Below are 121,896 nucleotides of genomic sequence, written 5' to 3'. Positions count from 1 at the left end.
ACTGACCAGCCAGTGTGTTTGTGATCATCCAAACCAGAATAGCCCAGGAAAGGCAGGACTCTCACTTCCCTGCACTTACATTTCAGGGTAAGTCCTGGGACAGAATGGCAGAAGGGAAAAGGAGGAGTTGGCAGGTGGCGTGGGTACTCCGGAAGGAGAGCTCCAGGAGCTGATGCCACCGAGCCTAGAGGGACCCTGGTCTCGGGGGAAAGGAAAAGGATCTGGAATGGAACGCAGTTTTCTACAGTCTGGAATTCCGCTCCGTTTGTGTCAGCTACGCCTCCTGTGTGTATTTAACTTAACCTCCTATTAGAGAGTCCATGAGATGATGAGCCTGGCCTTCCTCCCAGGAAGGCAGCTGTTTCCACAGGGTGAGGGTGAGCCAGGAGAGCCCGGAAGGGGGAGGGGCAGCCACTGATGAGCAAGAAGATGCATCAGAAGTGCTGCTCTAGATCCCGGGTAAGGAACAAACCTGAGTCTTCTTTTAACCTCGCATCATCGCGTAAGCAAGATTCAGGGGCTGGAAGAGATTTGAATGTGAGGGCTAGTGTTATGATTTTAGTCGTACTTTTTGGTTTATTATTTATAAACAATATTATCATATTTATTCATGTGGGAACAGATATATGCATACAACGGTCAGAGGAGAGCTTGTGGGAGTTAGGTCTCAGGAATCAGATTCAGATCTTTGGCTTGGCCGCAAGCATCTTTAACCACGGATCCATTCCACTGGCTCCTCCCCATCTTCAGTATTAATCAAGTTAGGTCCTGGAAGGGAGGGTCATGGGATGCAGGGATTGTTGGGGTGGCAGGGGGAGGGCTAGTGACTGAAAACACATGTTCCTTTGCCAAATGTTCAGTTAGTGAATAAAAGCTTCTTTGGGGGCAATTTAGATAAACCCTGGAGAACTCTGCTATTCTACCTGATCTTAATGCCAGAAGTAGTTATGTTTCCTTGTGGGATGTATCAAAGGTTCCTCTGAAACTTTTATGTCATCTTTACTCACGACATGCTGTTGGTCCTAAAGGTTGTGTCTCTGGTGCAAAAATAGCCCTATGATTGTGTTGTTTCACGGTTCAGGAGATGGGAGCGGGACAGAATGAGCTGGATATTCATAAGGTTCCAGATAACTTATTTCGGATTCTCTCAGAAGACAGAGGAACAGCAGGGGATGAGGGAAATGACTTCATTTCCATGGGGAAAGTCGACATGGAGCAGATGACGAGGGTGCCTGCCGCAAGATGAATGTCTTCATATTTTCTTTTATTGCTTTGCTGCAATTAAGGCCTAAAGTGGATTATGAACAGAGACAAACAAATATCGCCCACCTTGGATTTATGCCTGGCCTGCTGTGAAGTTGTGGGGGATATGACTGACATTATGCATGTGATGCTATAAGGGAGGGGGACTTTAATAGGTGATGGAGTGATAAAGATCAAAGTGTCTGGGCTGGAGAGATGGCTCAGGGGTTAAGAGCACTGGCTGCTCTTCCAGAGGACCCCGGTTCAATTCCCAGTACATGGCAGCTCACACTGTCTGTTAACTCCAGGATCCAGCACTCTCACACAGATATACAGACAGGCAAAGCACCAATAAAATAAAATAAAAAGATAAAAAAGAAATCCAAGTGTCAACACAAAGGCAGATGAGAGGAGTCTTGCTTTTTAAAGATTAGGATTAACTAAGGAGAGATTAGGAGGCAGGGAGACCAAAGTAGTCATTGAGTGCCAGACACAATGAAGATGGAGAATAACTTCCGGGGCATGGGGAAAAGTAAATGGAAAACAGACAGAAGAGGCCTACTCTGTTGCTTTTTTTTTTTTTTTCTCCCCCGAATTCTTTTTTCACATGTGTAAAACTGCTGTCTTAATGGGCCCTGAAACCTCACGTAAGGATTACCAGGGGTGGTAGTTTGAATGTATTTGGCCTCCATAAACTCATAGGAACTGGCACCTTTAGGGTATGTGGCCTTGCTGGAGGAAGCACGCTCTTGTTGGAAGAAGCTGGATGACACACACCTTTAATCAAGACTTTGAGGTCAGAGGTCAAACCTTTAATCTGGCCATATCCTCTGTTGGAAGTGTGTCACTATGGGGTGGGCTCTGAGGTCTCTCTTGTTCAAGCTTCCTTCAGTGTGACAGTCAGTCAACTTCCTGTTGCCTGCAGGATGTAACACTCTCAGCTCCTACACCATGTCTGCCTGCATGCTGTCATGCTCCCTGTCGTGATGAAAATGGATCAAACCACAGTACTTAAAACTTTTCTTTATAATAGCTGCCTTGGTCATGGTGTCTCTTCACTGCAATAAAAGCCCTAACTAAGACACCAGGATTTTCATTTTTTAATGTTTGTGAATTATTGTCACTGCCTTCCACACAACCCAACCAGAGCAGGGAGCCCAGTTTACTAGAAAGGAAAATAATGGTTCCTTGACTTCAGGTTCTCCACCTGTGGAGGGAATTGCTCTAGGGTGGGCTGTAATATAAAACCCTTGGCCAGAAGCACTCTGATCCTTGCACTCCCTCAAGGTTCAGGGCTCAGAAGCCTGGTCCTAGAGTCCTGTGTGAACAGCCCAGTGCCCAGGCGTCCCACCAAGGAAGGATGGAAAGGGAACAGGCTGTGGGCTCCTCCATCTCACAGCTGCCTGTAGCTTGGCTGGGAAGCAGAGTGGTAGAAGCTATCAGGGCACTTACAGGCTGCATGGTGGGTTGAGTTCCAGGAAGGGGCATCTTCCCGGATAAAGGGCTGAGGACTCCATCTGGAGCATCCTCCTACAATCTCTACCTCTTCGAACAAAGGCGAATTATTTTCTGTTCTGAGATGCAATGTCTCTCTCTCTGCTCGTTAAAGCGAGACCTCCTATGCCTCAGAGGCCCCGTGGAGACACGTGAGCTGCACACCTTTCATCCTGGTTCTCATCTAATCACGAGCAAAGCACGGCTGAGTATTTTAATTATTCTTCTATCATTTTATACATGCATGCAACGTTTTAATTTATTCTTTGATCATTTTATACATGCATAAAATATTTTAATTTATTCTTCAATCATTTTATACATGCACACAATGTTTTATTTTAATTTATTCTTTGATCATTTTATACATGCATACAATGTTTTATTTTAACTTATTCTTCGATCATTTTATACATGCATACAATGTTTTATTTTGATCACATTTACTCCCTGCTTATCCCCTCCAAGTTCTCCTGGATTCTACCCAACCCTTTCCCAACTTTATCTCCTTTTTTTTTTTTTTCAAATAACCCCCTGAGTCCAATCAGTGCTATTCATACACTTATGGGTGTGGAATACAGCCAACCTACCAGAAAAGATCCCTAAAGAAAACCCATGCTCTTTCCTCTAACACCCACCAGCTGAACAGCTCCTTAGCTATGGGTGAGGGCTGATGTGCTCCTTCCATGCTGGAATGTAGGCTGATTTGGTCTCGTGCGGGTCTGTGCAGGCAGCTACAGCTGCTGTCGGTTCATGAGTGCATTGTCCTGTCCTGTCTATGAGACACTGTTTCACCCCATTCTCCCTGACTTCAGACTCTTACAATTTTTTGACACCTTCTTCTGTGATGTTCCCTAAGCCTGGTGGTAGAAGATATGATACAGGTGTCCCAGTTCACAGATACTTTGAACAAAGGGGTGTGTGTGTGTGTGCATTCAGTGAGTGTACCATACTAGGAGTAGGCAGAGCTCTAAGCTGACCCCAGTGACTTAGGATTTTTGTATGCTCACCTATGGCCCTTTGGATGTGAGCAGGAATTGTAAAATGGTGATTGCCATTTCTGTGATTCAGTTGGATATTACCGGAAAGGTTTAGCGGCTTTAACCAGGTGAATTTAAGAAAAACCATACTAGGTTGAAATCATACTAGGTAGAGGTGACGTGTTGTTGACATTGTGGTATGTTGTTGTGGTCTACAAATGCGTTGTCACAGCTATCCTAGAATGCAGATTGAACATGCCTGGCCAGTGAAAGTTTGTAGTAAGTTCTCTTATCTGGAGGAGAAAAAGAATAAAAAAAGAATTCTTTCAATGTGGGTCTCAAGTGAGAACCCATTCTTTGGTTTGTCACCTTGATTACAGATCTGTGAGGTTTGAGCAGAGGACCCTGTGTTGTCCGTACCCTGGATTCCATGGAAACGGTAACACAGTAGGTGTCTGTCCTTCCAAGGTGCCGCACTCCTGGTAATTCGGGATGCCTCATCATGCCAAATGCTGTGGGTGTGAGGATCTAGAAGACTAGGGACTCAGACAAGTCAAAAATTGACTACATGCTATCTGATAAAAATGGCATTGCAGCAGCAAGCCTAGATCCTTCCCTGAAGCCTCCTTGCCCAGTGGCTTCAGGAAGGGAAACAGACTGCATTCTGGAGGGTTCAGAGGTCAAATACAGGGGAGTCCCTTCCAAGAAAGCAAGAAAAGGGAAACCAAGGCCATAGGGGTCTCATAAGAGTAGAGAAGGAAGTGAAGGAAAACCTACCTGGGCTCCTCTCCCCAACTCTTTTCAGCTCCAAATCTGGGCAAACAGAGATTTGAAAAGCCATAAAAGGGGGTGGTGGTGGTGACACATGCCTTTAATCAACACTTGGGAGGCAGAGGCGGACAGATCTCTGTAAATTCGAAGCCAACCTGGCCATTAGAGAGAATTTTAAGACAGCTAAGCCCGCACAGTGAAACCCTGCCTTGAACCTCACCCCCAAAGAAAAGCCAGAAAAGTTTTTGTGAAACTTTTGTCGAGACGTTATTGTTGCTGGGTTCTTCAGATAAACATTGAGGAAATTTTCAAATGCCCTTTAAAAGGTATTGAATCAAAAAACAATACACAGACAAAATCCACCACTTTGACAGTAAACTACAAAAGAATCGAGATGGTCAGAAATATGTCCTCCTCCTGGCCCACTGCCCAGATTTGAATCTGTAACCTTATAAACACACAGCTTATTAAGTCCCCACTTCCGCTGAGATGCAAGCCAGAATAGCCCTTGCAGATACGTACGCGCTCAGAAGCAAACCTGTATTTACTCAAAAGGGGACAGCATTTGAGAGCCGGTGCAAGTAAGGAACGAACATGACATCAAATTTTAGAGCGAATCCCTCAGATTTCACGCAACGAACCATTTGAGAACAGAGAGTGGGATACTTCTAAGGGGCCAGATGAAGCATTTTCTCATGTGACGCCATTGGTGGGTTAAAAGAAAGGTCAGCCCCAATATTAGCAAATACAAGTGTGCTTTACTTTAGTCTGTTTTTGTGGGCACCTGACCGCCAATAGAACACAACCGGCCCCACTGGGAATGGTACCTTAAATTGCATCTCTCAGGTGGTACAGGTTTGCTTCCAGGGGAGCAGACGGCAATGATGGGAGATACTTTAGACAGTTGAGTTCTGCTTTTGGTATCTAGTGGTCCATGGCAGCCAATGCCAGTAGACGCTATACAATGTTCAGGGCAACTGTCAATGGTTTTATTTAGAAATGTCCCTTGGGCTTGTGATACTATTTGCAAGGCTGAGAAGCCCTTACAGCAGGTTGTGGGTGATCTAGAACACGGGATGCTGCTGGAGCCCAAGGAGAAGTGGCTGAGAGACAGATGCATCTCAGGGTGGGACACATCTGTAAGGTACCCATAAAGTCTGGACTTCTAAGACCTAGGGAGAGTGGCTTTTTAGGCAAGGCTGTGGCAGAAGCAGCCTTCTCTCTACTGTTTAGAAGTGGATTCCAAATGCTTCTGACTGGTTCTTCAAACAGTCAGGAAAGCAGAGCGGGTGCGATTTATTATATTGTTCTGTCTTCTTCCCTCATCCCTGTATAAAGGACATGACCTGTCCTTCCACCTATGACAGGACAGACAGCAGAAGACAGAGAGCAGAAGAGTGCACTCTGGTCTTCCGTGTGCAGGAGCGACAAAGCCCGACATAATGGAGCCTAATTATCGTTAGGGAGGAGGACAATACTGGGGATCGAACCCTAACACATTGGGAAGCTTGGTACCACTGAGCTACACCCCCAGCCAGATAACTGCGCAATCGTTTTTTAAAATAATGTTTTTAGTTTTTGAGATTATAATTATGTCATTTCCCTCTTCCCTTTCCTCTCTCCAAACCTTCCCATGTACCTCCCTTCAAATCCCTGGCTTCTTTTTTCATTAATTGTTTTTATACACACACACGTATATGCATATATATTTGTTACATATATATATATCTTTCAAAATACATCTGTTTGCCAGATGTATATTCCTAAATACAACCTGTTCAGTTTTTGTAATGTTACTTATATGTATGTTTTGAGGTCTGACCATTTTGTGTTGGATAACCAAATCGGAGTACTCTTCCCTTGAGAAGACTGTTTCTCTTGCTCTCAGTGTTCCTTCGTTGTCTGAAGTTCTTTGCCAAGTGTTGAGGCCTTGTGAACTTTCTTCTGCATTACTTAATTCTTAATACTGACCGTGAATATGCTCTCCTCGCTCTGGCTATGTTTTCCTTCGCGAGCTTCATTTCACTGCGCTTCATTTACGTATCAAATTCTGTTCCCACCACGGTCTGCAGTGCGTTGTTGCAGTAGCTAGAGTGGAATCGGGGATTAAGAGGTGTCTCATAAGCACAGTAAGCACTATCATCCTGAGTGTGTGTTAGCGGCTGGTCAGAAGTCAGTTCCTGAAGGCAGATGTTGGTAGATTCTGTAAGTGCATAGAGACGAACAAGTAAGAGACTTTGATAAGCCGATCAGCATGAAATCCTGGCATTCACAGGTAAGCGCAGCTTCCTTAGACCTTCTTGCTTAGAGCTGGGCTTGTTCACATCCATTCACAATGGGTGGGTGAGTCAACGTCTTTGGACTGGCAATGTGCTGACTTCCCCAGGAGGTACAATGAGTCTTCTCTGTGAGCTCTATAATACACTGGGGTACAGGGGTGTTGTTTACCATCTGTGCTGCAGGTGGTGGGGAGGATTCTGGGAATCAGCTGCACATTTACTAGCCAGAGGCAATGACTTCTCAACAATATCTTTCATTTCTTCAAGAAACGTTTGTCAATAAATCCAAACAAAATCAGAGACTACTATAAATTCAAAAACAATTTCCATCACCAAGGGCTGCTGGTTTGGGAGTTTGCCATGATTGACGGCACCGAAGTTTTCTCCACATTGCTGAAGGGTTGAAATGTCTAAACCATACATGGTTTTGTGACACTTCCTGGCTCCATGATGCCCAGTTTTCAAACCTCATTTTCAAGATGAAGTTCAGATGCCTGGCATATAAATCCTTTCCCACTCTGACCCTGTCAACCCCTGCGTTTGGGATTTGCACAGGGCAGTGGCTACAGCAAGGCTGCAGCCTCCTCACTTACGATGTTCGATTTTATACTTTCTCCTAGTCCTGTCGCTGTTCCTGTGTAGACTTCTCTGTCATCACACCTGGATAACCTGAGAGTCTTCATGTGTGAACATGTGTGTAGACACAATATTCATATGGATGTGCATGCAAATGTGTGTGGAGGCTGTGCAACCTCAGCTGTCATTGCTTATATGTCTTAACTCAGGTGTGTGTGCATGTGTGTGTGTGTGTACATGTTCTGCAAGATGGAACTCAGGTTCTCACATGTTATAAGGAGGGCCACTCATTCATTCCTGGCTGCTCAGACCATGAAATAACCACACAGAAACGGAAATTGTATTAAATCATTGCTTGGCCTAGTAACTCTAGCTTCTTATTGGATATCTCTTACATCTTCATTTAACCCATTTCTATTAACCTGTGTATCGTCACGTGGCTTACTGGCAAGGTTCTGGCTTGTCTGTTTCCGGAGGCGGCTACGTGGTGTCTCTAACTCCGCCTACTCTCTGTGGCATTCACTCTGGAGGCTATCCCTGAGTGAGATAGTCCCTTTTTGAGTATTCTATCAGGGCTTAGGAAAAGATGAGGTAATACTCATTATATGGCTAGAACTTCAACTTACAAACTTAATAACTATGAAGCATCCATTTTCTCTGGGAACCTTTAGGAGATGCCAAGGAAATAATCCCACAGCGAAAGGATAAGCAAATAAAGCCCTGCCGAATTGAGATGAGAGATGGGGCTTCCAGGCCTTCATTTCAATTCCATGGTTACATCTCTATCTTTGGGGTCTATAAAACATTGTACCCTTCTGATAAATCTTTGATCTTAATTTTTTTGCAGTTTACAGAACACTGTGCTCATAGGATCATACAAATTACTTCTTGGTTTTAATGATTTTTCTCCTTTGGTTTTCAACCCCAGTTTTCTTACCTGCCACTCCTCCGCAAAGCATCTGACTGCGTGGATCTAATACAAGTCAGATGTCCACATTCTTGAAGATGGATGTTTGGACTTCTTCACTTTAATCTTTCAAGGAAAACTGCTGAGAACATCTTTGTCTATGTCTACAGTTATTACATATAAACAACTAATTTTAGGGCACACCTCTAGGAGCACAGATGTACTCACACAGTGCACAGACATAGCAAACATAAACATAAAATGAAAATTAAGGTGTTTTTTAAAAAAGAGTTTATTCCATTTTCCTTTTTTTTTTCCTGGGATTTACCTGTTAGTCTCTGAAATTTGTCAAAACCCAACAACAAAACCACTGGAGCCATTTTCATTGGTGTCAAAGTTGCTAACCCTGTCAATTACAAAAAATGATCATCAGTTTCAAGTTTTCTTTTTTTGTACTAAGTTTGTTTTTTATGTTTTCCCAGAAATGTGTGTGCGTAGACGGATTTTTCTTTGGGCCGCCAGCTCACAGAAAACTACAAGCTTAGGCTTGTTCCTAACTAGTTCTTATAACTTAAGTTTTCGTATCTTTTCATCTGCATTTTTTCATGTGACTCAGCTACCTCTGCTCTGTACTGCCCATTCTACTTCCTCTCCATCTTTCTGGTGACCTCACCTCCTTCCCAGCATTCTCTCTGCCCGGAAGTCCCTCCTATCTCTCCTGCCTAGCTATTGGCCATTCAGCCTTTTATTAAACCAGTCACAGCAATACATCTTCACAGTGTACAACCATCCCACAAGTGTGAGTGTATATGTGTGTGTGTGTGCATGTGCCTACACACACACGTGTATGCATGTGTGTTTATGTAGGTTGTTAAACCACTGCTTAATTCATGCTTTGAAGCCCGGCTGTGGGCTGTCCCTTTGCTTTCCCACTGCTCTGCAGTTCCCTTGCTTCTTGCCCCTCGTCCCTCTTGGTCTATTGTGTTCTTGATTTGTTTGGCCAGATCTTTAAAATGAAAAGTTTTTGAAAAGCTGTGGTTTCACTGGTAGTCTCTAGTGTGTAATTATTGTCAGGGTTCTGTTTAATTTCTGCCTTTATTTTTTATCGGTTTCTTTCTTCTAGTCCTCAGAGTGTGGCCTATTAGTTTTGTGATATCCTAAGCTCATTTGTTTCCAGTGCTAGGTTTTAGCCTGTTTGTTTTCGTATTTTTCTGCTCGGAACGCTCTCCCCCAGACAGCTCCATGAATCTCACTCTGCAGCTTCCACGTGTCCTTTAAACGACACCTACTCAGCCCTGCTTTCCTTTCTGCTCCACTAAAACCTGCCACACCTTCTCTTGTGTTGCCTCCCTGCTTTGTTTCCTCTATAACATTATTCACCATTAAACATAGCATACATTTTACTTGATGTTAATTGCTTATTTCCCCTATTAAAATGTGAGTTCTTTAATTTTGGCAAAGGAGACAGATTGTTCCGTTTTGATCATATTTAGAACACCTCCCCTGTGCCTCTGCACCATTAATTTCTGTTATACTCCACTCCTACGAGACCACAAATCTGCTTCTGTCTCTACACATTTGGAAAATAAGGGGTCTTCTTCCAGGGTTGGGAGTCAAACCTGAGACTTCATATATGAGAGTGAGCATTTTACCACTGTATAACCTTAGTTCTCACTAGGGATTTTTGTTTGGTTGGTTTTTGTTTTTTGAGACAGGGTTTCTGGAACTAGCTCTTGTAGACCAGGCTGATCTCAAACTCACAGAGATCTGCCTGCCTCTGCCTCCTGAGTGTTGACATTAAAGGCGTGCGCCACCACCACCTGGCTCCCACTAGGGATCTTAACTATTCCATTCACTGCTATGTGCTGAATGTCTAGAAAGATCTACACACAATGTGAAACCAATACATTTTAAAATAGTCTTACTCTTTTTTTTGCTTATGCATTTTATCTGTTTCTAGGGATGTCTTTAAAATAACCAAAAATAGGTCGTTAAGCAGTAGTGTGCTTGTTTGGCATACATGAAGCCTTGTGTTGGATTACTGCACACAACACACACACCATATACACAGCACACACAACACAACACAACACACACAGTCACACACACGATACACACACACATACAACACATACACACACAGCACACACAACACACAGCATGCCACGCACAGACACAGCTCACAAACACCATACACATATACACAGAACACACACAAAACACACACACCATATACACCTACCATATACACACAACACATACACACACAACACATACACAACACACACCATACACACACAACACACCACACACATACAACACACGCATACACACATACAACACATACATGTACACACACCATACACATATATACACACACATACACAAACAACACACATGTCATACATACACAGCACACATACCAAACATACCAACACACACAGCACACACACACCCATATATACTCAACACACACATACACACAATACACACAACACACAACACACACACCATAGAGACACAACACATACACCATACACACAACACACAGCACATACCATACACACAGCACACACATCATAAACACACAACACGCACATATAAACATACACAGCACATATACACACTACAGAAATTGACTCATCTTGCAACCTTCTATATGGTCATGTGCTGCACAAGGACTACCTATACCACATCTCCACAAGATTATAACAAAACTGGAACTGGATGTCATGGCATGTTCCAGTAATCCTAGCCGCTGGAAGATAGAGGCAGGACAGGAACTCAAAGTCATCGTTGGCTACAATAGTGAATTCGAGGCCAGCCTGGGCTACTTAGGACTCTGTCTCAGAAAACAAAGAATAAAAACTGTAACACAACTGAAATATCTAGTGACATTTTAACTGTCATAATGGAATTTAAAACCAAGTTGCAGTCAGGCCGTGGTGGTGTGGTGGCACACACCTTTAATTTTAGCACTTGGGAAGCAGAGACAGGCAGATCTCTGTGAGTTCTAGGCCAGCCTGGTCTACAAAACAAGTTCCAGACCAGCCAGAACTGTTACACAGAGAAACCCTGTCTCAAAAAAATTTTAAAAAAATAAATAAAAATAAAAACCAAATTACACCTTGTCATCGTGTGACAAAGCATGTTATGAACATGTCTGTGGGAATGTTGGTGTGAGTAGTCCATCGTGGCATGGAGAGGGAGGCGGATGCAGATTTCACTGTCTATAATTAGAAAGCAGAAAAGGATGGATACCAGTGCTCAGCTTGCTTCTTTTCATTCAGGATGCATTCCAGCAGGTGTTGCTGGTCACAGTCAAGGTAGGTCTTCATTCTCACTTTCAACACTTTTGGAAATTCTTTGGTGCACAGAGAGATGTTTTCCCATGATGCTTTTAAATCCTGATGTCAATGAAGATTAAGTATCACACCATTACATTCTGTCATCATTTCAGAGTTCACAATTCTACTTACATATTAAAATGTTTGCTGCAAAATAATCCAGCCAGTCACAGCCTCACACACCTCAGTTTTATACACTCTTAGTATGGAGAGACCATGCTGAGTATCTGTACTTTATCATGTAGGTTACGGTGCGTCCACTCCATGAGACCACCTTCAAGAGAACCATCTTCCCTGTGGAGGTTGGTGCTATGTGCTGAACACTTCTGCCCCTTAGATTTATGTGTTGAGGGCACTTGGAGGTGTGATGGTATTAGCAGGAGCCTTTGGAGGGATCATGGGGTGCAGTTTTACTCTGGGATTAGTGCCCTCATGAAAAGAGGCCGGGCAAGGCTGGCTTTCTCTCCTCTACAAACCAGGACATGGCCTCACTAGCTGGGAATCTGCCAGCTCCGTGGTTCTGCACTTCTAAGACTCCAAAACCATGAGAATAGTTGTGTCTTATTTAAAGCACCCAGACTATAGTAATTTGTTTTTATAGAAACTCAAACTAAGACAGCTGGTTTGTTTGCTCTTGTTATTTGCGGATCCAAGGTCTGAAATACCATGTAAATAACCAGAATCTGAGGATCACGTTGTGTGCTCCAACAGGCTAAGCCATGTTTTTAAGAAAGAAATACAATCACGCAAAGGCATAATATGGGAAATATTAATGGATAAATAATTCAGATTTTTAATCAATGAATAGTATTGAGTAATAAGGAGAGTGTGTTGGGGAGTCGATCTTTTTAAAGATTTTAAAATCTAAACTTTTATGACTCAGATTCTGTTGATAAAATCCGAACACTGAGTATTTGGCAGTGTTGAATGATTGTTCGTTTTCTGTTCACGATGACAGGAGAGACAATAATCCTCAAATGGTAGCGCAATAATTGTAATGAAAAGAAGACGAAAGAGAGTCGGGGTGGCCTCTCCTTTTCTGTGTTAGGTTTTTGTGTGTGTGTTCACATGTGTTCATGTGTGGCACATGTGTTTGGGTGGGTATTTATCTGGGAGGTGGTAAAGCAGATATGAAGAGAAAGATCATGAATTCTGTTTTGGAGCCAGATAAGATGCCTCACACCTACAATCCCAGCACTTCAGAGGCTGAGCCATGAGTTTGAGGCTATCATGATCTACAGAGTGAGACTGTATTTCATACAACAACAGAATTTCCAAGTCCAGGAGATTTCCAAGAATTCAGTTTTAGGCAACTTTAAGACACACACAACAAGCCTTTTTTTCAGGGAACATCAGTAGGAGCTCAAACACATGAGTCTGAGGCTCAGAACTAGACTCTAAATAGTTAAATTAGAATTTACTCATACTTCAATAAAAATTTACTATAATTACAATGACTGAAAAAAATCATTAGTGCGAATTGAAAAATTAATCACTAAGTTTCTTGCCTGTTGTAACTGGTGGAAATGTGTGCCTTTAATTGAGACTTATTTTTCTTGTAAAAGCACAAAGCCCGTTCTGGTAACAAATGCTCCTCAAACCCCCAGGAATCCCATCTGGAAGCGACTTGCTGGTCCAAGGGGGGGAAAAAAAACAGGAAAAGTGCTTGTTGCGCTTTAAAATGGAGCGATCAGTGCCGTGGGGAAGCATTTTCCCTTTGTTTTCTTTGAAACACAATAGATCTTCACAGAGAAAGATGGAGGGTTCAGGCTCATTCCGATCTTGGTGAAAGATAAAGGCTTCTAAGTCGACGTGATGTGTCTGTGGAGAGTGAGTGTCCAGAGGGCTAGCAGATACGCTGCAGACATCGAGGTCATCTCTTAAAGCACTCCAGGAATTCTCGTGACAAAGTGCCAAGAAAAATGTGATGTCCGCCAGGATCTTTGGGCATCTCAACAATGCTAATAATTGGGAACCTGGGATTCCTGCAACGATATCGGATAGGCAAGTGTTTCAAGTGGGGAAGCAATGGTAAGAAAATTTGGGGGAAGGAGAAGACATGGAGTTATCGGGGGCTAGAAATATTAGAGATGAGACATGGCTGCTTTGTCCCTTTATATTTTTATAAGATTAAAAAAAGATGTATTTATTTTTATTTTATGTGCATGGGCATTTTGCGTACATGTACATCTGTGAGGCCCCCACAGAGGCCAGAAGAGGGCATCGGATATCCTGGAACAAGAGTTACAGATGGTTGGAGGTGACATTTGGGTTCTGGGCATCGAACCCAGTTCCTCTGGAAGAGCGACAAGTGCTCCTGACCACTGAACTATCTCCCCAGCCTCTTCTTCACCATTTTTGTGTGTAAAGTTTAATGGCATTCGGCATATTCATATTATTGTGCATCTTAGGGTTCCTGTTGCTGTGATGGGACACCATGATCAAAAGCAACTTGGGGAGGAAAGGGTTTATTCAACTACACTTCCGCATCACTGCTCATCACTGAAGGAAGTCGGAACAGGAACTCCAACAGGGCAGGAACCTGGAGACAGGAGCTGATGCAGAGGCCATGGAGGGGTGCTGCTTACTGGCTTGCTTTTCATTGCTCCATTTGCTCAGCCTGCTTTCTTCGTGAGCATGGCTTGCTCAGCTTGTTTTACCCAGGACCATCACCCTAGAAGTGCCCTCCCCAAATGTCTGGGCCCTCTCACACCAGTTACGAATTAAGAAAATGCCCCACAGGCTTGTCTACAGCCCAGTCTTATGGAGGCATTTTCTCAACTGAGGTTCCTTCCTCTATGATGACTTTAGCTCATGTCAAGTTGAATAAAACTATCCAGCTCATTGTGAAACCACCAACATGTAAAATCATCTCCAGACTTTTCTGGTCTACAAAAAGGAACATCTATACCCATAATATAGCCCTCTAATTCTCAGTTGCCTCTTGGCAAGTACCATTTTGCTTCCTATCTCTGAATCCAAACCCTCTGGGTAACTATAAATGAAATCTTACATTTGCTGTTGTAACTAGCTTACTTCACTTAGCGCAGTATCATAGGGTTTATTAGTGCTGTGTACACAAAATGGCAAAGAAAGCAACTGTTATGTCACACATAGTCTAGCACAACAAAAATATATAAATAGAGAATGGCGGTGTACCATAATGGAAGAACATGTGCTCAAGACCCCGAGTTTGATTTTCAGCACAGCAAACAAACAAATATGCAAACACACATGTAATTGGTTCTTTAATATTTTACCCTTCATCCAGAAGGTCAGCTCAATGAGAGGGACCTTGTAGATCGTATTCACTGCCCTTCTGGTCACCATTCAGTCCAGTATCTACCAAGGGCAGTGGCCTTATAGACAATGTGAAATGAGTGAAGGTCCTCGGTGTGGGGTTTGGGGACAGAGTATGCCTGAGGAACGCCAGTTCTCGTGTAATGAATTGCCTGGAAGCACTGGCAGAGAGTTCTGTAATTTGCTGGTGATAATATTCAGTTGCCATAGTGCTGGGGTGTTTCTGAACTTGCATCTTGATTAAATACAGAAACTGGGAAAGTCGGGATTGTCTGTCACACGTGCGGTCCCTGTCTTCCTTTGGTCAGTCGCAGAAAGGGCTTCCTCCAGGTGAACCTTTGAAAACAATGTCGACTTCTTTGTGTTATCATTTATCATACTTTTACAAATCAACGCACGCTTATGAAATTTTACTTAAAACTTTTTAGCCTTTTAATTCTAGAAACTTGAATAGGGAAAAGATGTAGTAGGAAAGAGAGAGAAACAGATGACTCCAGGGATAATATTTATTAAAATTAAAAATTCATGTGGCTTTTGCCCCAGCAAGCTCACTCTTGGGAGTCTGTCCCAAGGAAATAAAGCCATTAATTAGCACAGACACACGCACAGAGATGCCTTAAGACAGTATTCACTGTGAAACAAAGCCCCTGGCTGAATACTTTATGATATATCAACACCATGAATATTACCCATCCATTTAAAAGAACAGATTAAATCGAAACCAATTGACTTGGAGAGAATCCCATGAGATGTTGTTAAGTGAAGAAGGCAAGACTCGAGAACGTGTATGCAAATGTGTACAATGTTCCACTATTGTAAAGGCCAAAAACACCCAACCAAGACCCAAATCACTAAATCACCTTTCCAATCCCTTACGTAGCTTTGTGAGCGTGGAGAAAACCATGAGAGAAAGAGCCCTGGGCTGGCGCCTCGCCTTGGATGTCAGTGGGGAGATGGCTGCTGCTGGCAGGAGAAAGAAGAAAGGAAAAGGGGAAAGCGAAGCATTGCACCCAAACAGCAAGCACATAAGGCATGCACCCGTGTAAAATGACACGATCCCAGGCTGCTCAGCTAGTTAGTGCTTGCCTAGCATGCCTGAAGCCCCATGCTCCATCTGCACCATTGCATAAAGATGTGAGTCTATTGGGGTCTATTACTCAGCCCCCAAAACAATGCTAAAACACTATGTTAAAAACAAAAACAATGGCTGGAGAGATGACGCCATGGTTAAGGGTGCATACTGCTCTTGCAGAAGACCAGAATTTGGTTCTTTGTACTCATATCAGGTAGCATTAGCTCCAGAGCATCCAATACCCTCTTCTGGTCTCCACTAACACAGACATTCCACATGAATTACACATACACGTACAATTCCACATTACACACACACACACACACACTTTAAAATAAAACTGAATTATTTTTAAAACGGAAAGTAATCCCCCCCAAAAAAACAAAAACAAAACCCGGCTTGCTTCTTCAGATCAAGGTTCTGTTATTTGTACTGTTTTGGACACATATTCTTGGTAGAAGAGAAGAGAAAAGTTCGGAACAGACTTAAGCAATATTGATCTCTAAAAACGATCAAGGTTCTCGGTCGTGGTCTATCAATGTCTATCTGTCTTTGTTTTCTAACAGTGCAATTTTAAGCTGGGTGCACGACAATCAGAGACCATATTCCTCAGCCTTCCTTGCAGCTAAATAATGCCATATGATTGGAATCTGGACAATGGCATTTAACCCCTGAGAGTAGTCCTTAAACCAAAAGGAACCTGGCAGTGGTGGCTCACACCTTTAATTCTAACACTTAGGAGGTAGAAGCAGGGAGATCTTTGTGAGTTCAGACCAGCCTAGTCAAGAGAGTGATTTCTCTGAAAGGCAGGGCTACATGGATAAATTCTCTCTCTCTCTCTCTCTCTCTCTCTCTCTCTCTCTCTCTCTCTCTCTCACAGACACACACACACACACACACACACACACACAAGGAAAGTATCTTCTCCTTTTCTATTTCTCCTGCCCCCAGCATTCTGGAAAGTGAACGTGATGGTGAAACTCCTAAATGGATGGTAGTGCCGAGGGGAAAGGGGGAACTTGGGTATCTAACACCATCCAGCCACCAAACTAACCCTTATTCATTATCCACACTGTGCATTTCTAAAGAAATTATACAACTTTTTTTTTTTTTGTGGTTTTTTCGAGACAGAGTTTCTCTGTGGTTTTGGAGCCTGTCCTGGAACTAGCTCTTGTAGACCAGGCTGGTCTCGAACTCACAGAGATCCGCCTGCCTCTGCCTCCCAAGTGCTGGGATTAAAGGCGTGCGCCACCACCACCCGGCTACAACTTTTGTTTAAGTCATTGTGCTGAATCTGTACTGAGCAAAGAAGTCAATATTTCAGTAATGCAGATTGGCCGCCAGGCTCTCCTCACTACCCAGCTCTGAACCACCATAATCATGGCTTTTCAACACCATGAGCCTCTCTTCGCTACTTCAAGAGCAAAGGTCATAGAAAGTAAGAGACCTCCCTTCTAGCTAGGGGTGTGGGCTCCTCTGGATTATTTAGCTGCAAGAAAAGCTGGGAAATGTGATCTCTGATTGGTTGTGTGTCCAGACCAAGGTTCACGGAGTTAGCTTTTTCCAGAGGGCACAGTTTTGAGCAGAGGGAATTGACAAGATGAAGCAAAGGCAAAGAAGAAAAGCAATGCACAAAGTACCCGAGAGGGGAGGAACAAAGGCATGCCTGGGGAATCTCCTTAAAAGTTAGAAACATAAATCAATAATCTTCCCAAAGACTCGGGGCCGACTAATGAAATCCTTTCCACCATGTGCACTAACTCTGAAAGACACCAATTATTTTTTATGGCTTGGAAATATCCCACTGTGATTTCTCTGGCAGAGCAGAGAAAGCTGGGTCTGCTTTGGGAAGGTCTAATAATTCCTCACATAAGACCAGGCTTGAATAAGTCTTTGTGTGCGTGTCGCGTAATGAGAATTTGGCAAAACTGTGTGTCTCCTTTGTCTCATTTATGGTCATAAGAAGACTTGAGGAAACAGTCCTGTCACTTTTTGCCAATAATACATCGAGATGGGTGGCTTTGCAACCGGTTTGTTGTTTTGCATGGGAAGAGCAGACCAACAATCAATTAGGTAATGGACCTGACCTGGGCCGTGGGAGCCGACAGCAGCAGAAACCGCTGAGTCATGGAGCCTCGTTTCCATACAACGCACGTGAAAATCAGTCTCTCTACTTTCTCGTGTCACCTCCCGTGAGAGCCCTTGGCAAGTGTGAGTCATAGCGAACTTGAGGTCTTAGAATTTGGAGAGCCCGGTATAAAAAATTCATCAGATCTTTTGGCGCTGTTTATTCTCCCTTTTCCTATCACATCTGGATAGTCGGTTTTTAAATTTTAATGTGCTGCTCTCCTTGGCTTTTCAAGGACACAACCTTCACCTTGGTTGGCTCTAGGTACGCACCAGAGTGGTGGGGATGGGAACTTGGTGTGGGAGGAAAGAGAGAAAGGCTGGATAAGCATCAGGGCAGAGCACTCAAACCCAGGACCGGGGGTCCAGCCGCTATCAGGAATGCAGAACTTGCACGCCAGCATCTCCAAAACGCTTGGAAACGGGGCCTGCGACAAGGGATCCTGGCGAAGAACAAAACAGAAAAATGCCCTTAAGAGTCTGGTTTGGAGCCAGGCGGTGGTGGCGCACGCCTTTAATCACAGCACTCAGGAGGCAGAGGCAGGAGGATCTCTGTGAGTTTGAGGCCAGCCTAGTCTACAAGAGCTAGTTCAGGACAGGCTCCAAAAGCTACAAAGAAACCCTGTCTTGGAAAACCAAAAAGAAAAAGAGTCTGGGTTGGAACTCAATTGGTAGAGAGTGCTTGCTTAGCATACATCAAGCCCTAGGTTTGATCTCCAGCAATATGTAAACTAGGCATGACTGGGCTCCCAGGCTGCCCCAGAACTCCTGTGGAGGCAGAAAGATCCGTTCAAGGTCATCTTCTGCTACACTGTGAGTTCAAGGCCAGCCTGATCTACAGGAAACAAAATAAACAAAACAAATAAAAATGAATAAGCACACACACAAACACACACAAAATACCTTAGAAAAAACATCCTTCTGGAAGGTTTTCAGACAAAATACATTGGAATTTTAGAACAATACATTTTTTCTGTATGTTTCAATATCGCATGTGATATATTTATATATTTTTTTAAAAAAATCATTGTTTATCTGAAACTCAAATGGAACTTGGTACTTTGTATTTTTTTCTGTACTCTTACCACTAAGGTGGATATACAAGTATCACTAGACACAGTTGGCCATTTATATATAGTGAATAAAAGTGAGGACAGGAGGCTGAAGAGATGGTTCAGAGGTTAAGATGACTGGTTGCTCTTCCAAAGGATCTGAGTTCAATTCCCAACACCACATGGTGGCTCACAACCATCTGTAATGAGATTTGGTGCTTTCTTCTGGAGTGTAGAAATACATGCCGACAGAACGCTGTATACATAATAAATAAGTTCTTTTTTTAGTTTTTTGAGGCAGGGTTTCTCTGTGTAGCTCTCTGGCTGTCCTGGAACTCATTTCGTAGATCAGGTTGGCCCTGAACCAGGGATCCCACCAGCCTTTGCCTCCGCCGAAGTGTTGGGATTAAAGGCATGCCCACCCCTGCCTAACTATATACAGGAGTTGCATATCTGCAGATTCACTCTATCTCAGGCAGAAATTGCTCAGGAAAAAACAAATCCCATCTGTACCAAACACGATAATTATGGTGTCAATATTCTCTGAACAGTACAGTATGACATATATTTATTTACATAGCATTTACCTGGCACTAGGTGTTACAAGTAAAATAAAGATGATTTCAGGTATATGGGAAACTGTATGTAGTTTATATGTAAATAACACATCATTTTTTTTCCTTTTTGTATGTTTTTAATTATTTTTATTGAGCTCTACATTTTTCTCTACTCCCCTCCCTGCCTCTCCCCTCTCCTTCAACTCTCTCCCAAGGTCCCCATGCTCCCAATTTACTCAGGAGATCTTGCCTTTTTCTACTTACCATGTAGATTAGATCTGTGTATGTCTCTTTTAGGGTCCTCATTGTTGTCTAGGTTCTCTGTGATTGTGATTTGTGGGCTGGCCTGCTTTGCTTTATGTTTAAAAACCACTTATGAATGAGGACATGTGATAATTATCTTTCTGTATCTGGGTTACCTCACTCAAAATGATGTTTTCTAGCTCCATCCATTTTCCTGCAAAATTCAAGATGTCGTTATTTTTCTCTGCTTTGTAGTACTCCATTGTGTAAATATACCACATTTTCCTTATCCATTCTTTGGTCGAGGGACATTAGGTTGTTTTCAGTTTCTAGCTGTGACAAACAAAGCTGCTATGACCATAGTTGAGCACACATCTTTGTGGCATGGTTGAGCATTCTTTGGATATATACCCAAAAGTGGTATTACTGGGTCTTGAGGAAGGTTGTTTCCTAATTTTCTGAGAAATCACCACACTGACATCCAAAGGGGTTGTACCAGCTTGCACTCCCACCAGCAATGCAGAAGCATTCCCTTTACCCCACATCCTCTCCAGCATACGTTGTCATCAGTGTTTTTGATCTTGGCCATTTTTACAGGTGTAAAATGGAATCTCAGAGTTGTTTTAATTTGCATTTCTCTGATGACTAAGGATGTTGAGCATTTCTTAAGTGTCATTCAGCCATTTTAGATTCATCTGCTGAGAGTTCTCTGTTTAGGTGTGTACTCCATTTTTTATTGGATTATTCATTCTTTTGATGACCAATTTCTCGAGTTCTTTGTATATTTTGGAGATCAGCCCTCTGTCTGATGTGGAGTTGATGAAGATCTTTTCCCATTCTGTAGGCTGTTATTTTGTCTTGTTGACCATGTCCTTTGCTTTACAGAAGCTTTCCAGTTTCAAGAGGTCCCACTTATTAATTGTTTCTCTCAGTGCCTGTGCTGCTGGGAAATAACACACCTTTTTTTTTTTTTTTTTGGGATTTTCGAGACAGGGTTTCTCCATAGCTTTTTTTTTTTTGGTTCCTGTCCTGGAACTAGCTCTTGTAGACCAGTCTGGCCTCGAACTCACAGAAATCCGCCTGCCTCTGCCTCCTGAGTGCTGGGATTAAAGGCATGTGCCACCACCACCCGGCACACCATTTTATATAAATGACATGAACACTCGATTTGGGAAACCCCAGAGGATCCTGGATCCAATGCTTGTCTGACACAGAGGGACAACTCTAGCAAGATGACAATCCAGACACAGGGCAGAGGAGAGCATGCGCTTCACACTAACCATGTGACCTTTGAACCTTCTCTATCCGAGCACAGCCTCTGTCATCATCGAGACACAGAGTGCCAGATCCTTGCTTTCACGGCTGCCTTTGAACCAAAGCAAGGGCATACAGGATCCTCACACAGACATCATGGCCATAAGAAGCAAGCAAGTGCTTGGAAGAACCGAGGACCATGCTGAGCCCGTTCTGGTGTTTGGGATGACATTGGCTGTGGCCACATTCAAGTCTAGATGATAGAACCCTGGACCAGTACCCATAGCAACGGTAGTATCCCGGGTCCAGTACTCATAGCAACGGTAGTATCCTGGGTCCAGTACTCATAGCAATGGTAGTATCCTGGGTCCAGTACTCATAGCAATGGTAGTATCCCAGGCCCAGTGCCCATAGCAGCAGTAGTGTTCCTAAGAGCTTGCCATAGGCTGCTCCTGGCTGCAGGGCCTCAGGCCTGGGTGGGTCCCCGGCCCCACTGTGTCCCCCACCATGTCATCACTTCTCAGGGATTTCTTTACCCCTTAATCCTGACAGAGCCACTTTTGTGTTTAGAACCCGTGAGTGAGACATGGAGGTGCTCTCAAACGTGGAATTGTGGAGAGAAGAAAGAAGACAGCTGGGAGTTGTAACTGGCAGTGTATCAATATATGAGGGAAACTGGATCAGGCTGCGCCCTGTGCCAGTCTGGGCCATCGCTGCCACCCTTGGCTGCCCGCCCGGCTCCACAGGACTGGCTTCTCTCTGTGTTAATTGGTGCCTGTGGCCTCCCAGCTTTTCAGCCTCTCCAGTTCCTATCATGTCATCTTGATTGAGGATTTCATCTTGACAGAGGGCGTCTCTGAGGTGTAGTGGTTCAAAGCCTTACGCGGTACTAGTGAGGTACAAAGGAAAATGAGCGCTTAGATGAAGAGCAGGCCAGAGAGCTGGAGAGTCTCCACAGTGAAGAGCCCCCAGGCCAGCTTATCCAGAGTCACAGACTCCCCAGCCTCGCAGGACCCAGAGTGTGACACTAGGCAGGGCCAGCTGCTGGAAACTAGAGGGCTATGCATCATCAGCTTCTAACGATGAGGGAAAGGAACTAGCCCACGTTCTCAAGGGCCTCAATTCTTCATGCTCATTATGGATGTTATAAAAATCACAATCTTCTCTTGGATGCAGCTCAGCAATAGACCACTTTCTAACAGGGGTGAGGCCTTGGGTTCTATCCCCTGCACGGGGTGGGGAGGGGAGGACATTTCCAAAAATTATAATCCTCACCACGCACCCAGGAAGAGAAGCAGAGCGCAGGGTGGGCTGCCTGAGCGAGGCGTGTGAGCGTCCATCACCCACGTGGACAGTTGAGACTATAGAAGTTGACAGCTGCTTCTGCTGCCGGGAGAGGTGTGGGCAGGGCAGAGAGGGCCGGCTGTGATGGACTAAGCTAAATTGGCTTTCTCCTTCTTTCATTTGAGGAGCGTCGTTAGCTAACATTTGCCACTGCCCTGCTTCACTTCCCAACCCCCATCCCAGGCCCCAGCCATTCAGGGTCACTCATCACTAGCCAGAAGCAGGATTCCTTAGTCACATGCAGAGTGCTGAGCTGTGGCTCAGCTGTTGATATCTGTGACCCGGGGGAGAAATAAAAATCAATGGTTTCCTAGGTACCTGGGCTTCGAGCCTTGTGCACTTCTGTTTACACCGCGGCCTCGCCGTGGAACTCTCTTGAATAGCCCATTAGTCCTCTCGAAAGCCAGACCAAACATTGCCGCTGGGAAATTTACTGAACTGTGCGCTCCCTCCTGCTCTCCCACTCTTCCCTTGACCTTCTGAGATGCCCTTCCATGCCAGGAGGCGTGCGCATGGGAGGTCAGAGGACAAGTTTGGGTGTTGTTCCTCGGGAATGTCACCCGCTTAACTTTTCAGACAAGGACTTTCGTTGGCCTGGAGTTTGCCAAGCAGGTTAGGCTGGCTGACTGGAGAGCCCTACAGATCCACCTGTCTCCGCACTGGGACTATATGCCAGAGCTAGGGGCACAATATTCGGCTTTTCACATGGGTCCTGAGAATTGAACTCGAGTCTTTGTGCTTTGTTGACAGAGCCACTCCCTGGTCCTTTCCCTCACCTCTCTGCATTGGTGTTGGACCTCTCTGCCTCTGTGCAGAGAAACTGTTCCAGTTTCATTTAGTTGTTGTGAAAAAAAAAAAAAAACACTCTCACCAAAATCAATGTAGGGTATGAAAGTCTTATACTTCTAGGTCATAGTACATCATTGAGGGAAGCTGGAGCAGGAACCCAAGCAACAACAAAAGCAGAAATCATGGGGCAGGGGGAAGGCTGCTTCCTGGCTCACAGATTCTGACATATGCTCATCTAGCTTCCTTATGCAGATCAGAACCAACTGCCCAGGGAATGATGCTGCCCACAGTGGGCTGGTCCCTCCTGCATCAGTTAGCAATGGAGGCAGTCTTTCACAGTCATTTACACAGGCCAATCTGATCTGTACAAGAGCTCAGTAGACTCCAGGCCTTGTCCTGTGGATGTAGGGGTTAGGCAGGAGACACTGGAGTAGTTCATGCCCTTGGGTGGTTATTTGCAGTGAGCTAGGAACATTGTCACTTGGAAGAAGGCAACTAGTACACAGTGGTAGATAGTAGACTCAGAAGACACGGCCAGGGCTCAAGTACTCTTCCCTCCATTCTGTAATTTCTGGCCTTGGAAGGTTTGCCCACAGGTGATGAGCTTTCCTCATTGATACAGTGGCGATGATAACAGTCTTCCCTGGGCTGTTGTGAGAATTCTGTGTGATGGTTAGGCCATGGCCTGGTGGAGAACAAGCCCCATACAACAAGTGCCCTTGGCACACTCTCCACGACTTTCCTCACTGCTGAGACAAATGCCTGATGAGAGCAACTTAAAAGAAGGAATGTTTACTTTGGTCTGTAGTTTGAAAGCACAGTCCATGGCAAAAGATAGGGGGACCAGGCAGCTGGTCACATTACATCTGGTCAGGAACCAGAGGCAGACGAATGCTGCTGTCAGCTTGCTTTTTTTCATTCTGTTCCATTTGGACTCCTTCCTGATAGAGCGATAGCATCCATAGGTAGATCTCATCTCAATTAACCCAATCTAGAAACTCCCTCACAGATAAGGCCAGAGGCTTGTTTCCATGGTGATTCTGATACTATCAATTTGGGTCAAGATTAACTGTCTCAGGCATTATCGGTGGGTCTACAGGGCTCTAGCAGCAGGGACAAAGGTTTGATCAGGTATTGAATGAAAGTGGGGAAAGGACTGAGGACGTGGAAGGGGATGGCTGAGGTATAGATAAGGGCGGAGGTAAACTGTGGCGGTCTGAATCTTCACAGCCATGTGAAGCTAACACTGGATAATCTAAAGAGATGGGGTTTGTGTTCCCCTTGCAGAGGGAGGGAGGAAAGGTGCGATTTAGAGAGGGTTGATAACCTGCCTTCAGTGGCACACTGGTAAGTGGCAGTCATAAGTGTTTTGATTCTGTACTCTGCTTTGTAACACTACTAAGGCACAAAACTCACCCTGCAGCGGCTCTCAGGCCAAACTGTCCCCCAGGCCTTTGAAGCTGCAGCAGGGATGAGGGCATTGTGACACACAAAGAAACGGGAAGAAGGGGGTACATAGAGTACCCAACTTTGCAAAGTGCAGCTGTGGCATGGGAAGAGCGAAGCTTTCTTCACAAAATGGGGGGGCTGGGTGTGGGGAGCAGCTGGGGGGGTGTGGCTCCATGGTACATGTTTGACACATAACATGTGCCAACATGTGCAAAGCCCTGGGTTCAACATGTCCACAGACACGGTAAAACATTATCAAATATAGATCAACAAAATCATGGGAAAGCCTTATTCAAAGCATGTCTCACTTTCTAGAAGAACAAATCCAAGTTCTGTCATTTCGGTAACAAAGCCTTTGGCTAAATGAATCCTTTCTTGAAAGACCTGCCTCAGCACTGAGCCTGGTGAGGCAGAGTCTTTGGTGTCTGTGACACAGATATGGAGGGTTTAGCACCATAAAGTGATGAGCCGGTATCTGCTGAATGAATGGTGAATGACCAAGCGATGGTAAGAAGGCAGAGGAAAAAGACTGAAGGATCTTATAGAAATTGGTATACAGGGCTGGTTAAGTGAGTGCGTAGCAACCACAAAGCCCTGAGTCTGATCTCTAGCACTATATAAACGTGGTTGCCCATGGCTGTAATTCCAACGCTCGGGAGCTAAAAGCAGAAGACTCAGAAGTTAAATGTCATCCTGGGCTACATGGTGGGATAGTAAGTTGCAGGTCAGCCTGGGATCCAGGAGACCCTGTCTAAAACAAAACCAAAAATCATTCAGGAATGATGGTGCACACATATAATCCTGGTACTTGGTAGGCAGAGTCAGGAGGATATCTGTGAGTTCCAGGCCAGCCTGGTCTATAGAGTGAGTTCCAGTCTAGCCAGGGATACATAGTGAGACCTTTGTCTCAATAAAATAAAACAATCAGTGTAGCAAAACTGGATGTGGTGTGGTGGCGCACACCAGCAATGTCAGCCGCAGGAGGCATTGGCAGTAGGAGATCCTTGGCTACCCAGCAAGTTCAAAGCCAGGCTGGGTTTTGAGACTCTCAAAAAATAGAAAGAATGGAGAAAGAAAGATAGAGGGAGAAAGAGAGAGAGATACACAGAGAGAGATACAGAGACAGACAGAGAGAGAAGAAGGAAGAAATCAATGTAGCAGAGGAATTTCTTTGAAAGGTTTTCTTCCTAACGTGTTAAAATATTGGCAGCATCCAGACAGTACTCATAATATGTGCCTACAAAGCTCTGGCATGAACAATTGATATCACTTGACCATCTTAACCACGGCTAGTTGTCCTTAAAGCCTCCCGAGCCCACCAGATTCTAGATGGTAACGGCTCAGCTCGTTTAAATGGGTTTCCATGGTTACACTCATGCTCCTGTTTCCATGGTTACATTTTCTGGTCCCTCACAGGAGTTAGATATATATTTGAGATTTAAAGGATTTTTTTTCCCCTGCCTTGCCTGCCTACACAGATTTCTAGGGTCCAAATCTCTGAGATGAAAGTTTTAGTGACCTCTTGGTGGGAGAGGGGGAGACGGTAATAATGTTTATGACAGCTGAATCTACCTAGAATGAGCAGCAGACTCAACGGGGAGCAATAATGCAGGTGGATTGATAGCTCAGTATTATGAGCCTGCCTGTTTTGCTGAACTAGAGGAGAGGGCTGTCTGTGGTGAAGGACCAATATATTATTGTTTGGATGCGTGGCTCTGGGACAGGGCTGGGATGCTGTCTGCAGCTGGACTCTCAGATCAGATGTCCTTCAAATTTCTTTCATCCATCTCTGTACTGGATATTGAGGCTACCTGCTTGCACTCATTTCTCCCATCATCTCCCTTTCAATGCTCCTCCCTTGGTTCACTCCAGCAAGCATCTGTTTGAAGGGACCAGCCCAGGTACCTTCAGAGTTGGATTTAGCGTCTCTCTGTACAGATAGCCTACCCTATGTGGACTCCAAGAGCCCCCTTGTGGTCACTCTAATACTTGCAGCTTTTTTTCATCTAGAAAAGGACTCCTGGAAACTGATAGGATACTGCAGGGAAAATGGTCTTCCTCCATCATCCCTCCCCGCCTTCTTCCTATAACTTTACTGGGCATCTGTTATGCATCACCCAGTCCCCGGTACGAGTGGCAGCCTCCCTCAGACCAGCGTGCTGGCACCCAGACACCAACAAGAACTAAAATGCCTCCTCTACTCCAGGCAGTTAGTGTCCTTGGGTGGGCAGCTGACCCAAGCAGAGCCTGAGACTTCTTTGAGAATGAGTATCGATATTCTGGGGCAATGAATGGAGCACTCATAGTGGTCTCTGGGTGGGGGAGGGGAATATTTTGTTTGCTCTGTCTTCAAGGAAGGAGTGTTCCATAGACCCTCTGAAGGGGTACAGCATCTCAGGATCCAGGCAAGTGTTGAGTGAATCTCATACACTTTGCTCCCAGAAAGGCGCATCATTTTTTGGTTTTCTGTTCACCTGTAAAACACGGCGGACCCTTCTTTTTGATGTGTCATGGAGCTCTGTAGGTGAGCCCCAGGAGATGTACTTGGGTCTCCCAGTTTCGAAGTGCCCTGGGGTCTGTTTGCACAGGCATTGTTGCTGCCAAGCAGGCGTTGGGGTCCTGGGAGGCTAGACTGGGAGGTGTGCATAGGTGGAGGTTACTGCCGGACACACACGTCATGCTTTCCAAGGACGACTCAGGGCACCCACGCTCCGTCTGAGCCCTCTGTTTCAAGGAGAGGGCGCCATGAACTAGAACTGCAGGCCTGGTTATGAGGTTCCGATGTGGCCTGCTCACAGAAAAGAACCAAGACCCAGGTGTATCCTTAAAAAAATTCCAGACTGAAAGAGCAGGAGTGGCGGCCATTTTTCTCGGTGTGACTGACCAAAAGATGCTAAGTCCAGCGTTAATGGTCCAGTTTCCTACCATATAGAACAGGTCAGCCTGCAGGGAGTGAGACCAGTGGCCACTCAGGGGGATGCAGATTTAGGATAAAGGGGGCTCTGACTGGTCCAGCGTCTCCAGACACTCAGATAAATAAACCCTTGCCTTCCTGAGCTCCAGGGAGGAAGAATTCCCACACTCTCTGCAACCTCTGGCACAACCCAGGGTGCTCCAACAGCCTTCTCTCTTTTGACTTGGCATCCTGCCCCTTGCTACCGAAAACATCATTCTATGGACACAAAGCTAAAGAAGAGGGAGCCAACTGAGAGAATGGGAGCTTCAGAGGGGACTAGTGTTCCAAGCACACTGTCGTGAATTGAGCAACTCCGATTCAGCCTCCGAAAGCACCCTGAAATCTGTAAGGGCAGCTATTAGAGTGGACTGATCGGGGTGTGTACGGAAGCAGGCTTGCTTTTTATTTTATCATTATTAAAGTCTTGTGAAACTACAGTCATCATCAACTATCAGTTTAGGGATTTCTTTTGTCGGGGCATCTTTTGTAGATGTGTGTTGTGTGTACATGTTTGCATGCTCACATGTATGTAGATACATGTGGGGGGTGTCTTCCTCCATCACCTTCTACCTTATATATTTAGGCAAGATCTTTCACTTGAGTCGAGGGTTCATGACTTCGTTAGTCCAGCTAGTTGGCTTGCTTCAGGGATCCTATATCTGCCTCTAGAATGCTCGGGTTACTGCTGGGTCACCATGTCCACCCAGGGTTTGTGTAGGTGCAAGGACCTGAATTGGGTGTGCATGGTGGCCCAGCTGTAACCTTAGCCCAGCACTCTAGAGGCAGAGATGGGATCCCTGAGACAAGCTCGTGTGTCTTGGAATGTACTCAAACTGCTGTGTAAAGGGGACATTGCTGTGCATCTGTTTAATCCACAGCTACCCACAGGGTAGTGCTGCTAGCTACTGTGTGGAGTTCAAGGTCACACTGCCTTTCAGCTGACTGCTTCCTTTTAAGTACCAGGTCTTGGTCCTCTTGAGAGGGTCTATTTGAATATATACACACGTGAGTGTATGTGTGTTTATGTACACACATATATTTTTCAATATGATGTTTGATTTATTAGATAATATTTTTCACATATATTTTAAATTAATTAGGTAGTGTGTGTGGCCGCTTGTGCCACTGTACATCTGAAGGTCAGATGACAAATTTGGGGAGTTGGTCCTCTCCTTCCATTTTGTGGGTCCTGGGCATCAAATCCAGGGGCAGCAAGTGCTTTTGCCTGCTGAGTCACTGAATGTTCTGTGAGATACCTGAAGAAGTTCCCCCTGCACTGTGGAGGAAAGTCTTGGAACATCAAGCTACCCTGTGGTGTCTAAGGTGTTTATAGCCAGAACAAGTTGGGAAAGTGTCTTGGTCAACTCTGAGTCCTTGGTCCAGATGTATGTATGTCTGTTAGCTTTTCTTTGTTCTCACCATCCTTGGGAGGAGTCGGGGGGCCATCCTGGTGACCAGCACAGCCTGGAGCAACCCCTTCTTTATCATCATTCTTAGGTCTTCTGAGAGTTCAGTGGTCACAGGTTTTGTGGTTTCTACCCCCGCTGCAAACATTTTCTCCTTCAGAACTCTGCAACTTCAAGCATTGATGCTCCCAGAGGACCGCTGGTTGGAGGCCGATGGGAGTGGGAAGGAAGGCAGGACAGGGTCTGCCCAAGGCGACCACAGAAGCATCACACTGTGTCTGCCTTTCTGGGAGCAGAGTCCCAACTCCCGTTGCTGTTATTGTTGTTGTTGTTGTTGCTGTTATTTTACTATTACTATTATTTTGAGACAGGATCTGGCTATGCAGTCCTGGCTGACTGGAACTTATAATGCAGATTGGGCTACTTTCAAACTTCGGGTGATCCTCTTGCCTCAGTTCCTGAGTGCTAGAGTCACAAGTGTGTGTCACCACTCGGGACTCCAAACTGTATTTACTCTGCACTTTTTTTCTGTGTGAGAAAGTTTGTTTCTTCTTTTATTTTTAACAATTTTTCTGTTTCTATGAATTTTGTGTTCCTATTCTTTTCTCACTCACCTCTTTCTTGGGTAGATAATTTTGTTCTGGTCGAATTTTTTAAATGATTTTTTAAAAGCATTTTATTCAAATTTAAAGGGAATTGAGCTTTTAGTCTGTGCTTTGAGTAGTAAATATTCACTTATCTCTTGACCATGTTTTTATGTTGATTTTTTTTGCCTTGATGTAGACCAGTGTATCATTTTTTTAAGGATATTTATTTATTTACTTATTATGTATACAATATTCTGTTTTGTGTGTATGCCTGCAGGTCAGAAGAGGGCACCAGACCTCATTACAGATGGTTGTGAGCCACCATGTGGTTGCTGGGAATTGAACTCAGGACCTTTGGAAGAGCAGGCAATGCTCTTAACCACTGAGCCATCTCTCCAGCCCAGTGTATCTGTTTTTATTTTAGGAATTCTGGACATTGTGCTATTCTTAGAAAGTCCTTGTAACTCCATGACAACAAAGCCACCCTATGTAAAGTCTCTATATATGTACATCAAATGAAAAAAGAATTATGTCATTTTTTTTCCTTTGAGAACTTTTATGGCTTTATTTTTTTTACATTAAGAATATTTAATCTTCCTGGAATTTATTTTTATTTACTTTGCAAGCCAGCTATCAAGCTAATCCGCCACCTGTCTATCCAGCAGAGTCGACTTCCCTTACAGATTTGAAATGCCACCCTCTATTTGCCTGCGTTTCAGAACTTCCTGTGACAGACGCGAGCTTTAATTCTGTCTTGACCTTGTCCTTGAGGGAGGTTCACTGTTGCTCTCATTTGATTTCTAAATGGGAGAGATTTGAGCATGCGCAGATGCAGAGGGAGCCCAGCGACGGTGAAGGACAGGTGGGAAGGAGATGCGGTTAGCAACTAGAGACAGGGCCAGGGAGCAGATCGACCTGACTGTCTGAGCAGGGAAACGTGTACTCTGAATTTCTCAAGGTTGGTTTTCTCTTTTTCTTTTTTCCTGAATGACAAGGCACAGTCACGTGCCGTTGTGACAAGGTACCCCACAGGAACAAGCTAAAGGGGGAGAGATTGAGTTGACTCATGACTTCAGGCCTCGGGCCTTGGCCAGTCGCTCCAGGCCTTTGGACTCGGCACCGGGAAGGCGTGTGACAGAGGCGCTTCTCACCTCACGGAGGACAGAAAGCAGAGAGGGAGGACTACAGGACGAAGTTAGAGTATGATTTAGCATCTCTCTCCTAAAGGTACCCCTCCAGTGACCCACTTCCTCCAACCAGGCCCTACTTTCTATCTCATACCGTCACCCACTAATGCAGAGGTTCTCAACCCCTTTGGAGGTAGACCGACCCTTTCAGAGGCATCGGATATCAGATATTGGGTCACCAAAAAGAAAAAAAGGTAGAGGAGGCTGGTTGGGGAGAGGAAAATCAACAGGAGAGGGCTGGGGGAGCGGTTACGGGGTAAATGTGATCAAATTGTACTATATACATGAATGAAAATGTCATGATGAAACCCATCACTGTGTGTAATTAATATGTGATAAAGTATTTAAAGGATCAGCTCTCACAGGTCGTGTCTCTCCCTCTTGGCCTCCTCTCCTCCGCCCAGTTCTGGAATTTGAATTGCACAAGCCCTCACAGGCTTTCTTCCTCTGCCACCCCCATGTGGATCAGCAGATCAGCCTTGGCGTGGTCACATCGACAGCCACCCTCCACTGTGGCTTCTAACCCATTCTAGGCCTCCTAGCCTAGCTTTAAGCTAGTCTTTGTTCATTTTCTCTCTCTGACCTTCGGTGCTTATTCCAAACCTTGAAGGCCAAGCCTACCCTCTCAGCAAGTGAGCTCACTTACCTAAGTAAGAAGGAGGGTTCCCTGTGCGTTGTCCGTGGTCAAAGATTTGGCAAACCAGCTGAGTGCTGGAGGCGCATGCCTTTAATCGCAGCACTCGGGAGGAGAATCTTTTTTTTTTTTTTTGGTTTTTCGAGACAGGGTTTCTCTGTGGTTTTGGAGCCTGTCCTGGAACTAGTTCTTGTAGAAGAGGCTGGTCTCGAACTCACAGAGATCTGCCTGCCTCTGCCTCCCAAGTGCTGGGATTAAAGGCGTGCACCACCACCGCCGGCTCAGGAGGAGAATCTTTGTGAGTTCGAGGCCAGCCTGAACTACAAAATGAGTTCCAGGACAGCCAGAGTTGTTTCACAGAGAAACCCCGTCTCAAAAACAAACAAACAAACAAACAAACAAACAAACAACAAACGATTTGATAGATTGGAAAGATGAAAAATAGACATATAAAATTCAAGGACTATCTGCCTTCTTCTACTATGTAGGTTCTAGCGACTGAACTCAGGTGGACAGACGGTCTTGATGGCAAGCATCCTTACCCACTGACCTTTCTCGATGGCCATGGCTAATGTGTCTTTTTGAGAAGAATTTATCCATGCGTTCGATGAGAGTTCCTCAACACTTCATGTTCCAGAATTCCTACTTACATGTCAGGAATGCTTCTCCTTAACTTTACGACCGTATACCTACAGACTCATCTAGTCGCCATCTTTGTCCTGGTTTCTAGTTTCAGATGTTGTATGTGCCAGAGGTTAATGCTGGGTATCTATCGCTACACCTTATTTTATGTGTATGTGTCAATGCCTGAGTGCATGTCTGCGCATCATGTATGTACAGCTGCCAGAAGAGAGTGTCAGAACCCCAGGAGTCAAAGTTACAGGTGGTTGTGAGCTCCCTAATTTTGGTGCTGGGAACCAAACCAAGTCCTCTGCAAAAGCAGTAAGCGCTCTGAACTGCTAAGTCATCTGTCCAGTCCCAATCTTACATTTTTAAGACAGGGTCTCTCGCTGAGCTAAACTCATCATTTGCTGGCTGGTTACCCAGAAAACCTCATAGCAGTGGCTCTCAACCTCCTAAACACTGCACCCCTTTAATAAGTTCCTTACTGGTGACCCCTAACCATGAAATTATTTTGTTGCTACTTCCTAACTGCAATTTTTCTGATATGAATCATAATGTAGATGTCTAATACACAGGCTGTCTGATACGTGACTCCCAAAGGGGTCTGGCCCACTGGTTGAGAACCACTGCTCTAGGGCCCACCAGTCTCCATCTTATTCCCAGGGCTAGGTTACAGATCTGTACCTGTACATTTCAAACTCACATTCAAAGGCTTAATGAACGGGCACTTTACTTACAGAATCAGCTTTCCTGGCCCTCCTTTTCCTGTTCCAGGCATCATTCCTGTTTGTCTTCTGCATCGTTGCTGACTCAGGTTGCCTGCCATCTCTCAGCTCTGCAGGCTGTCCCCCCGAAGTGGCTCTTCCTTTCTACCTGGTCTCTTCCACGCCTCAGTGTGTCAACACCAGCAATAGCACACAGCCACTGAGATCCATTGTAGCCCTTTCTGCTCAGTCGTGCCCAGGGGCAATGAGTCAGTGCACGTACAAGCCCCTGACGCATGCTTACCACACAGCACTCTGGCTGTTTCTGCGCATTATCTGCCCCACTGGATGGTGACATTGAAGATAATATTTATTTTTTAATTCTCAGATCAGAATTTTGCACATTGCGTAGCTCAATAAATACATGTCAACAGTAACGGATTTAGTTTTCCTTCTTAGACTTTTGTCCAGAGCAGAAAACAGTTTTCCAGGTAGAGGCTTCAACTGTTTAATTATAAGAAACTTTCCCCGTGTGTTTTTCCTCTTCTGTTCAATATCTGGCTAGGTTTTAGGCTGTAGCTAATTACTGAGTTGGTTGAAATGGCAGAACCTTCTCCTGCGCGCTAACAGAGAACTCAGAGTGCATTCTAGAACTCTGTAATTTGTATCATTAAGACTTAGATTACCTTGGGATACTGCCCACATTGGAGCTTGGTAGGTTGCTAGGAGCATAAACAAATCCCACTTTGGAACAGTTTTCTGTGCAAGAACAATCCCCCTCTCTTATTTTCTCTGGGATCATTCGCTTACAAATGATCTAATTGCTCTGTATGAGAGGCCGGAAGCTCCATGACAACGCATTTAATTGCTAAGGATGTACAACTGCTAATTAAAAATGACCTCTACTCAAATGTGCTAAAAGCCATGTCTAACTACTGCACGTTAGGCCTTTTGCCAATGGTAGTTTTCTTTCTCCCCCTCCAAATTTTGCTTGCCATGTATGTATGCCATTGTTCGGTAGCTATGATCTCCGCTCCCTCGGTGTTATCCTGTGGTTCAGAGCTAAGAAATGCACACTAAGAAAAGGAGCGATGGCTCAGAGCTTAACAGCACTGGCTGTTCTTCCAGAGGTTCTGAGGTCAATTCCCAGCAAGGTGGCTCATAACTATCTATGGAGAGATCTGGTGCCCTCTTCTGGTGTGCAGGTGTACATGCAGGAAGAACACTGTATCTGTAATAAATAAATCTTTTTTTTTTTTTTAATAAATCTTAAAAAAAAAAACAATAAAAAAGAAATGGCACACAGCACTGAGGGAACCCAAGGACACCCTGTCCAGACACCCTGACCCATGATGGCAGCTAGCTGAGGTGGGCTTGAAGGAGTGAGGCCCAATCTGTTTTCCCACTGTGACTAACCAGCCGCCAGTTAAAGGGGCTTTTTGGCCCTCGATTGGGTTGGAGTTGGAAATCCTATTTTTTTTTTCCATTTTTTCCTTATTTGTAGAGGGAAAGTCTAACTATATCATTTGGAATTATACTGTGATTTACAAAGGATAGCAGACTGCAGCAGAGAAACTGGACGGCCTTATTTCTCATCTGCTTTGTTTGCCATCAATGTACGTCTTGATGTTCGAGGTTTGAGGGCAGTGAATGAGGAGGGAAGGAGCAGGCTTTTTAGAAACAGACCGTCTCATTGGACAACACCACCCCAACCCCATCAGCTAGAGCATGTTTCTCGTTGGCTGCTGTTCTACACAAAGATTCTGAGACCTGGGTTAGCAGTTACCCACTGAAAAGGGGAGTCACGATGGCCAGACACAGACATTGTAAATCTGGGGGTGAACTCAGGGTTGATGGTATACCACAAGAAATATTGGAATTTTCATTAAAACCCTGGTGGAAATCAAAGACAAGATAGAAACCATAGAAACAGCACATGGTTTTGCTGTGCAGCCGGTTAGCATGTGTGCAGTATTTCCACCCTGTGTTTAGTATTTCCATCCTGTGTGCACGATTTCCATCCTGTGTGTATTTCCATCCTGTGTGCAGTATTTCTATCCTGTGTATACCCAGTTAGCCTGTGTGCAATAGTTCCACCCTGTGTTCAGTATTTCCATTCCCATCTCAGCTGGACTTGAACTCACGATGCAGTCCAAGCTGGCCTTGAACTTGTGACACTCCTGCCTTAGTCTTCTGACCGTAGGATTACAGGTGTGTGCACCAGCATCTTCCCCCATATACACCCTGGAGTTCTCCCCCCACCCCCTTCATAACAGCCCACGGTGACTGGCTGACCAGATCTTGCTGCCAGTAATATTCAGGAAAGCTATGAATATTAAAGCAACAAGGGGGAAAAAAGAGACTGCAACTCAGATACAGAGAACATTTTATTCATAGCTGTATAAAATTATACTTCAGAATTCTCCTTTTCTAAAAACAAACTTTTAATTGTAATCCTCCAAATGAAAAGGCTACAGTTTTTTAACCTTGTACACACCATGGTCACAATAAACAGTATTTCAGTGGTGGTGAGTGCTGGAGATTGAGCCCAGGACTTCACACTCACCCACAGCCCCAGGCCCTGTTAAATAGGTTTTTTTTTTTAAGCTGTGTTAAAAAAACAAAAACAAAAACAAAAGCAACCAAACAAAAAGCTCCTACAGCAGCATATGGCTCTGTGACTATGGTCTGTAGCCTCAGGGTGGTATCAGAAGCCAAGTAAACTAATATCCTGAGATAGAAAACTAGACACTGTTGGTGCTTCAGGGGCCATGTCTCTCAATGTCAATTCCCCCTCGTAGGTCTCATTCATTGGAGAGGCTTTTCTAGAAATGCCTGTAATACCATGGGACAGTGCTAGTGCATATGGGCCTTAGGAGCTGTGCCCGTCCCCTATCATGCACCTTAGAAGAATATCAACATTACTGGCCAGCACAAGAACCAAAACGTAACATCGAATGATTTATGTAACTCTGAAACAAGTAAGGCTCAGCTGCACACACATCTCACTGTTAACAAAGGATGATTAAATATTAAAACGGTAAATGTGTTGTTACAACTGAACATTAAAAACTCTACATGGACTGTGTCCCTCAGCCCCCAAGCAGGGCTGAGTTTTATGTGCTGAGGCTCATCTCAAAGTCTTACCTTGGGTTGGGCCACTCTCTCTCACTCTCCTTCCCCCACTACCCAAACCAACAGTGCCACCATCTGCTCACCAGCAACGTGGCCACTGTTTGAGGCTTGTCATCTGCCCCAGCTGAGAAGCAGGAGAGCTGGATGGCCACATCAGGGGTGAGCATCAGTGTCCTCCCCTTGCACCTCGTGCTGTGCTTTTCTTCATCTTTGCATTGCAAAAGGCACCACGGCCCTATGAGACTTGGCCAAAACATGTAGGGTATTTATTAGAAGAGTCCATTATCAGAGAATGCCAACAGTCAGGAGAGTGGGTCCAAGCAGGCCTTCTGCAGTTTGGAGGAGAGGGGAAGACACGTGGAACACCTTTCTGTAATGATCACACAGTATTAAATTGGGATTTGTGTGTCCAGGTGACTAAACCGCCCTGGAAATGGCTCACATGTTGCTGCAATTATCACCTGGGCGACAGAAAAGAGCCTTGGCTCCAGGGTACCCGTGAGGCAGTACATCTGGTGGCCTGTCCCTCATGCTGGGGCACAGGAAACACAAGCACATTATAAAGGTTCCTATCCCCTTCCACTGAGAAAGCAAGGCCAGTGAATGTCAGATAGGATTATTTTTTTACTTTTTAAGATTTATCTTTACAAGTATGTGTCTGTGTGTGGATTTGCGTACCTGAATACAGGTGACTGCAGAGGCCCATGAGGGGAGTCAGACCCCCAGAGCTGGAGTTACAGGGGCTGAGGAGCACTGGGTGTGGGTGCTGGGAACTGAACTCAGGTCATCTGGATGAGCACTGCATGCTCTCAACTCTGGAGCCATCTCTCCAGACCAGCATCTCCTTTTAAAAAGATTTATTTCTAGTATTTTAACTTCAAAAAGTACCAAATTTCACAAAATATGTTAGGTTTTTCTCATAGCTAAAAACCATTTTTTCCTCTCATTGGGGAGAAGAAAAAAATCACAAAATGAAACAGACAGACTAAATACTCCTTTTTCTTGGATTTTTAAGACAGGGTCTCTACATAGCCCTGGCTATCCTGGAACTTGCTCTGTAGGCCATGCTGGCTGGAGCTCACAGAGCTCTGCCTGCCTTTGCCCCTTGAGTGCTGGGCATGCACCACCACGCCCAGTCAAAACTAACACTCTCGTATAAAAGTTTTATGTGCAGAAATTACCACTGCCTTTAGTCAAAGATAGGTCTAACTCTGTGCAGACAACAAGCCTCTTCAACTCGCTCAGAATAACTCAGGTTCTTAAAAGCAATAGTCCTTGGCTAGGCTGCTTACACCAGCACAGAAAATGTGACCCGATGAAGAAATACTTTATACTGTAATCTCAACAGTTTGCCCAGTTTCTATAAAGTTCACAAGAATCGGGAATCAGAGTGCTTTTCCATTAAAACTATGTTTCATTGGAACTAGAGAACCTGCAAGAAGTGCATAGAATTCAAATTTAGGTTTTCTCTCCCTATGTAGGAGTTTCTGTGACAGTTTAAGCATTGATTAAAGCACTAAAACATACGGTACTCCCACTAGTGTGGTTCTGAGTACAGATTTCCCATTGTCAGTCATTATTTGGTTAATTAAAAAAAGCTATCTAGGATTTACAGTAAACCAGCTACAAAGTGTTCTTTCTGTACAGATATGAATCCAACCATCCATGAGAAGTTCCAGGATGCAGCCAGCCTTGGTGAGGCCAGGAAGACAGGCGTCTTAGACCTTATGTGGATGACAATGGGTGAGTATAATTTCTTCTAGATTGCCTCCCTAAAAATATTTACTTGTGTTTAAAAAAAAACACAAGAATATTTGCTTAATATGAGATCATCCAAACAGCCTTCTTTACCTTAAAACCAATAAAAACAACTTATCAGACAGTAAATAAAAACACCCAGGCATCAAACATGCCAAGGCAGGAAGAACAAAACCCCATGCTATGTATTTTCAAGCAGGTGTGCATTTACTAGGTGAAGTTTGGAGGATAAAGCAAGCAACTTAAAATTCATGGATTTGCAAAGACCTGACACATTGGTGCAGGTTAAATATATTTGAGAAAAAAAGCCCAGGCTGTGGTAGAGATTCAGTGTATGGTCCAGGCTGTGGTAGAGATTCAGTGTACAGTCCAGGCTGTGGTAGAGATTCAGTGTACAGTCCCAGTCAGAACTAAGAACATGTAAAACACCATAAAACACTGGGGACTGGAGTGTTGTGGGTATGGATTCAAAATAATTTTATGATGAAAAGCCACAAACACCCAAAATATTCTATTCTATATAAGAAACATTGGTGATCTGTCCCCATAGTACTTTAAAGGACACACAGAACAGGACAAATTGTATGTTTTTAAAGATCATCCCTAACAAAATAATGGTGGACAGGCAGAGATGACATAGGCAATCCCTCTGAGGTAACAATTAAGTGAGCTGGAAACATTTTAAAGTTCATATTGTTCTCTAAAATCACACCTCAATATTGAGTCCATTTTATACTGCTACAAATCATGGGGGGGCTTAGTTCACAAGTCCTCAGTTCTTACACAGCTCCTTACATAAGCAGGAACCACAGCGCTCATCAGATGGGCCCATAGGTAAATGTGCACCAAATGGAAAAACTTAGCGAGGCCTTCTGAAGCAATGACTCTTTGCTAATTGTGAACTTGTTCAACGAACGGGGCCTGGTGGCACTCACCTTTAATCCCAGTGCTTGGGAGGCAGAGGCGGGTGAATATCTGTGAGTTTGAGGCCAGTATGTTGGCATACACAGTGAGTTCCAGGCCAGCCAAGACTACACATTGTGACCCTGTCTCAAAAAACAAACAAGCAAGTGAACAAACGCACACACAGATAATACCAGAATCCTTTTCTTTCTCCCCAGTGGAGCACACGACCCTTCAAGTTGCACACCACACTCTGAGAAGTTCCATTTCTCTTCATTGGAACCCTCAGCTTTTCCAATAGCAATGTCCCGTTAGGTCACTGTGAAGACAAAGCTATTTTTTCCAGTTAACCACATTTTACTCCAAAATTTTCAAAGTCACAATTTATAAAATCGTAGACCCTTTATTACAAAAGGAAGTGTTTGTGCCCATAATTACTGTAGAGAAAGGATATTCCGAGGGGGTCAGATCGGTCAGCGTGAGTGTACCTCACTGAAGTACACTTACTATAAAAACATGTTGCCTTTGCCATGTGAAAACCGGGTATTTAGTTCTCTGGATTTCTTTATCAGGGCTTTTTTCTGAGCCTCATCAAACCGATTAACCTTGAGGTCTTTATCCCGGTCAAATGGTATCCTCTCTTGGTGTTTGTTTTTATCCTCCGCAGCCTTATTCTTCAACTTCTTATGATGGATGTCCATGAGGGATTCTGATCGCTTTGACTCCTAGAGAAGCAGGAGAATGGAAGAAAGAACCTTAGCCATGTAGGTTATAGACAGTCTACAGCCAGGAAGCAGGCTGGACCAACGTGAATGAGAGATGCTTGCAAACCCTGATGGGGGTTTCTGGATCCAAGATAGCATCTCTGCAGAAAACGCACAGCTGTGGTAAATACAATTCAGAAGGAACAGAGAGGTCTACTAGCTACACGCTGCAAAAGAGCAAGAAAGGAAAGACACACAGTCATGGTTACTTAAGCCCCAACAGGAATATAAACCAAGAACAGGGGCATGAAAGGATGGGCAATTTAATTAATACAGTTTCTGTGTGATTATTTTGGGGGTGAGCAGTTGGGAACCAATAATCGGCCTCTGTCCAACACACAACCATCTGTAATGAGATCTGGGGCTCTCTTCTGGCATGCAGGCATACATGCAGACAGAACACTATGCATAATAAAGAAATCTTAAAAAGGAAAACCTTTTTTCTTTTACATATCTTCCACCAAACACTCCAAATTTGTTTATAATTTTAAAAGTTACATACTAAGGATCTCTATGAGTAAGCAGGACTCTTGCTTTCTGCTCAAGGATTTAGTAATTACTCTGCTTAGTAATTAAACTTCATGTCTATTTTTGAGACAAGGTCTCAAGTAGCCTTGACTGGTTCGGAACTCTCTCTGTAGATCAGGCTGGCTTCAAACTCAAAGAGATTCACTTGCCTCTACTTCCCAAGTACTAGGATTAAAGGTGTGCACTACCACACCCAGCAGAAATTAAACTTTTTTCTTTCTCTCTCTTTTTTAATTTTTATTTATTTTATTGAGACAGGGTTTCTCTATGTATCCCTGGCTGCCCTAGAACTCTCTCTGTATATCAAGCTAATCTCAAACTCACAGAGACCTGCTTGCCTCCCAAGCACTGAGATTGAAGATGTGAGCTACCACGCCCAGCAGAAATTAAACTCTTGATATAAGACTTAGTGGATAAGAACTACAAGTTTAAAACAACTTATCAATATACAGAGGGGTCGTATACAAATGTTCCCCAACAGTGGCCTGCAGTGTCTAAAGTGAAAGGAGGGTGTAGAAAGAGAGAGAAACGGACCCCATGATGGTCACCGGAGAGAGCTGCTGGTCTGGTTCAAGCTGATCCTGGCGGGTGACGGTGGCGCTGGGGAGAGGACGTTTTTGAAGTGTCACTCGATGAGTGAGCTCGAGAAGAAGGATGTAGACACCTTGGGCATGGAGCTGCACCTGTTTGTGCTCTACACCAACAGAAGACCCATCATATTCAAGGTGTAGGACACAGTCGTCCGGGAGAAGTTTGGGGGCCTATGCAAAGGCTACTACATCCAAAGTCAGCGTGCCATTATAATGTTTGATGTAACATCAGAAGTTACTTACAAGAGTGTACCTAACTGGCATAGTGATCTGGTGTGTGTGTGTGTGTGTAAACATCCCCATTGTACTGTGCACCGACAAAGTGGATATTAAGATAGGAAAGTGACGTCAAAAATCTCTATTTTCAGTACTATGACATTTCTGTCAAAAATAATTACAACTCTGAGAAGTCTTTCTCTGGCTTGCCAGAAAGCTCACTGGAGACCCTGACTGGGAGTTTGTTACAACGCTTACTCTCACCCCACCTGAGCTGGTCATGGACCCAGCTTTCGCAGCACAATATGATTTGGCATGACTTGGGTTGCTCACACAACCGCCCTCCTGAATAATGATGCTGACCTGTGAGAAGGTGAAGATGGGGCCCTGCATCAGAAGTCTAGTGTTACAGACAACTTCCTGTGACGTCAGTGGTGAAGTGTGGGCGTCACCTCAGTTAGCTAAGCAGATCACGGACTTCACCGGGATGCTGAGGGCGATGACGGGACTTCGGAGCCAATGTGGCAGCAGAAACATACCTTCCTTTTTTTGGACTTGCATAGTATTTACAAATTTAGCTGTTGGGAACACAGTTGTTTCCTTCCTGAATAACAAAGATAAGACTCTATACAGCACATCACAATATTCAGTGCTGAGGTCTTGTTTGTTATGTCATCCTCATTCTTTTTGGTTAGAATCAGAATAAAGTGAGGGGGAGAGAGAGAAAGAGATCAAGAAAAATAAACAACAGAACTATGCCGGGTGGTGGATGCGCCTTTAATCCCAGAGTCGGGAGGCAGAGGCAGGTGGATCACTGTATGAGGCCAGCCTGGTCTACAGAGCAAGTTCCAGAACAGCCTGGGCTACACAGAGAAACCCTGTCTTGAAAAAACAAAACCAAAACCAAACAGAACAAAAAAACCTAAAAGACAGAAAAATATAAGACCAGCAAACTCTGGAGTGAAAGTCAGAGGCTCAGAAGGCAGCCTGGGCGGTGGAGTGAAGAAGTCTCAGCAGAGAACCAAGTGGAGGAGAGGAAGAGCGAGAGGAGAGCATCCACATCTTCATGCGCTCTATTTTCTTACTCACGTTGTATGAGGATACTTGCTCAGCCAGTCTCTTATCCCTTCCTGACAAAATATTTTCTTCATCTTTCTTACTGAATGACTTCCTTGCTTCTTGTATTTCCTGAAGAATAAACATAATAACATCACTTAAAATAGAATTACAAAGAAATACTATTAATTTTACTTAGATTAAATGACAAGAAACTGAACTAAAGCCAGCCTGGTTGAATTCCTCCCAGTCAGAAACAGCGGCATAGTTGAGAAGGGTCAGTTAGTGCAGGCGCTTGTGACTTTCCCGAGAAAGAGGACAAAGGGATGAAAAGCAAATCCTCCCAGCCACCCAACTGGAAGAAACTCAGGATGAGTTTCGCCTAAAAACCACAAAATGTAGGAAAATAACACATGAGAAATCTTCCACTGTCTGTTTCCAAAAACAGTAAAAGGAAAAACTAAAAAGTGTGTACATATTGACCAAAAAAAGGAGAAAAAGGGAAAGGAAAGAAAAGGACACCGCCAGCACTCAATGATGGTCTGAGTGTCTATGCAGAAGACCCCAGGAGACCCGCCAGAACTTGGAACGAACAGAAGCAAGAACAGCAAAGGGGTGTGATATGACATCAAAGAGAGGTGTACCACAATAGAAACAAAATAAAACAAACATTCAAACATTCCATTACACACACACACGCATGCAGGCATGCACACATGCACTCCTTAGACTGCCCTGCAGTGAAGGGTTACAGTTATCTCTAGAGAACATACCAGAAGGAGGACGCTACACAAGCATAACTAGACACCATCATTCAAAAGGCATATTTCAAAATTGCTTTTGCTTATGAAAACCTCATATAATTTCCAGCATCCTCACGGAGGCTCACACATGTCTGTAAGTCTAGTTCCAGGGGATCCAATGCCCTCTTCTGGCTCTGTGGGCATCAGACATGCATGTGGCACACAGACATACAATTAGGCAAAATACTCATACACATTAAAAAAAAAACAATAAAACAAAAACTTTTTAAAAATATCAGTGGAGAGAAGTGGGCAGCTCATGGCTGTAATCCTAGGACTGGGCAACTAAGAAAAGAAGATTGCTGAGCTTGAGGCTAGCCTGAGCTAGAGCAAAACCTGTCTCAACAAAAACCAAACAGCACTTCAGAACCCTAGCCTCTAGATTACTTAGATTTGACAGCATATGTTGTCTTTTTCCTTCTCCTGTACATACTGGATTGTTTTAATCCTGGCACTCGGGTTGCAGAGGCAGGCAAATCTCAGAGTTCAAGGCCAGCCTGGTCTACAGAGTGAATTCCTGACAGCTAGGGCTAAACAGAGAAACCCTGTCTCAAAAAACAAAACAAAATAAACAATCATTTACATTTTAATTTTGTGGGGGTGTGGGGGAACATATGCCATGGTGTGCACATGGAAGTCAGAGGACAACTTGGGTATAATTAACAGCTCCTAAAACACTTGCAAAGATAAAGTGAGAAACAACAGCCAGTGACAGTCAAGGTCAATGGCTTAAGTCAGAGAGGGTGGGGGTGGGGATGGAGGGGGTGATGGGGGGAGTTGACTATCCCTAGCAGCACATAAACAGCACAGTTCTGTGGTTGGACCAGGGAACATGCATAAAACATATGGGCTATCCATTACCTTCATGATAACCCAGAAAACTAACCAATCTCACAGCAATTACTCAGTCCCTGTCCAATCTTTGCCACAGACCTTTAAAACCTGAGAGAAGTTCTTGGAAACCCCTACCACTCTCAAGAGTTCCAATTTTCTTTAATTTCATACTTTTCCTCAGTTTCTCACATCTCTGTAATCCTCCCGAATAAAGCTTGTTCCCTCTCGCATAATGCTACCAGTACGGGTGTTTTCAATCCTCACTAGTGTTGGACAGCAGACTCGAGTCACCATCCCAAGTCCTTGGGTTATGTACAACTGTCCTATTATGTACAAACCCTACATCATCAGTATCCTTCAATAATTTCATCTTCTATCTTGGCAAATTCAAGCCAAACTCGACAGTATACCTGAACAAAAAACAAGAAGAAAAAGAAAAACAAACAAACAAAAAAAAACCCTGTTACCTTAGCTTTCCTTTCCCGGTCAGCTGGGGTGTCTGTCCAGACGGATCGGTCTCCGGATCTGTCATCAGCTCTTCTTTTAAAGGTTCTTGGCCCCAGACCAAAGTCTTTCATTTCTGGAGGAAGCTCAGTCATCCATGACTCTCTTGTGACTGGTTTCAAGGAATCCTGTATGAGAAATAAGCTGAAAACAAAGCAGCAGCTGTGCGTGGCCTTTAGTTCCAGCTCTGGGGAGACAGAGGCAAGCAGATGTCTGTTTGTTCAAGGCTAGTGTTGGCTACATAGTGAGTTCTAGGCTAGCCAGAGCTACAAAGTGAAACACTGTCTTAAAACGAGACAAAACTACACACACACACCCTATATATAAATGTACACATTCTATGCTACTTCCTAAGAGAAGAGCGTTGTCTCAGGGGTTAAGAGCACTGTAACTCCAGGTCCAGGGGATCTGACTCCCTCTTCTATCCTCCTCAGACACCAGGCATGTACTTGGTGCAAATGCCTACATACACATAAGCAAAATGCTCAGACACATCAAATAAACCAGTAAAGAAAAGCTTTGAAAACTTACATCATCTCCTTTGGTCAATTTTTCCTTCATTCTCTGGGCCCTTTTTTCAAACTCTGTTGTCACGCTATAGTTAACTGGTCCTTTAGCAGGCATTGGTCCAACAATGTCCTCATCCTCACTGCTCTCTGCTTCCTTTTAAGACAAGACAGTATCTTTGTAAGAAGAGACCAATAGGTGACAGGCAATGATCTTAAACTACTTGGAATTTAGCTGAAATAGATTATGCATAAACAATAAAACAAAAAAAAATTATTGCTAGCCCATCACTGAACAGAGAGCTTTCTCTTGGCTTCCTGGAAGACGACAGTTGCACACCATGTGGACTGTCCCAGTTCCCTTCCTATGTCATCGTAGACCTCACTATAGCTTCCTATTCATACGCCCCCCCCCCCCCCCCCCCGCGCTATGTTGCCGGTAGGAATCCAGGTTTTGTACATGTTAGGCAAGGACTCTACCATTGAGTCTCATCTCCAGGATTTCAATTCTCTTCTTGGTGGACAGAGATCTGGCCTTAGAATTCTTTTCAACATAGTGTTCCTGGTATGTATTACCAATAGGTCAGAAATGACACATTTGAAACCGATTTTCTTCTCTGTACATAAAAAGCTCTTTGGAATATGGCAAGTGAATCAGGGTATTACTACCAGCTTTTATGAAACAAGTATTGTATTCACAGCTCCCAGAACACTGACCCAGATGCACTGATTCAGTCCCAGCACGGTCCACTTACTGCAGAGATAAAACAGTGCTGGTAAAGGCCACCTCTTATTCCCTAAATCTAAGCTGTTGTAGATTTAACGTTCTTCGACTGAGTGACCCACCTCCTCTACCTTGTCTTCAGCACCTGAGACTTCCTTTCCCATGTTTTGTACTCTGTTGGTGAGGCCTGTGAGACTTTTGCTTGACACCCTAAATTTTTCATTTCCAGTTTTATTTCTGTTTGGGTTTTCTTTGTAGTGATTCCATTTCTTTGTTAAATTCTACTTTCTTGACTTGAATATTTTTCAATATTTCATTCAGCTGTTTGTATTTTCAGACTTCATTGAGGCATTTATTCATAGCCTCTCTAAGCTCCTCAACCATAACCACAGTCTTCAGGGCCTTGCCTCGAACTTTAGCTATACTGTATTTTTTAGGGCTACTGCAATGGGTTACTGGCTTCTGGTGGAGGTAATGTCTCAACTGTTCACGGTTGTGCTCCTGTACAAGATCTAGGCATCTAAGCTGTGATGTATGAGGTTTTTCTTGGTGTCCACATCAGGCATTGTCTTTGCTGGGTGGGTTTTCTATTCTCTGGATGCTGTTGCCCTTTCTGGATCCTAGGCAACTGTGGTGGCTGCGGGGTCCCTGGTGGACAGAGCTTCTGCAGGTTGATGGGTTAGGAGGGAAGACTGAGAAGGGCTGTGGTAAAGACCTGGGTGGGGGCGGGGGGGGAGGCTACGGTCCACACCAAGAGGCAGAGTCCCCAGGGAGTGCGGGTGGTGGACAGAGAGGCTCCTGCAGGCAGGCTGCTACAGGACCAAGAACAAGTCTGGAAAGATCCTTGTGGAGGAGAGGAAGGACAGTGAAAATCACCCCAGCCCACGGGGGCTCCAATGGAAGGTGCTTTGGCTGACAAAAGGATGGAGATGGGTTGGACCTGCATCTTGCTCTGAGTTGTCTATGGATAGATGCTGTAGTATCCCAAGGCTTATAGTTTGTCCTTGTCCTCAGTAGATTCATTACAGTGATTAACAGCACGCTTGACCTTAGGTTCTGACAGCTTCTACACCTTATTTTTGAGCTCACTGGGTAAGTAGTTCGTTTACACCCCTTTCATTTCCCCTTTAACTACTCAACAGTAGCTTCTATCTGGGGCTGTTCTTTTTAAACGCACACAGTGCAATTAAATAATTTTATCCCTGCTCTTGTGGATTATTCTGATACACACACACACACACACACACACACAGTGTGGTGGGCTCTGGCATTCAACACCACAGTTAATTCCTACAATAAAACTGTGAAATGATATTCTTTTTCTTTTCTTCTTGAGGAAATGGATATTTGAATATGTCTATTAAGACAGGGAACTTACTTCAAGTTTTATAACTAGTACCTAAGAGTAACCCTTTCAGGACTGGTGTTTTCTGTACTCTCACGAGAGCTTCCTGAATTCATCCACTGCTGACGGAACTTTAAGTGTTGACAGCTTATCTCTACAACAGTAAACTGTGCCGCCACAAGCATCTCCATAGATAAAAAATAACGATTAGTGTGTCTGTGTCTGTGTGTGTGTCCGTGTCCGTGTACATGTGTGCCAGTGAGTGTGTGGAGGTCAGAGGACAACACCACAGAGCCATTTCTCCCCTTCCATCTTTACAAGTGTTTCAGGGATGGAACTCAGGTTGCCAAGTTCCAGCTCACCAGCGCGTAAACATTATCTTAAGTGTAATTTTCAATAGACACAAACCTTTGTGGTATAAGGTAAGCAAATACAAAATATATGATAGACCTTTAAAAATAATGTATTTTATTTATGTGTATGTGTGTGTTTCATTGTATATATATTCCACATATATGTGGATGCACACAGAGGACAAAAGATTGGACTGGATCCCTAGAGGTGGAGTTATACCCAGTGTAGGTGCTGGGAACTGAACTTGGGTCCTCTGGAACAGCAGCAAATTTCCTTAACTGCTGAGATATTTCTCCAGCCCCTACAATAACTTTTAAAGTTTTAAGAATTATTAGTGTCTGAGGCCAGGAATGGTGGCACATGTATTTAATCTAAGCACTTGAGAAGCAGAGGCAGGTGGATCTCTGTGAGTTTGAGGGCAGCCTAGTCTACATAGTGAGTTCCAAGATAGCCAGGACTATGAAGGGACCATGCCTTAAACTAACTAACCAACTAACTAACAAAAATCCAATTTTAAAAAGCCTCAATAAAACAACAGAGCAAAAAAAAATCCAATGAACAAATAAAAACATTAGTGTTTGATGGCAGGATATGCTAGTACTATTTTAACATCTATCTAATAAGATAGTTTTCATGAAGGTAAAATTTCATCATATCTTGCTAGGTATTTCTAGAAACAAAGATCACCTATGATGTTGAGAGACATGAACTGGATGGAGGATCAGAGAAGTAATAAGAAATAACACACTTAATTGAAAATCAGAATCATAAGCTCAAATCTAACCTAGGACAGTACAAAACTGTGATGCCCTGGGTGACTTATTTATTATCTCAAGACAGGAGAACAGGGCAGAGAGTAGGGCTGGCAGGGCCCTGGGCAAAGGTGGCAAAATTCGTGTATGACAGAAATCAGTTGGCAGAGAGGAGACTAAACGCTTCCCCATTCGAAGGAATCTGGAAAGCAACACACACAGAGCGCCCCCAAGTGTCTGCAGGTGGGCTTGACTCATGCTCTGGTGGAGATGCAAGCTTGAGGGGATGGGAAGCATCAGCTCTATGCAGAATTACTCGGAACAGACAGCACACAGAGCATGCCTGTCTACACAGGTAAGCCAGAGTCTGCACCATGAGACGCAGAAGCCCACCTCTGTTCAGCAGATCCACGAGAGCCGCTGACTGTTCTCTTGGTTGGTAGTGATCTTTACTTATCAAACCTGTTTCTGACGCAAACTGTATCAATGTTCAGTCCCCTGTGTGGGGACACAAGAACCTGGAACTCCTCTGGGCATGCCCACTGAGCTCCAGGATCTGTGACAGCAACCTTACTTAAAATCTCAACAGAAATGATGCACCTGCTAGGGCCCTGCCTCAGCCCTGCCCTGAGATCTCAGGCATGTTATTTAAGCTTCCTAAGCCCTGGCAGCCTCTTCTTTTTTTCCAGGGTGGTGGTGGTCATGGTAAGAGTTCCTACCAATAATTACTCTGCATCATTTGTCTTCTTTGGAATCGTGAAATTGGGCCTTTTCTAAGTCCTAGGTGGAAAACTTGGATAGTTCAAAGCCATTCACTTTGGTCTCATAGTATTAACCTGGCAGGCTTACACACAGACACCTATTACAACTGTGGCCAAACAAACGTGAATAGAAAGCCTGTGGGAACCTTCCAGAGAGGTTTTCCTTCCTCCGTCGGAGGTGAAAGCATCCATCCACTTCCAGGTCTGGACACCGGGAACTGCATGTAAATCTGAAGACTTTGCCAGGGATAAGAGGTATGAAGAAAGCACTCGAGCTTGGTGGTAGTGGTGCACACCTTTAATTCCAGCACTGGGGAGGCAGAGGCGGAGGTGGAGGCAGAGGCAGAGGCTGAGGCAGGAGGATCTCTGTGAGTTCAAGGCTGATGGGGGATTAGCATGCCTAAGAAGACAGAGCAGAAAGACAGAGAAATGGAGGCTGTGTTGTCAACTTCACCAGCCTCACACTGACCTTACCTCTAAACCTCACAGTAGGTGTCAGCACACTTCCCTCACTTGTAGACTGCAGTGTAGACCACTGTGATAGCTGGCTCTGATTGCCACACTTCCCTCACTTGTAGACTGCAGTGTAGACCACTGTGACGGCTGGCTCTGATTGCCACACTTCCCTCACTTGTAGACTGCAGTGTAGACCACTGTGACGGCTGGCTCTGATTGCCACACTTCCCTCATTTGTAGACTACAGTGTAGACCACTGTGACGGCTGGCTCTGATTGCCACACTTCCCTCATTTGTAGACTACAGTGTAGACCACTGTGATGGCTGGCTCTGATTGCCACACTTCCCTCATTTGTAGACTGCAGTGTAGACTACTGTGGTGGCTGGCTCTGATTGCCACACTTCCCTCACTTGTAGACTGCAGTGTAGACCACTGTGATGGCTGGCTCTGATTGCCACGTCAGCTAGAGCCACTTGGGAAGAGCCTCAGGGAGAAACTGGCAAAATCAAGTTGGCTGTGTTAACTGAGATGGGCGGAGCCACACACTGTGGGTGGCACCATTCCCTAGGCCGAGAATCTTCCTTGTGCAGCAATTTCCTCTAAAGTTAAAATCTTCCATCTTGGAGGGAAGCTTCTTAAGACAGGTAGTGAAAAGTAACAAAAATACCACCCTTGGAAGATAGGAGCACAAACCGTAGTCCCTGATGATCTTGTTTTGCTGAATTGTCAGGTGTGAGAACAGCTGTTATCTCATCCCCAATGTTCTATTCTCACATTTCAGTTGGAAGTGGGTGTTCTGCTCTCAGTGAGCTGACTATCTGTTCAGAGACTCATATTTCATGTGAACCACATGATTACAGACACCATTAAAGTTCTGAGTTTTATTCTTTAAATGAAAACTTTCCAAACCTCTGAGTTGAAGGATGATGACACTTGTCCTGGATCCTCTCTGCCTTTGTCACTTTTCTGTGAAGACTTAATGAAACCAGGTGGCAAGGCAGGACCTATGATAGGCCTGAAAATAAAATACACCATTATCATTCTCTCTTGACCCTAAAAAGCTGTTTTTAGATAAAAGTTCACGATCATAAGAAAGTCAGCTAATAACAAATGTTGAAATAAGAACTTTTGTAACATTATTTTTACTGATATCGACAGATTTCTACTTCACTTTTAGAAAGAATATTTTCATTTATTTAAGGGCACGTGTGTGCCACAGTACGCACATGGAAGGGAGTGCAACCAGGGATCGAACTCAGTTCTCAGGCTGCAGGACAGGTGCCTTACTGCTGTGCTATCAACTAGATACTAAAGCAAAAATTGTCAATCTTTTGATCCAACTGTACACACGAGGGTATTTTCCATTGTGTACTTTGACTTCTGCTGTTTTGATATTTGCTATCCACTGAAAAATTCCACTGGGCCTTATAATTAGAGTCAGAAATTCTTAAGCAGAAAGTGTGCTGTCTTAAGGGCATGTACAACAGGTACACACAACAGCTGCTAGCAGTCAGTGGCAAGGCATCATACGAGTTTCTTTTTCCTCAGTATAATTCTTACCAGAGCTACACAGACATTAATTTATGAAGATAAAATCTGTGGTATAATCTTAGAAGACAGTAAATACACTGGACCAGTGAGAAGGTTCAGTGGGTAAAGGTTCTTGCTGTGAAGTCGGAGGACCTAAGTTCAATTCCTGGACTCACAGAGCAGAAGGAGAGAGCTAACTCCCACAAGTTGTCCTGCTGTGGGATGTTCTTTCTGTACACTGTGAGTAGTGTTCCTCTCACTGGTTAATAATAAAAGCTATTTGACCAATAGCCAGGCAGGACAAGGTTAGGTGAACAATCAAACTGAGGACTTAGATGACGAAGGCTGAGTTAAGGAGATGCCAGTCAGCTGCTGAACAAGTAGGATGTGTTGAAAATGAGGTAAAAAGCCTTGAGTCACATGGCAAAACACAGATAAAAATATTGGTTAATTTAAATGTAAGAGTTAGCTAGTAATAAGCCTGAGCTATTGGCTGAGCATTAATAATTAATATAAGTTTCTGAGTGATTATTTGGAAGTAGTTATGGGCCAGGGCGGGACAGAGAGACCTCTGTTTACATTGTCCTGTGATGTGCAGTGGTGTCATGTGTGTCCTGCCCCACTAATAAATAAAATGTAATACAAATTTTTAAATATTGTAAATGTAATATAGCCATGCATTCTAAAGTTATAGCAGAGGCTTTTTATTCCATATGCTACTATTTATTTTACACAAGGGTTTTTATTGTACAAAATGTTATTTTCTTTTTTCAAAAACTGGAAATAGATTTTTTCCATATAATATATTTTGATTACAGTTTCCCTTTCCCAATTCCTTTCATATCCTTCCCTACTTCCCTCTCCACACAAATCTACATCTTTTCTTTCTCTCTCTCATTAGAAAACAAACAGGCATTTAAAAATAAGATAAATCAAACAAACCAAAATAGAACAAAACAAACAAGCAGGAAAAAAAGAGCCAAAGAGAAAGCACAAGAAACACACCCAGAGACTGAGACACACACAGAAATTCTATAAAAACACAAGATCAGAAATCACTGTATATGAGCAAAAGATCTGTAAGGTAAATAATGTCTAGACAAAGCACCAAAAGGTAATTTTCAAAAAAGAAACTGCCATAGACTAAATACAAGTTGAGTATAGCTTATCAATAATGCTTGGACCATGAACATTTCAAATTTCAGAGTCTGAACTATTTACATATGCAAATGAGAAACCCTGGGGAAAGAGTCTCCAGACTAAATGTGAAATTCATCTCTGTTTCATATATACCCTCAGCAAACAGCCTAAGGCAATTGCATATTATGTGCTAGGTGACGATGATATGATAACACAAGGTTATGGATACTGAAAAGCAGACTTGGGGTGTCATGCTGGCTGCACTCAAGTCTGGACTGCAGACTTTCAGGTGAGAAGATCCATCTATAACGAGCTCTTCTGGAAGGAATGTGATATCCCAGGGCCAGTAACTTATCTATGAAAGGCTGGCAGAAGGTCCTAACCTCTAGGTTTTGCGAGCCACATTCGTGTACCTGTATCATTTGCAGTACTCTGTAAAGACGTAAGAAGCATTATTTGTTTGGAGAGTACATAAAGTGGCAGTAGACTGTGCAGTCCTGCTACTTCAAAGAATAGAGCTACATGGAAATTAGGAACTGGCACATGAGAGCCTCAACTCTGGATATAAAAAGAAACAGCCATCTCTTCTATGTGCTCTGACATACTGGCAACGGGCATGCCTGTCATATTGATAAACTGTCATGTGCTGTTTAAACTCCCTGGGAAGTGGTTCTGGAGGTGGGCCCCATTTCAGGCCCAAGAAAGTTTGTCTTATAGTGTCCCCAACTGTCACGACTTTGAGTCCAGAAGGAGCGTAGATCAGTTGGGTAGAAACTGAACACAGCTTCAGGGTGAATTGTGCCTTCCCACAGCAGAAGACTCTGCTGCTGTTTACTCTGGCATAAAGTCCATGTCATGGGAACAGCTGGCTGGGGGTCTTTCCCAGGAGGGGACATTCTGCCTGCTCCTCTTTGCCCATCAGGGGCCCCAGCCGACTGCTCTCCCCAGAGTTCTCCAGTCACCCGGCTGGATGCTGTGTCTGCTCGCATTCCACCCTATCTGCTGACTTAATCTTCTCTTCTCACTTGCTCCGTACCTAAGAAACTTACTCATTCAAAACTAAAATGATGGCTACCATGGCTCAGTCTCTACATAAAACTATACAGCATAATAAACTTCAAAAAACTGCCTGAAACACTATACATTATCACCTTGGAGGAGAGTCATCCTGCCTCTTAAATCCAGGAGGAAGGGCTGGTCCAAAAAATCCATCATCGTCGTCATCTCTATCTTGATTTCGCCGCTGTTTTCTGAAAGAAAACATTAACTTTACATAGATAAACACTGAAATACAATAAATTAACCCTGCCAAAGCAAACATATATATATGTATTGGCAATATATACTTTTTTACTACACACACACACACACACACACACACTAGTTCTTAATCTTTTCCTGTAATTTATCTTCAGTAATTTATTTTTCAGGACATGTTCTGGATCTTGTGGAGAATTCAAGATTCCACTAAGTGAAAAAAAAAAAATCTCAAGGTCTTTTCAATCCTTTCTCAGTGAGCTGCATGAGCTTGGCTTCTGGTCTCCCTCTCAGAAGCACTGTAAGTTGCCTTTTTCTGTCTCCTAATGTTACAGGGGCATCGGAAATCTTATTAACCTGTAAAAAACAAAGGTTCTACCTGACCCATGGTTAGTAAGGCTATATTAGAAGGAAATCATGTATATAAACAGAACATTCACTGCATATCAATTTTAAAAAGAAATTCTATGGGCTTATTTGTAATATTTATTTCAATAATATGTTAAGGAAAAACATTTTGTATATATATATATATATATATATATATATATATATATATATACACCTTATTGGACTGGAGATATAGCTCAGCAGCAGAGAGCTTGCCTAGCCTGCTCAAGGCTACAGGTTGATCCCCTAGCACCATACACACAAATCTTATTAACTCATTAATACATCCATATCTCCATATCTATACACTACTAGAATAGGTTGGTTTTTATTTTTTATTTTTGGAGACAAGGTCTCACTATGTAGCACTGGCTGGCCTTCAACTCACGTAGACCCCTGGCTCAGGCTCTGGAGTACTGGGATTAAAGGCGGGTACCACCATGCCCAATTAAAATAAGTTCCTTTGGAGACGATGCGGCTTGTGTGGCATGCCATACGAGCAGACGCTTTCCCTGCGCTGCACGAATGCCGACAGAGCTCTCCTAGGAGCTATCAGTTCCAGCCAACCCTGGAGAGCTGTGAGGCCTGCTTTACCTCAGAGACTTACCTGGCAGTTGGACCACTGTCATCTTCTTCAGACAAAGAACTGCTGTCCTCGTCGCTGTCTGAGGAGTCCGAGCTGCTGCTTCTGTAGTTAGGGGGCAGCGCTGGCCCTGCAACTGCACAAGCGTGGTTGGATGTGTTACAGTCGCTCACCGGGTCCTCCTGGCTGAGAAGCTCTCTTCATGGCCACAGCTGCCTAGCATTTACTATGGACTTTAATCTTCTAACTATCCACCTACCAGCCCACCCGCCCACCAGTGCCAGAGTAAATACTCCTGAAGAAACAAACACAAAAGGATCAGTTCAGAAAAAGTGCTGTTATTGAAAGAGTAAAAACGTGTGTCTGTGTGGAAGGGACAATCTGGAAGACAGTAGCCAGGGAAGGCCACGTTGACAAGGCATTTGGGTAGTGACGAGACAATGGCCATATAGCAATCCAAAAAACATTCTAGACAAGCGGTTCTCAACCAGTAGGTTGCAACCCCTTTGGGGGTCGCATAATCAAATCTCTTGCATATCAGATATTTACATCATGATTCATAAGAGCAGCAAAATTACAGCTATGAAGTAGCAATGAAATAATTCTATGATTGGGGGTCATCACAGCATGAGGAACTGTGTTACGAGGTTGAAGCATTAGAAAGGTTGAGAACCACTGCTCCAGACAGGGGAAGAGTCAGCAGAAGAGACCAAGCCGTGCACCCTCCATGGAGAGAACAAGCTGATGTTCCAGGGTGAAGAGGCCGGTGTGTCTAACACAAAGAGGGCAAGGCTGCAAGCTTTGGAGTTGGCGTCTTTGGCTTTGAACCTGTACTTTGCCACTTACCAACTCCATGAATTGTGAGTTAGTTAACCTGTGTTACTTTGTTGCTCTGTAAAATGAGGCTGACAAAGTTTAAACCTGGAGACCAGAAATGCTCACTAGAAGAAAAATACTGAAGAATGCTATCCAGAAGAACCCTGAGGACATGGTAAGCGCAACAGATAGTTACAGAAATCCCCGCTGCTCGACTCCACTCACACGAGGTGCTTAGAGCTCACATCCAATGGCAATTACTAGGGGCTGTGGGCAGGAAGGGATGCGGATATTTGTTCAACAGATTTCAGGTTGTGAGATGAAGAGTTTTAGAGGTGAATAGGGTGGCGGCTACATAAACAGCATGACTATAACTAATGCCACTGGAAAAATGCTTAAAAATGCCTACTGTAGTAGATCCAATTAATATTTTATGAGGACATGACAGAAAAAATTAGTGTCTTAGTAAGGGTTTCCGTTGCTGCGATGAAACACCATGACAAGCTAACAAAAAATACTTCCAACCTGTTGCGAGCACAGCAACACTCGCACACCCAAGTTTACTGAAGCTCCGTTCACAATATGGAGGAAATGGAGTTAGCCTAAACGGCCATCAACAGATAAATGAATAACAGAAATACAGTATAAAATACACATTGGGATTTTACTCAGCTGTAAAGAAAAATGAAACTATGAAAGTTGCAGGAAATGGATATAACTGGAGAATATTCTATCATGCGGCAACCCAGTTTCATAGAGGCAAACATAACAAATATAGCATGTTCTCTCGGATAGGGCGTGTATGAATATAGGCTATGCAATGAGAAAGGAGACGACAGGAGAGTTAAAAGAGGTGTTGAGGAAGAGAGACATGAAAGGGGAAAGGTGTAGGGTAAAAGGACCAGCCAAAGAAATCCACCCTGACCATGAAATAGAGCCAGCCAAAGAAATCCACCCTGACCATGAAACCAGAGCCAGCCAAAGAAATCTACCTTGACCATGAAACCAGAGCCAGTGAAAGAAACACACTTTGGCCCTGAAACCAGAGCCAAAGAAACACACTCTGCCCCTGGCTGACTGAGCATGAAACCAACCAATCACCCGAGCACAAAATCTAGCCAATCTGAGCCTGTCCAAGCTCAGGGGATTGAAATCTGACCAATTACCATCCTGAAAATCTTCTCCCTGCCTGGAAAAACTCTACCCCTAAGAAGCCCTATGTAAGCCTTGTACCTGGTCAGTTGGCAGTTGCCCTTCCCCACCCTGGCAGAGGCAGCCACTCTTCTGGATTCCTCCCTCCCAAATAAACATCTTGAAAGAGTTTTGGGTGAAGACCTTCTTTTGCCCGAGTGAAGCAGAATCTCTGTTAGGAAACTCTTTGCAGAGTGGAGCAGAGAAGTAATGGACATCTCTGCTGGGAAACTCCCTTAGGGAAGCAGAGCAGACCACTGTACTGGCAAAGAAGTTTTTTCTTGGAAAGGAGCAGGATTGCCACATCCTTCAGGGAAACCATCCCCCACTGAATCCTAGCTTCAGGTATAGCCTGATTTCCTGACAAGTCAGGATACCTTTGCCCTCACAGGTGTATGTATCCAGGATACCTTCCCATCAAGCTGTAGGTATTTCTTAGTCTCTGACACCCAGGGTACCTTTCCCTCCAGAGCTGTACTTGGAAAGGAAGTTATGGGTGATGGGTGAAGGCGTGAGGTAAAGGTGTGAGGGGGATGGGGAGAAGAATCAACAAAACAAATTTTGTTTAAAAATGCCATAATAAGGCCAGGCAGCAGTTAAGAGTGCACACTGCAGAGCCCCGAAGTTTGGTTTTCAGAACCCATATCAGGAGGCTCACAACTGTCTCTAACTCCAGTTTCAAGGGATCCCACAACCTCTAGCCCCCCCCCCCAGGCACCTGCGTTCACATGAACACACAGACACATGAAGATAAATAATGAAACCTAAGGCTTTGTATGATAATTTAAAAAACTCTACAAATCAATAAGACAAACTTTATATTGAATTTAATATAAAATGAGCAAAAGACTTTATCATAGCACAACTTAAAATTATAAAAATAAGTGGTCAATTTCATTTCTTACAAGGAAATGCAAATTAAAACTACCATAAAATACTGCTTCAAAACACTAGATTAAAAAGACAGAGGAAAGACAGGTAATGGTGGAACATGCCTTTAATCCCAGCACTCAGGAGGCAGAGGCAGGTGGATCTCAGAAGTTTGAGGTTAGCTTTGTTTACAGAGCAAGTTCCAGGACAGAAAAATGATTAGGAAGAACACAGAAGAATCGAATCACATACTTGCTGAGGACTTTGGTAAATCGGTAGGACTCTGAAGCTGAGCTATAACCCAAGATTTACATATGATATGAACCCACAGTGCATGGTGTCATTCTTGGTAAGAGTCAAAAAACCAGACTCTACTCAAATGTCTGTCACCATTAAAATATGCAAATAGATTGCAGGGAATTTACCCAATATAATTCACTCACACTTCTTTAAACTTAATTGAGTGGAAACTTCATGATAAAACAAAGAAAAGGAAAAAAAAAAGTTGAGGCAGGATTTCTCTATGTAGTCCTGGCTGTCCTGGAACTCACTCTGTAGACCACGCTGGCCTCAAACTCAGAGCTCCACCTGCCTCTGCCTCCCCAAGTGCTCGGATTAAATTAAAGGCGTGTGCCACTACTGCTGGCAATAAAAAGAATTTTTAAAAACAGCTACACTAGAACCGACATCTGGAAGGAAGACTCTGGTGGAAACAGTCTCTGGGTAGCCAGAAAAGGAAACTAGGATTTAGGGAATAGTTGCAATATTCCTTCAGCTTTGTTCTTTCACTCCCAGTCTGCAAATTGGAACAAACATTAACGACAGAAAAGCATAAAGGAGTGAAAGGCGTTGATGTGTCATACAGACCGTGCCTATTGCATGGTAAGGTTACAAGACATAGTGAAATGGTGGGTACTGACATGTCAACAAGTTATTCGAACGGAGTGTGCTAATATTAGTGTAATCGGGCAGAGAAAAACCCCGAAGACGTGACAATGCTCAGGAAGATAACATTTAACCTGGGATTTGAAGGCTGTGTTGGAGTTGTCAGGCATATACGTACAACCAGAGCAGCCAAAAGAAGCCCCTTATCCTTGAGGAAGCATAAATGCGGGCCCTGTGAGTCCTGGGTTGCGTGTGTAAGAATCAATGATAGAGAGGCCAGGAAGTCAGGTCGGGGACCAGAGAGCCACAGGATCTTTGGCAAGGGTCTTCCAACTCCAAGGGGATAGAGATACTAGGTTCTATTTTGGGCTTCATCACTGACTAGCTGTGTGAGCTAGGCACCCATTCTCCAGCCGCTGTCACCATTTGTAACATATGTACTATGATCTTTTCTTATACAGTTGATGGAAGGGTTAAACAGATGACCGGAAGAAGACTGATCAGTTAGTACAAACCTATTCACAGCACAATCTGATTCATATTAATCGCAAATTGGGATTGTATTGTCCTTTTAATAATGATCAGGCCCCAAACATCTCCGAGTGACCAGTTTGCCCCTCTGGGCTGACCACGCCCACTCCGCCGTGCTCTACAACCCTTCCCACGAGTGCAGGAGCCCGCTGCTGCTTACCCGGGCTCGGGTCCCGCTCCTCGTCCTCAGCTGTCGCATGCACCTTGAAGCCTGGCGGCAGTGCCGGCCCGATCAGGTCCCTAGCCATTCGCTGCGACGCACAGCGTACTGTCCAAGTCAACCTGCACACACAGTTTAAACCCAGCCCCGACGGCAGACCAAGCTTCGCAGCCGAGGCCGGAAGTTTTTCCGGCTTCTTCTGATGACGTCACAGCGACGGCTGATAGGTCAGACGGCCATAGCGGAAGTGACGTTTAATGTTAGTTCCACAATTGCACGCTGGCTAGGTGGCATGGCAGAGCCGACGCCGGCGGGATGGCCTCCAGCCCCCGAGGTGACTCCCGCGTCGGGGACTCCGAGCGAAACTGCCCCGCCGCGCGACAGCTGGGTGTTCTGGGCCATGATGCCACCGCCGCCACCTCCTGAGTCGTCCCCGGCGGCGGGGTCCGAGCCGTGCCAGAAGGGACAGCCCCACGTGCAGCCCCAGCCTCCCTCCGGAGCGCTGCCCCCGTTCGATGCTCAGCTTCTTCCCGCAGCGCAGCCTCCTTTCGATGCCCAGGCCCCGCCGGATGTACAACCTCAGTTCAGCGGCCAGCCGGTGTGGAATTTCCAAGCCTCGGCGCCTTGGTACTGGGGGCTGTCTCCTAATGGCTACCCCGCATATAACACGTCCTACCACTCTTCGGGTAAGCTGCTGCTCCTGGTGGTACTTATTTGCTCTCTCTCTCTTTTTTCCCCCCTCTCCCAGCTTTTCCTTTTCATCTCTCAGTTCTGCCCTACATTTTTGGAGGCTAGTAATGAGTATTCAAAATGTGTCCCACCAGGTTTCCCTCTGACCTGCTCATTCAGAGTTTATTAATTCAGTCCAACTGTTTACTGGGATCCACTTACATAGCAATGAGAAAAACATTTAAGAATCATTACCTTTTAGGGGCTTCCTATCTCCCTAATGCAATACAGAAAATAAAACTACGTATTAGAAAGTAATGATTGTACGTATGTTTTAGAACGGGATTAGTAGGGGCTGGCGGTGGAGAAAGTCTATTGCTCTTGCAGAGGACCAGAGTTCGGTTCTCAACACTTTCAGTGGGAGGCTCTCAACCGCCTGTAATTCCAGCTTCAGAGAAGCCGAGCTGATAATTGTCCTCTGGCCTCCGTGGGGACCTGCACTCACTACCTACACTTACCTACACTTTTTTTTTAATGTAAGGAGAAAAAAAGTGATTAATAAATGATTAATTTATTATTTGCAATCTTAAATGAGTCTCTCTTTTTCTTTTTTAGTTACACATTCTTATTTTCCACGAACACACAATGCACAATTCAACGACTTCAGTTTGCCTCAAAACAGAAAACAAAAAAAGAAGGTATTTCTCAGATGATGAGCATGGTGCTTTAATTCTTAAGTTTACTACTTCATATCATGTGGGGTTTGGTTTTGTTTTTCGAGACAAAGTTTCTCTGTAGTTTTGGAGTCTATTCTGGAACTAGCTCTCGTAGACCAGGCTGGCCTCAACTCACAGAGATCCGCCTGCCTCTGCCTCCCGAGTGCTGGGATTAAAGGCGAGCGCCACCACCGCCTGGCTCATATCCTGTGTTTCGCATCTGTTATGGACATGTGGCGCTTTAGCGGGGTAGGATTTCTAAGCAAAAAGTTGAAGCAAAATAGTTTAGAAAAATAAATGATGAAATTATAGAAAAAGAAAGAACGCTGTCTGTTTGGATACACAAACATAATCGAGGAATGTGCTTACAAATAAATATAAATATTATTAAACCTTGGTGAAGTTTAAAAGATTACGAAGAATGGAACTGCCAACTGGAATTAGAAGACTGGAAGTCCCAGCTTTTTACTGAGTTGGAAGCACAAACAAATTGTAATGACAAGTCTTTTATTTTTCGTAATCTTGTTACTTTTTAGCATTGACGAATCTTTATTTGCTATAAAAGCAGATCCCCTTTTTTCCTTGTTAACCTCAATTAAGCTAAAATCTAATGTTTCTAATTTAGGGAGTTTCTATTTTCCCAAGCTGTGCACATATTGTCTTAAATTCAGACAGGATTTATTGTGCTATTAATTTTTGTCCTGGTTGTAGGTAGTAGGTATTTGTCACTGTTATGAAAGCCTTTTTTTCTTTTTCTTTTTTGTTTGTTCAGGTTGTAAGGTGTTTTTGTTTTTTTGTTTTGTTTTGTTTTTGTTTTTTCCAGCAATGGGTATTTGTCATTGTTATGGAAGCCGGGTTTTTTTTTTTAAATATTTATTTATTTATTTATTTATTATGTATACAACATTTTGTCTGTGTGTATGCCTGCAGGCCAGAAGAGGGTACCAGACCCCATTACACATGGTTGTGAGCCACCATGTGGTTGCTGGGAATTGAACTCAGGACCTTTGGAAGAGCAGGCAATGCTCTTAACCTCTGAGCCATCTCTCCAGCCCAAGAAGCCGGGTTTTTTATTGTTGCTATTTTACATTTGTTTTGTTGGGGTTGGGTGCATATGTGTGGACGAATGAGAACAACTTACTGCTGCCAGTGCTCTCCTTCTACTGTGTGGATCCCGGGACCTGAACTCAGGTCCTAAGGCTGAGCAGCAGGTAGTTTTACCTGCTGAGGCATCTCTGGCTTGGAAGCCGTTTTTTTGAACAGGGAATCATGCCTGGTTTTATGTCACAAGCCAATGCTATATTAAAACAGGTTTTCTTTATTATGTTCTGAACCTAACTTAGAGATCAGGTTTTTTCCTCTTTGTATAAGTGCACAATTACTCTAGGGTAGGTTGGGTGCTGTCTAAAACAGTGGATCTCAACCTTCCTAATGCTGCACCCCTTTAATACAGTTCCTCATATTGTGGTGACCCCCAACCATAAAATTATCCTGTTGTTACCTCATAACTAATTCTGCTGCTGTTATGAATTGTAATGTAAATGTCTGATATGTGAGCCCCGCCCAAAGGGTCCGTGACCCACAGGTTGAGAACTGCTGGTGTAGACGTTGGCTTTAGCGTCCTCTTACTGTGAGAACTATGTAACTCAGGTATTAGTATTACACAAATGCAGTGTATCTTCTAACAGTCCATTTGATGTTAACAGTAACATAATATTTAAAAGCTGGAGATTATTTCCTATATCAGTATTCTACTATAGTTATGTCCTTTGTGAGACACTTTTCTTTCTTTTTTTAAAAACCTTAAATAGGTACCTTTAGATCTTGACAGATACTATACCAAATCTTTATTGGGTCCCTAACTTGAAATCTTATAGATTGAATTAGCTCTTTTTAGATTTAATTTTTTTTTTATTGTGCCTGACTTTTGCTATATTGCTAAAAAATAAAAGAGGCCTGCACCCCAGGGGTGTGTTTTAAAGCAAATCAAATGTGTATTCCTGGAATAATTATGTTTGGTTGAGCCGAGATTTCCTACCACAGTCTTACTGTTTTTGCTTGTTTGCAGAAAAGAAAAGAACCGGTTTTCCACTTCTTCTGTGATACCTGTGACCGTGGCTTTAAAAACCAAGAAAAATATGACATACACATGTCTGAACACACAAAAGTACGTTTTCCTGGTTGTTCCGCACTGATGTAGATATGGCCTTTTATTTGTATTTTTGGTAAAGTGCCAAGGTTATTTTCCTTATAAGTTCATAGTTTTTACTGAAAGAAATGTTTGATGGCTTGACCCGTAGGGATCATGCTTGGGATTTGGAGTTTGGGGGTGAGGAGCCCTCTGCTTCATGGAGAGGAGGAGCATGGCAACCTCTGTGTATGTGTGCCCCACCATGACTGCGTGAGAGGAGAGAGCTGGGCCTCCCTGCAGTTGCCCTAAGCAACTCTGAACATTTTTTATTTTATTTTATTTTGGTTTTTTGAGACAGGGTTTCTCTGCAGCTTTGGAGCCTGTCCTGGAACTAGCTCTTGTAGACCAGGCTGGCCTCGAACTTCCAGAGATCCGCTTGCCTCTTCCTCCCAAGTGCTAGGATTAAAGATGTGCGCCATGACCTCCTGGCTACTTTTAGATCTTGACAGATGCTTTGCCAAATCTTCATTGGGTTTCTAACTTGAAATCTTATAGTTTGAATTAGCTCTTTTTAGCTATTCTCTAAATATAACCCAGATGATTTAAAAAAAAAAAAAAGTTAAGCTAATTAGAATGCTTAAAAGTTGTGTTTTGTTTGTTTGTTTTTAAGAAAATTCTTGTTTTGGAAACATTGATTTGCAGCAATATCTTACCTTTAGGAGTTAGGAATGTTTTAGTTTGGCTCAAACGGAGGCAGAAATGAGTGAGTGGCTGTGCTGCTCTCCCCAAGGGTGCCATTCCGTTCTAAGTGCAGCTGTTTCAGGGCGATCTTTGCTGTGCTGTTGGGCCATAGTCTGTAGACCCCTGGTGGTGGTGTGAGCATCGCTGAATTGTCTTTTTGTTGTCAAACATTGCAGTGCCCTGAAGCAGATTGCTCCTTTAGTGCACATGAGAAGATTGTCCAGTTCCACTGGAAAAATGTAAGTTCTTACGACTTTTCTCACCCTTTTAACATGTGTTCTCTGAATGATAATAGTAATATTCATGCAGTGTTTTGTACTTTGTGAGGAAGTTTTACATCGCTTACTCTACTTCAGTCTTAAACCGTGCAAGATAGACAGCTCTTAGCTCCTCTGGCAGACAGGGAAGAATGACTTGCCTACCCAGAACTGATTCTTGCACTTGCAAGTTGGCTGCTGGTTTGACCATGCCATGCTTCTTAAAATGACCGTGGTTGGGTGCTGAGAAGCTGGCTCAGCAGTTAAGAGCTCGTAGTGCCCCTCCAGAAGACTCAAGTTCAGTTCTTAGCACCCACACTGGACAGCATACAACTGCCTATAACTCCTGCTTTGGGATCCAATATCCTAGTGTCTGAGGACACTTGCATGTACACACACACTCACACACACACACAGAGTGAGAGAGAGAGAGAAACAAAAGATTTGTGAAAAATGGTCATGTCTACTAATTTTATCTGTCATCTTCCATTTTGTTTGGTGAGTTGGTCACTTGGATATTTAATGTCACTTAAAAAAATGGGTTATACATCTATGTAATAAAAATGATCCTGCTTTCCCCACTATCATTCATTAGCATTGATCCAGCTACTTGAGAAAGAGATAATGCTAGTGAGCTTGAAATACTTTGTGCTTGCAAGAATGAAGATGGATACAATGTCGTGTTTAGTTAAGCGCACATAGCATGCTTCCTGATGTTCAGCAGGCTTTCTGCCCTTAGATGCATGCTCCTGGTATGAGGAAGATCAAGCTAGACACTCCAGAGGAGATTGCAAGATGGAGGGAAGAAAGAAGAAAGTGAGTAAAGGATCGTTAACTAATAAGTAACTTTCTTTCTTGCAGCAAGACTGGGTGTTTTAACATAATGGCCAGCCTGACTCTAATGTCTAGAAAAGAGAAATGTGCTCTTTCTATAACACTGTAGGCATTTCACTGAATGTGACTGGGCTTGATTTTGTGTTCTTCATTAGTGGTACATTATGACTAAGAATAATGTTAGTTGATAGTTAAAAATACACATCCTTATTAGAAAGTGAAGTCCATTGAATTATAATGCTAACTTTAAGAAAGAACTGTAATCTACAGTATATGAGGCTGTTGGCTGTACTTTGGGAAGGAGTTGCAGGAACTTTCTACTTAAATAACAGATGAGCCATAAAGAAACCATATGGAAGATTAAGAGAGCTATCATGCCACCTACTAGATGTTCAGTGTCCGGGGAAATAATGGGCTTGTAATGATATTTAAATGTATAATACGCTGGGCAGTGGTTGTACACGCCTTTAATCTCAGCACTTGGTTGTTTGTGGGTTTGAGGCCAGCCTAGTCTACAGAGTAAGTTCCAGGACAGCCAAGGCTACACAGAGAAAAACCAAAAAAACAAAAAAACAACAACAAAAAAACCCAACAACAAAAAAACAAAACAATACAATACATTGCTATGTATGTCTGTTTATTTATTTATTTATTTATTTATTTATTTATTTATTTGGTGTTTTGAGACAGGGTTTCTCTGTAGCTTTGGAGCCTGTCCTGGAACTCCCTTTGTAGACCAGGCTGGCCTCGAACTCAGAGATCCGCCTGCCTCTGCCTCCCAAGTGCTGGGATTAAAGGCGTGCACAACCACTGCCCAGTATATTATACATTTAAATATCATTACAAGCCCATTATTTCCCCGGCTTGTTTATTTATTTTTGTTTGTGCACATAGCTGAATGACTGTTCTCTGCTAGGCAGAGTGGGTACAGCAGTGAACAAGTATCTGGGATTTTTTTCCATTCTTTTTGTTGTTATGTGTTGGTTAGTCTTTTCCATAATATTTTTATAGGATAAACCAGTATCAACCCCACCCCCTGTCTGACACTCAGAGTTTGGAAAGCTAACAGCAGTGGTACTGAAAGTGGTACCCGGCTGGATGGGGTGGAGACGACGTGTTGGGCACTAGACTTTCCTCTGCTGCTTAGTCTCATCTCTTGGAGGCTGCCAGTCCAGTTCAGTGGTGCCCGCTGCTTTATAAGTGTTTAATTCTTTTGAGGGACATTAAAACGGCTCCCCATCCGTAGCTCCCAGCTTTACAGTGAGCCCCTTCTGGTCTTCACATCAGCCTTGTCAGTATCTGAGCTCCCTCGTTCCATTGTCATTCCCTGCCTGGCAGAGTCTGAGCTGTCACTAAGTCCTGTTCAGAAAGCCACACAGTTGTGATGTACTCTCAGGTGAACAGGCTGTCTTAGGGACTGACTTGACGAGTGAGAACTGCAGTGGTTTCTGATTAATATCAGAATCACCAAGATAATTCATCAATCCCTGTTTAAAAGCCCACATTCTTAAGTGCTCTTAGCTCCCCCTTGTGGTTCTTGCTGCAAATGATTCAAGGAGAAACAAGTGTCTGGGAGAATCTGATTTTTTAAGTGCTCATAAAAAATCTTAAGCCGGGCGGTGGTGGTGCACGCCTTTAATCCCAGCACTCGGGAGGCAGAGGCAGGCGGATCTCTGGGAGTTCGAGGCCAGCCTGGTCTACAAGAGCTAGTTCCAGGACAGGCACCAAAGCTGCAGAGAAACCCTGTCTCGAAAAACCAAAAAAAAAGAAATCTTAGCAGGCTTTGTGTGTTGATAGAAATCATGTCGTTTAATAATGGCTTGGTAGTAGTTTATCTTGAAGGTTGGGGTGAACATTTGCTTTTTACTTGTTTTATATTTTTATTTGTGTGTATGTGTGGCGGTCAGGGGGTACCTTAGGGAGTTGACTCTTTCCTTCCACCACGCATGTTCCAGGAATTGAGCTCAGCTCATGATACCTGGCCACAGGTGCCATTATTGGCTAAGCCGTCTCATAAGCCAACATTTTGTAATTGAGAAGGTAGACATTTTGCTGTTTATGGCTAAGATCACGAAAACTCTCGTGGAAATAGTGAATAAATAGGGAGGTGCCTAGAAAGCCACGTGCAGTTGAAGCACTAGCCTTAGTTTTTCGAGAAGGGATTTCTCTGTGTAACCTTGGTTGTCTTGGAACTCACGCTGTAGACCAGGTTGGCCTTAAAGATCCGCTGCCTCTACCTCCTGAGTACTAGGATTAAAGGTGTGTGCCACCCCTGCCCCCTGTAAACACTTCGCTTTAAAAGTAACTACCAAACCATGTTGGGGAGAGGTTTGAACTTGAGCTGTGCTGGTTGACCGTGAGAAGCATTCAGGGAGAAGGGTCTGGCTGGAGGGGCTTGCATCCATGACTGTTACTCCAGAAAATGGAGCAACCTTGCCTCCATAACTTATTGCTGAGTGCCATCCTTCCTAGAACAAGTTGAAGATACTGTTTCTGTTGTTGGCATCACTGGGCAAGCTGCTTTTACTGTTCTTCATTTTGATTTTGCATATATAAGGCATATATAGCCTAATTTTTAGCTTTTCATTAGGAAAGCAATAGATTTGTTTCAGCTTTAACTAGATTTCCATACAGACCTCATTGTTTAGAAGTAGGCTGCTTGGTCATCTTTAATGGCGGTGGAGTTGATGGAATGTCCTTCAAACAAAATTGCCGAGAGGGAGAATGTGCAGCTGTTTCTGACTGTGCTTGGTGGCACAGTTTTAAGTTTGTTGCTTTACAAAGCAAAGCCTTATCCTCTTGAATGAGGGATGGGCAGGAGCAAGGTTTACCACTTACTGGTACTGCTCATCACGGAGAACAGGTGTGTCTGGCTCCGGTTTCCAGTGTGTGAGCTGCAGTGTTCAGAGGTGCTGGAAAGGAGCGGGCACAAGTGCGAGTGCTGAAGTGGAGTCGCAGACTTGAGAACCTGAGGGCACTGAGTGGGGATCTGAGTGAGGTTTGTTTGTACCTGTGATGGTGCCTTGGTAGGAAGTGTTCTGGGAGTATTTTTTTTTAGCGCCTTTTAATTCCTTTGGGGTTCTTTCGCATTTTACTTCTCAGGTCCTTATTCTGTCAACCTCAGAAGTGTTGGTGATACACTCATTAGTAGGATCCGGGGCCTGAGCATGGAAATGTCTGTCTTTGTTCTGGTGTTCAGGAGGCTGGGGTGGGAAGACTGGCCTTGTGCTAGTCTGCCTGCAAATAATAAAGTAAGACCTTTTCTAGAAATGGTGGAGTGGGGTGGATTGGCAGAAAAGAAGGAATGTGGGAAAATTTTTTTAATTTTTGGTTATTTTGATAGATTTCTAAGACATATACTCTCATTAAGCAGTTTTTTAAAAATTGTGAAATTAATTATTTCTAGGTGCCTATTCTCAATTTATTCTTTATTTTTTAATACTTTAAACATAATATTTTTAAGGAACTGAAGGAATTTCAGTTTTTATTGTATGTGTATGGGTGTACCACTTGCATGCTTGGTGCCCAAGGAGGCCAGATGAGGTTGTTGGATCCCCTGGAACTGGAGTTACAGTACGCTGTGAGCCACCGTGTGGGTGCTGGGAATCAAACCTGGATCTTTGAAAGAGCAGCCAGTACTCTCAACCGCTGAGCCTTCTTTCTGACCCCAATTTATTTTTTTCTTTAATTTTCATTAAATATATCCATAGTGTGTGATAGTGTGTCACATATAGGTATTTTTATACAAGTATGTATTTTATATTGCTTCAGGCTCAACTTCTGAAGAATATACCTTTTTAGTGAGTTCCACAATGGTTTAGCAAAAATGCTTTTTATTTTGAACATTGCTGTTATTGTGAGAGCTGCTCTTGAGGAAACCAATGTGTTCTTTGACATTCTAGAATGCTAGCATCTGTGTGGCCCCTCTGCTAGAAACCTGTGAAAGAATCTCTGAATTCAGGATTTATAGCCAGGAAAAATGCTGAAGAAGTTACATCTTTGCCTTTATTCCTTCATCTTTATTTTATTTTTTCAAATTAACCAAAGTTGGAGATGCTCACTGTGTTTAAAACTATAGTTTCCCTCAAGAAAGCAAAACATGGGTGATTCTTCTTAATTCCTGAGCTGAGAGGCAGACCCTTGTATTTGAAGTGGACCCTGCGTTCCAGGGCAGACGTCCACTAGGTGGAGCCGTTCCGTTTCCTTCATTGCTCACTCTGGCTCTCAGTTCACCTGTACGCCCAGCAGCAGTGTCTGCCACGTCACCACGTTGTATCTTGGACATTCGGGAAGACTTTGAAATTAAAGCACAGTGGCATAACTGTGTTAGAGAAGTTTTTTTTTTTTTTTTCAATGAGAGAAAAGAGGAATTGTGTTCTATAGAGATTAGGCCTAGGAGAAAAAGTCAATTTGAGAATAAGGAGAAAGTTGGATCACACACACAGACGTAACGGTTGGCACAGTTTCACTCAGATGTGATTCCTGCCCCATAAGGACATCACTGGGCATAGGCAGGGACAAGTCAGAGCTAAGAAACACAAAGACAGCTGGACAGTGGTGGTGCACGCCTTTAATTCCAGCCCTTGGAAGGCAGAGGCAGACAGATCTCTTTGAGTTTGAGGCCAGCATGGTCTATAGAGTGAGTTCCAGGACAACTGAGGCTACCCAGAGAAACCCTGTCTTGAAAAACCAAGAAAGAGGCACTGGAGAGATGGTTCAGCAGTAAAGAGCATTGGCTGGTCTTCTGGAGGTGCTGAGTTCAAGTCCAGCAACCATATGGTGGCTCAAGACCATCTGTAATGAGATCTGGCGCCCTCTTCTGAGGTCCTGCAGCCATACATACAGACAGAACACTATATACAAGATAAATAAAATCTTGAAAAAAAGAAAAGGAAAAACCAAGAAAGAAAGAAACCCAAAGACAGGAGACAGAAATGAGTGTGTGGTGTCAGGAGCGGTCCACTTGGGATGGTGAGGAAAGGAGGTGCAGGGAGAAGGCTGACTGAGCATCATCACACACTTCTTACCGTTTCTGCTTCTCTATGTGCAGACTCCAGATGGGGAACAGCTGCTGGCCTTCCTCCCAGAGACTGTTTTATAATCGCTTCTCATCTTTTACAGCCAGCAGTAGTTTCTTTCATCTTTCTACAGAGGTCTTAGCTTTCACCCTCCTTGCCATCTCTGAGTCTCTTCTGAGCCCCTTCCAAGGTTCAGTTTTCCTGGGCATTGCGTTTCCCCCAAACTGACACAAGTATCCTGACCACATCTGACCATTTATGAGGACCAGGGAAGAATTCACACTCTTCTAAGGGCCAGGTCCACTTTGTGTAGCCTTAGGTCATGTTTGCTTTCTCAAGTACGTGTTTCTGACTGCTATCAGATTCTCATCTTGTATGACCTTGCTCTTTTCCTATTGTGCTTATTTATAGCATGTGCAGTCACCATCTCTTATTTATAGAGGTTGTTTATGGCTGGGTATGTGCTTTGCACGGTCCTTACTGAAATTCCCTGGATTCTTTCACCACTAACCAAAGCTGTTGCCAGTCTTTCTCCAGTGTAACTAACCCAGAGGAGTCAGCATGTGTGCTCCTCGAGTAGTAATGCAGATATGCATGCTAGTTTAGTGATGCCGACTGCTCGCCCTAGGGCATCTGCATGCTGAGAGCTCACTCCCTCTGAGCTGTAACCCCAGTCCAGTAATACACGTTTAAAAGAAGGTAGAAACATCTTAGAAAAAGTGGCAGAACTCTTGTTGATGTATCTGATGGTACCAGCCTGAATGGTGAGAATTGTGTTCCCTTCTTTCATGTTTTCTATGCTGTGAAGGTTTGTGTCTCATTGTTAGATTCTAGGACTCTATACATCTGTGCCAATAATCAAGGAAAGCCATTTATTTTGCATGTGACTGTCAGAGCTAATTTCACTCTTACCTACTTGTATTAGAACTTTTTTGAGGCAAGAGTTCTCTACATAGCCCTGTATTAGACCCTGGAACTCACTATTAGACCAGACTGGCCTGGAACTCAGAGATCTGTCTGCCTGTGCCTCTAGAATGCTGGGATTAATTTATTTAATGTGTATGAATGTTTTGTCTGCATGTATGTCTCTGTACCGTGTGTGTACCTGTTGCCCAGGGAGATCAGAAGAAGGTGTTGGGTTCCCTGAAAATGGAATTACAGATAGTTGTGAGCCGCTAGGACCTAGTGACTAGGTGGATGCTGGAAATTGAACCTGGGTCCTTGGGCCCTTCGGAGAGCAGTTAGTGTTCCTAACCACTAAGCCCTCTCTAACATTTCTGCAGCTTGCTGTTACCTGTGGGATTGAGTACAAGCTTTGTAGGTGTGTTTTGGGATGAACGTCCTCTGGTAGTTCAATTCCCTTTGGTTGAATTATGTTTTGTGTAATATACCCTGGGTCGTGGTCCCTTCTCTATAGCCTTGAGTTGCTTATATAACTTGGTTTACTTAGAACAAATCCATACTTTTCTACCTAGGTGCCATCTCTTAGCACTATTTCAGACCAGTTGGTTTTGTGTCCCTTTGTGGACTTCTTCATTTTGAAATAATCTCACCCCATCCAAAAAAAAAAAAATCCTCTCCTGGGTGTTTGACTATATTTTTTCTTAGGTGCAGCTGGTCTTATGCTTTTCCTGTCCTCAGTAGACTTGGTGGCTTTGCATGTGCATAGCATATATTTTGCAGAACTGGCCAGGCAGGTTGTTTCTTTGTGTATGGGTAGGTGATAAATAGAGACCTTAGGGCAGTTTGCACGTGTGTGAATTATGCAGTTGGAATTCTAGCATGCACTGCCTACCTGCTTGCTGAGTGTGTAAACAGCTGTTAGTAACATCGATTCATAAACTGCATTTTCTCTCTTAAATTTTAGAAGTAATTGAAAGGTTTTTTTTCTTTTTTTTTTAAATAATGGGTATTTTATTTTTTTTATTTTTTTATTAATTAATTTATTTAATTATTAAAGATTTCTGCCTCTTCCCCGAAAGGTTTTTTTTTTTCTAAATGTTATCTGTAGTTTAACTATTAGCTAACACATATATCAAGGATATATTAGTTGACAATCCAAATTAACAAAATAAAGTGGCTTCACTTCAGTGGGTCATCGTATTCTCAGTGGCTGGGGAGACAAGAATTACAGAAATCTACCACGCATGCGCTTCAGAACTGGATTCATCAGGGGCTGTGCCGTGAAAACTGTTGCTGACAAAGTTCTTTTTTTCTTGTTTTTAGTGTTTGCTTTTTTAAAAATTAATTTTTACTGAGCTCTACATTTTTCTCTGCTCCCCTCCCTGCCTCTCCCCTCCCCTTCAACCCTCTCCCAAGGTCCCCATGCTCCCAATTTACTCAGGAGATCTTCTCTTTTTCTACTTCCCAATTGAAAATTTATAAGAACTTTTTGTTTTTAATCTAGAAACTACCCAACTCTGGCCAACATCGAAAGGAAGAAAAAGTTGCAGCTAGAAAAGGAGAAGAGAGGAGAGGTGTTGACAACCACACAGTATGGGTGAGTTCGTGGGGCGGCGTGCGTAGGCATTCTCGGCGTACTTCTGAAGCATGCGCTTTCAGAGTAAGGGAAGAAATGCACCAGTGTGCATCACCCATTCTGAAATCTTGCTCTGTAGCTTTTGCTTAAAAATTCTTTTAAATTGGTCTTAAAATACTGTTACCTGACACGTGTGCTAAGTTCTGAACAAGTCCTTCCCAGCCTCCTCTCCCTGCCGGTCTCCCCAGGGAGCCCTCTGTTCAGCACAGGGATGGTAGGACAGCCCTGCATGGCACTGCTGTTTGCCCTGTGCTTCTTGAGACCTTGAAGATCTTCCCTGGAGACTGTTCGTTTTAGGGAAGTATTTAAGGGAGTCCCACAGGGTTGTTTTAGCCAACTCCCTGTTGGCATTCAAACTGTTAGCCATTTGCTTATTAATAAAGTGAATCTGTCCTGGCTGCCATGTTCTCTGCCAGTGTTGTGCGAGGCCTCCTTTCCTCTGCACTCACTGTTTTCCTCAGGATTTTTCCATTTTATTTTTACTGGCCTTATAATTTAAGTATACAAGTCTTAAATGCACAGCTTGAAGAGTGCTTGCTCTTTTGCTTGTACTCTTTCTTTTTCTCTCTGTCTCTCTCTCTCTCACACACACACACACAAGCACACAAATACGTGCACACACAGAAATGTATACACATCCATTTACCTGCCCCATGGACTGATACACAGAATGTTGTGACTTCACCAAGCTCCCTAAAGCCCTGTCCTGTTCAGTGTTTCCCCATAAGCGTTAACCTTGTTTTTATTTTTGTTATCATAAATTATTCCTATTCTTAGAATTATATAAATAAAATCATGCACTATACATTCTTTTTTTTTTTTTTTAAATATTTATTTATTTATTATGTATACAATGTTCTGTGTGTATGCCTACAGGCCAGAAGAGGGCACCAGACTTCATTACAGATGGTTGTGAGCCACCATGTGGTTGCTGGGAATTGAACTCAGGACCTTTGGAAGAGCAGGCAATGCTCTTAACCGCTGAGCCATCTCTCCAGCCCCAGCACTATACATTCTTGAATGTGATTTCTGTGTCTCAAAATTCTGAGATCCATCCATGCAGTATGCAGTTGTAATTCGTTCATACTGTTATACAGAGCTCAGCTGCGAGAGGTGTTCTGTTCGCAGATGGCTTCTTCTCAGTTCAGGTTGTTAGGGTGCAGATTCTATGAACATTGTTTGTACATGCCTTCTGGCTACTATGCTCATTTTTTCATGTACCAGATGGTATGTCATGGGTTATCTATATGATTAGCTTTAGTAGTTTGCCAAGTGGTTGCAGTATTTTGACTTCTCACTGCATCTGGTTTCTCTGTTTGTTTCTCAGCACTTGGTAATGTTGCTAACAATGTTGAACATCTTAGGTGGATATTCTTTTGGTGAAGTACCACTTCAGGTGTTTGTTTTTAACTGTTTTGTGTTTTTCTTTTTAACATTTTTTTTTCTAATTATGTCCGTGCATATGTGGGGGTTGATTGTGTGCAGTGCCTGCAGAGGGCATAAGAGGTCATAAGATCCTCTGGTGTTAGAGTTATAGGCAGTTGTAAACTGCCCAGTGTGGGTGCTGGGAACTGAACTCCAGTCCTGGAAGGAAAGGAAGTGCTCTGAACTAAGTCGCAACTCCAGCCTTAGAAGGCTTGTTCTTGATTTTCAGGAGTTATATACTTTGTTATATAAAGGTATATTGTCCCTAGTGCCTTGTGTACATTGGAGATATACTTCACAATTGTGTCCTTAAAAAAAAAATACAACAAAACAACAAAAAAATCTTGGCATTGGTGGCGCACGTCCTTAATCCCAGCACTTGGGAGGCAGAGGCAGGCGGATCTCTGTGAGTTCGAGGCCAGCCTTGAACTACAAGAGCTAGTTCCAGGACAGGCTCCAAAAAGTTAAAGAGAAACCCTGTCACGAAAAACAAAAACAAACAAAAACCAAAACACAGCATGGCCTGATTTCAGGGCTCAAAACCCTCATGGAAACTTGTGACTGGAAATGAGTAAGGTGTATGTTGTGGCTAGTGGGCGTTTAAAGTTCTGCTATAGACATCTCTTGTTTTGGGATATTTCTTTTATTTTGGTTTCTTTAGCGTCATGGGTCTAAGTGGTCAATTTAACATCCATGTTTCTTTTGCTCCGTTCTTATTGCAGCAAAATGAAGGGCATGTCCAGATATTCCCAGATGGCCAAGATCAGAAGTCCCCGTAAGCATCATAAGTGGAAACATGGTGGGGCGAGACAGCGAGCAGGCATTGGATCAGGCATTCACTCCAGAGATTGGAAGCCTGAAGCTCCACCCGTGGTTCATGTGGACCCACTCAGTGCTTTGGTACACAGTGACTCTGGTAAGCTAAATGGGAAAATAATATAAGTTACAGGCACTGTACACAGAGAGAGAGAGTCATGCTAACACCATTTTCATAGCGCTCTGTGGAAAATTCCAGTCCATTAAGTATGAGAGGATGGCTAATTCATCGACTGAGCTAGATTGGAGGCACAGCTACTACTTCCTAAGTGAGGTACTTGTACTCTGTGTGCTTTCTGTATATTAGCTTCTTCTGTAAGGACCTGGTGTTAACGTCCATTTAGAGATGAAGAGCACAGAGGCTAAGCCGTGCTCAGTCACACTGATAGCAGAACCTGAGTGTGGCTCCTAGTTCAGTCTGAGTTTGTCTGAAAATGTTGTGAAGGTGGGGAGGGGATTAGAGAGACCCTTTCTGGCTGTTGTAGTCAGTGATTGTCTGGCGTGTGCAAAGACCTGGGTCACCCTTCCACCCCTAGAAGAAGTAAAACAAAAGCTCTTCCTTATCTTTGATAAGACCAAGGAAAAGTCACATTTTTTGTTTTTGTAAGGCAAGCTCTTGCTGTGTGTCCCAGAACGGTCCCAGACTTCAATCTTCCTGCCTTACTTTAAGTAGTGGGATTACAGTTGTGTGCTGCCATGGCTGGTCCTCCCACCTTTCTGGAAGCAGCTTCCCTTACCCATGGCCAAAGCTATCCACCCTTAGCATCTAGTTTTTCTAGTTGTCATGTTGGCAATGGACAGCACAGTCTAGTGCGTTCCATGACAGCTGACACTAAGCACAAAATAGAGTAAATCCAGACACTCTCTGAAGCAGAGGCAGGTGAGTCATGGCATACATACATAGTGAGTTCCAGGCCAATCGGAATTAGCCAGTGAGACTCCGGCTCAAACAAAGAAATAAGTAAGTAAGTAGAAAATAAAAGAAAGGGGGAAAAAACAGCCTTTTTTGAGCAGCAGAAAAGTGAAGGTAAGCTAAATGGGAAATGTTGTTCTTTTTCTGTACCAGAACTTAGTCCAGACATCAGCCCTTGTGTTTCAGACAAGGGCACATTGGTAGTGGTTCTGGACTCACATCATGCTTGGGAGTCTCTGCCTAACTCACCTTCTCTGTTGTACTTGGTACCGGGTGAGCTCTCAGTAGCTGCTTTGAACCAGGAAAGGCACCGTTTCAGTCATTGGGGTCTCCAGACTTTGAGCTGGCTTCTCATCAGCTCCATGCTATCTGATTTCCTTACTAGTCTACTTGGGGGTTGCTGTTCAGACTCTTTGTGGGGTTCACTAATGTATTAATTGTGTTCCTGTTGCTGTGATAAACACCATGATAAGGTAGCCTAGAGAGGAAGGGTTCACTTGGGGCTTACGGTTCTAGAGAGTTAGATATTTAATTGTAGAACAGAAGTAGCAGGAAGCAGGGAGGCCTAACTCAAAATGTTGAGAATCTTCTGAAACCTCAAAACCTTAATTCTCTCCAAACACTCAGCTGGGGCTCAAGACTTAAGGAGGACATCTCATTCAAAACCTCGTGTTCCCCTCTCTGACCACCAGGGGCTGGTGACCACGTGACAGCACAAAGTGCATCTAGTCCAGCTTCAGAAGTTCCCAGAGTCTTTCATAGTCCAGCTCTACTGTCCTCACTCTTGCCAGGATGACCCACTAGCCTGCTCACAGTGTTCAGCTGCTTTTCTGCTCCACAGTTGCAAAGCCTTTACATCCCTCCAAAAACCACACGGTGAGGTCTGCCACCATGTGGCCCACTTCCTGGTGCTGAGTTCTGTATTAGTTATTTTTCTGTTGCTGTGATAGACAGCACAGCCACGGCAGCTCATGAAGGAAGGGAATGTTTTGTGTCACAGTTCTGGAGGAAGAGGGCTGTGATGGCAGAGTGGAGGTGGCAGGAGCAGCAGCTGAGAGCTCACATGTGGAACCACAAGCAGGAGGCAGGGAGGCCAGAGACAGAACTTCCTCCAGCAAGGTCACATTGCCTCATCTTCCCCAACAGCCAACAGCTGGGGACCAAATACTCAGATTCCTGAGACTTAAGGTGGACATCTCATTCAAGCCACTACATCTAGGTGTATAATTTTATAAATTATAGTTTTATTTATTTATTTGTTTGTTTGTTGTGTGAGTTAGAAACTAGCGAGTCAGTAAAATGTCGTCAAACTTCTGACCCTGCAGAGCCTGGTGTTTCCTCGTAGAAATACGACTGTGCCCCTGGAGCACAGGAACAGCTGTCCCAACACTGATGTAGTTAGGACTTTGTGTGTGGAAGATATTAAAGTCATAACAGTCATTAATGCATGTGCTGGTGTGAATGAATGACCCCCAAGGCTCATGTTTGAACACTTAGCCAGTGGATGAGAGTGTTTGGGAAGGATTAGGAGGTGTGACCTTGTTGAAGGAGGTGTGTCACTGGGGACAGGCTTTGAGGTTTCAAAGTCTTTCTCATCTACCCCAATTCTCAGTTCTTTCTGCCTCGCATCTGTGGTTTGGAATGTGAACTCTCAGCCTTTCCTGCAATGTGCCTTTATTCTGTCATCATGAACTCTAACCCACTAGAATTGTAAACCCAGTTAGAAGTTTTCTTTCATAAATTTGTTGGGTCGTGTTTTATCAGAGCATCAGAAAGTAACTATGCAGTGTTCATCCTTCAGTTTCTTTCTTGAGAATGCCAGAGTGTAAAGCAAAGTTCCTGTGGGAGATACTGTGTGTGTGTGACTCTTCCTCGCCCGCCTCCCCGAGGGGATCAACTCAGGGCCTTAAGCATGGTAGGCAGGTGATTAACTTAATTATTTTAAATCTTGGGACTAGAGAGTGTGATAGTTTCTCTCCTAGATGCAGTGTCAAGTAGGAGGTTGAGTGCCATGCATAGAAAGAAGCTGTAGATGGCGAACATGGATGAAAACAGTTGTTGCCCTTCCAGGGGACCCAAGTTTGGTTCCAAGCACCCCCATGTTGCTCACAACTTTGGGCACTAAGCATGCGTGTGGCGTACATACATACATACATACATACATACGTATACATACATGCAGACAAAATACTCATTCATACACATAAAATAGATTAAGGTGAGCGGGGCCTGCAGGGTCCTACATTTTCCTTGCTTAGCACTATAGTTGGGGAAAGGGTAGGGATTTTAAGGAACTCTGTTGACGCTTTCAGGAGAGTGCTTCCTGAGTCTGAGGTGCCAGCAGCCCTGAGTAGCCTCAAATGGGAGCTGGCCACCTTGACTTCCAGGGAGGGGAGCGGTGCTGAAAGCTGAGTTGCTCTCAGGTGGAGTGACTCAGTGAACCATGCCTATATAATGGGATCTCTGAACATCTGAAAGGACAATTCAGAGAGCAGAGCAGGTGGCAGTTTCCTAAAGAGTGTCATGTCCCTTCAGCTCTGTATTTGATAATAAACTGATCTGTGAGAGAAAGAGACAGGGGTTGATGACTGGCTACTGGTCTGACGATGGGGGAGGTCAGTGAGAACATGATAACTTAACAGTAAGATTGTTTGAATCGGGATTTTGTGCTGTGAAATTTGATTTCATGATTTTTGTTGGTAATCTGTTTATACTGGTGTTTTTATTTTTATTTCAGAGAATTGTGTTTAACTGCTTTTATTTTTCAGGAGGTCCTTTGTTTCGTGATTATGTTATGTGTGGGTGCAGTGCCTTTGGCTGTCTTCAGGGTGGGTGCTAAGTATTTCTGTGAGAACTTAAAGGCATCTCTCAGGGGATTTGGGAGTAACACCTCCCATCCCTCACTGTCTTATTTGTGAGTTAATGGTATTGTGATAGATTGGGAAAGGGTCGTTAGCTTTTTGAAATAGGGTTTCTTCCTCTAGTCCAGGGTGGTGTTGAACTCACAGTTCTCTTGCTTCAGCCTCCTGAGTCCTGGAATTACACACATGCACCACCTGCCTGGTATACTTTCAAAGTGTTATCCTTGTTGTGTGGCCCCTAAATATGTGTGAGAGAGACTAAGTTGTTTGTACGCATTAGCTCCCGCTCCTTATCTTCTGGGGTGGTGGTCGGTATCATGAGCTGTGCGACCTCCTAGTTCACCTAACACTCAAGTTGTAAATTTCAAATACTTTTCTCCTGAAACCAGACTTTTAGAGACTTGGCAATCTAGGGCAGAAAAAGCACAAGGTTAGCTTAGAGTGTCTCATGGTGTCATGAAGTTCTCTAAAAAAATACAAAGATCACCAGTTGTGGTAGCACAAGCCCACGATCCCAACACTTAGGAAGCTGAGGGCCTGGACTATGGTGAGACCTTGTCTTCAGTAAGTAAGACAGTAAAGGACAGAATGGAATGAGACATAGTCAGAAGGGCGCTAGAAAGGATTTTCAGTAACTGAAGTTGTAACAATTGAAATCACAAAATAATGGTAAGTTATAGCCGTCCCTCCCAAAAGTGAAAATCCATGAGTTTGTAATAAGCATTTGAATAGATATATATGAAGACAGATCTTTCTTTTTCAAAAAGTGTGTGTGTGTGTGTGTGTACACGCGCACATGTGCACATGTGCATGAAGTGCCCACAAAGACCAGAAGAAGAGGTTGTTGGATTCCTTGGGACTGGAGAGGCAGTTGTGAACCACCTTATGTGGGTCCTGGGAACCAAACTCGACCTCTGCAAAAGCAGCGAGTGTTCTTAAGCACTGAGCCATATCTCCAGTTCAAGCTACAGATGTTTCATAGAGAATATTTGCAGTGCATATATGTAGGGGGAAAAAGAGAAATACAAAATAGCCACTAGAATACCTTAGTAATAATTGTTTTCAAATAATTACACTGCTTCAGGGCAGTGTACCTGTTCCTTAAACACCTACTGAGAACTGTGGTGCTTTTAACATGTCAAAGGTTTAAGGTATTTTTTACTTGAGTGGATACTCAAATTTAAGTGTGGAATAGTAGCTCATTTCAAGGAATGAAGAGAAAAATCCTAACTTCAGAAAAGTATAGAGAAACTGGGCAGATCATCCAGCAATCGAATTAAACATCAGTAATAAATCAGTGACGTCATCAACCGCTGGTGAGCGCGAAGGGGCTTATCCTTTTTGATATTTGTCAGCAAACAAAACAAAATTGGTGTAGGGTTCTGTCACTAGAGTCCCAGCACTTAGGAAACGGAGGCAGGAGAGTTGTAAAAGCCACAAGAAATCTCAGGAAACGGAGGCAGGAGAGTTGTAAAAACCACAAGAAATCTCAGGAAACAGAGGCAGGACAGTTGTAAAAGCCATATGAAATCTTCGGATTGATAAGACCTAAGTGAGATCAGACTTTTAAAAAATATAACATTTAGCTACTACAAGGTCGGTTTCTTTCTTTAGACCTTGGAAGAGTTCATGTTGTATGGTCATTTCCACAGTGAAGGAACAGACTGCATGCTAGGCTAGTATTCATAATGTACATATAGGACTTGGATATTTTCCTTTCTCCTTATTAATATGCAAGGTGAGGTCATTGTCTAGCTTGAAATCAAGGAATAGTTGAGACATTGTTAATGCATCAGCTAACATTTGGTCGTGTGGATGGTAGGTGTGTCTTCATCCCTCTTACATACCTTATGTGGAGGAGGTACACAGCCAGTGTTCACATACAAAGATACTTGGATTTCCTAGTTTGGGCTTTTTCATGTTTTGGTTTCCCTAGACTGGCTCGATGAGTATTGCTGGCTTAGTCTTGAAGCGTTTCATATTGTTTGTGGATGAATTGATTTGTTGAATAGACAAGTTGTCTTCAGTCCAGCTTTATGGCTTGTCTGGTTCAGTGCTAATGTTTTAGAGCTGCCAGAAATGAATGTAATGGTGGTGTCCTGGGGCTACAGAGGCTCTCTGGGCTGCCATCAAACCTTCACCTCCGCAGCCTCTTCAGGGCTTGCCGTGTTCTCGTGTTGGCTTGTTGAACTGAGTTCTTAGAAGCTTTGGTTAGCTTCATTTACATGAACTCTGTGACTTAGATATTTGGTTTATTTAAATGTTAAACAATGAAAAAGTCAAATTTTTGTATTTATTCCTAAATCTAATTTTCAGAGTTAACGATCTTGGCCCAATAACACTCAATGAGTGTTTTGACTTTTTGCTACCTGTAATAGCAGAGACTGTAAATTAATTTAATTTAGGAAAGGGCCAAATTCCATAACCCACAAAACATGGTAAGTTAGTTAGGCTGTGTACAGTTACGTTTGTCTCTTTGCTTCCCCTGAAGAGTTCTCAATTCCCAGCAACCACATATGGCTCACAACCGTCTGTAATGAGACCTGGTGCCCTCTTCTGGCACATAGGCATACTTGCAGGCAGAACACTATACATAATAGACAAATAAATCTTTTTTAAAAATTTAAAACAAAGTTTTTAGCCCTCCTAGAATCTTTTGTCTGTGGCAGCGAAGATGAAAGAGGTCATCAGAAATGGCTTGTTTCCCTTACAGATGAGAAGTCGCTCTGGGCCACCCTCTTTGAATCATTGTCCTTTCCCTTCTGTTGTAGAGTCTGATAAGGAAGAGAAGCCGCAGAGGACTGTGGTTCCTAAGGAGGTGACACCAGCACTGTGTTCGCTGATGAGCAGCTACGGCAGTGTTTCGGGCTCAGAGAGTGAACCAGAAGGTAAGGCGGGGTGAGGCTCCTTGTTGCTTTTGCCTTTGGTTCATACTGGGCACTGGTAGCATCCAGCATGCAACATACTGTCCCATTCAGGCCCTTGTCATGTCTGTAACACCTCTGATAGCGGAATAGAGGTCCCAGCACTCAGGAAGATCAGAAGTTTATGGTCATCCTCAGCTTGGGGCCAGCCTGGGCTATATGAAACCTGGTCCCAAAAAATAATGAAATGAAATAAAATGAAATTTAAGTCTGTTTGGCACAGTGCTGTTTATATAACACGTTTGTGTTAAGTTGTCTCACTTGGAATGTATAGTGGCCCTGCACTTGTGTTTATTTGTGTGTATTGTACATGCGTGTAGGTATATGCACGTGCAGTGTGTGCAGAGGCCAAAGGTCCATATTGGATGTCTTTCTAGATTGTTCCCCACCTTTTTGAGATAGGATCTCGCACTGAACCCAGAGCTTACTGAGGTTACAGATACATGCCATCACCCCCTGCTTTTTCCTGATGGTCAGAGGTCAGGTCCTCAGGCTTGTGTGGCAGGCACTTGACTCCTGAGCCATCTTTCCAGTCCTCATCTGTTTGTTTTAAAGGATTGAAGAAATGAACTCTTTCAAGATTCTGTGTGAGAAGTTAGCAATGTCCAGGACACGTGTTTTACTTTCCAGACAGTATGTGTGGCTTTGTTGTGATAAGCCAGTTTACCTCCTGCAGCCTCTCTTTTAGGGCCACATACTCGAGTTGTGATGGGCTAGCAATCTGATAGAGTGTAGTTTTAAATCCAGGATTCACACCAATCATGTAGTATATACTTAGTGAATAAACCAATGTCCTATAGTTGGCCAAACCTGGTCCTGCTTAATTGTGTGTAGGCCTTTCCTACTGTGAGAGTTGGTGTGTTTGTGTCGGAGACGGTGTGATCAAAGTCGGAGCTGGGGTTAGGAGTAAGAGATAAAGTTTCGTGTATAACGAAGGGAATGTGATTGGATGAAGTTAGTGGTCTCTCAGATGACAGTGTTTGTGTACTTGGAGGATGTGGACTAAGGAGGAGCTGGGCTTCGATACAAAACTTGGTGTTTATGTATCTGTCTGTGACGTGGGAATGTTTTTGCTGTTGGGGCTATGGGCTCTTCTGGTAGTTAAAAGCTACTTGGATTTTGAAATGTAAGCTACCTTGGCTTTATCAGCGGATCCCTTCACAGGTGGCTGCCTTCTTTTACCTTTAAGAAAAACAGTATTTGTTTCTTACTCTTGTTTCCCATATACTGATAGGTAGATGGAGTTATTCTTTAAACACATATTATATTTCCTCCCTATCAATTGTATTTATAACATGATAAGGAGAAAAGCTATTAACAGGTTAATGAATCCCATAGAACCAAGGCAGACTAAGCTCTCTTTCCCTCTGGAGATGAAGCATTTGATAAGTACTCTGCCTACTCTGCTCTTCAGTTTGAGGCTGCCGCCATTTTTAAATTGGAAGGAAGAAAAGAAGCTGGAAGTCTTTGAAGTCTCACACCTTCTTTTTCTGGGGCATCAGGTTTGGAGAGGATAGGTTTGTTAGCATAGTGTGTGGCAGAACCTATGTGAAGATGTAGGTTTGGGGACTTGGTAATGGAAAGAAGCCATTTCCTTGTATCGTTTCCTTGTAGCCCCTGGTTTGTGTCATTTGCTGTCTTCCTGAACAGGAAAGGGGTATGTAGCTTCTTTTATAGTAGCAGCAGATAAATACGTTTCAGATTTTTGTGTGAATTTATTTTAACTATTTAAATAGTCTCCTTGCCTTAAAAAGAACGCCTTTGCTTAGTACTCTTAGATCTTAAGAAGTATTTTATTGTTTGAACTCAGCCTCATCAAGCCATCCAGTGGCTCCCTGATGTCTCACATTAACTGTCTTCTAGGCAGGTTAAAGAGGTCTGGCTCCCCACGTGAGACTGAAGCAGTGGAGAGGGTGTGCCTGAATTCGGGACTGCCAGAATTGTGAATAAGGAGTGTTTTAAGTGGTTCGCTCTGATGATTTTCCTGTCTTCATACAGCTTCCTTGGCTCAGCTATGATTAGAACCCCAAACTGAGAACTGGTTTAAAATGCCACAAATTGATGATTTTAACTTAAAAGGATAGTGTAGCCGTATTTAGAACTGATTTGAATTGGTGGACATTATATTAATATATGACAATTAGTGGACAGATGTTAAGAGAAAATATAAATGGCTCCTTGTCCTTAGTCCTTAGAAATTCGACTGTGTAAGCTCTGACTCACCTGACTTTGTGGTCCTTGGCTGAGTGACGACACTTGAAGGTTGAGGAACAACAGGGAATGGTGCTGCAGCTCTGACTGCTGCGCCCGTCGTGCCCACTGTCAGCTGCAGGGGTCCCAGCTGTTCTGTTTATGGTCACAGTTCTCTGCTTCCTTTTTCCCTCATCACTGAAGAAGCATCGCATCCTTCATGTGGCCACGGCAAATACTCAGGGTGCCTACTCCATGCCAGGCCCTGGCTGTGTACTTTACTAAGTTATAACTGCCTCGTTACCAGGGTGCCGACCAATGAGGATCTGAGCAGAGGTCACCAGCTTGCTGTAGACTATTGAGTGATGTCGACTTGGGGTCAGCAATCTGACACACAAGTTTGTGCTTGAAATATGTGCCCTATAATTCCTTGAGATACAATTTCCACATTTGGTCCTCTGTAAAACTTGAATATAGAGAGTATCATACCGTATTTATTCATGGTAAATAAATATATAGAGTTACTGTTTATGAGGTGCAGAAATTCTTTCTTAGACAGGACTGTGAGTTGGTGAGTGTTTATATTTTTTCTCCACTATTGCAGTGATACTGTGAAATCAGTGTTCAGGTATCAGGAACCTGTATTTGTGAGATAAGTCTGCTTGGTAGCAGTGTGGTATACTTTCATTACATTGATGGGTTTGGTCTGCTGGAGGCTTGCGGCTGTACTCATATATATGGGACACTCACTGGCCCATGGCCTTCCTTGATTGTAGTGGATTTGCTGTGATTTGGGATATGGTTCTGGTTTTAAGGGTTTATATAGGATTTCTTTTTCACCTTTTTTTATTTTTGTAGAATTTTCTGAATTTAGCATTTTTCTTTTGGGAAGGTTTTAGATTATGAATTAAATTTCCTTTATAGATACAGGGTTAATGAGCTTTCCTGTTCCTTCTGAGTTGAATTTACTGGTATAAAATTAGTCAGTTGTAGTAGTCCTTGTGATATTATAGTAAGGTTTTCACTTTTTCCATGTATTATTCTTCCCATGTCCCTTTATCTTGTTTAGTCTTGTTGGGTATTTACTGGACTTATCTTTCCAGGCCCTAACTCCGGCTTCATCGATCTTTATCACTTTTCAGTGGTTTTCACTCAGATCCATGCATTTCCACTCTTCATCTCCCTTTGCACGGCACTCTTGAAATTTGCTTGACTGTTAGACTCCTCCCCACATGAACATCAAAGCTATAACTTGACTATTAGACTCCTCCCAACATGAACATCAAAGCTATAACTTAGCCAAATTCTACAGACTTGAAGCATTACATTTTCAATTTTATTCTAAAATATTTTGTAATTGACCTGGTAATTTAAGAAATTTAGTATATGGGTATTCTGAAGATAAAAGAAACAAACTCAGTTCGTTCTGTGTGTTCATTCAGCGACCACTGGGAGGAGGGTTTTCCCCACACAGCACAGATGAGAGATGGCCGCACCTTCGGTCCATTTCCCTCACTTGCCTACCTGGAGAGAGTTAGTTCCAGGGCTGCAGACTAGAGTACCTACTCTGCCTTTCTCTGTTGCCAGTTGCAAGGCCTAGGTTTTGTACTTGTGCAACTGATTGTGACCGAAGTCAAGGTTCCTGTAAGATGAGGAGTACTACAGAGAGTGTCAGTATGTCCACCAGGTGAACTGGTCCCCAGGGCAAAGGGTGGGGGACAGAATCATGTGTCCGTGTCTTCTCTAGGCTCATCACCCTCCAGAAGTGTTCTGAACTCTGCCCATAATGGGCGTCCACTTAGCCTTCAGCCCTCCCCTCCCTGGGAGCTGGAGGGTGCCTGAGAGAGCCTGCCTGGTCTCCGCGGTGAGCAAGTCATCCCACCACCCACCTGCATCCATCCTGAAGCCCCTTAGGGGCTGCCAGCCATCTGTCCCTCGGGAGTGTATAGGAAAATGTAGGTTTCAAGAATTGTAGCTGTCGTGTGCCAGGAAGGGGGGTGTGGGTGTGTCCTAGAGTAGCACTCAGAAGTATTGCTAGGGTTCTACCTAGTTTCCTGTTCATTAGTTTTATTTCATTCCATTTGAGTAAAAAATGTAACCTACATGCTTTTAGGTTTTGGGTTTTTGTTTTATTTTGTTTCCAATTTACTGAGCCATCCTCATGGCCCAACCCTAGCCAGTGAACTTGACAGAATACACACTGGATAGAATGTTCTTTAGCCATCTTTAGTGTTGGTGGTGGACCTCTGTATCTCCACTCATCTTCTGTTTTACTTAGAGTTGGAGCTTCCTTCTCTAATGATAGATTTGTATATTTATTCTTTGTTTTTTAACTGTGTGTGTGTGTGTGTGCGCGCGCATACACACAAACTCACAGAGGACAGAAACCAGTTTGCAGAGGTCAGTTCTCCCCTTCCACCATGTTGGGCCCAGGGACTGAACTTAGGTCCTGAACTCAGCTTGGAGAGAAAGAGCTATTTTGCTGGCCCATGTATATTGCTTCTTTCGGTTTCATTAAGTTTTGAAAAATCTTGTTTTGGAGCCAGTGAGATGGCTCAGTGGATAAAGGCGCTTACTAACCAGCCTGAAGACCTGCTGCATGTTTACATGCACATGCACGCACGCACACACTCACACTTGTTTATAAAAGAGTTGATACTTTATAAGGTGTTTGCTTGTTTTTGCTCTTGTTTTGAGAGACAAGGCCTCACCATGCAGCCCAGGCTAAACTGGAACCAGCAGCTTCCCACCTGTCTTCAGTGCTGGGTGGACAGGTGTGGGGCATTGTACCTGGTGTGTTTATGTTTGTCATGTCCAACCCGATAGCACTTTAAGCTGTCCTTTATCCCCAGCAATAGTCCTTGTCCTGAGGTCTGCTGCTGGTTCTGGTGGGGCCGTGCATCATCCTTCTGATGGGCAAGTGTGTTGTGTCTCTCCCATCCCCGTCCTCTCCCTGTAATGTTTTACTTTCTGTACACCATCGTCAGTCGTGTGCTTCCTTGGTAGTTGAGAGATGAGGCTGGCGCACACCATAAGGCAAGGAGTGCCTGCATTTTGGTTCATCGGTATAATCCGCAGCTAGATCTTGTTCATTTCCTGATCTGACCATTCTGTCTGTTACATGAGGTGTCCAGGTCATTCATACACAGCTGTGCATTCTTGAGGTGTGTGGCGACGTGCTTCCATTTTCTCCCTTCCTTATTGCAGAGGTCATCAGCTGGCATCGCTTCCTCCCCTGCAGTTGTTTAAATAGTCGTTCTCTCTGTTTTCAAAGAGTCTTTATGTTTGTGTGCATATTTCCTGTGCCCTGGTATTTGTTACTCGTTTGAGGAGTCCCAAGCTTTTTGGATGGGTGCTTTCTATACTCTTGAGGTGGTCTCTTTAATAATTGGTAAAGCACCTAGGTGGGGTGGAGCTTGTTGTAAAGTCTTTAGGTTTAAGTTACTGGGTAATCCCTGCCCCATCCCCCCCAAAAAATTAAGTCAGGCATTGGTGGTGACACCTTTAATCCCAACGCTTGGACTGCAGAGATAGGTGGATCTCTGTGAGTTCAAGACCAGCCCGGTCTACAGAGCTAGTTCTAGGACAGCCAGGGCTACACAGAGAAACCCTGTCTCAAAAACACATTAAAAAAAAGTTACTGGGTAGCCAGTATTGTGGCTGGGAGGATTCTTACACTTCTCTGGCTGTTTTTAAACTCTTTGACCTGGCTTTTCTTTTTATGATTGTTGTCTGCACATGTAGAAATCCCCATCAAGACTCAAGTGGATGTTCTGCCAGAAACCCAAATTCCTCATAGCAGTCCTCCCAAGAGCCCACGACAAAGTGTCAAAACAACGGGTAGAACTGTCCCGAGAGCCAGGTGGGAGAGCCAGAGCAATGGGTTCAGGAAGGTGGCCCTGAAGAGGAAAAGGAGCCACTGCCACCCGTTATTTGAACCACGAACGCGGCACCCATACCTCCTGGAGATGGTGAGTACTGTTTCTTGACGCCGTCATACCCGTTCTTTCACTGTAACAGTGGGGTCACTGGGGTGCTCTGTGTGTGTGTGTGTGTGTGTGTGTGTGTTAAAGGTGGGATCACTGGGGTGCTCTGTGTGTGTGTGTTAAAGGTGGGATCACTGGGGTGCTCTGTGTGTATGTGGTAAAGGTGGGGTCACTGAGGTGTTGTGTGTATGTAGTAAAGGTGGGGTCACTGGGGTGCTCTGTGTGTATAGTAAAGGTGGGGTCACTGGGATATTGTGTGTATGTAGTAAGGTGGGGTCACTGGGGTGCTCTGTGTGTATGTAGTAAAGGTGGGGTCACTGGGATGCTCTGTGTGTATGTAGTAAAGGTGGGGTCACTGGCGTGCTCTGTGTGTATGTAGTAAAGGTGGGGTCACTGGGGTGCTGTGTGCTTGCGTGTTCCTTGGAGACGCATATGTGTGGATGTCTAACCTCTAAAGCTATGTTTGACATTGGTGGTGTTCAGTACATGCAGAACAATCACAGGTTCCATCACTTCTTAACATTTAAGTATAGGTTTAACTACTGAAGAGGAGGTATGTGTTGAGGTTACATTTTCATTGGAAGCACAGCTAAATACAGTGGCGAGCTGAGGGAAAAGAAAATCGTTTTCTGTTTTAAAAATGCCTGTTGAGGGCTGCAGAGATGACTCACGGTTTAGAGGATCCAGCTTCAGGTCCCAACCCCACATGCTGGCTGTCAGCTATGCATGACTCCCCTTCCAGGTTTACAGGCTCCAGGTGCACATACATACATACAGGCAAACCCCATACAGATAAAATAAAAATGAATGGATGGAAGAATGAATCTTTTTAAAAAAAAATATGCCTTTGAAACAGCCCAAAAGTAGTGTCAAGACAAGTCCTGAAGTGTCCTGCCCCAAGCTGCCTTTGCCTTTCTCTGAGTGTGCCTTTATTTGTATCTGCCTTGGGCTTTAATGGCTTTACCAGCATCATGTATTCGAACATTTACTAAACACTTGAAGCTGCAAGAAGGGAGCAGTGTGCCTTGCTTCTGAGAAATGGGGATGGTGCTATTCAGAGATCAGATCATCTCCTGTCTAAAAGAAGCTAAAGTGAAGTCTTGCGGTTCAGGTGAGGCTTCTGCTGTAGCCAGTGTCCTGTCTGTCCTTCCTGTTAAATCAGATTGCAGGTGTGCTCTGTGTGTGACTGCTCGGCACAGTCAGCTGCAGTTTTCAGATGTCTGTCTGATGCTGTTGAAGATCACCAAGTGTGCTCCTGCTCTTTAGGACAGACATCAGAGAGACATCCAAATGAAATTCTTTTTGGCAAATAACACGACTCCTTCGTTATGTACTTTTTCGGGATACCAGGGAATTGTAGCTTTCTTTCAGTTGTGATTAGGAAAATTAAGGAATGTGGAGGTGTTTTTACGTACAACTTTTGTTGTAAGAGCTGCGGGCTGGCGTTCCTGCCACCCAGCTCCCGGCCACCTGGCTAGCTTATGCCCCGGAATAACAACACACAAATTGTATTCTTTTTTTTTTTTTTAAATATTTATTTATTTATTATGTATACAATATTCTGTCTGTGTGCCTGAAGGCCAGAAGAGGGCGCCAGACCTCCCTACAGATGGTTGTGAGCCACCATGTGGTTGCTGGGAATTGAACTCAGGACCCCTGGAAGAGCAGGCAATGCTCTTAACCACTGAGCCATCTCTCCAGCCCCAAATTGTATTCTTTTAAACACTGCTTGGCTCATTATATCTAGCCTCTTCTTGGCTAATTCTCACGTATTATTTTAGCCCATTTCTAATAATCTTTGTAGTACCCCAAAGTGCACTTACCGGGAAGATTCTAGCCTACGTCCATCCTGGGTCGGAGCTTCATCTTGTCTGCCTCTGAGAGGAGCTGCCCTGCATCTGAGCTTACTTCCTCTTCCTCCCAGCATTCTGTTCTGTTTACTCCACCCACCTATGTTCTAACCTATGAGGCCAAGCAGTTTTTTTTATTAATTAACCAATGACTTTCCTCCATCACACTTTGTTTTTACCATTTATAGACTTGGATTTGGGGGATCCTCTTTAATATTTCTTTCTTTCTTTTGGTGTTTCGAGACACGGTTTCTCCGTAGCTTTGGAGCCTGTCCTGGAACTAACTAGCTCTTATAGACCAGGCTGGGCTTGAACTCACAGAGATCTGACTGCCTTCACCTCCCGAGTGCTGGGATTACATGCTTGTGCTACCATTGCCCAGCTGACTTTCTAAGAGTGTCTCTAAGGCAGTGGAGTCTTACATTGTCCAGGCTGCCATGGAATTTCTGTGCTGAGTGGTCCTCTTGTCTCAAGGAACTGAGTGTGCAGGAGAGCACTCCTGCACCAGTGTGTGTGTGTGGGGGGGAGTACCTGCAATGTAGGGGAAAGGTCATGAGTTTAAGTTCTGCTTTTCCGTTCTTTACTCTTTCTCCCTAGAGGAGTACAAATGTGAACAAGGTAAATGGAAAAAGGAAATATGTATTTTGACAAATCTGTTCTCCTGTTCTGTGCTTTTTCTTTTAGGAGGGGACACGGTATTTTAAGTTGTGTTTCTTGGAAATTTTTTTAAACAGCTAATCTTTCTTTAATGTTTATTTTAGCTTCTCGCTCCAGACATTCGGCATGAAAGAAATGTGATTTTACAGTGTGTTCGCTACATCATCAAAAAAGACTTTTTTGGACTCAATATTAATTCTGTGAAAACTGAGGCTGAGTAGATGCCTCGTGGTTCCGCACATGGAAGAGAAGCATGGAAGAGAGTGCTACCCTCCAGTAAGCAGAGTAAACCCACAGCTTTAAAGATCGGAACAGTGGTAAGACTGTAAGCCTCATGGGATATCATGTTGGATTTTAAGTCTGTCCTTTGGCTTTATGTAAATAAATGCACAGCTGGTCTTTTTAAGGGTGTGTCTCTGTTATTGGGGTGGTAACCTGTAGATTTTGCTGTCTCAACTGCTGGCTCCAAAATAGATGCACAGAGACTTAATATTGATATAAATGCTCAGCCAATGGCTCAGGCTTATTCCTAGCCAACTCTTACGTTTGGATTAACCCCTGTTTCTTACCTACCCTCTACCATGTGGCTCATGGCTTGTCTCCCTAGGTGGCTGACTGATGTCTCCTCTGACACCACCCTTCCTTTATCCCATCATTCTCAGTTTGGCTTTCCCACCTAATTTTATCCTGCCTAACTATTGGCCAGTCAGCTTATTTATTGAACCGATCATAGCGACATATATTCACACAGTGTACAGAAGGATTATTCCACAGCAGTAACCATGCAGGGCGTCTTAGCTTTCCGTTCATGACCTCCTTTCCCAAGGAATGTTTGTGTGACCTCAGATGTACGTACGTATACAAGACAGGTATACAAGTCAAAGATAGAAAGACATAAAGGAAATTAATTTAGAACAGTTTTTTGGTGTGTATATAATTTCATCATTCGTTAGAGAGAAATGAACTTGCATATTAATGAGGTGGGTATGTCTGTTTTTATATAAGAATTACATCTTGGCTGAGTATTTTCCGCACGATGTACAACATCTTCATCATTTTCCAGAGTTAATTGATATTTTGATTTTGTAATTGTTAATGCTGAAAATGCTACTTTGCATAAGTATGTAGTACAAAATGACGAAATTATGTAGAGTACCATTTCAGAAATTGTTGGAAATTCTGTCTTGCTCTCAAGCCAGAATCCTTGTAAGGATTTTTATGAAGCTCAAATCAGCAATGCAAACAACAGTTTTTAAAATCAAACGCCATGCAATCTAATGATATACTAATTTGATAGGAACTTATGGAGCATAACAGCAGAAATATATTAAACGTCTTTGTTTTCTGTAACTAAACCATAGGAGCAGAAAAGTGTATGCATAGTGAGAGGCACTGCAGTTCACAACCCCACGGCCGTCTGGAATCTGAGCTGAGGTTTAAGGTGACGATTATTATGGTATGAGGGTAGGGACAGTGCAAGATGTGTGTTCAGGATTAAAACCACAGTGAGGTCATACGATGCAGCACTGGCATGTGCAGCCAGACACTGGATTCATTGCATGTGGGATTTTGAACCGATTTCTGTTCCTTTGTACCTTTTCCGGCTGCCACACTCAGTTACGTACACCCACGGTTGAAGGAAGACTGCGGGTAGTCTTAATTAAGAACTGAAGACACTGGGTAGTAACAGGCAACACTTTTTTAAATGCTAATTTAGTCAGATATAACTAGGAAGATATATTTTGTTTTATGGCAAAAGATAATTTTTGTTTGGTTGGTTGGTTGGTTGACTTTTTGAGCAGGTTTTTTCTGTGTAACTGCTCTGGCTGTCTTGTAGACCAGGCTGGCATAGAACCTACAGAGATCCACCTTCCTCTGCTTTCTGTGTGCTGGGACTAAAGGTTTATGACACCACTGCTCGGCTGAAAGTTGTTTTTTATAGCGGCAAAATGGCTCAGTAGGTAAACGCCCTGTCACACAGGCCCGAAGCCCTGAGCTCTCTCTGGAGCCTACACAAAAATAGGGGGAACCAACTCCAGGCTTGTCTTCTTGACCTTCGTTATTGCTCTGTCTCTCACACACACAATAATAAAATTTCAAAAATGTCAAGTTAATATAATCAGGAAGTCTATGAATTAAAAAAAATTTTATATCAGCTCCACTTACAGAGCTTAGGTATTGAAAGTTAGAAAACCATAATGATGGTCTAAATGAAATACTGCTGCTTTTTTTTTTTTTTTTAGAAACAGATCACACAAAGGTGATTCCAGCACTTGGGATCCCACACCTATTTTTTTTTTTTTTAAGATTTTATTTTTTATTGTGTATACAAGAGGGCGCCAGATCTCATTCTCATTACAGATGGTTGTGAGCCACCATGTGGTTGCTGGGAATTGAACTCAGGACCTCTGGAAGAACAGTCAGAGTTCTTAATCTCTGAGCCATGTCTCCAGCCCCATGAAATGCTTCTTAAAAGGTTCAAAATCATACTGACCTTTTTCTAACATCCCGTTAGAAACTATATATAAGCCAGGATGGTGACACATACCTAACTCCAGCACGGGCAGAGGCAGGCAGTTGAGTTCAGAGTCCAGCCTGCTCTACAAAGCGAGTTCCAGGACAGCCAAGGCTACACAGAGAAACCCTGTCTCAAAAACTTCTTTCAAGATATACTGTGAAGAGATGGGAGTGTTCATCTCTTTCAGGATACACAATTAAGATTTATTTTCTGGGGGGTGCTGTTGTTGTCTTTTGGGACAGTCTCCCTGTGCATCCTTGACTAGCCTGGAGCTCACAGAGGTGTTCCTGTCTCTGCTTCCCAAGTAAGTGCTGGGATTAAAGGTGTGCACCATACTCAGCTCAGTTTGTATTTTGTAACAGGTGTAGTTAAGACTGAAACCACTATTCTGAGCTCTGTCTTGACTATGTCTGACAGGTTTGCAATGCAGATTCTGTTGTCTGTTCTAAAGAGGATTACAAATTAGTGTCGTCACCCCCGTGTGTGTGTATCTGTGTAGTATGTGAATATGCATGCGTGACTGTATGACTGTGAGTGCTTGACTGCCTGGGGGGTTGGGGGGCCTGCTCAGTCACTCTCTGGAAATGACCTGGCCAGGATGCTCCTGTCTGCTGCACCAAGAACTGGTTTTACAGGGACGCCTGTGTCCACACCCAGGTTTGTGTGTCCATGGTAGGGATTCGAACTCTGGTCTTAATGCTTGTCCAGTAAGCCCTCTGACCTACCGATCCATCTCCCCAGTCCGGTTGCCTTTATTTTTAGCAAGAACTATTTAAAAATATGTTTGAAATTTACAAATGGATAGAAGAATATAGCCTGTATGTTTTTCCTTTGTGGAGTAAATGGTAAATATTTGTGCTTTGCCAGTTCGGGGATACAAAGATTTTTGTATTTTGCTTGATAATTATTTGAGCCCATATTTCTGTAGTTTTGCACATTTAATTAATTTTCTGAGAATATTGTATGAATTGGCAAATTGTACTTTTTATAACTATGAGCTATTTTTTTTGTTGTTGTTGTTTTTTGTTTTTGTTTTTGTTTTTCGAGACAGGGTTTCTCTGTGGCTTTGGAGCCTGTCCTGGAACTAGCTCTGTAGACCAGGCTGGTCTCGAACTCACAGAGATCCGCCTGCCTCTGCCTCCTGAGTGCTGGGATTAAAGGCGTGCGCCACCATCGCCCTGCTGTTGTTTTGTTTTGTTGTTGTTTGCTTCTTTTTTCTTCGCCGGGTTTCTCTGCATAGCCCTGGCTATTCTGGAACTCACTGGAATACTCTTGTCATCGATATCTTCGGTACTTTTTAATCTTTCCCCCCTAATTAGTATATTAAACAGAGTTATTTAAAGGGTATGAGAGTCTATGCCATGTGTGTGGATGCCTATGGAGGCAGAAAAAATTGTCAGACCTCCACAGAATTGGGGTTATGGGTGGTCGTGGGTGCTGGGAACAGAATGTGGGTCCTGGGGAAGGGCAGCCGACCCATCATTCCAGCCCTCAAGCAGCTTTCATCCGCTAGCATTAGCTGAAATTCTTTTTTTTTTTTTTTTTTTTTTTTTTTTAAAGTGTTAGCATTTAATTGGCCTCCCTGAGTGGCTTCAAGCCACCAGAACACAGGTACCTCCAACACCCTTTATCTTCTCTTCAGCTCTTCTGCTGAAAAATTTGGCTTTCACAATGACAGGCTGCTTAGGGAGCTTTCCCTTCCCCAGAACTTTGTAGTAGCCCGATCGCACAACATCAATGATGGGAGCAACTCCAGTCTTGTTCTTGGCAGCGTTGACCCGAGTCTGCTCACTGACCAGCGTCCACAGTTTATCCAGATTGACAGTCGGGCAGAAGCTCTGGTTCCTCTTTAAGTGGTAATGCCTCATCCCAACTTTCCCGAAGTAACCTGGATGATATTTGTCGAAGTTGATCCTGTGATGATGCATGCCTCCAGCGTTCCCGCGTCCTCCTGGATGCTTGCGGTGTTTACCGATGCGGCCATGGCCGTGGCTCACGTGGCCCCGGAGTTTCCGGGTCTTCCTCAGTCTGGATGGCATGGCGGTGGCAGAAAGGAAAGAGGGCTAGCTGAAATTCTTGAAACGTTTAAATCATCCTGTGTTTTTTCTGTCTCATGCTTCCCTGTTTTACCCCCTTGTTCTTTTGCCCACGTTGAGATGTACCCACTTCAGTCACCAGGACTTGCCCAAAGCACAGCCCGCATTCTAATGGAGCTTGGGCAAACTTCACGGCCAGGTTAGATGAATATGGACTCCCCTGTCACCTTCCTATGGCCTCAGCCGCAGAGAGCATCTGGAAGTCAGTGGTGGGCTTCAGTCAGCTTGGCTGTATGCTCTGTTGTGTGCAGCCTTCTGTGGCCTGCACCCGAGGATTGTGAGAGCGGCTTCATTTTATACAAGAGTATTGTGCTTCTTGGCCAGTTTCTTCAGCGCCTTCTAGCAATGTGGGGTACCCACAGCCTTGACCTTGGCACCTGCTGGTCCCTAGGACCCACAGGAGAACATGTGGCAGGCTGTGGACAAGGCTTCCAGGACCCCAGAAGCCCTTGTCCTTCTCAAAGTGGATCTGCAGTTTACTTCCCTAAGGCCTTGACTCCTGTTCTGGTTCCTGGACCACTTTCCTGTGGCCTCCTGCAAGGTTGAGAGGCCTGACTCACACCACAGTTGTGGGGAAGAGCATGTTTCAATTCCAGGATTTTCTTAGAATGCTCAGGTATTGCTTTTTCTTGTTTTTATTGGGGATTTGCCTGAGTTTTATCGGATGTGTATACATTGACAAACGTCTATTGTAGTCCTGGCTGGCCTCAAACCCACTAGGTGGCTAGGGCTGCTTCCACCTCTGAAGGGCTGGGCTTACAGCTAGCACTCACTCTACCCATTGCCATTATCTTTTCTTAGTATTTACTCCGTTCCCACAGCCATCTATCCACTTCAGATTTTCATCTTGACCTCTTCTGGTGTACTCCCAAGATTTTAGTTTAAGGTTAATTTTTTTATTTTGTTTGTTTGTTTTTGAGACAGGTTTTCCTATGTAGCCCTGGCTGCCCTGGGATTTGACATATAGACCAGGCTGGTCTCAAACTCAGAAATCTGCCTGCCTCTGCCTCCCAAATTATGGGAGTAAAAGCATACACCAGCAGACCTTGCAATCTCTTACCTCTTGTGTGTTATAATTTGCATAACTATTTACTGAGTCTTAATGTTTCCTTCTTAATGGCCCTTTCCTTTTGTTCTCTTCTTCTTCTTCCCCCTCTTCCCCTCATCAGGTGCCCCATTTCTCCTCTTCCTCCTTCTGCCCCTCCTCCTCCTCTTTGCCCTTGTTACTTTATCTTTCAACTTAGCACTGGTTTTCTAGCTTATCCTCAAGTAATTAAGTTTGAGGTCTAATATTTTATTTCTGGCTAAAAATCCTTTTCCTTCAGATTTTTGAAGGCAGTTTACTATCTTCTAGTTGCTTACTGTATCCAGTATTGTTTGTCAGACACCAGTCTGATTAGTTATTTATTGATTGATTAATGACCTGTTTTACTGTCATGAAAACGTTTAGGTTTTGTGTGTATGTGTACGTGCGTTTGTACTTGGAGTCCTAACATTACACCAACATGTGTGCATCTACCTGGGTCATTTGTGCATTATTCCTCTACCTTAACCCTTTCTACTGGAGAATTGTACCTTTCATGAAATAAGAGTCTTTTTTTTTTTTTTTTTTTTTTTTTTTCGAGGCAGGGTTTGTCTGTAGTTTTGGTTCCTATCCTGGAACTAACTCTTGTAGACCAGGCTGGCCTCGAACTCACAGAGATCAGCCTGCCTCTGCCTCCCAAGTGGGATTAAAGGCGTGCACCACCACCGCCTGGCCGAAACAAGGGTGTTTTCATTCTGAGGACCAGACTTCCACACACTGCTCAGCTTTGAAGAAGAAAATTTAGGGCTTTCTCAGCTTTCTGGCTGACAGATTCTAGCATGGCCCTGTGGAGGTTTGAATAGGTATGGCTCCCATAGACTTACGTGTTTAAATGTTTGGCCCATAGGGAGTAGCACTGGAAGAAATGTGTCATTGTTGGGGCGGGCATTGAGGTCTCATATGCTCAAGCCATTGCCAGTGTGGGATACAGTTCACTTCCTGTTGCCTGAGGATCAAGATGTAGAACTCTGAACTCCTCTCCAGTACCATGTCTGCCTGTATGCTGCCTTGCCATGATGGACTGAACCTCTGAAACTGTAAGCCAGCTCCAATTAAATGTTTTCCTTTATAAGAGTTGCCAAGGTCGGGCTGGAGAGATGGCTCAGAGGTTAAGAGCATTGACTGCTCTTCCAAAGGTCTTGAGTTCAATTCCCAGCAACCACATGGTGGCTCACAACCATCTGTAGAGGGGTCTGGTGCCCTCTTCTGGCCTGCAGGCATACACACAGACAGAATATTGTATACATAATAAATAAATGAATAGTTAAAAAAAAAAAAAGAGTTGCCAAGGTCATGGCGTCTCTTCATGGCAATAGAAACCCTAGCTAAGACAGAAGAAGTTGGCTCCGGGGACTGGAATGTTACTGTGATAGGATGAACCATGTTTTTGTTTGGAGTAATATGGACTTTGGGACTGTGGTTTAGAAAATGTGGTATTTGAATGCTTTAAGTGGTACTTAATGGGTTATCCTAGTGGGATCATGGAAGACAGTGCTGCTGAGGGTGATTTGAACCACGAGAGCCTGGATCAAGAGGTTTCAGAGGAGAAGAATGTTAGTATGTGGTCTAGAGCCTTGTCTTAGGATATTTTGGTGAAGAAAGTGGCTGGTCTTTGCCCTTGTCCAAAAAGTCTGCATGAGTCTGAAGTGGAATTTTGGATTAATTCTATTGGCAGAGGAAATCTCAAAACAGCCTAGTATTGACGCTATCATATGGTTATTAGTGGTCACTCTTAGGATTTATAGGGCTGGGAAGATGGCTCAGCAGTTAAGAGCTCTGAGTACTCTTCCAGAGAACCCAGGTTCAATTCCCAGCACCCACATGGCAGTTCACAACTGTAACTCCAGTTCCAGATGTTCTGATGCCCTTACACAGACATATATGCAGGCAAAACACATAAATAAAAGGTAAATAAACTTATAATGAAAAGGAGCAAGCTGAGCAAGTAAATACAAAATGTACAGATTTTGGAGAAAAGCACCAGGAAGTAGAATGAAGCTAAATCTTGTATTCAAGGAGATAAACAGATTAAGAAATGGAATAAAGAGAGTAGTAACCTCAGGGCAAGACCCCACCCAGCTATATTTGCAATTTGTGATTAGGGATTAAAGAACAGTATAGTCCCAAGTGTGGTGATGCTTACCTTTAATCCAGCACTCGGGAGACAGAGGCATGTGGACCTCTGTATTCCAGGCCAACTTGCTCTACAGAGTGGGTTCCCGGATAGCCAGGCTTAGGCAGTGGAGGTAACCATTGACAACAGAAAGCCAGTGAAGATGTAATTGAATGAGAGTGTGGAATATTTCTTTACACTGTGTGAATATATGCCACTGTGATTGGTTTAATAATGAATCTGACTGGCCTATAACTAGGCTGAATAAGGTTACGAGGAGAATCAGACTAAGGAGAGGCAGAGAGAAGGAGATGAACTTGCTGTGCTGAAGAAAGGTACCAAGCCACGTGGCAGAGGGTAGATAAGAAATATGAGTTAATTTAAATATGAGTAATAGTTAGCTAGTAAAAAGCTTGAGCTATTGACCAAGCATTCGTAATTAATAAGACGTCTCTGTGTGGTTATTTGGGAACTGGCTGGTGGGACAGAAAACTCCACCTCGTGAGAGGGCCATATTCCAGCCCTAGCAGGCAGCAGCACTTGGCAGCTTTGGCCATGTGGTTCTGGCTTTAGAATCAAGAAGATGCCAGAGACATGGGATACCTGCCGAGGAAAGCTGCCAACAGGGAGTGGAACCAGCCCAAGAGAAGCGTGTAGCAGTCAACAAAGCTGAATGGAGTTTATCCTGCTGATGGCCTCCCAAACCACCAAGAGCTGGGTGAATACCATTGTATTCAGTGGGGTTGTGAACAAGTCTTCCTGGGAACACACTGACTTCTTCATGACCCTAGAAAGAAAATCATCACAATCTACCTGTGGTCTCAGGTCATTCAATACCATATCTACAAAGGTTAGGGCCTGGCAGGAAACCAAAGGTCATTATTGGGAAATTAGCAGAACCTGAGGAGTCAGGTTTTATGTAAATTGTCGAGACCGAGGCAGAAAATTTACTACCCAAAAGAAACCACCATCTAGGATCATCTGGCTCATAGGTCCATCTTGGTCGCCCTAAGAAGACAAACCCCCAAATCCCAATTTTCCCAGAAATTTCTTTGGTAACCATGGGGATAAAGATCTAGGAAGCAGCAGAAGCCAGCCCCTCTGTGTTCGGAAAACCAGGAATATATCAGTTCCTTAACTATTTTTAACATGATATAGGTAAAGACTGCCAGCTATGCTTGGAGCCCAAGTCCCCATATTATGTCGGATTGGAACCAATCAAGCAATAAACTCCACTTCCAATCCTGACAACTATAAATGGGAGCAACCTAAGTTTACCCTGGGACCTCCAAGGAAAGGGTGTCTGCCTAATATCACTACGTGTCTTAGTTAAGGCTTCTGTTGCTGTGAAGAGACACTAAGACCATGATAGCTCTTATAAAGGAAACATTCCATTGGGGTGGCTTACACTTTCAGAGGTTAAGTCCATTGTCATCATGGTGGGAAGCATGGTGGCATGCAGACTAACATGGTGCTGGAGAAGCAGCTGAGAGTGGAGAAGGGGCTACATCTTGATCCCACAAGCACCAGGAAGTGGTCTGCAATACTGGGTGTGCTTGAGCATATGTGAGACCTCAAAGCCTACCTCCACAGTGACACACTTCCTTCAACATACCTACTCCAACAAAGCCACAGCTCCCAATAGTGCCTTGCCTAAGAGTTTATGGGGGCCAGTTACATTCAGACTACCACATTAAGACTCTCCCTATATAGTTCCCCCTAAGTAGATTCTTGTAACCACACAGAAAGTTGACTTCAGAAATGGCAGTCCAGTATATTTTCAGGCTCAAGGGTTTTCCTGGCTTGCTTGCACTAACTGCTTAATCAAATGTGCATCTTAGGAATAATTTGCAGTGGAGGAGACTCCACTTCGTGTATGTCATGCCACGGGTGTTCATCTGTAATGGAGAAGAGGGTGGGACCCATCTAGATCTAATCTAGATTCCCTTGTTGGTAAGAGCGTGCATCATGGCCTACGCAGATGTTGGGACTTTAGCTCCTAATTGTGAAGGATAAAAACTTAAAGGAACTCAGTGCTCAAGTAGACATAGACCTAGGCCATCTGAAGAATTCTGTTCCTCACCTGGAAGCCCAGGGAGACTCCTTAGCGGAGGTTCTTCAGAATCGCAGAATCATGAAACAAGGTCTCTGGAACTGGGAGAAACTTGTTGCTTCTGTGTTAACCAGACAGGGGTAATTAGAGAAAGTTAGCTATGGTCAGAAATAACCTTAAGGGAAGATAAAAGAGACAATAAAACTCTGATTACTGATACCAACCTGATTTTCCTGGTCTCTGGTTAACTATGCTACTTGCTGCCATTGCCAGGCATTGTTTTTGCTTCTCGCCCTGACTATAGGGCCCCTGCTTGCTCGACTGTCTACATAACTGTGTAAAGCAGAGAGTTAGTGCCGAGGGGACAATATAACTGCCCCAAGCTGAGCCCACAATCTGACTTATACCAGTGGGGAATGTAAAAGCACCCAGACCGTAGCACAACTGACACCATGTTATAGGCACTATTCTGAACTTGAAACCCAGAACGGAGGCCCTAACACCTGACAAAATGGGAACAAATACTTAATCCATCAGAGACCTAATCCACAGTTCCAGGAGAGTTCCCAAATGCACAAAGCTTGCTTTTTGGCTTCTATAGTGCTGTTTCTTGCTAACTGAAGTGTGACAAGCAGCGTATGGTTTTGGTTCATAAATGACAAGAGTTGTATGAAGCAATTACTTATATAGTCCTATTGTTAAATAAAACTTGGCAGTCAGAAATTGGAAACAAAACATGATAAATCCAAAGAGTGGTAGAGAAAACAATTGACGGACCCTACTCTCCACATTTCCTGATCAAAAAAAGATCACGCGTCTTTCTAAGCCCCTCCCTGCTGCTTCTTGTGTCCTTCTATCTCAGCCCTCCTAAACCTCTATGGCTAATCCCAGTTAGCCAATCATTGACTCCACCCTTTGATTCAAGTTAAACTTTATTGGCAGTCTTGGGGTGTCATTGTGAACAAGTATCTCTCAACAACTTTAAGGCTTGGTGCTACATGGTTTAGGCAAGTTTCCCAGACAGCTGCTGGCCAGCAATACTTTCTTCTGACTTTGTTTGTTTGTTTGTCTTTTCAAAACAGGGTCATCTCACTATGTAGCTCTAGCTGACCTGGAACTCACTGTGTGGACCTGGCTGGCCTTGAACTTACAGAGATCTGCCTACCTCTGCCTCACACTTAAAGGTGTGCACCATTTACACTGCTCTCAGAGTGTCTGTGTGATGGCCTCTGGTGGGATTTCCTCGCAACATGAAGAGAATGGGCATTTCATAAAGAATTGTTAGCCCCTGGGCTAGCGAAGCCATGGGTTCCGGTCTCAGCACCACATAAACTGGCCCTGGGGAGACTGAGGCAGCAGGATTAGAAGTTCATGACAGGCAAGCTGTACATCTATCTCGGCTGCTGCCCAGAGGAGGATGAAGCAGGAGAATCATACCATTTATAAGCAGCCACACGGCAGGAAAGGCCTTGGAGGGGACAGATAGCTTCAGAATAAACGAGTATAAAAGCCCAAAGTACTAGAGAAAGCATACTTAGTTACTGGTCAGATCCCAAAAGAAACAGAAAAGAAGAAAAAGGGAAAGTTACAAATGTCTGAGTCAGGCTCCATAGCTAACTGTACCAGGGTTGAATTTTCTGGGAAGGAAAAATAATTATTAAAGAGACAATTAATCCCCCCCCCATGTCTCTATCATGGCTAAAGGTGAAGCAGTCTTCCTGAAGGATGGTCTCTTAGAGTGGTGGTTGTCCTACCTAACTGGATTAACAAGCAGGGTAGATTGGAATGTTAGGTATATACCCAGGCTAGAGAGATAGTGTTCCCTAATGGACCTCCACAAAACCCGGATTAAGGCTACTGTAACCTTCTTCTCTCTGAAGAGGTAACTACAGCTGCAGGAGGTGAGCTGAAATTGGGAAATAGAGGCAGCCCACCTTTACCGTGGCAGTCTAGAGATCCAGTTCTAAAGCGGCCACTAGAAGGATGAGAAGTGGCGAGGTGAGGTGTGACTGGCCCTTCAGTCACACCCTCAAGTACAGCTTCTGGGCAAGGGTGATTTGCAGATAGAAAAGCAGAGAACCAAAGACATTCGTGCTCCTGCTGACGTCCAGGTCCCTGCCCCTCAGCTGCCTAATCCATTTATAATTTCTCCTCTCATCACAGCGGGAGCACACAGCTCTGAACAGCCATTGGAATCTGTGGGCAGAGTGTGGATGCGCTGGGAGTGGAGAATGAGTACATAATTATCCAGATACTTCACTGTGCGTGGTTTGATAGGGGTTTTAATTCCAGTGATTTCTCAGGCTCATCCTCAGATATTTGTTCAGATTTTCATAATTTTTTAAAGATTTATTTATTTTGCATGCAGTGTTCTGTCTGCATGTATGCCTGCAGGCCAGAAAAGGGCACCAGATCTCATTACAGATGGTTATGAGCCACCATGTGGTTGCTGGGAATTGAACTCAGGACCTCTGGAAAAGCAACCTCTTAAGCCCTGAGCCATCTCTCCAGCCCCCAGATTTTCATCTTAGTGCCCTTCATTCTTGGGAAAAAAAAAAAAAAAACTTGCTCATAATCATAGTAGGTGCTGCCCAAAAGTGACGATGGGGCGAGGAAAGTGTGATTGTAGTGACGGATTTCCGTCTTCGGGGAGATAGGACTTCATGTCCAGGAAGAAGCCAGGAGCAAGTTTCTCTTCAAGTTGAAGGGTAGACTAGCTCTGTGCATTCCCTTGGAAAATTAGCAAGCCAACTGGACATGCTGTTAAACTTCGTTTTAAATATTTATGTTGGTGCCCAAAGACGAATGTACCTCTCAGCCTTGGTGAGAGAAGGCTGAGTGGGCAGGTCAAAGTGGGGTTAGACTGGATAGAGTACTGGGAAGAAGTGAGTGCTGAGTGCCTGGTCCCAACAGCAGTCTGATGACCACCGACTCTAGGCCCAGCGAACTTTGGGGAAGGAGGTAGGGCTGTGAGCATAGAGGGTGGAGGAAGTGCGGTGGGCGGAGTTTTGTGGCTGTGACGTGGAGGTTACACTCAGAACACAGGGCAGTTATAACCACCTGCGTGGAGAGAGGGAGGGATGAGGGAGGGAGGGAGCGAGCGAGCGAGCGAGCGAGCAAACCCAGCCACCTCTGTGGTAGTTCACAACCATCTGTAACTTCAGTTTCAGGGGATCTGATACCCTCGTCTGACCTCCTAGGACACCAGCACACATGCAGTGAACATACATACATACAGGCAAAACACACAAGTCTGGAAGAAAACATTTCCCAAGGAAGGAGAATGAGGGGGAGGAGAAGGGGATTGGTGGGGTGCAGGGGACTGGGAGGGTGATCCGTGAGAATGTAACCATGGTACATTGTGTGCAAGTATGAGGTCAAAATTTTCAAAATTAAATTAAAAACTTGCGAAGCTATTTATGTCAACAGAACATGGAGCTGCAAAGATACTAAACTATTATTTTTCCAGAAATGTTGAAGTGTTTTTAAATTCTTGTGTCAAATTGAAAAGCAAGCCTACATGTTTTCTCTGTTCACAGGGCTGTGTGTAGACAAGTGTCCAAATGCATAAGACTGTTTGCACTCGCAAGCCTCACTCAGGGCTGGGCATGGCTTCACTGTCATTTGGAATATTGTTATGGTTTGGAACATTGAATTGCTAAGATGATTTTCACTTTGAAGACACATGTTCAACTCATTTAAATAAGTGGTTAATGTCACTAAAATACTAAGCCTGTAAGCCAGTTTCTGTCACCAAGCATAAATTTTGGTTTTGATACCAGATGACTTAGTAATATAAAATTGAAACATGGGACCTCAACTCAGCAGCAGCCCTTTCCAGAAGGCCCTGGCCTAGCAATGTTTAGTCTCTTGGCCCCTATTCTAGACACAGTCTTGATGGTGGTTTGCATGTTAGCCATTTTTAACTTTTATGCATATGCGTTATTGATATTCTATACAATGATACTTCAGTAAGGGTGAGATTCGGGCAGCAATTGCACTACCCTCTATTATTTTTCTAAGTCCCCCTCCTTTAACTACCATCGCCAGGGCACCATCAGTGACTGTACCAGACACGTTGACAACAAAGACAATCACAACCGCACGAGCATGTATTCTTTTTTTTGTTTTGTTTGGTTTTTCGAGACAGGGTTTCTCTGTAGCTTTTGGAGCCTGTCCTGGAACTCCTTTTGTAGACCAGGCTGGTCTCGAACTCACAGAGATCCGCCTGCCTCTGCCTCCCGAGTGCTGGGATTAAAGGCGTGCGCCACCATCGCCCGGCCTACGAGCGTGTATTCTTATTCCTTGACGTGACTCTTTGGGAGCTGTTTCTCCAGGGGCGTCATATTCGCCAGCAATACCACCAGTAAAGATGGCAAACAGAGCCATTATTTGTAGTATCCATGCTGCCACCCGTCACCCAAGATTTAAAATTTAGAATTAGTTGTTCTGTTCTCCAAACTTCTTTGGGTAGATTTTCCAGGTTCTCTAATTTGTTTAGCTATTATTGTCCGGTGAGAGAAACTCATTTTTGGAAACATTCCCCTTTCCTCCCCAGGGCACATTGTATCTGTCTACCCTTCTCTCCATATATTGCTTAATAAATTCACTATCAGTAAATGGCACTTTTGGCCATCAAATAAATATGCTCCTAGCTTTTTACAGCGTGTTACGAAAAAAAAAACTATCAAAGTTTTAACTTAAAAAAAAAAATGGGAGAGAGGGTTGAGCAGTGGCTCAGAGGTTAAGGGCACTCGCTGCTCTTCCTAAGGCCCAGTTCCCAGTATCCAGGTCAGGAGAGGTGATTCCCAACTCCAACCCCAGCGGACCTGGCCTCCCTGTGCATGTGGCAATACTGTCACACACAGACACCGATACATACATTTCTTCACAAAACAAACACATCATTTTGTTGCAAAGACAGGCTGTTTCTCAGCTCTGCTGGTTTGTCCTTGTAACAATCCTTGGTCTGCTTGAGATCTGGTGACATAAGGCCTTCTCAATCAATCTTCGACAATTTCACATATTCCATTAAACAGAGAAACTTATCATTTGCCTTGACAAAACCAATCTGTCTGCATTCATGACTTTTCTTTTGGGATTCTGTTTCCCTTGGAGATGTTGCAGAAACTGTACTAGGATTAAAATACAACAACAGAGCCGGGTGGTGGTGGTGCACGAACTTTAATCTCAGCACTGGGAGGCAGAGGCAGGTGGATCTCTGAGTTCGAGGCCAATCTGGTCTGCAGAGGGAGTTCCAGGACAGGCTCCAAAGCCACACAGAGAAACACTGTCTTGAAAATGCAAAACAAAATTTAACAAACAATTCACACACACGTATGTATAAAACAATAGAGAGGGACTATATTACTTTTCTTTTTTTTTTTTTTTTTTGGCTTTTTGAGACAGGGTTTCTCTGTGGTTTTGGAGCCTGTCCTGGAACTAGCTCTTGTAGACCAGGCTGGTCTAGAACTCACAGAGATCCGCCTGCCTCTGCCTCCCGAGTGCTGGGATTAAAGGCGTGCGCCACCACCGCCCAGCTATATTACTTTTCTTATGAAAATTAATTTCTAGGGAAATAGAAAACAAGGTTGGGACTCTCACATCTCAGTTGCTGGCGCAACAAATCAGAAGCTGACTGCAAAGCGCAGTGCAGGTGGGGGAGGCCCAGCTGAGGTGCGGCAGGGCCCTTAACAATCAACTAGACTACTGCCAGGTCTTCTGAACAACGTCAACTGCCTGCCATTCCCAATGGAGCTTTAAAACATTGCTGGGAACTGTGCTGCACTTGCCAAGTCACCCAGAGCCAGTGTGACATCTGATGGTGCCAGTTCAGCTGCCCTTGGGGATAACACAGTGGAAGCCGCTCACACGAGGAGACTGAGACCATCCCTGTGGATAAACGGCAGGAGTGCATGTGTGTTTAGTGCGCCTGACGTCACCTGCAGACTGATGCTAAAGAACTGCACAGAAGAACTACCTCCCCACCGCGAAAACAAAAACAAAAAAATCCTCACACAGCCGCCCCTCCCCCTCCCCCAGTCGTATTCAAAGCTCTGTACTCATGATCTTTCAGGATTGGACCCCCCAACTCTAGGCGGTCATCACATAGGGATGTAGGGAAGCCCAGACTTTCTCTGAGACTGATTAATGAAGAAACGAAGGAACCAATCACTCAACGGGTGGACTTGTGGTGGTGAATCTTGTCAACTTAAGCACATCTGGATCATTTGGGGTGGGAAAACCAACCCAATATATAAGAAAGGTACCATGCTGTGGACATAGTTGCCCCTGAGGATGTACGTGTGTGTGTGTGTGTGTGTGTGCGCGCGCGCGCGCGCGTGTGTCACACTGCACAGCAGCGGGACGGTAACAAGGAGATCCAGACTCTGCCCCTGCACAGTCGCCAGTCTAAGAAGGAAGCAGGCACATAGGTTCAAGCTAATGACGTCTGGGCTGGGCCCACGACGAGCACCTGACCCAGTGTGAAGGCTCAGGGATGTTCACCCCAAGTCATGGGACATGGAGATGTTGCTAGGTTTGGAGCAAAGTCACATGATCTGAACAAATTGCTAGAGAAGCTTTGCCAGGCCCCTTTGGAGAACACACCCAGTCTTAGACGCTGGAGCTGGTGCTGGATGTGGAGATTAACTTGCCCTGGTGCTCAGCCACGGGGTGGGGTGGGGGGTGGGGGCCGAGGGGGTGGGGAGTTACCCCAAAGAGTTCCAAGGTTAACTAATTCCCGAGTCCAGCAGCCCTGCCGAGAACATTCCTTGCGGAGAGGAGTTAACAGCTGCATATTTCTGAAGCTTCTTCTGAAAGTGAACTCTCCGGGCCCCTGAGATGAAAACCATCTCCACTCCTAAGTGTCTGGCAACCAGGCCTGTATCACACCCGATCCCCTCCTCATTCCCTCGGCTACTGTAGTCTCTGGCAAGTGTGGTGTATTTGGGACTTTCCTCCAGTATCAAATGAGGATAAAACGGGAGAGGTGCCTACAGAGAATCAGCCTCGTATGCGCAGGGACAGAAATAACTGTTCTTATGTCAACAAGAAAGCTTTGTCTGTGTGTATGTTCCCTCCTCCCGGGGAACATTTTGTTCTTGCTGCTGGTTAAGAGGTGGCAACGTTCACACAGAAATACAGCAGGAAGTATTTAAGCAAGATAAAAAAAAAAGAGGGGGGGCGGTTACTACTTGTTCAAATGACTGAGTACAGGATTAGGTTCTCAGGGGCATTGAGGAATTTAACTCCTGAATCTTCTTACTGAATAACTCAAGGGTGGTGCGGGATTCACCTTGACGGATTTATTTTTATTAATATTATTTTTAAATTAATTTTCAGGCTTGTGTTTTGAGATTCAGAGAACGTGGGAGTGCCTAGTGATTGGGAGATCTGAGGCAGTTTCGTGGCGCTGAAGGGCCTCAAGGTTGGCTCAGAGTGGAAGAGGCTGGTCTGGCAGAGGGATAAGCAGGGCAGAGCAGATAGGCTGTTCTGTGGATGGGAGCAGGCTGTGCCAGGGCAGGGTGCGGAGAGCTGCAAAGGCTTAGCTGGGGAATTTGGAGTTTACGGACAACCAGACCAGAGTGGACGTGGACCTGAGTTTCTGCACTTCAGTGGCCCCACACTTTTAGAAGCAAAAGGCTGCTTAGTCCTGTACTTTGATATGGCTCAAAATCTAGGAACTTCACAAGGGTGGGTGCTTGCTAACAGCCAGACTGCGGCCTTGTGTCCTGAAGCTCCCATTTGTGGAAGTCCCAGGTAGATGAAGCAGGAACTCTAGATCAACAAAGTCACCTGAAAGTCTTCTGACCCTATGAGGCACTCACTGTCTCTGGGGCCCAGGAAGGGTCGCTGTACTGGGTGGGTTTGTGAGGCATCAGAGTGGAACGAACCTCAGCTGAGGAGATGCCTCAGTGAGATCCAGCTGTAAGACATTTTCTCAACTAGTGATCAAGGGGGAGAGCCCAGCCCATACGGGTGAAGCTCTACCTGGGCCAGTGTAAGAAGGTGGGCCGAGCAAACCATAGGAAGCAAGCCTGGAAGCAGCGCCCCTCCATGGTCTCTGCCTCAGCTCCTGCCTCCAGGTTCCTGTCCTGTTTGAGTTCCTGTCCTGACTTCCTTCAACGATGAACAGCAGTGTGGAAGAGTAAGCTGAATAAACCACCTATACCCTCACCTCCCCAACTTGCTTTCTGGACATGGTGCTTTCGTTACAGCAAGAGAAACCCTAAGATAGCTGCCTCTAGGAACCCGTGGCCAGTGAGAGCCAGCCCTAAAGCAAGTACAGACCCTAGAACGGTGAGTCTGGGCTGCATCTGATGCCTTTACTGTCTCCATCTCTCCCCTGCCCCCTGGAGTGGCCACAGGAGGAAAGTCACAGAAGCAGGTTATTGCGCCCTGGTGCGGTGTTTAACTAACGCATCGCTAATTCTCCATCACCAGCTGCCTGCCCTCCCAGCTTTGTAATCTTTACTCATTCCCTGGTCTCAGTGCGGTCATCTCCAGCTACCAATGTGATGTCCTGACACAGAGCAGGGAGAAGAAACCCACAGTGAACTTTGAGAACCAGTACAAGCCAGCAATTATCCCCAAGGCAGGGATGGGATAGAGGTGGGAGAATTTTCTACAGTAAAGATTGAGCTGCTGAATAATGCCTTGCCCTCACTGTGTTCTGTTACTTAAAGAGCCCGAAGGTTTCTGGTAGAAAAGTAGACTTGCTGGGGAGGGGCTTGTGGGGGTCCTGCCTCCCCCCTGTGATTTACAATTAAGATTGCTGGGGGCAGAGGGGCAGCCAAAGCTCAGAAGACCCTCACCCTTTCTTGAGGAACTATTGAGTTAATGTCTGCTGGGGGAAGGGAAGATATTTTCTTCAGTGGTGTAACCACTAGCAAGGTGCCCATGTGCCTGTAAACAACCTTTTTCCTGTATTTCTGTAACTATCCCTAATCTCATTCACACACACACACACACTCACACACACACTCAATAGAAAAGCAGGAAAGAGAGAGAGACCCAGCAGGAGGTGGTGTCAGAGGGTCAGGGGGTGTCAACAAAATCCATGATGCATGAAAATGTCACAATGAAATCCATTATTGTGTACAGCTAATAAACTTGCATTGCGGGCAAGGTTGGGCCCGCAGCACTCAGGAGGCGGATCTTTGTGAGCTCCAAGCCAGCCTGGTCTATACTGTGAAACTTTTGTTTTAAAAAAGAAAAAAGTAAATTTGCATTTACTTTGGTTATATCCCACGGACGGCATCCACCCAATGAATGGGGAGCACCAGTGATTTGTACCTTCAAAACTGTAAGATACCTAAAACTAATAATTATAATCCCACGGGACGAAAAATCAGGAAGTAAACAAGAAATCCCTGCCCGCTCCACCCCCTAATTTCAGAAGCAGGATGCAGGGCTCTTTGTAAGTAGCTAGGGTTAGTTTTAGAGAGTATTCTGAGTGTTCTCAATCAGGTGGTCCCCAAAATGAAAGCAGCTATCTCACGAATTGTAAACAAAGGAACTTTCGAAGCCAGAACAGAAGACCACCGTGGTGGTGGGGGACAGGCGAACGGAAAGAGGCGTCTTCTGCGCACAGTAGGTTTGCAGTCGGAGCTGCAAGCCTCTCTAGGATCATCTGACTGTTGGTTGCTGGGATCCCACGCTCTCCAGATCGTTGAACTTTGTCTTGTAAGGCGAGCAGAGCCTTACGCGACGAAGTTTCTATTTCCGGTCTGTTCAGCGCCGGCCTCAGAAGCTTTAGAGGACCCGTCCGTGGCCCTCCCAAGTCCCCGGGGGCCGGGCCCGGAGCCAGGAGGGACATTTAAAAGGGACCCAAGGTCCGCAGAAAGAAATGTGTGGCTGAGCATCTGCCTCTGTGCTGGGCTCCGACCCATTGAGAAAGGCCTGCGAAGGAAGGCAGCCACCCGGCATACCGGGTTTCCGCGGTCCCAAAGAGCCCAGCCTTCCTGCCCCGCGTGGCTGCAGCAATGTGTGGAAGGGTGGCTGCCTGCCACAGCTACTGCTTGCAGGTTCTGGTCCCACGGAGACCAGCAGAATCACGGCAGGACCAATGGCTCCGATGCGCCATAAAAGACGGGGAAAGGAGCGGAGCAGGAGCACAGTAGCAAAGTTGACGCATGCGCAAGTTAGATTCACACACTGGGGCGGTGTCTACAGACCATGGGAGGAGCAAAGCAAAGAGACTCAATTTGCCTGAGCTGTGCGTTGTATCTGTCGTCTCCCACATGGTCTAGCGGTTAGGATTCCTGGTTTTCACCCAGGCGGCCCGGGTTCGACTCCCGGTGTGGGAACGCCAATAACATTTTAGAACAAAGACTAAGTTTACACTGACCTGACCCAAAAAGAGAGTTTTTAAACGAACTGCATTTATATCCCTTGCTATGAGCAGTCACGGCAGCAGAAGGAGGTTGAAAAGACACTGAGAATGACAAGGGCCGGAGTGATGGCAGTAAAGGGAGAGACCGGTAGCATCCGGTCAGGCATATGGACCCACTAAAGACATCTGTGCTCTTACTTTGAAAGAAAAGATGCAACTTCAGGGTATAATACTCTCCGAGGCTGCTTAAGCTTTCCTCCGAGGAGAGCAAGACTCCCGGACTTGAGACTCAAACGTCTCATTCTGCTGACGTTCAGAGAGGAAAAGGAAGAAAAACAGATTTTCAGAAATATTCAGCGGCGAGGCGATACCAGCAACAGTAAAAGCACAGTGTCTCCTCTGCTATATTTAACACGATCTGTTTGAAACGGAATGAATGAATGACTATGAGTGAGTGAGAATGAATGAGAAAGACCTTCCAGCATTAACGTTTAATAGAATCAGAAATCGCAGTATTTTGATGCGGCTCGCGCTCAGATGCCTTACACCCCTCACAGCCCCAGCTCTTCACCCCTTCACCTGTCCTGACGTATGCAGCTAGGAAAACCCACAAGGGTTTGAGGCTCCATTTCTCTCCACTGAGGTTGAATTCTTTGTAACTCCCAGTTTGTTCCCAACCAACAACACTGACAAATGTCCATGAAAACACTTTTCCTCCCCGTGGCTGTGAAATCCACTCCATCCAAAGTTCTTTCAGATCTTAAAGGAAACAAACGCCATCCTTTGTGAGGACCAAAGGCAGAACATATGCCTATTAAAATTCCTGCCGGTGGGGTGGCTTATGCCCACCACCCCAGATTCTGGGAGGCTAAGGGGACTGCCTCCTTTTCTCAGTCACACAGGGCTATGTAGTGAGACCTTGTATCAAGACACAACACAACAAAATCTCTAATAGGGTTTTAGAGAAGAAAATGATCGATTAGCCCGTTCAGATTTGAACTAGATAGAGCAGAGCTGATTAGAAAATGCAGCTCCTGGTACCGGAGGGTGATGGCACATGCCTTTAATCCCAGCACTCAGGAGGCAGAGACAGGTGGATCTCGGATTTCTGAGTTTGAAGCCAGCCTGGTCTACAAGAGCTAGTTCCAGGACAGGCTCCAAAGCTACAGAGAAACCCTGTCTCGGGGATGGGGGGAGGGGTAGATTCTAGCAATAGCAGGTGATAACTTTGAGCACCTAATGTGAATAATGTGATCTAGGATAATTTTGCACATTTAATGTTATTTACTAGATAGTGTTATTTCTCTCTGGGCCCACATAGGAGATTTGGTAGCCCATTCATAGTACAGTGTTTGATACTACAGTGCTTAACTGTGTTCTATGGAAGCCAGAGGGAAACGCTGGGTGTAGTGGTAGTTTTTCAGCTTGGTTTGCCTGGCTTTTGTGGGTCTGGGTACTGAACTCAGATTCTTGCTGCTAGGAAGGCAAGCACATAACCTTAGCCCCAATAAATGAACTTTATTTATTTATCTATCTATTTATTGTTTTTTAAGGCAGGGTTTCTCAGTAACTATGGAGTCAGTTCTGGAACTCGCTCTGTAGACCAGGCTGGCCTCAAACTCACAAAGATCCGCCTGCCTCTGCCTCCCGAGTGTTGGGATTAAAGGTGTGTGCCGCCCACAACCGCTTGGCAGTAAATGGACTTTTAAATGTTTCTCTCTGCCTCTGTGTTGGGATTAAAGGCATGTGCCACCACCACTGCTCAGCAATAAATTAACTTTTAAATGTTTTCAGAGTTTTGGATAAACAAGCATGCCTGGCACTGGTAAGATACCAGTCCATTCCATAGACGACATGATGCTAATTGTGCTGAGTGAGTGGGAGGAAGTGCTTACTCTGGGTTTAGTGGTAAAGAATTTTTCTGTCAGGGAATGAGGAGGACAATCAAATAGATAGGACAGTCCATTCTGTCAATAATTCCTCCAGCCATTCCTGCCACTGGGCAATGGGCTCATGCCAAAGTGCCAAGGCTGGAGGTTATGGATGGGCTTTTGAAACATCAAACTTACCCCCAGTGATAGTTTGTCCAACAAGGCCACACCTCCTAATCCTTCTAATCCTTTCAAAACTTGTACTCCCTGGTAACTAAGCATACAAATATATGACCCTATGGTGGCGATGTTCTTATTCAACCTTGACAGGCATCTCCTGGTGTCATCATGTCTTGTAATTAAGGTGAATGGGAAGCTACAATGATCCAATCTAGGGAAGATATTCAATGGCTCAGACCCTTCCAGAATGAGGGTGTGTGTCGTAACTCCAACCAAGACCTGCTGAAATGTTTGCTAAGGGTGGAGTGACTATGGAGTGAGTAGTAATATATCACACATGCACACACATATATATATTCATATATACACGCATATATGTATAGGTACATACATACAATTAAGCTATTATTATATACATATCATTAAAAGCTATATTAATAATATAGCCATATATTATATGGCTGTTAAGCAAATAACCAAGTTTTCTTTCCTTTCATATGCAATATAATATCAAGGAATTTAATGCTAACACTTAAATGTTGTTAACTCTATATGATATTTAAATTAATTAAATAGATTTTGGGTTTGAATAAAATTATCCCCCACAGGCTCATGTATTTGAGCACATGGTCCCCAGTTGGTGGTGCTGTTTGGGGAGGTTCTGAACCTTTAAGAGGCGTTGCCTTGCTGGAGGAAGTCTGTCATTGGGGGTGGGCTTTGAGGGCTCACAGCCTCATGCCTCTGTCTATTTGCTTTCTGCTTCCTGTATGTGGACAGAAGTGTGATTGGCCAGCTTCTTATTCCAGCTGCCATGTCCCTGCCATTACAGACTCTAGCCATCTGGAAACTTCAACCAAAATAAAGTCTTCCTAAAGTTGCTATCGGCTATAATATTTTATCACAGCAATAGAAAAGTAACCAGTACAGGATATTTGAAAAGGACTGCCCGGTTTCTATGGCAACTAGTGTGGCTCCTGGGATTGAAGGTGTGTGTTGCCTGGTCTGTAAGGCTGACCAGTGGACTGTTTTATTCTCAGATCTTCTGGCGGTCTTTATTTTCTAAAATACAATGGGAATGCCACCATACCTCTTCATGTAAACTACCTGTCTTCAATAGTGGGCTATGCCTCTCCCATCCAAGTGTTAACCAGGCCCAGCTCTGCTCGATTTCCAAGATCAGGTGAGTCCAGTGGCACTCAGGGGACTTTACTTTGATGATGCTCTGTGACTGTGATTGCCACCCAAAGGTCCCACCTCTAATCAAGGGGGTTGCTTTAAGTTAACACATAACAGTGGGTACTGGATTGTATATGAGCCCAAGAGAACATTATCAAAACACGGCTGACTCTAGCCACCAAATTTGAATTCCCACATGGTTGAATACAACAGAAGATATATTTTAAAGTCATTTGAATTTTTCTTCCAGTCCATGTTCACACTATGACTACATGAACAGGATGTTACTTTTGTTTGGATATTTAAATTTTATTTTACTTTTCAAAACAATGTCTTATTAATTGAGAATTTTACACATGCATTCATTATATTTTGATCATTTTTGCCCTCTGCTTCTACCCTAAACCCTCCCAGATCCACTCCCACGCCCTCACCCCTTCCCTACTTTGGTTCCTCTTTTTTTTTTTTTTTAAATTATATCCTATAGAATCCAATTTGTGGTTTCCATATACTCAGTTGGTATGAGGACATCTACTGGAGCATGACCAGCCTACCAGGGACCATGAATTTAAAGAAAACTGACCCTCCCTTTCCCAGAAGCCATTGTCAGTAACTCCTCAGCTAGGAGAGAGGACTCACGTTGCCTTCTGCCTTCCATGCTGGCTCAATCGTGTGTAGGTCTGGAAGTCACGAACAGGTCCTGAGAGTTTGAGTGTGTGTCCCTGTCAAGTCCAGGAGACGCTGTTCACCACTGGTTCTCCCAGATCTCTGGTTCTTACGATCTTTTGGTCCCCTCTTCTTGAATGTCCCCTGAATCTTGTGGGGAGGGGCTGCAGTCTGGACAGATGTCCCTTCTGAGGTGGTACGCTCCACAGACACCTTCTGTACTTTATCCAGATGTGAGTTTCTGCACTGACCACTATCCACCACGCAAAGATGCTTCTCTGCTGAGGTCTAATCTATAAGGATACAGATAAGAATGTAGAGGGTGGCTTGACTCTATGTTCATTTGGCGGAATAATAGTAACGAGTTCCTTCTGAAGACTGAGTTAGTTCCCCAGGCAAGTTTTTTTTTTTTTTTTTTTTTTGTTATTGTTTAATTAATGAACTGAATTGGTTTGGAGCATTTGAGCTAACATATTCTCAATACATTTGCTTTTGTACACAGTCACACACTCTGAAGGATTTTGTCTTACACCCCTCCATAAGTAGACTTCAAATTGCCCCATGTATGCTCCCTCAGAGTTGGAATGGCGCCTCACACAAGAATCCTAATTAATCCCAGCATTCACACTCCACACTGGCACAGGAAAGGGAAGGTGGGTATCAAAATGAACTCCCTCACGTTGGAAATCTGAGTAGGAAAAACACTGACCACTTGGAAAATCACTGGAACAAATAATAAAAAAAAATCAATTTGCAAACACCTACAAGACCACAGGGCACTGGGTAATCACCCCTATTGCTTTATGAAAAACCAAGTTATTGGATGAATCTAATTTCCTTTCGTCCCAGAGGGACGGGTATGGTGGGTGCGGGGGAGCGGGCAAGGTTCCTACCCTGACTTACGAGGACCTGGAATTTTGTGTCTTGTTGTGCCTAAGAAAATGTAGGAAAGAACCCTCTCGTGTGGTAGGCAAGCAGCTCAGTGCGAAGCAATTGGGTAACTTAGACTCGATGTGGCGAAAGTCACCTTTCCGTCCTCAGTCTCTGCGGTCCATCTCCTGCTGTCCACGCCGTCATCTGGATTCTTCTCTCACCTCTCTGCCCCTCCGTGTCCCTATCTCTAAAATGGAGACGCTAGTAGGACCCATGCCATGGGTTTTAAGGATTAAAAGAAACAATGTATGTAACGTGTTTGGCTTGATTGAAGATCAGTGACTGCTGGCACCCCTCGTCGTCATACTGACCTGTCACCACGTGGATGCTCCCGTTGCTGCCACGTGATGGCACCCACACGCCTGTTCCCCTGGCAACCGTGCTTTTATTCTCAGCACGGCTGCAAGAGGTCAACACTGGCTTCCCTGTCTCCATCTCTCCCTCTCCCTCCTTTCCCTGCTCAGGGACCTTCACGTTCCCAAGTGCTTTGAATCTACCTGTGTAGCCTAATTTTTTACCTCTCCCCTCCTTGCCCCCATGGTGGAGGGGAAAGAGGAACAGGGATTAAAGTAAGCCGGAGAATTATTACATACTGGTGATTTAAAGGCACTGGAAAAAAAAAAACAAAAACCTTTGAATTAAGAATGGATTTCATGGTGTGTGACTATATCACAATAAAAATAACTTGGAAAACTAAGCGGGAGATACAGTTGGGCTGGAAAAGATGTACATTTGTGTATTTTTTATGTTGGGGCGATTCGTTTACTGAGCCAGCATTTGTGGTGAATATATCACGTGTTGGTGCTGATCTAAAGTGATTCTGGAGCGGGGAAACTGAACCCCCTGGGGCAGTCGTTGTGTGGACACTGTGGGAACAATGTCCAGAATGACATTTCCCGGACCCCAGTGTTCTTGGCATCTGCGGACTGGTCTTCTGCTGGGGTCAGCGCAAGTCACTCTTTGGTGGGAAGATTTTGTTTGTTTGTTTGTTTTTTAAACAGGGTTTCTCTGTGTAGTCCTGGCTGTCTGGGAACTCACTCTGTAGACCATCTGACTGAGATCTGTCTAGAGATCAACCTGGACCCACCTCCGGAGACCTGGGATTAAAGGCGTGTGCCACCATGCTGGGTTGCGAGGTTGTCACTTGAGCAGGACCCCGTCATTTCATCTCCAGAATTTGGCAAATTTGCCATCAGATCTTGCCCATGGACTAATCTAGATCCCGTGGTTGCTTCTGACAGCAACTGCAATTTTTCTTTCTGAGGTAGGACTCACTGTGTAGCTCAGGCTGGCTTGAAACTCCCTGTGTAGACCAGGCTGGCCTTAGGCTCACAGAGATCTGCCTGCCTCTGCCTCCTGAACTCTAGGATTACAAGGGGGTGCTTTCAGGGAGGGACATCACACCCAGCACTAACTACAGTTTTAAGAGGATCCCAGAGTCACCTCCCAGTTTGATGATGCTTCAGAATCTACTAGAAGCTGTAATATGGTTGTGGTTTATTGTTGGGAATGGATACATATGTGTGTAGGTGCATGGACACCACAGCACGTGTGTTGGAATCCGAGGATGACTTGCAGGAGTTGGGTCTCTTCTTCCCCATGGGGTCCCAGGGATTGAACTCAGATCATCAGGCTTGGTGGCAAGCACCTTTATCCACTAAGCCATCTCACTGGCCCCTGGATTTCTTTTTAATGGACATGGGGGAGAGAGGATTGCTAGTAGAGAAGCAAGTGCTCAGGACAGTAGCTCAACTGAGGCCGCAGACACGCTGACTCTGGTGTCTCATCTATTCTCTGGACTTTCTAAGGGGAATCTCTGAGGAAGGGTGAGAAGGGGCTGGAAAGAACAGCAGATTCCCCCCACTACCCCCTGAGGCTGTGTGCTTGGCTGCTTCAGTGACATCATCTGAGTCTTACACCAGAGACAGTAGACCCCTGTGGGGACTTCTGTCCCCGTCAGAGCCGCAGGTCTGTGTGGAGGATCCCTTCCATTAGAGCAGTGGTTCTCAACCTTCGTAATGCTGTGACCCTTTAGTACAGTTCCCTCATGTTGCGATGACCCCAAAGATAAAATTATTCTCGTAGCATGCTGCATCATAACTGTAGTTTTGCTGCTGTTATGAATCGTAATTGCAAATATGTATTTTCCAATGGTCTTAGGTGATGCCCCAAGGGTCGCGACCCACAGGTTGAGAGACACCGCACTAGACGCTCAGAAGCAAAGTCACAGAGTTGAACCGCTGCTGTAGTGGCAAATGCCTGTTTTTGTCAGAATTTTGCGGCATTGGGCAGCAGACCTGGGGACCCTGCCTTGTTCGCAGTGGGGTTAGCTGTGTTTGCTAGTCTCCCACACAACCCGTCCAACTGCATGGGCTCATGCTCAGGGAGTCTACTTGCCAAAGACAAAGAGCCCGTTTTCATGTCTGGCCTCTGGATGCCTCTCCACTCGGTGCCGTTTCTCAGTCTGAGGTCTACTGAGGAGAGGAGGGAGCTTAGAACGAGGCAGGGGATTGTGCACGCATCAGATGGATCCACTCAGTCCGAGGCAGGAGTAGCGAACCCGACAGGTATGAGAAGCAGGGGTAAAATTTTCCATGAATGTCCTGATTGAGGCTAATGGATTCACAGGAGGCATAGAGAGCAGCGTGGGGTGGGAGGTGCAGGGAGGGATAATCAGAATTTGGCAACAGCTGGGCGGTGGGGTGTGAAGGGAAGGCATGATTGTTGACAGCCCCAAAATGATAAGCATCCCCCAGAGAGACAGAGAAGTGGGGCAGGGAGGAGGGGATTTGTTCCCTCTGACACATCGGAACCGCTGCTGGGCTGTGTAAATGGAGCAAGGGAGAGAACAGGAAATGCAGGCTGGCACACCTGTGAAAGCAGCCCCCTACAAGATGCCAGTCTTTCAGGAAGCTGAGGGGTTTTCTGACTGAACAGCAAGGGGATGACTGTTTGCGCGGTGGGGGGTGGGGGTGGGCAGAGGTGGTGGGCTGGAGCTGTGTGTGCACTGACAGATGTGGAAGTTCAGACTTAGATCTGGCCAGCAGGGGCCGAAGCAGCCTCTTGTGTGTGGGGTCCTCTCAGCATGCAGTGGCAGACACTTTTGAGGGTCAAATGGGGCACAGGGTTGGGGTGACCTCCAGTCCCATCACGCCCGCTCTAGATTTGACCTTTATTGTGAAGCCACGCTGGGGCAGGAGAGTGTGAGGAAGGTGTGAGGTTTTGTAATTTGTGCAAAAAGTGTCATATGAGCCACCAGGGCCTCTGGGCTGCTTGTTAGTCTTTTAAAAATAAGCCTTCAGTAATAAAGTCTGAAAATTTTCCAGTTCATTCTGATCTTGCTACGCTATGTGAGGTATGCAAAAAACTACCCAATGATCATTTTGTAAGCTGAGCGTTTTGCTGCTGCTAACGGAGTCTCGTGTCTTCATTGTTTGATCTTCATCGAGCATATCATGTGTGCAAGAGCCATTCCACACTTCTTGTTTTCATCTACTTCTAGAATTCTACCTCTGCTTCTAGAATTGACATCTTTGATACACCAAGTATCACGAGTGAAGATACAGATTCGTGAAGAAAGACTATTTTATCTTTCTAGTCGCTATGAGAAAATACCGGACAGATGTGACCTAAGGAAGGCGACGTGCCCCTTGGCTCCTGGCTTAGGGCGTGTTTCATCGCAGTGGGAAAGCACACATTCCCAGTTGGGAAGAGAGGGAGATGGAGACTCCCAAGCTCCCTGTTGGCCCTGTAGCCTGTAGAGCCTAAGGAACACTACTGCCTACATATAGAGTGGGTCTTCCCACCTCCATGACCCAGTCTAGAAAGTCCCTCACAGACATGTCTAGAGGTTTGTCTCCTAGGTGATCCTAGAGCTTGGCAAGATGACATAATAAGGGCCTTGCTTTTTCTATGCAGCATCATTTTAATTAAAAATATGTAGAAATGAAAAAATACTTAAAAATGATAATAGGGCCTGTAACAGAATGAACAAATAGTACTTCTAGATGACAGACTATTTTACAGCCAGGGCTATTTATAGTTATCATTTAATTATGTGGGAAAAACCAGGGTGCCAAATTGTATGCATAATTAGAATCAAGATTCATGTTACTTATTAATATATGTATATAAGTAAGCATGACATACATAAAGGCAGGAAGAAAATACACCTAAATGTCAGCAACGGCTATTTCTAGATGGCAGAATCACACGTGAAAAAAAAATTTCTCCCTTACACTCAAGTTAATTTCCCAACTTTTGGGAAACAAATAGATAATTGTGTTTATAATCATCGTGTTTCAGTTCAAGGCATCCAGGCTTCAATTTTCTTTTTCTGTTTTATGGTTTTTCCAGACAAGGTTTTGTCCTTTTTTTTATGGTTTTATTTAACTTTTTTTATGTGCATTGGTGTGAAGGTGTCAGATCCCCAACTGGATCTTCAGACAGTTGGGAGCTGCCATGTGGGTGCTGGGAATTGAACCCGGATCCATCTGGAAGAGGAGTCATTGCTCTTAACCACTGAGCCATCTCTCCAGCCCCGGAGGGTTCAATTTTCAATGGGATATACGAGACACAAATTGTTCACTTGATTTGATGCTGGTGAGAACAATCAAGTCAGGCTTGGGAAGTGCTCCGAGTTGCCATTCTTCTGGAAGGTGAATTCATCAGAGACACCAGAGGACTGGGGAGAACTCAGCCCCAGGAGCCATGGTAGAAACACACACCAGCGTGGTATTGCTGGTTGTTTTGTTTTGCTTTACTCCTTTGCCTCTTAATGCTTTGGGGGGCCCACTACCCAGCTCCCAAATAAATAATACACAGAGACTTATTATTACTTATAAATGCCCAGCCTTAGCTTGGCTTATTTCTGCCCGGATTTTCTTGTCTTAAATTATCCCTCCTCTCTTTGCCTCTGGGATTTTACCTTTCTCTATTTCTCTATACCTTTTCTTTCCTTCTTACTCCATATGTGACTGTGTAGTTGGGTGTCTGGCCCCTTCTTTTCTCACTCACTCCTTGATCTTTTCTTGCTTCCGGAACCCTCCTCTTCTCCTTCTATTTGTTCTCTCCGCCTGCCAGCCCCACCTATCCCTTTTTCTGCCTCACTATTGGCCATCCAGCTCGTTATTAGACCAATCAGGTGTTTTTAGACAGGCAAAGTAACACAGCTTCACAGAGTTAAACAAATGCAACATAAAAGAATGCAGCACATCTTTGCATCATTAAAGCAAATGTTCCACAGCATAAACAAACGTAACACATCTTAAACTAATATTCCACAACACCCGTACCCTTTCCGAGAGTTCAGCTGCCCAGGTCTAGGAGACAGAGCCATGAAGATGGGGTGCAGCCTACTTGCATGACCCCTTCCAGGGCTTTCCAGTGAATAAAAAAGGCCCTCTCTATAGTATTTAGATTAAGGAAGCCACCGCTAACGGGAGGAAAAGGGGTGAACTCAGTGCTTCATTTGTAGCCATTTTGGTTTTTTACCCATTTTCTGGATCTGACTTTTATATACATATTTATTTGAATTTTTAAAAAGTTCCAATACTTAGTTTAATATCACAGCTCAAGAAAGACAAAGAGATGACCATAGGAGGAGGGGTGAATGGAAAGGTACAAACACTGTTGTGCCTACTGGAAACAAGCCGGGTATATGTATTGGCTTTCTCAATTCATTATTTTATTACTTTATATGTATGGGTGTTCTTCCTGCATGCATATCTGTGGACCATGTGCCTGCCTGGTGCCTGCAGAAGCCAAAAGAGGGCAGTGGATACCGTGTAACTGGAGCTATAGATGATCTGAGCCCCCATTCGGGAGATAGGAATCGAGCCCAGGCCCTTTGGAAGAGCAGCCAGTGCTCTGAACCCCTGAACCACCACTCCAGCCCCTGCACTTAGTTAACCATCTTCACAGGGACTGTCAAGGAGGCACCATGTTGCTACAGGGTTTCTCTTTCTCCTCTTTATCCTGTACCTCCTCCTCTTCTCTTCTTCCTCCTTTTCATCTCCTTCTCTTTCTCCTCCCTCCTCATCTTCTTCTTCTCTCCCCTGCAACACCAGAAACAGGCATTGAGTCAGTCATGACAGTGTACACCTTTGATCCCAGCACTTGAGAGGCAGAGTGAATCTCTGTGAGTTCAAGATCATCTTGGTCTACAGAGTGAGTTCCAGAACAGCCACATCTATGTAGAGAGGCCTTTTCTTGGGGTAAGGGGAAAAGACAAAGGAGGAGGAAGAGGGTGGAGAGGAGGGGAGGGGAGAGGAGAAGAGAGGAGAGGAGAGGGAAATAAGGCTTGGAAGAAAGTGCACAATTTCTCCCAAGGTCACAAACATGGGCACATTCATTCAAAATTCTGAGTAAAAAATGAAGCTGCTCCAAGGTTGTATATCAACTCCTTTCTTCAATTCATTTCTCTACACAAACAGTACCTGCCTATAATCACAGGTAATGATAATGATGACACAAAGAAAGGTGATGTAGACTTCATAATTTCCCTTAAAAACTCACAACACTCAGGCCCTGCTAACGTCTGCACAGGTTCCAAGCTGAAATAGTCAGTCTCACTTAACCAGTTTTATCATAAAATCCCAGTCAAGTGCCCTGCTGAGATGTGGGTCTGACTTCTCAGTGTGTAGGGGCTCTCTGGGTTAGATGTCAGTGCTGAGGATGGTTAGGGCACTCCGTATTCTTAAAATGGTTACAGGGAGAGAACTTCGCAGAATTGCTAGGAAATACAGCCAGCTCTCCACAGACAGGGAATTTTCCATAGTTCCCTTGCCAGAAAGGGAGGGTGAGCTCAGTTTACAAGTCCGAGTGAGAAGGGCTTGCGAGGACTGAAAGCCGAGCCCAGAGCCCTGTGCGGGCCACCGCTTACAATGAGGACCAGCTTTTGTGCTGCTAGGAGCCCAGTGGAAGTAGCCAAGAGTCTTGGACTAGATCTGATTGCTTTTCTAAAAGCTCACCAATTCGGGACTCTTGCCAGAGAAGTTGTGTTTAGTTGGAGTGCCCAGGGTGAGAGGATTGGGACAATCACAACGACCCGAGTGCCATACCTTCTGCCGAGTGTCTGGTCCTAGGGCTTAATTTGCTTGAGCCAGTAGCTCATGCATGGCTCAAACAAAAGCTGGAGAACAAATCAAAGACAGAGACTTGCAAAAGCACCCTGTGCTGGGTGTACACTTAATCCAAGCCATCTAATGCAAAACAAACAAAAACAAAATAAAACAACAACAACAACAAAACTGTTGGTCAGACAACTCTCACTGGATCCTCCTGGGATGCAGAGGCCTGGGTCTACATCTGGGTGTTGAGTACTAAACAAATGTTAACTGTTTCCTCCTTTGTAGCCAAGAGAGCCGTGGAGTGCGGGTCTCTCTTCCAGACCATTTGCAGCCTCTTTGCTCCGACCCCTAGGCCAATTGCTCTCGTTTGGAAGTGAGTGAATGTGGCCTTTTCCATCATGCATTCAGGGTCTGAATTGTGGTCAGTGAGTTGGATACAGGCTATGGTCTGTAGGCTCCCTCTGAGGCAGACAGCATAGGGGTACCTTAACAACCAAAGCTTGGGTGAAGCTATACACACACCCCTTTTCTAACAACACACTCAGAAACCTAGGACCCTCACCTTCATGTACTAAGTGTACATTCTCCTCTCTGTACAAGTTTCTGTACCTAGAAACTTGTTGGCAACCTGGGATCCCTGCACCAGGCTCCTTAATACCTACCCACCCTCACCCCCCACCCTTTAAAGCATCTATTTACTTGTTTTATGTATATGGATTCTTTGCTTCCCTGTAAGTCTGTGTACCGTGTGTAATGGTTTAAGTAAGAGGCTGCAGGTCCCTGGGTGGTAGCAGTGGGCAGTGGGCCATGAGACCATTCTGCATGTTCCCAAACGGTAGAGGGCAGCAGGTCCCAAGTCCATGGCAGGCCACAAAGGCAGTCGGGTCCTAGGCAGGAGGCCACATGGTGGGTGAGAGACCGAGATGGGCAGGCACATCATGCAGAGTGAAGTTGGATATTTATTTAGTGGGTTATGGAAGGGAAGGGGAGAAAGGAGAAGAGCAGAGAGAGAGGCAGGGGGAAGGGGAGAAGTGGGGGGAGAAGGGAGA

At 44.3% G+C, this 121,896-nt stretch overlaps 3 protein-coding genes, 1 long non-coding RNA gene, 1 other non-coding gene and 1 pseudogene across 5 annotated transcripts; 4 read left to right on the top strand and 2 right to left on the bottom strand.

The window, feature by feature from the left end:
• The first annotated feature begins 354 nt into the window (after positions 1-354).
• Positions 355-39,468, top strand: LOC130884885 (uncharacterized). The gene is made up of 3 exons (XR_009058119.1): positions 355-459; positions 37,664-37,759; positions 39,345-39,468. It is a non-coding gene; the product is annotated as an uncharacterized LOC130884885 (long non-coding RNA).
• On the bottom strand, positions 35,256-58,408 carry Gpalpp1 (GPALPP motifs containing 1). The gene is made up of 8 exons (XM_057786176.1): positions 58,225-58,408; positions 53,796-53,907; positions 52,693-52,791; positions 49,781-49,886; positions 44,504-44,635; positions 43,936-44,100; positions 41,865-41,963; positions 35,256-39,402 (listed from the first exon to the last, which is right to left on the bottom strand). Exons 1-8 carry the CDS (start codon positions 58,310-58,312, stop codon positions 39,184-39,186), a joined length of 1,020 nt encoding a protein of 339 aa, XP_057642159.1. The 5' UTR covers positions 58,313-58,408; the 3' UTR covers positions 35,256-39,183.
• Positions 40,491-41,586, top strand: LOC130884884 (GTP-binding nuclear protein Ran-like; annotated as a pseudogene).
• Positions 58,409-58,499: 91 nt separating the features above from the next.
• On the top strand, positions 58,500-89,141 carry Nufip1 (nuclear FMR1 interacting protein 1). The gene is made up of 10 exons (XM_057786352.1): positions 58,500-58,910; positions 59,509-59,591; positions 61,678-61,776; positions 62,658-62,720; positions 63,478-63,554; positions 70,998-71,090; positions 73,277-73,470; positions 79,916-80,032; positions 86,003-86,229; positions 88,856-89,141. The coding sequence occupies exons 1-10, from the start codon at positions 58,517-58,519 to the stop codon at positions 88,970-88,972; spliced, it is 1,464 nt and encodes a 487-aa protein (XP_057642335.1). The 5' UTR covers positions 58,500-58,516; the 3' UTR covers positions 88,973-89,141.
• A 3,720-nt stretch (positions 89,142-92,861) lies between these two features.
• Positions 92,862-93,326, bottom strand: LOC130885206 (60S ribosomal protein L27a-like). Its single transcript, XM_057786651.1, has one exon. The coding sequence runs from the start codon at positions 93,306-93,308 to the stop codon at positions 92,862-92,864; it is 447 nt and encodes a 148-aa protein (XP_057642634.1). The 5' UTR covers positions 93,309-93,326.
• Positions 93,327-108,853: 15,527 nt separating this feature from the next.
• On the top strand, positions 108,854-108,925 carry Trnae-uuc (transfer RNA glutamic acid (anticodon UUC)). Its single transcript has one exon. It is a non-coding gene; the product is annotated as a tRNA-Glu (tRNA).
• Positions 108,926-121,896: the final 12,971 nt, after the last annotated feature.

This window comes from Chionomys nivalis, chromosome 12 (assembly GCF_950005125.1).
Source record: "Chionomys nivalis chromosome 12, mChiNiv1.1, whole genome shotgun sequence".
Taxonomy (NCBI): Eukaryota; Metazoa; Chordata; class Mammalia; order Rodentia; family Cricetidae; genus Chionomys; species Chionomys nivalis.
The sequence above is the reverse complement of the archived record's forward strand: the minus strand, read 5'-3'. Positions and strand labels throughout refer to the sequence as shown.

Coding starts and splice junctions, on each gene's coding strand:
- Gpalpp1 (XM_057786176.1), bottom strand. CDS start 58,312: ATGGCTAGGGACCTGATCGGGCCGGCACTGCCGCCAGGCTTCAAGGTG. Junction 53,908..58,224: donor GGAGCGGGACCCGAGCCCGG/GTAAGCAGCAGC, acceptor ACGCTTGTGCAG/TTGCAGGGCCAGCGCTGCCC. Junction 39,403..41,864: donor AGCAAGTATCCTCATACAAC/GTGAGTAAGAAA, acceptor CTGCTTCTCTAG/GAGTCAAAGCGATCAGAATC.
- Nufip1 (XM_057786352.1), top strand. CDS start 58,517: ATGGCAGAGCCGACGCCGGCGGGATGGCCTCCAGCCCCCGAGGTGACT. Junction 63,555..70,997: donor TGGAGGGAAGAAAGAAGAAA/GTGAGTAAAGGA, acceptor TTTTTAATCTAG/AAACTACCCAACTCTGGCCA. Junction 86,230..88,855: donor ACCCATACCTCCTGGAGATG/GTGAGTACTGTT, acceptor TGTTTATTTTAG/CTTCTCGCTCCAGACATTCG.
- LOC130885206 (XM_057786651.1), bottom strand. CDS start 93,308: ATGCCATCCAGACTGAGGAAGACCCGGAAACTCCGGGGCCACGTGAGC.